The sequence below is a fragment of the Schistocerca nitens genome, chromosome 1 (assembly GCF_023898315.1).
Source record: "Schistocerca nitens isolate TAMUIC-IGC-003100 chromosome 1, iqSchNite1.1, whole genome shotgun sequence".
Taxonomy (NCBI): Eukaryota; Metazoa; Arthropoda; class Insecta; order Orthoptera; family Acrididae; genus Schistocerca; species Schistocerca nitens.
The window spans coordinates 480,046,619-480,190,797 of record NC_064614.1 but is presented as its reverse complement, the minus strand read 5'-3'; the positions used below and the strand labels follow the sequence as shown (position 1 = coordinate 480,190,797).

At 42.4% G+C, this 144,179-nt stretch overlaps 1 protein-coding gene across 1 annotated transcript; it reads left to right on the top strand.

Annotated features, from left to right (window-relative positions):
- Positions 1-67,747: 67,747 nt before the first annotated feature.
- On the top strand, positions 67,748-142,657 carry LOC126252153 (GTP-binding protein Rheb homolog). The gene is made up of 5 exons (XM_049953025.1): positions 67,748-67,986; positions 68,063-68,134; positions 84,763-84,970; positions 137,973-138,102; positions 142,118-142,657. Exons 1-5 carry the CDS (start codon positions 67,938-67,940, stop codon positions 142,205-142,207), a joined length of 549 nt encoding a protein of 182 aa, XP_049808982.1. The 5' UTR covers positions 67,748-67,937; the 3' UTR covers positions 142,208-142,657.
- Positions 142,658-144,179: the final 1,522 nt, after the last annotated feature.

The window sequence follows — 144,179 nt, the reverse complement described above, 5'->3', positions numbered from 1 at the left end:
TCTTGTCACCCACAGTCCTGACATCGAGATGGGCCTCTCACTCCCCCTTGGCGTAAGGGGGGGGGGGGGCGGTGGAGCGTGAAGGTCTGCTGTCGCCGCACACTTCAGACATCATAGCACCTACTGCCTCAGCATCCTACTTTACGTCCAACCATCATGTGACGCCTGCATCACAGGGTGTATATTCACCAGGAAAACCCACATCGACTGTGTTGTCAAAACATAGACTTACTGACAGCCACAACACAACACACAACCAGATCTCCACCAACGACCGCCTGGGACCGCTACCCATTCGCGGAGCCTGGAGAATAGATTCACCAGAGGTCGCCGCTAGTCTAGGAACTACTTTGCTACGCCAGACACATCATCGCAAATAACACAGACTCAGTGATTGCAGGCTCTCTTCGACACAGCTGAAACTTCCCCACTAATTACAGGTCCAACGTGATCAACAAATGATTAAAAAAAAAAAACTCATTCGTTCATTCGCTCCAGAACAAAAAAGTCACAAACCTTATTTATGGAGGAAATCGTGTATTAAATCCATCTCCATTACATGTCCAGATCTCCGGTGATTCCACGCCTTAATTATTTTCCTTTTACAATCTCTTTCTCTTCAAAACAAACCGCTAGCGGCACAAATGTTAATTGGCTCTCTTTAGCGAGAAGAAAAGCAGAATATGTATCTCTCAGAAACACGTCAATCCCTCAACAGATACTCCAGAAGCTGTCCTAGTTACCACTCTAACAACCATGGAGAATGCATATATGCATCTCTGTTATTTCAAAGAATAAATGAACTAGAAAATACTTTGGCGTCGACGAGCTGTCGCCGCATATATTACGAGCAAATCAGATCAGATAACTTTTCCAAAGTGAATGAATGTGAATGGTTTGATTGAAAATGATTAATTGGTGCGTGGTAGAGGGTATTTGCTGTGGGGACATTACAAACTGTTTGTGTTCGCTCCCCTTGAAGAGACGAGTCTTTTTTTATTATTATTATTTGTAAATTTATGTTTGTGTCGATCTGCAGTTGGGATCGAATCGTTTGTTCTTCTGGATATTGCATTTGTTTCGTTTTGGTGAACCCAATAAATTGTTTTCGAACTTGTGTTTCGGCATTTTTATTCTGCTAGCGCAGATACTTCACAGAGGACGTAGTATTAAAGGAAATTGTTGATGGAAATTATTTATAAAACCGAAATAAATAGGTGGTAGAAATCGGGAAAAACAGTTCATATTATGGGAAAACAATGAATTGTGCTCTGAGAAGGACATTGCATTTCGTCGGATAGGGATACTCTTGTCTAACTTCTAAACACTTCATTGCTTCGTATAGTGCGTTCACAAAATCATCAAGTCGCTATACAGTGCACTGCCGGGCACGAGTGCGATACTGGTGTGCCCGGCTACACACAGCATCACCCCCCCCCCCCCCCCCCCCCACATAACCTTGGCGGCTCAGTCCCTCCCCAGCTGGGCCACATTCATGATGGCTGCCTTGTGGGACACTGCTGGACCTGCGTACTCTGCCTCCTGGCCTGCTGCGGGCGATTTGAGATGAAAAGGCGCCACGCCATGCATGCTCGTAACTCTCAGCCAGCCTTAGATGGCACAGCCACAGCACATGCGCTGCTTCGCTAGGTGTCCGGCAGTCTACTGATGACCACTTGTCTGCCTCCCTAACATCCCTCAGCCCTCGACTTCCACGCCACAGGGACGCGGGAGGCGACAGCCAGCAGTTGAAATTTGGCAGATGATTGTAACATACAATGCCGCTCCCAAGGCGCACTTTTTTGGGCATCTACTATGAAGAACAGATTTGTTTTCGAAAGTTAGTGTCTTCCCCCACAGCTCTATCCTAACGAAAACAGCAACATATATTTCGAGGGATGCAGCTGGTATTGAGTGTGCCAGACTGTCAGTCTACCTCAGAATGAACAAAGGGTGTTTTTCTAAAGATAACAGATGTGTCAAATTTTCCATCCACTTGCCGGCAAGCAAAGGATATTTTCAGAAAGGGGCCTCTACCTGTATCACAGAATTTTTTGTCCACCAACTACCTGCACCAAGCCTGCTTGAAGAAGAAAAGGAAGGCGAGGTTAGTGTCCTCACCCCACAGTTATACCCTGACTAACAACAACATGTACTTCAAAGGATCCAACTAATGTCAGAAGTATCAATATATATGTTTGCTTTAGAATGAACAAAGAGTGCTTTTGTAAAGCTAGCAGGTGTATCTAATTTTAGAATTTTTTTTCCTCCACAGAGCGATATTTTCCTGACACCTGCACCAAGTCTCCTCGAAGAAAAAAGAAGGCAAGTCATAACTTGCTGCTGGTATGACATTCTGAGTTCCTTGTGGGTCCTCTGCAAAATGGACGGTGGAGTCTCAAGGTATATAAAGCCCAACCTCCACCACACTCATCATCATTCTTTGACAGTGCCTAGCTGTGTCTGGGTGATTCCTTCAATATGAAATGGCAAGCCAGCAGTGATGCCAGCGGCAGTGTTGATGGGACATGGCCAGACTTGGGGCAATTGCCTTGTAAGTGTTAATAAAACATATTATGTGTTCAAATTGTGACATTTATAAAATTTCGTTAAATTTTTTGAAATTGTGATAGATTTTCGTAACAAGTGGTTATAAAAGTTTTTTTTTTCTTGCTATTACAGCATTCGTTCCCGAAATATTGCCAGAACTAAAACGTCAGCTGGAAGCCGAAAGTCGCTAGCAAGTGGAAGAGCTTGTGCTACCATCATGCAAATTCGTCTCCAAATTCTATGTGATAGTTTACACATTCAGAAAACGGCACTCGGTGTATTTCGATCGTAACCAGTGTATAAATTTTTGATCTCGCTGTTGCAGTATCAGAGCAGCTGCTGGTGGAGGATGAGCTGCTGCTGCAGGCTGAAATGCAGCAAGAACATGAGTAAAGTTGTTGTATATTGCTGTTAGACCTTTCTTTTCATCGTACACAGTTGTGTGAGGCATATATTATTCATTGTTGTAGATCTTGCAATAGAGCAAGAGGAAACTGAGATTCTAGTAGGTGTATGCGTCGGGAATGATGACCAGGAGTCATCACTTCCATCTGGAATGAACTTTTTGTTTATTTTTTCGTAGTTATGTATAATCAGTATCTCTCTGTAGGCAAATTCAGTACAATTCAGTTCAATTTTGTTTCTTATAATCAATATCTTGTTGTAGGCGACTTCTATGAGATGGATTGGTGGCTCCACAATGGCAACAATTCCGGTGAGGGTGAAATACTGGAGAGGGAGCTTTAGTGGTGGCTGTTGAGAGGCAGTATGATCTCTTCCTTCTGGAACAGGAGATTGGGCTATTTGACTGGGTGGGAGAACTACCAGAAAGATCGACTGCACTGCTCAATCCTGGTACCTAGTGCGTAAAAGATGATTATAATGTGACCACCATCGTTACAGCATGTAATTATCACTCCAGAATGCTGATGTACTTAGTTATTGTTGTTTGTTTACAGCATGTATTAAAAAAATCTTGAGCATTGTGCTTAACTTTTTTTCCACTATTCCTATGTTACAAAGGTGCCACCAACACCACCACAACAACAACTTGATGTAGCAGGTGTACCTAGAGCTGTGGTTATGGGGCCGGTATGAAACACACGCGAGTGGCGTGCACTACCGCCCAAATTGCCGCTCGTTGCTGCACGAGAGGCGGCCGCGGCTCCGGAACCACCACATACCCTCTGGCGTCCTTGGGTGGTTCAGTCAGAGGAACAATCTCCCACCCACCAGGCTGACGGTGGTGAAGAACCCAATATGCATCAGCGTTGACGATCACCCTCATCATCACGTGGGAGCTGATCACCGCCAGCTCCTCCTACTCTGTCTCCGGGTGTTCACCCTCTCCAGCAATGGAAGGTATGTGTACCTTGGCGCATACCCCTTCTCCATGAAACCGCCTCCTCCGCAGCGCCCTCATCCACCAGGTGAATGCAGTTGTGTGCTAGCTGTAGTATTAACGATAATGGCCGGCCGGGGTGGCAGAGAAGTCCTAGGCGCTACAGTCTGGAACCGCGCGACCACTACGGGTGCAGGTTCGAATCCTGCCCCGGACATGGATGTGTGTGATGTGCTTAGGTTAGTTAGGTTTAAGTAGTTCTAAGTTCTAGGAGACTAAGTCCCTAGAGTCTAGGAGACTAAGTCCCATAGTGCTCAGAACCTCAAGCCTCAATGATAATGGACCTGTGGCTAGTGGTAACGCTCTATCCCATCCTGATAGTGAAGGGAGGGGCGTATCTTGTTTACTAGAATTGAGAAACCAGGGGTGGGGGTATCTCGAAGTCAGGTTTCTAGCAGTATGCCTCTCAGTGCTGGAGTCAGAGCTCCTAAAAGCCCTAGATAATCCGAGATATAATTTAATTAAACGGAATGCAGTATTCTGCTGGGCGTTGACTCACCCTCCCAAACAGCAGGGTGCTGTTGAAGAGTGAAGCCTGCGCTACATCTGGGGTGATAATGTTGTTATATCTCAGGGCATCAATCGCTGGGTGCTATTGATAATCCACTTTGTGTGCTATACTGTCCAGGTTTTCCGAGATGGAAGTAAGAGGCCCAGCTGAAGCAATGAGCCATCCATACTCATGTCTATGGTCCGTTAAATGGAGGGTCCAGTTATATCTAACTCCTTGAGGATATTAAGAACAAGCAGGCCTTTATTAACGTTCAAAATGGAAAATATAACTCTTGATTTGCAAGGTCAATCCTAGTTTGCGAAAGAAATTCGACAAAACATCTACAACATACATTTCGATAGGAAGTAGGTCTTAACATTCATGAATGTTATAACTTTGACGGCATCAAGTTCCCCATAAAGATTCAGCCTGATTCAGAACATACCAAAAATTGAGGTACAAAACCCTGGAATATTATTTCACATTTATGGCCTGAAGAAGAAGCAGAAAAGCAAGCCAGATGAGCAGAAAAGCATAAAGATAAGAAAAACATTTGCTTCAGTTGTCTAAATACTTTTTCAGAAGAAAAGTCTTTGAAAAGGCATCCGGAGGACTGTGAATCTAAGAAACTGGTATATATTGTTGTGACCAGAGAAGAAAACAAGTTCATTAAATTGAAGAATTCTCGCCACCACGAACGATGTCTGTTTGCTGTATATACAGACTTCGAAAGTCTCCTTGCCCCTGTCACCCCCTGTGAAGGGAATCCCTTAGCCCCGCATACCACCTTCATGCAGAAATACCTACCATATGGGGTGGCATATCAACTTGCATGTTCGTATAATTCAAGTCTTAACCGCTATGAATCTTATGTCAGGAATGATCCTGCAGCTTGGCTGCTCACTGAGCTCGAAAATCTCTCATGGGAATTCTCCAAACGAATGATACCAAAAATTACACTCTGCTTCCTTGACACACTACATTTTATGTAGGTGCCACTCCAGAAACTCGTTGAAACCCTACCTCAGGAGGATAAGCATACCACATGATCTGCTTACCTCGATGAGGAAATTTTCAGCTTGTAATTAGGAAAGGAGTTTTCCCTTGTGAGTATCTGGATAGTAAGGCGAAAGTAGTGCTACAGGTTGAAAGGTCTTTGTTGGATTCCTTTCATGTTAATTTCTTAAATCTGTTGTCATTTACGGCATAAATTCCTCTTCTAAATTTACTGTGGTATTTCTGATTATCTGGGAGGAGACTGAGCAGTGAAACGTGTTACTTTTACACATAAACAAGAACGATCTGTCACACTACCACACTTCAAAACACAGTTTATATGTAATTCATGTCACACAGTCTCATAAGGAACCTACACCCGCTTTCTTTTATATACTGTATATGATAAGATACTGTCATCCCCCTTCCCTTCTGTGTGAGAGGATGAATGAGCAAATGTGTTTCTAGTTGCATGCTTGAGGGTAGCAGACAAGCCTGTCTGCTAGAGAACAGTAGGACCAATGTCGGAACAGGTAGCTACGCTTTCTAAAAGCAGAGAGGTTTCCATTCTTAGCATGTTTCTGTCTGTCCCTTGTCATGTTGGCATAGGAAGCTGTCTCTCTGGTCACTTCCGTTTGTATCTGGGAAGCACGCTTGGTGGGAGCGCAGGTCAGTCGGTCCGCGGCGAGCGTCTGAAGTGGTAAGATCTCCGGCTAAGCGCGTGTCTGCTAAGTCCGCAGGACAATGGATTTCTTAAGTTCAGCCTAACTGAAAATTTAATCACCTTTATTTCAGGTTTATCTCTAAAATATCTAATGTTATCTTAAATTGCAACGCAGTGTAATTCGCGTGTGAAGTTCAGAATATCTTCCGGTAGTTGCTTTGTCACTACTTTGTGAGTAAAGTGGAACCACGTGTTGATCAGTAACTCTAACTATGATCATCAATCTTAAATGTGAATGCTTGTGTGATTATAACGTCTCGTCTTGACAATATTTTTCAATATAGCAACTTTTCTTTATGTTCAACCCACGTGGGGTGTACTTTGCGAGACCAGTACCACGTGCTTATATAACTGTTTGACCCACCAGGTTAATAGTAAGACGATAGTAACCAGTTCAAGGTTTTTCTTTAGTAAACTGCGTTTCGATGTAATTTATTTTAATTATCAAAATTATTGTGGAGTTACACTCTTTGTGTAAACCAAGTTGACCACGTGAAGCATGTGGTGAAAGCATCAACGTACCCCTCAGCTATTCTTTTTGGGAAGATTTCACAGAGAGTTAGTATGAATTTAGTATAACAGTGTGTGGTAATTACATGATGGACAGGATTGTGCTACGAACGTAACTTCTTTGGGTGAAAATTGAATCGGTTGGTTGTGGTTAATTTCCTCTTGCATATGTTTCAACGTTCTTTGTGTGTTATTTTATGAATGCAGTGTTGTATGCAGTCTCCCAATCTTGGCTCCATATTTGATGTGTTCTGTAAGATTACAAACTCACATTTTCACAATCCTAAATAAGGCAACACTTTAGTAATGAATCAAGTTTAATGTGCTGAAATTTCAATGATCAATGTTAAAATAAATTTCCAAATATAAACTGATTTATTTCTTTTTATTTAAATTCTCTTTTTTATATATATATTACCGGTTGTTGTATGACTATTAAAAGATTATAATTAATGTTAGTCTGGTTGGGAATTTGGTAAACCTAGACTAGATACCTGGTGAAACAGTTGCGCAGTAATGCACGGTTAACTTCCCCAGACAGCTCACAGCTTTTAACCCTCTTTTATTGTCTATCAGCACCGCTTTCATAGCATATTAAAGTAACAACGTTACACATGGCGACCCTGTTCTGTGATCCCGCTAGACTCTGGAATCTCTGAAACGTTAGATTGCAAGCGTTGTATAATCTTAATTTTTTTTCCTACAGCGCTCAAACAACTTCTGCGTTGTTTCTGAGGAGACTTTCAAAAGATTCACTGCGTTGTTGAGCGGCGTTGTGTTGTTTGTCTTCTTTTTTTGTTTTCTATATTTGTGTATTTTATATGTATGTGTTTTTCTTCTCGCTAGTAAATTGCACTGACTTGATCAAAGATATAAATTTGTTTTGCATGTGAAAAAGTGCGTACTAGGATGGGTACCTTTCGTGTGACTGTCGTAATTTTTGGGGGATACATTTATTCTGATTAGTGTGTTGCATACCGGGTATAAATTGAACCAATGCAGACACGTAACCAAGCTAGACGTAGGTGGTCCAACAACTTAAGCAACATGGACCAAGGGGATAATTTGATTTCCAATATTAACGCGTCGGGCGGTTCCGAAAATGCAATGGGGAATACTTCAGACGAAATGCAAAACAGGACGAACGGTCTCACAACAGAGCCAGAAATTAATTTGCCTCCAACTAACCAAATTGATTTGGCAGAACTCATGAAAGCCTTATTGCAACAAAATAAAGAAAACGCAGAGAAATCTAAAAAATCGATCCGCAAGCTAGGGGAACAAATGACGCAGAAATCTGAAAAATCGATCCACGAGCTAGGCGAACAAATAGACGAAAAAATAATCCAGCGGACAAATAAAGTCGACAAGTCGATGCAGAGAGTGTCCGATGATATCTCACAAAGAATAAACAATCTGGCAAGTGAAATAAAAAGTGATATTATGAAAGAATTAGGCCGTACATTTGAACAAATCGATGATCGTCTGCAAGCCTTAGAACAGGGCAAGCGGAGTCACGTTGCGGAATCGAAAGAGCGCGAAGAACAGCTACTTAGGAATTTCCAAGCGCTGAGAGAAGAATGCCAAAGCGAACACCAGCAGGTACTTTCCAGGGTCCAGGAGGCGGAAACGCATTGTCCCGCGTCCATTAGCAACACAGTAGTGGACAACGGTCGAGCGATTCACGCACTCGAACAGCAAGTAGAACAATTGAAGCAGACTAGGGCGGAGGACAACAGACAAATACATGATAAGATTGCGGCATTAGCGGACATCGTAGGCACGATGAAGGTGACGGAAACCGAGAACAATACTACACCGGTAGCGGCCGCAGAGACCGAAGAAGTGCGTTCGCTTCTTAGATTTCAGAAGGGACAGTTCGAAGTGAACAGGCGGCACAAAGCTGTAACAGGCGAATTACAAGAACGCGTGGCGCATCTGGAAAACAACATGGCGTGTGATTCCGAACTCGCCAATAGCACTAAAAATAGCAGTACGAACAGTGCAGAGAGGGACTCCAGCCACGAGGGAGATTTTGACGACAGGGAAGAATGTATTTTGAGGGGCAGACATGAGAAAAATAGAAACATTCAAGGGCCTCACCTGGAGGAAATGCGGGGATTTGATTTCAAACATTTCCTTACGGTGAGAAAGATTGAGATATTTCGAAATTCGCAAAAAGGAATACATCCACGAGCATGGCTCGAGCAATTTGAGTTCTGTCTTCCCCCTGACTGGGCAAGTTCGCATAAGATAGAATATATGTGTGGCTATTTGGAAGGCGAACCGGCGATTCGCATGAGGTCGGCAGCGCGTCACTGCAACTCCACTCGGGCGTTCGACAAGCCTTTCTCTCCGCCTATTGGTCGGAAGCGGCACAAGATAGGGTCAAGCATGGCATAATTATGCTGCCAAATTTGCACCAGTCTGGTTTCGGCAGCCCAGCACGCCTATTCGACCACATGCTGCAGGCGAATCAATTTCTATACGATCCATACGGACCTGCGGAACTAATTAGGATATGCATCACCAAATTACCGATGCACTTGCGCCACGTCATTCTTGCGGGACGATGCAAAGAGGACGTGGAAACGTTTAAGACACTTCTCCAAGAGTTGGAATATAATGCAGCAGAATGCCCGCCTAATCAGGCACAAAGTTATTACGGGGCACAGCAGCGCGATCGCAGTCGTGGCCGTCGTACTAATCAACGGCGTGACTGGTCATCGCGACGCGAACGGAACAATAATCGGGACAGGCCGTATAGAAACTGGGGTAACAGTCGCGAACACAGGTAGAACAACGGAAATGATCGAGGACGTGGACAGGATCGTGAACGCAACAGTTACGGCAACCAGAATCGATACTACGGTGAACAAGGTGGGAATAGGCCTGTAGGCGGAGCACCTCATGATGTTGAAATTCGGCCGGCTAACCCTAGACATAATCCAGCAAATGGGAATGAACAAAATCGGCAATGACAAACGATCAGCGCAGAAGGCGCCCAATCTGAACAAATGAGCGACATGGCAAAGGAGTGCATACGGTATATAGAGAAGGAAGATATTAGAGAGGATTTGTTGCAAGAAACTACAAGTGCTAAAATTTCTGGCATAAATCCAGTCGTGACAGTTGCAGTAAACGATATATGTTTTAAATGTGTCATTGACACTGGAAGCCCTTTCTCGATAGTGAGCGAGGCAGCATTTCAAAAATGCAAAGGGACTGGGACTTGGCCCGTTTTTCAAGTGCGAGGAATAAAGGTGAAGGGCGCAATCTACGGTAAGAGCGTAGAAATCCGAAGGCAGACTCGTCTTAATTTTACCTGCCAGGGAAGAGAGTTTGAGTACAACTTCTTTGTGCTCCCAATGCTGAATGTGGCAATGATTTTAGGAAATGACTTCATGAATGCCCACCATGCAGTAATTGACATGGGTGGAGGAGTAATGACAGTTCAAGTTGGGGATCAGCCAATTAATTTAGTATTTGATGAATGCATATTACGTGCCGAGTCAGAAATTAGTTGCCTAAAATTTCAAGCTCAAACAGATTCGCAACCCAGATTGGAGCTACTCGTGAACTATGTAAGTGAGTCGTGCTCTACGTATGGTGAGCAGGGGAAAGATGTTGTTTTTGCTGATGCACTGAGAAAGAGGATCGCGGGTGTCAGAACCACGGACAGGGAAAAGGAGAAATTGTATTGCCTACTTAGGAATCATGAACGGGTATTTTCTGAGACTCCGGGGGCGATTAAGGGTTTTACTTACCAATTCAGAGTACGTGACCATCAGAAGTTTTCTGTTAGACCATACCCTATTCCCGTGGCGTATAAAGCCCAGGTGGAGAAGGAAATAAACAAGATGTTAGAACAAGGAATAATTGAGCGGGCAGTAAGCTCGTACAACTCACCCTTGCTTGTCGTACCAAAACGCGACAACTCAGTTCGTTTGGTGCTAGACTCGAGACGGATAAACACAATTATTATGCCGGAAACGGACAGGCCTGAGAGCCTTGAGGAACTCTTACAACGTTTCCACGGGGTAAAGGTACTATCATCTGTCGACCTCCGTTCGAGTTTTTGGCAAATCGTGCTACACCCATCTTGCAGATTATATACAGCGTTCCTGTGTTACGGAAATTGTTTCCAATTCCGGCGTCTCCCGTTCGGACTAAACGTCTCATCAGCTGCTTTTATAAGGGGATTAAATAGCATTTTACCTGATGATTTGAAACAGCGCGTGACAATTTACGTGGATGACATATTAATTGCGGAAAAGTCGTGGGAGGACCATAATGACGTTCTGAACAGACTACTGGATGTTTTTGAGAAGGCAGGTGTAACAGTCAACTTAGATAAGTCACAGTTCGGACGAGAGAACATAAAATTCTTAGGCCATATTGTCTCAGCAAATGGAATACGACCTGACCCGGAGAAAATTGCGGCGATAGCGGAATGTGCAATGCCAACAAATAAAAAACAGTTGCGAGCATTCTTAGGCCTGTGTAATTTTTATAAGCGATTTATAAATTTTAGTGTACTTGGTATGTGGACTAACAGGAAAGAACGCTTTGTGGGTCTGGGATCATGAGGCACAGGATGAATTTTATAAATTGAAAAAGGCATTGGTAGAGGCTCCCATCCTCGTGCATCCCGACCTGACACAAGAATTCTGTTTAATGACGGGCAGTTCCTTGTCAGGATTAGGTGCGGTACTGTTTCAAACGGAAGGAAGTGATGATATTACAACTTGGAAAACAATCTCGTTTGGGAGCAGGGTGCTCTCTCGATGTGAAAAAAATTATTCCGTGACGGAACTCGAAGCACTGGCAATAGTTTGGGCATTCTCAAAATTTAGGTATTTCTTATTTGGGAGGACTACCAGGGTGTACACTAACCATCGTGCACTCCAATTTCTTATGAGCACAAAAATCACGCATGGGAGACTGGGACGCTGGGCACTGTACCTACAGGAATATAATTTCACTGTAGAATACATTCCTGGACAGAAAAATGTAATTGCTGACGCTTTATCGCGCATTCCTATAGGTTTGGTTCACACAGAAGAAGGGGAACTCGGTGAAAATAATTTTAGCATCCTATACTTACAGAAAGTAGCGTTCGAGAATTTTGTTACCACCTCTTTAGGGAGTACAGCGGACGAACAGGATAAGGACGCAGTATTGAAAGATATAAAGAAGAGGTGGGAGGACAAGGAGAATGTAGGAATACGCCAGTACTACTTAGTGCGCAATAGAATACTATTCAAGAAACGAGCCCCGGATGACTCCAAATGGGTGTTGGTGATTCCGGAGGAACTCGTAAACAAAATTATATGGAACATACATTTGAGTTATGGTCACTTCGGAGCACAGAAATGTTGTGAAAAACTGAAAGAGACATGCTATTTTAATAACATGCTACGGCGTATTCGTTGTCTACTTAGAGTGTGCGGACCTTGTCAGTGAGCAAAGGCGGCCACAGTGACTTATGCTGCATCATTGCACCCGGTAATACCAAGCAAACTTTGTGACGTCGCGGCCGTGGATCTATTTGGGCCACTAATACGATCTAAAGCAGGTTTTGCGTATGTTTTCGTAGCGGTGGAGCTAACCTCCAAGTTTGTGTGTCTGACTCCGTTGAAGCGAGCCACAGGAAGGGCAGTGGCAACTGCATTTGCAAAGCAGTTTCTGCATGAAGTTGGGAGCGTGAAAAGGGTTATCTCGGATAATGGACCACAATTTAGATCGCAATACTGGAAGCGGATGCTTCGAAGGAGAAGAATTAAACATATATATATATATATATATATATATATATATATATATATATATATATATACTCCTGGAAATGTAAAAAAGAACACATTGACACCGGTGTGTCAGACCCACCATACTTGCTCCGGACACTGCGAGAGGGCTGTACAAGCAATGATCACACGCATGGCACAGCGGACACACCAGGAACCGCGGTGTTGGCCGTCGAATGGCGCTAGCTGCGCAGCATTTGTGCACCGCCGCGTCAGTGTCAGCCAGTTTGCCGTGGCATACGGAGCTCCATCGCAGTCTTTAACACTGGTAGCATGCCGCGACAGCGTGGACGTGAACCGTATGTGCAGTTGACGGACTTTGAGCGAGGGCGTATAGTGGGCATGCGGGAGGCCGGGTGGACGTACCGCCGAATTGCTCAACACGTGGGGCGTGAGGTCTCCACAGTACATCGATGTTGTCGCCAGTGGTCGGCGGAAGGTGCACGTGCCCGTCGACCTGGGACCGGACCGCAGCGACGCACGGATGCGCGCCAAGACCGTAGGATCCTACGCAGTGCCGTAGGGGACCGCACCGCCACTTCCCAGCAAATTAGGGACACTGTTGCTCCTGGGGTATCGGCGAGGACCATTCGCAACCGTCTCCATGAAGCTGGGCTACGGTCCCGCACACCGTTAGGCCGTCTTCCGCTCACGCCCCAACATCGTGCAGCCCGCCTCCAGTGGTGTCGCGACAGGCGTGAATGGAGGGACGAATGGGTACGTGTCGTCTTCAGCGATGAGAGTCGCTTCTGCCTTGGTGCCAATGATGGTCGTATGCGTTTTTGGCGCCGTGCAGGTGAGCGCCACAATCAGGACTGCATACGACCGAGGCACACAGGGCCAACACCCGGCATCATGGTGTGGGGAGCGATCTCCTACACTGGCCGTACACCACTGGTGATCGTCGAGGGGACACTGAATAGTGCACGGTACATCCAAACCGTCATCGAACCCATCGTTCTACCATTCCTAGACCGACAAGGGACTTGCTGTTCCAACAGGACAATGCACGTCCGCATGTATCCCGTGCCACCCAACGTGCTCTAGAAGGTGTAAGTCAACTACCCTGGCCAGCAAGATCTCCGGATCTGTCCCCCATTGAGCATGTTTGGGACTGGATGAAGCGTCGTCTCACGCGGTCTGCACGTCCAGCACGAACGCTGGTCCAACTGAGGCGCCAGGTGGAAATGGCATGGCAAGCCGTTCCACAGGACTACATCCAGCATCTCTACGATCGTCTCCATGGGAGAATAGCAGCCTGCATTGCTGCGAAAGGTGGATATACACTGTACTAGTGCCGACATTGTGCATGCTCTGTTGCCTGTGTCTATGTGCCTGTGGTTCTGTCAGTGTGATCATGTGATGTATCTGACCCCAGGAATGTGTCAATAAAGTTTCCCCTTCCTGGGACAATGAATTCACGGTGTTCTTATTTCAATTTCCAGGAGTATATATATATATATATATATATATATATATATATATCACCCCAGCTGGAACCCCAGTGAGCGTATTATGCGTGAATTAGGAAAATTATGTAGGTTATACTGCAGTCGTGATCACCGATCGTGGGACATACACCTCAAAGGATTTTAGAACATAATTAATGAGTTGCCTAATACGTCAACAAAGCTTCCGCCAATCACTGTGCTAAAAAACAAGGAGCCCCCAAACAAAATCAAAGAGGTGGTGCCTTGTCCACTAGAGCCGAGACTACGCCGGAACGCAATTGTTGACTTAGCTTTACGCAACATCAAGCGTGCAGCAGAAGCCAGAGTCAGGGCGTATAAGAAAAACGTGAGAAAAACAGTGTTTCATGTAGAACAAAAAGTTCTTATCAGATCACACAAGCTGTCTAACAAACGGTCAGGTGTCTGCAAGAAATTTTTTAATCTCTTTAACGGCCCGTATCGGATAAGGAAGATTCCCCATGAAAACGCCATAGAAGTGCATACTCTTCGATCGAAGAAATCAAAAGGGCTACACCATGTGTCAAACGTAAAACCATACATTGAGTAGAAAGGACAGTGAGGAGTAGAGAGATCGGTGAAGAGAAACAATTGATTAGTTTACATTTGTGATAAATGCATTTTGTATAATATGTTGGTAAAAATAATGATAAAGATGTTTCTATGTGATTGATTGAAGTGATGTTGTTAATTTTTTTCTTTCCTTGTGCAATTAGGATTTAGGTTGGTTCAAATGTGAAGATAAAAGGTTTCTTTGTGAACGAGTGAAATGCTGTTTATGGTTTTTTTGTGTAAATTGAAAAGAGTCGCTCCTGAGGGAAGCAAGATCTGTGTTGAATTAATGCAAAACTCAGGGGAATATCCGATCTGTGGATATTATGGGTCTGGCAAACCCAGGTCCCCAGCTGTTAGTAGCCTTGTTTCCGATTTTCTGCTTCAGTGCTACTATCTATCTATTACTATTCTATATCTGTCAGTATAAATGAGGATCTCTTACTATAGTATGCGTGCTGTATGAATATTTTAAGATAGGAGAACTCTGAGAAAGGAATGAGTAAGTTTGGAATCTTGAAAACAGGATCCGATAATACGATTCTTTAACCAATGGGTTCCCAATATACGCTAATATGTTAATATTGATGATATATGTCTTTTTTGTTCTTTACAGCTGAGTACGTAAAGTGCTATCTGTGGATTTCGTAAGTGGATTGATTCCCTTGAGGTGAAAGAAGAATTGTGGTTTGTGTAATTTACGTGGCCCTGAAATATTATTGTGGTAGTCAAACGACGAGCAGTTTTCCAGCAAATGGAGAATGGAACAGAAATATGGATCCTTTTTGTAGTCTTGATTGATGTTGAGCCGTAGCCTGAAAAATTATTCTGTGTTAATACTTGTCCTAGAAAAGTGACGTTTATGTGTTTTGCTGATGCTGTGAGCATTACAGCTTACTGTTTTCGCTGGTGCGGGATACACTGCAGCCTATATGAGTTGTACTGAGGAAATTTCCTTCTTGACGGTAGAGGAAGATTAAATAATTTTGATTATGGGACCGAAGGAAAGCTTGGTTTAATGTAATAAGGATGAAGCAAAACATTTGTCATTTAAACTACAGAAGGATTCGGATCTTTTGTGTCTGTTGTAAGTTCAATATGTTAAGATGAAACTGTTTTACAGAATAGAGGAGACCACAATTTTGCCATTCATGAGAAATGAATCCAGAATAACTACCACAGGCGAAATAACTGGTTTGGAAGCGAAAGGTAACTTAAAGAAGGAACGAAATGGGTAGGAAAATGTAGTATAACCTGTATAAGGAAAACATTTTTACCCCGCTCAGAGTCATCTATGTGATTAATTCTTGTGATAACGTAACTTTAGATGAAATTGTCTTACTGTTTTGTGTGTAAACATATGAGTATGATAAATGTATAATACCGAGTCTCTTTTCAGGTGTGTGAACTGGTATAAATGTTTTGACGTGCAAATAACCATTGTTCTTTCTACTATGTATGTTTAAGGAACGTTTCTCCATATTTATCATGTGACAAGACGTATGCCGTGAGCGTCAAGAAGAGGACGAATTAGAACAATGTTGTAGTGGTATAAACGCTGTGTTGAAGTAGCATTGAAGTAGCTTGTTGGATTAACTGGTAGTGGATTGAAGTAGAATTTTGAGTAATACATGTTTATGGGTAGTTAGTTTGTAGTATAGACAACAGGTGTGCATGTGTGTGTGTGTGTGTGTGTGTGTGTGTGTGTGTGTGTGTGTGTGTGTGTAAATAACATGTGAACCCAGTGCTGCACTGACCTATACTTGCACAAGGCATAATCCTATTCATTTTAGTGATTAATTAGTAGCATTTGATTTATTAAAACGCAAGTGAACCACATTAGTGATGTGGATTTAGGTATTATATTGTCAGTTCATTTAATTTTTATTTTTATACTGTGAAGTCATTTCACTTTTATTTTTTTATATTGTCAAGTCATTTAACTTTTACTTTTATATTGTCGATTCATCTAACTTTTTTATTTTAAAAAATTAAGTCTCACTTTTGTTCTTAAAAATTGTGAAAGACAATACTAAGTGGTATTATGTATGACATTTTGTAATCACATAACTATGATGAACAATTTCTGTGAATGCAGTTGAGAACGTGAAAGCGAACCGGCTAAACTCTTACGAGACAGCGGGAGCAGCGAGGAGGAGGGCTAGTTGTAAACTGGCAGGTTTCCCAGCAGGACACGCTGTCAACCGGGCCACTTCGGGAGCGCGGTCGACAACAAAAGAAGGGCACGCGACAAACACTTTCCCTTGCACCTGGAGCAAATGGGCGGCCGCCCCAGTGCGACCCTTCGTAGAGGCGATGACCTCAGATGGGCGAGTGGTCCACCGCGTGGAAGTCCAACTGCTGGCAACGCACCACACGCACGCGACCGTGACGAGACGGCCGCGGTGAAATGACAAAAGACAGGGGATAAAGGGCGTGGAGTCTTTTGACAGGTACTGTCCAGAGAAACTTGCAGACATCAACGACGCCTATCGACATTTCCTGACGGATGCCTACTGTCAAACGACAGTAAATCATGGTTCGATGTTCTCTGGTCGCTAAGGGTGGCACAAAGAAGAGCCATTAAGTGTCATCCTTGCCCAGGAATATCAAACCGGCGAGCTAATTGAAGATAACTCAAGAATGTAACAACACAAGGGGTGTGGAGCCTTTTGACACGTACTGTCCAGAGAAATTGGCAGACTTCAACGACGCCTATCTACATTTCCTGGCGGATGCCCACTGTCAAGCGACAGTAAATCATAGTTCGATGTTCTCTGGTAGCTAAGGATGGCCAAAGAAGAGCCATTAAGTGCCATCCTTGCCCAGGAATATCAACCTGGCGTGTCAAACGAGGATACCACACGAATTTGACAACACAAACATGGAACCAAATCGAGATGTACGTGACACGGGCCACAAAGAGAAACTTCATGACAGGGCAGAGACAACGGGATTGCACGCAACAGATGGCCAAAAATCCCTACTGACAGCTGCGGCGACGAACCCCCCCCCCCCTATATTGTGCCTCGGAACAGTGGAACTACTGAGTGTGCCAGTGAACAGTGATTATACAGTTCTTAGTCCAATGCATATACGTGTGTTTCTGTCAGAGAAACTCTGACTCGCGTGTTTTGCAGGAGTTCGATTTATTGGTGTTTATTAGACTGACTCTTGTATTTTGCAGGTGTTCAATTTTTTTTTTTTTAGACTTTGACTCTTGTATTTTGCAGGTGTTTTATTTATTGGTGTTTTTTTAGACGTGACTATTGAACTTTCAGAGCTGCTTTATTTCTCAATGTTTGTTTTTGTGTGATGTATTAGATTTGTGATATTTTGTTTCGTAAATTCATTCCTGTGGCATTGCTTCGTTTATCAGTCAGATAGCTATTCATTCTCATTGGTCTGTGATCGATTAGCCTTTGCATGGGGCATATTTATAGTGAGGAACCCCATAAGGGTAACAATCACATAATTAATTCTATTTTCAGTATAATGACACAGTGCTCATTGTTTGCTAACTAACTGAAATATAGTAGAGTGATTAAATTAGTGCCACAAAGTTATTTTAATTCTACAAATTATTAGTTTTATAAGATATACAATTTTTTTGCGATAACCACTTTGTAAAACGTTTTTTTTTCTCTTATCATTTTTTTGCTTTTGCAGATTGTGCATTGTAATGTTCTGCTTTATAATACTGATTTATTTTCATGTTTTTTTAATTGCTATGGCACCTTTGCTATTTTCATAAATTTTACTTGTCAATAAACAGTCCTAAATTTTCCTGTGATCAGTTGGCTCTTGCAATAAGCAAATACTGGTGAACTCCATAAGGGTAACAACCAGAAATTGTTTTCATATTAATGACACAGGAACCATTGTTTTTACTTGCTGACCGAATTAGGTCTACACTATCTTTTAAATAGGTGTCACAGATTGTTTTTTTTTCTCATTGAAATTGGTAGATTCTACAGATGTGTTGAAATTATTGTGTATAAGCAAGTAGCTGGTGACCTTTTGCCTTTTCTTTACATTTTTGGTTTAAGTAGGGTGTGAGAAGCCTGCTTGGGAATGTCCTAGCATGGCCAGAAAATTCCCTGCACAGTCTTTTCCCGGAGCGTTGGGGTTATGAAAAGTATCTGTTGGATTCCTTTCACGTTAATTTCTTAAATCTGTTGTCATTTACGGCATAAATTCCTCTTCTAAATTTACTGTGGTATTTCTGACTATCTGGGAGGAGACTGAGCAGTGAAACGTGTTACTTTTACACATAAACAAGAACGATCTGTCACACTACTACACTTTAAAACACAGTTTATATGTAATTCATGTCACACAGTCTCATACGGAACCTACATCCCTTTCTTTTATATACTGTATGTGATAAGATACTGTCATCCCCCTTCCCTTCTGTGTGAGAGGATGAATGAGCAAATGTGTTTCTAGTTGCATGCTTGAGGGTAGCAGACAAGCCTGTCTGCTAGAGAACAGTAGGACCAACGTCGGAACAGGTAGCTACGCTTTCTAAAAGCAGAGAGGTTTCCATTCTTAGCATGTTTCTGTCTGTCCCTTGTCATGTTGGCATAGGAAGCTGTCTCTCTGGTCACTTCCGTTTGTATCTGGGAAGCACGCTCGGTGGGAGCGCAGGTCAGTCGGTCCGCGGCGAGCGTCTGAAGTGGTAAGATCTCCGGCTAAGCTCGTGTCTGCTAAGTCCGCAGGACAATGGATTTCTTAAGTTCAGCCTAACTGAAAATTTAATCACCTTTATTTCAGGTTTATCTCTAAAATATCTAATGTTATCTTAAATTGCAACGCAGTGTAATTCGCGTGTGAAGTTCAGAATATCTTCCGGTAGTTGCTTTGTCACTACTTTGTGAGTAAAGTGGAACCACGTGTTGATCAGTAACTCTAACTATGATCATCAATCTTAAATGTGAATGCTTGTGTGATTATAACGTCTCGTCTTGACAATATTTTTCAATATAGCAACTTTTCTTTATGTTCAACCCACGTGGGGTGTACTTTGCGAGACCAGTACCACGTGCTTATATAACTGTTTGACCCATCAGGTTAATAGTAAGACGATAGTAACCAGTTCAAGGTTTTTCTTTAGTAAACTGCGTTTCGATGTAATTTATTTTAATTATCAAAATTATTGTGGAGTTACACTCTTTGTGTAAACCAAGTTGACCACGTGAAGCATGTGGTGAAAGCATCAACGTAGCCCTCAGCTATTCTTTTTGGGAAGATTTCACAGAGAGTTAGTATGAATTTAGTATAACAGTGTGTGGTAATTACATGACGGACAGGATTGTGCTACGAACATAACTTCTTTGGGTGAAAATTGAATCGGTTGGTTGTGGTTAATTTCCTCTTGCATATGTTTCAACGTTCTTTGTGTGTTATTTTATGAATGCAGTGTTGTATGCAGTCTCCCAATCTTGGCTCCATATTTGATGTGTTCTGTAAGATTACAAACTCACATTTTCACAATCCTAAATAAGGCACCACTTTAGTAATGAATCAAGTTTAATATGCTGAAATTTCAATGATCAATGTTAAAATAAATTTCCAAATATAAACTGATTTATTTCTTTTTATTTAAATTCTCTTTTTATATATATATATTACCGGTTGTTGTATGACTATTAAAAGATTATAATTAATGTTAGTCTGGTTGGGAATTTGGTAAACCTAGACTAGATACCTGGTGAAACAGTTGCGCAGTAATGCACGGTTAACTTCCCCAGACAGCTCACAGCTTTTAACCCGCTTTTATTGTCTATCAGCACCACTTTCATAGCAAATTAAAGTAACAACGTTACAAGGTGACGCCATAACTAGTGCAGATTATGAGCATGCCATGAATGTCTGCTGAAATTCAACATTCCAAAGCTGTATGAATACGCAAGACTATACATGAACACCGATGAACGCTTGCTTGCAGATGTTTTTGAGAAGTTCCGATGTGTATGCATGGCCATGTTTCTCTCTGGACCTTACCTTTTATTAAATGGCACCTGGCTTATCCTGGGAAGCAATGTTTAAGAAAACAAGGCGCAGTATCAAACTTTCGATTGATGCTAATATGCTTCTTTTCTTTGAGCATGGGATCAATTGTCGACTCTGCCAGTGTCCATAGACACGCAAAGGCAAATAATCTATACATGGATGCAAAGTTCAAAGCATCCCTACATTCAAGTTATATCCTACATTTGAATGTGTATAACTTATTCGGGAATGCCATGATGCAACCACTGCCGGTTGGTGGGTTTCAATGGTTGCCTGAAAACGAATTTCAGAGATTAGGTGGAAGAATCTTGGGACTGGCGTCTGATTCTGATGTAGGGTATGTGATGGAGGCAGAACTCATGTCCTTGATAGTTTGCATGAAATGACAAGCGACTTGCCATTACATCCAAGGCAACAAGTTCCGTGAGGAAGCACTGACCCTAAACTGATGACCATTGCTGGACGCAAGCAGGGGTATGTAATTCATTACCATAATCTCCAGCAGTGTCTCATCTTAGGGATGATGGAGCTAGGTAGAATCACCTGGGCTGTCTCCATTGATCAGTCCGCCTGATTGAAGGAGTATAGAGAATTAAATACCGAAAAAACGACGGGCGTGGCTAGTGGTTTCGAAAAAAATATTTATAAATTTATGAATAATTCAATTTTCGGTAAAACCATGCAGAATGTAAGAAATGAAGGCGTTATTTTGATTAGGACCAACTGGGTAGATCTGTGGAGCATAAGAAAATGCATAACCAGATAAAATTTTAAGCAGGTTACTATCTTCTATGAGAACTTTCTTGCTGTGGATTTGTCAAGGGTTTCAGTGGAGTTTACGAAACCAATCTATTTGGGTATGTGTGTATTGGACATCTCCAAACTCCACATGTACTGCTTCCACTATGAATTTGCTAAAACTCATTTCATGGAAAACTCATTTCATGGAGTCAAAGTTACTTTATATGGATACAGAGAGCTTCATCTATTGGTTGAAGAACTGCAATCCATATGAAGTAATTGGGTGTCATGGTAATGAATTCGACACATAGGGATACGCAACCGATAATCCATATAGTATTGTTCCTCAGAACAAGGTTATCAGATTAATGAAAGATGAGGCAGATGGAGTGCCGAGTGTGGAGTTTGTGGGTCGCAAGATCCAAAACGAATGCATATCGTACAATAGTTGGAGCCATCCAGAGGCGGTTTAAGGGTGTGCGATGTGCGGCATCACATGTCCTCATGGTCGAAGACTACTTGTAGTGCCTGTACGGTGGTGTATGCAGTGCTCCGTCACAACCTCCGCATTTGGTGTAGCAAACTAGTATTTGATCGTGAGTTCAGGAGTAGTACACTGTGCTGCAATCTAAAGTTGGATTGTCATGAGGTGACAATAAAATAGCCATTTGTGATTAGGGGATCGAAACCCTCCTGTACTCGCACTATTTACTTGAAACGCGAGAGGGGAGTGGGAGACACATATGGTGAGAATGAGAGAGAGTGGCCGAGTGAGAGTTTGTGCCGAATAATATGGCTCTTTTATCACAGTGTAAATATTGTATGTGTGATGTATGGTGTGCCTGCATGTGTAAGTGCTCATGTGTCTGTGAGTATAATTCTGAGTGTGTTTGAGTGTGGATGTCTGTGTAAAATACGTATGCCTTTGTGTAAATGTGTTCTGTTTATATTTTTCTGAATAAGTAGCGTAATATCGATATACGGATATACAAGCAGCATGTGCTGGATGAAATTATAAAAATTATTTTAAAAATGTTGAAAAATGTGCAACACATATAAAAAAGATTAAAAATTGAACTAAACTCATCAAAAAGTTAAAAAATTGTAAATGAAGGAAAAAATAGTTTACTGTATTTAGGCTATCGCTTTTGCACTTCATATGCGTGTGTGATTGTGTGAGTGCATGTGTAAATAGATTACCTTTTAAGTTTCACCTACCGCTAGCTGTCGGAATCATACCAGTTTTAAGTGTGAGTTCCACCCAGTTCATTTTAGTGCAGCTGTTTGGGATGAACATTTTAGGGCCATCCACTTCGTTGCATTATTAAATTATTACAGCTGCTTGAGGTGGAAAATGCTTAGAGCCACCCAGTTCAAAGTACAAATTAGGTCTTCTGTTTGGTTGGAATTTCACTAGTAGCAGTATTAGTGTAAGAGAAACTATACCTCTGCAATAGCTGTGAAAAGTACTGTAATATTTAGTAAAATACTTTTTCAAGAAGTACTCTTATTTTTAAAAACAAGAACTGCCAGTAAAAACAATTCAAACAGTAACAAGCACTGGGAATTTGAAAGCAGTATTACTTCGTGTATTGTAAAAACAACGAGATTTCTGGGTGTAAAGCTGTATTACTACTGTGAATGTTTATGTCTGAATAAAACAATTGTTATTCGTTACCATACGTCTTTGTTGTTATATCACAAATCTCTATCTTTATAAATATATAAAAAATGAGCAAGATGCACAAGATATTAGTTTAAAGGGTGAGGGAGGCGACTTTTAATATGGAGGAAAGCAAAATATATGTAACGATTGCATGGTATTTCGCCTGTCGTGTTGCACGTATAAGTTTTTTGGAACAGGCGTGATCGTGTCCGCTTCCAAAGACTATAGCAAAAATGGCTGAAATTATATCTCCTGTGCTGGAACAACGTTACATACTAAGTCCGCCTGCCACAGGTCGTCCAAGCTTTTAATCATAACATATCTTCGAGGGTATGTTTTGCGTGTTGGTTTGTGCAGTTCTCGAACTGCAGTTTCCATACTTATTCGATGATATCTCTCTCTCTAAGCTCAGAAATTATTGAAACAACTTCTTTCGAATGAGGTGTATTACCAGCGGCAGCTGATGCCTTAAGCAATCGTACGCGATCCATTAGCACATTCAGATCGTCGTAATCTATATACTGCGCGAGTCGATTGCTCACTCTTTTATGCTGAATGTCAATACCATTACCACCGTTTTTTTTTTCATCATCAAATGTAGGTTTTACAATGTACTTGTATTTCACATTGCTTCGGGTTTTTTGCGTTCTCATGCAGATCAGTCAAAAGCAATATTTCACGATACATTTCCAGATCTTTACACGAATAATTTACAGTTTTTGTGGCTCTTACGAAAATCAGGTACAGTAGACCTGGTGTTCCTTGAAACTGTTTATCGCCGATCTGTATTGCTTTCTCATTTACAGCTATAGACTGCGTGACCAACATGTATTGTTTTTCACCACTAACACCGAATGTTTCGTCTATCCTAGAGTCGCTGTGACGGATAATGAACTTGGCAATAGCGTCATCGCCGTCGTTGCGGAATTTCCCTGAGAGTTCATCGAGAGATTCAGTAACTGTTTTAAAGGCTTCTCGCAGTGTCTGCTCCCGCTTCTAATGCCCTAACCTCAGCAACCGTAACTTCCCGCGAACGGCCTTCCGTGCCTCGATGACTTTATGCTTAGTCGACATATCGTTGTATACTAATCGAACTTCAGAGCAACGTGAAGTTTTATATATCTGCTCTTCGCCTTCTTATGCTGCCCCCCCCCCCCCCTGTCGGTAACAGCTATTTTCCCTTCAGTTAAGTCGCCTGTTTTCTTTTCAATTGCTTTAACCCGTTCGTACAATACCCTTCTCAACAACAGCTATTTCCCCTTCAGTTAACTCGTTTACTTTCTTCTCGACTGAATTAACCCGGTCATTCAGTGTATTGGTCAGTCTCAGAAGGGTAAGACATTACGTCTCTAGTTCCTTGTGTACGCCTCCAACTTCACGTTTGAGAGTTTGAATTTTCGCATCCATGTACAGGCGAATGTTTTGTCTATGCACATCGATCATATCACTGAGCTCCTGGCATACATGCGAATACATCCATGGTGATGCTTATACTGCTAGGAGCTCACCTGGTTACAGCCAAGGCGCTCGTTAACGCAGCTGCATATTTGATTATTCACCATCGCCAGCCTGGGGAGTGGGAGATCGTTGCTCTGACTGGACCACCCTGGGACGCCAGAGGGTATGCGGTGGTTCGGGAGCCGGCACTGCAGCAGCCGCGGCCGCCTCTTTCGCAGCTACGAGCGGCGCTTTGCACGTGGTTCACGCCGCTTGGGTGCGTGTTTGATACCTGCCCGAGCAACCACCGCTCCAGGTGCACGTGCCACAGCAAGCTGTCGTCGTCGTGGTGTTGGTGGCTCCTCTGTAACATACGAGTAATGGGAAAAACTTAAGCAAAATGCTCAAGATTTTTTAAATACATGCTGTAAACAAACAACAATAACTAAGTACATTAGAATTCCAGAATGATAATCATATACTGTTACGATGGTGGTCACCAGGTACCTGTCGATCTTTCTGGTAGTTCTCCCACCCAGTCAAATATCTCCATCTTCTGTTCCAGAAGGGAGAGATCACACTGCCTTTCTACAGCCACCACTAAAGCTCCCACTCCAATTCATGACACTGATGTGGGTGCGCCAACTGTAAAAATTGTTAGTTCGCCTAAACAGGTCATTCCACAGGATTTAAATAGGCTTAATCTCATGTTAATAAATTTTCGAAATGTCTGTAGCAAGATCCCCGAGTCACTCTCGGAAATAAACAGTAGCAATGCCAATATTGTATCAGGTACCGATAGCTGGTTGAAACCAGACATAAAAAGCAGTGAAATTTTGAACTCTGATTGGACAATGTTTAGGAAGGATAGGACTGATGCTATGGGGGGTGGTGTGTTCATTGCAGTTAAAAGCTGTTTAAACGCAGTTGAGATCGATACTGCGTCGGACTGTGAAATAGTCTGAATAAATCTGTCACTCAGACAAGGATTCACCATTGTATTAGGATGTTTTTATAGACTACCAGCATCCGTAACAAACGTCTGGAACGTTTCAGGGAAAGTCTTGAATACAATGCAAGTAAATATCCAAATTATATATTAGTTATAGGTGGAAACTTTAATCTAGCATCCATTGACTGGGAAAATCACAGGGGGCAGAAGAAAAGATTCGTCTAAATTATTCTAGGAGCGCTCTCAACATACAACCTTGAGCAATTGGTTAGAAAACCAACTCGAGATGGAACATATTAGATATCTTGGCGATAAAAAGACCTGATCTTTTTGAAGAAGTTAATCTAGAAGAAGGTATTAGCGACCATAATGTTGTTGTGGCTTGAAACAGCGTAGACGTTTCTTTTTTGGGGAAGCAAATAAAAGCTGTCATTAATGAATATCTTCATAGTCAGCTCCAAGCATTCACTGCGGAACACAAAGATACGGTCGGAATTTAAAGGTACTGTCCACCATGTGCTAGAGAAGTATGTGCCTAGCAAAAGTATAGGGGAGGGAAAGGATCCACCTTGGTACAACAAACATATTAGGAAGTTGATGCGAAAGAATAGAATTTTGCTCAGTCGTTTTAAACATTGTCACTGCCCTGCTGACAAACAGAAATTATGCGAAATGAAAGCAGCTGTCAGAAGGCAATGAGAGACTCTTTTAACGAATTTGAAAGCAATATTTTATCTGCAGATTCTAAAAATAATCCCAAAAAATTTTGGTCGTACGTAAAATCTATGAACGCTACAAATAATTCAATACCTTCTCTTGCTGACAGTACGGGTAATGTAACTGATGATGATAAACAAAGGCCGAAATTCTAAACGTAGCTTTCAAAAACTCGTTTACGAAAGAGGACTGCAGCACCATTCTTCTTCTTCTTCTTCAGTAGCTCTACAGCCCTTGGTGAGCCTTGGCTTCTTCAACAATCTTCCTCCACACTTCTCGGTTATTTTCTGCTCTTTTCCACCCCCGGACTCCCATATTGCTGATATCCATTATTACCTCATCGATCCATCTTCTTCTAGGTCTCCTTTTTCGCCTCACTGAATGGATCATACCTTTCATCATTTTCTTTGGAATTCTATCCTCTGACAAACTCTCCAAGTGTCCTAGCCATCGTATTCGCTGTGATTTCACAAATTTTACTATGTCCCTGCCTTGTATTAACTCTTGTAATTCGGCATTGTAGTGTATTCTCCAGCCTTCTTCCTCCCTTATTGGCCCATAGATTTTGCGTAGTATTTTCCACTCAGTGCTTCTTAGAGAATTTTTATCATGTTCTGTCAACGTCCATACCTCTGAGCCGTATGTGATAACTGGGCGGACTAGGGAATTATATATTAGCAGTTTAGTTTTTCTTGTAACAAGGCTATTTTTGAAAAGCTGCATATTTGCAAAGTAAGCTCTGTTTCCTGCTTGTATTCTTTCCCTTATAGCCTTTCCAATACTGTTATCATTTTTTATTAGGACTCCCAAGTAGTTAAAAGGGGACACTCCATTGAAGCGTTTCCCATTGATGTTTAGGTTTTTAGGGGTTCTTCTGGCCTCAGATTGTGACATTACCATATATTTTGTTTTGTTTTCATTTACTATGAGGCCAATTTTTAAGGCTTCTGTTTCCATTGCCCCGTATGTTTCTAGGAGTGTATTGGTATTTCTTCCACTATAGCAATGTCATCAGCGTATGCACATATCTGGCTAGTTTTCATAAATATGGTGCCTCTTTTGCTGATTTTATTTACTGCACTATGCAGGGCTATGTTGAGTAGGACAGTGGAGAGACTATCCCCTTGCTTCACACCTTTATTAAAGTCAAAGCTTTCACTTGTTCTGCTAAGGACCTTTACTTTTGCTCTTGTCTCTGTCATTGTCATTCTGATTAGTCTTATTAATTTAGCACATATACCAACTTCTTTCAGTACTCTGTATAGTTCTTGCCGATTTATGCTGTCAAAGGCTTGTTTGAAATCGATGAATAAGAAATGCAGATCTATATCATATTCATAGAACTTTTCCATCATTTGCATTATCACAAATATTTGATCAGTTGTTCCTCTGCCTGGTCGAAAGCCACACTGATATTCCCCTAGTATGCCTTCTGCACACTTCCGTATCCTTTCGTTTAATATACTTGTGAAGATCTTATAAGTTGTACTTAGGAGTGTTACACCTCTACAGTTTTCACATGCTGTTCTGTCCCCTTTCTTATAAATGGGGACTATTATTCCAATTTTCCAATTATCCGGCATAGTTTCTGTTTCCCATATATCTGATATTAATGTGTGCAGTTCCTTTATTACAGCCTCACCACCAGTTTTTATTAATTCAGCAATTATGCTGTCATCCCCAGGGGCTCGATTGTTTTTTGACTTGTGCACAGCTTGGGAGACCTCTTGTAGTGTTGGCTTTCTTGCCTCATTGGTTTCATTGTCTACTTCCAGCTCCACTCTTCACTCCTGTGCAGCTGTCTCTTCATGTTCTAGGCTGGTGCTGAGTGTATCTTTGAAATACTCTGCCCATCTTCCCACTATCTGTTCTTCCTCCATTATCATTTTCCCATCTTTATTGGAACATGCCGTTGTTTTTGGTTGGAATCTATTCTTCATTTTGCCTATGGCATGATAGAACTTTCTTATTTCACTCTGTTCCTTTAGTTCTTCTAGTTCTTGAAATTTCTTCTTATTCCACTCTCTTTTCTTTCTCTTGCACAGCCTGTTAACTCTTCTCCTTAATTCTCTATATTGTTCCACACTATTTTTGGTTTCTCTCTGTAGCACTTTTGTTCTTGCCCTGTTCTTTTCCTCTATTGCTGACCTGCAATCTTCATCAAACCACTCCTGGGTTCTTCTGATCCTTCTTATGCCTATTATCTCCTCTGCAGCATCCTTAACGGCTTTTTCAAACCGGTTCCACCTTTCATCTACTCCTACTGTGGTCTCTTCATTGCTCAACGTTCTGCTTAGTGTTACTTGTTTTTTTTTTTTTTTTACTTAATCAGGGATGTTCAGTTTGTCTGTATTCCATTTCATCATCTTTCCCATTCTGTTGCCATTTGTTAGTGATAGTTTCTCTCTCAAGACTGATTTTATCAAAAAGTGGTCTGAATCACAGTTTGGTCCTCTGCAGCTCTGTACATCCTTAACTGACGTGGAGCGGCGTGCAATCACTAAAATATGGTCAATCTGATTGACTACTCCATTGGCTGCAGACTTCCAAGTACCCAGATGGATCCTTTTATGTGGAAAGCAGTTACTTTTAATAATCATATTATTCCTTGCTGCGAATTGGCATAGTAAGTCTCCATTCTCATTGTTTTCTTCATGTAGTGAATATTTTCCAGAAACTCCATACGGATGTTCATTCCTCCCTATTTTTGCATTAAAATCTCCTATTACTAGCATCAGGTCATATTTAGGTACTGCACAGTATACTTTTTCCAAGTCTTCGTAGAACTGTTCTTCAATTATATCCTCTTTTTCTTCTGTTGGTGCATGTGCATTAACTATTGATATATTCCTAAATTTACCTTTTAGTCTGAGTCTGCACATCCTTTCATTTATGGGTTCAAATTCTAGAAGGCTTTTCCTAACTTCCCTAGTTATTATAAACCCTGTTCCAAGTTGACCTGTTCTTTCTTCTGGTCCACTATATACCAATTAGTACTCAGGTTTATCAATCTGCCCATTCCCCTGCCATCTTATTTCCTGTAGCCCTACAATATCATATTTGAATTTTAAAATTTCATTGGCTATTTCTTTCATTTTTCCAGGCTGAAGCATTGTCCTCACATTCCATGATGCTACTGTTAGATCCTTGATCCGTTTCCTTTGCCAGTGTCGTGATACATGCTTTCCATTCAGTTTCCGAGGCTTCTGTTGAATTTCCGTAATATTCTTTTTTTTACAGTATGGGGTTATTAGCCCCATGTCCAACCCCCAACCTGGAGGACCAGGATTTGTATGAGGTTTACTCCTCTAGGGAAGCTGGCTTCACTACGCCTCTAGAGCCCTCCCTGCCCTATGTTGTGGGACACACTTTGTCTGGCTCCTTTGTCGAGACCAGTCCGGCTTGGGAGACCCTGCCAGTAGCTATGCTACCGCCGGCATAGCTCTCGACTTCACTGAAGCACGCAAACCCTCCCGCCCAGCACTGAAGGTGCCTACTATAAGGTGGTGTCCCCTGGGAGGGTTGCAGCACCATTCCCCTTTTCAATTATCGAACAAACGAAAGGATGGCAGACATAGTGTTTAGTGTGTCTGGGATTGTAAAACAGTTAAGATCCTTAGACGCCAGAAAGGCATCTGGCCCAGACGGTATCCCCGTAAGATTTTATGTTGACTATGCTACAAATATAGCACCATTCTTATCCATCATCTATCAGAGATCACTGGAATGGCGGAAAGTTTTTTATATTTTCACGGCAGAACCCCAAGTAAAAGGAAACACTACAATTGGCGTCCTGGTGACAGAACTGACAACCTCCGGATTTGATACAAGTGCAATTATTATAAATTTTGGACATTTTATCTAATTTTAATCACTTAATAGCATCAGAAAATGAATTTGGACTAAGTCTCATTCATTTAAATTGTAACGTTACGTGCATGAAATTTACAATAATATTGTTTTCCCTGTTATTAATTCGTGTTAATTTTCATTTTCATGCTGAGGAAATTAATTTGTTAAAAAAAAGGAAAAGGATAACGTTCCATAAAATAATTTGCACGGACGCGAAAGAAAAATTTTGGATTCAAAACTGTATATCTGACGCTACATTTGCAACATAAGACTGAAGAACAAAAAAAAATTGGTGAGTACAGAAATTTACATTTTTTCCAGTTTCAAGCAGCCATCTGTACTTCCTTTATTCCGATCCATTTATTTCGAAATTGTTTTTCCTAATTGTAGTTAAAACTGATTTACTATTATTGCAAATGATAAGTGAAGAGCATATTCACAGTCATTTATTTGTGAGAGGAAAATTTCAGTACCAGTTTAATAATTCAATTTCTAATTAAAAATCATATAGAAATATCCATTTCCACAAGAGAAATTTCAGATTTCAACATATCATATTTTAAATTTGTTTTTGCCATTGGAAAATTTTATTTGCAATTAATTACGAAAATCGCAAGATGGACGCTAGACGCGTAGGAATTGTTTCCGCGGACGAGCTTAGTGAAAGTGACACACTGCAAAACATGTCCGACAGTCAAATGAATATTGAACTTAATAGTGAGGATATTCAAGACATAATTTTACCGGATCGATTAAGACAACAACCCCTATATTTAAACAGATATACAGGCGAATGGAGAGTGAGTACTACACGACAAAATGCGACATTGACGTCAACTTCAGAACCAGACATCAATCAGACACAAAAAAATGACGAAACTAAGACACAGGACTCTGACATGCTCAACCAGATTCTGAAGTTACTTGGTGACCAAAACAGAAAATTTGACGCTTTAGACGACAATTTAAAACATGACATTAGGAAATTTGACACTAAATTCGATGAACTGAGACGGGACATAAAACAAAATTTTGAAAAGCAATCGAGACAAATTGCCCACTTCACAGAAACCACCAGTAGTCTTGGAAGGAAATTTACTGACTTATCAGACAAGGTTACGAGACAAGAAAAGGTATTTATGGAATTCAGTGACGAGACAAAAACTGACTTACAACGATGTAATGAGAAATTGTTAACAGTAGTTTTTGAACAACAGAAAACCAGTACCCAAGTTGACGAATTACGACAGTCACACAATTCCATAAAAACAAACCAAGAACACTTAGACATGACGATTACAGACCTTTCAGGCAGATTAAATGATGTAACATTAGAGCAGAAATCCTTACAGGAAAAGTTAGAAAAACTTGAAGACAGAGCAGATGTAGCGTCTTTAAAGAATGACACAACTCTAGCAGAGAAACTTGTACATGAATGCAAATTATGTGATGATTATTTAGATGAGAAGTTTGAGACAATGACACAGATCATTTTAGATAAGACAAAGGAACAAGTAAAGGGAGAAACAGATAATATTCAGAAAGATGTACGTAAACTTAAAGAAAATGTAATACCTAGTTTGTGAGTGATACCAAAACCCATAACAGGCAACCAAAACACAAATGAGAATCCGAATAATGCTAGACCCAGCACACAGCCGAAAATAGGATTACCAATGAGTGATACAAATCGCAATGAACCATTTTCAATGCTACCACAAGATCAAAATTACTATCAGACATCACCACATACTATGCACAGTTTGACACAAAATGCAGGACCCATAATACCATCGGGAGTAGCTGATGAAACATTAGGACGACATGGATACTTTCAGACATTTTCATGCGATGAGAAAGACAAAGTGCATCCGACTGTTTTCATCCGCTCTTTTGACGGTATTTTCCCGAGACATTGGTTAGAAACTGATAAAATTCTATATGTTACAAATTTGTTACGTGGAAGAGCAGCTAAGTGGGGAGCCGCACTGAAAAGACGATGTTTAACATTTGAACAGTTTGAACAAGCATTTCTTGAGGAATTCTGGTCGATCACAGAACAGTAAAGTTTAAAACGAGAAGTATACAATCCAGAAATTTACAACCCGAAGAAAGAGACTTTACGTCAATACTTTGAACGCTACCTAGACAAAACATTATATTGGACAAAACCAGCAGATTTACCAAACGTAATTGGAACACTTAAAAGCCACTTACCATTTCCTTACCGTGATAAATTAATAGGAGTGTCCGAGGACAACATAAAGAATTTTTTCAGTTATGTTGATGAGATAGATGTTGTTTACAGAGATGAGATCAGGAATTTCAATCAATTATATCCGATCCATCCAAGAAATTCGCGTACGCACAACAACAGAAATGACAGAGGCTATTGGAATCCGCCTCCGACACCACAACAAAATACTCAAAGAAACAATTCGCACTACACTGGGACAAATCCATTCAATATTAGGAGAAACAACTCGCAGCATTGGCAGGGAAACGGTAATTATTACTATAATGGTTATCCAAACAGTAATTACAATCAGAACAATAACAGTTATATTCAAAATAACAACAACAGAAGAAGAAACCGAAATCAAAGAAGAGAGGATAATAGGTAACATCCAGGATATTTTCAGAGAAACAACATACAACAACATCCAAACATTTATTGCAGGAATAACAGTAATGACAATACCAGTTACAGTCATGGGCGAAATAATGTATGGGGAAATCACAATGGACCACCGCCACGACACATGCAATACAGCAACCCTCAATTCCTACCTAACGGAACTCCCAATGCGACGCAAGTTAATGTCAACAACCAAACAGCTGATACTTGGGTGATACGCGACAGAAATGTAAATATTATTGAGTTGGGCAATGACCCCAACCCGCAGCAACAACCGAATTTGTCGGAATACGAACGACGACCGAGCTAAGCGCTCGACTTACGGTCGATAGGGAGCAGAGCGCAATGGAACCGACGATTTGTTTTCTCCGATATGATGACAGTAAGAAAATAGGAAACAGAACACACACACCAGAGAAGCACACAAAATGGGTAGAATACTTAGCACCATTTGAACAAATAGTGAACAATTTAACTCACATTTCTACTGGATACACACCAACTGAATTAATTATGGATAAAACAGAAAGAAATTAATGGACAGACCCTCTACCTAAATTTACAGCAATAACAAATCCTGTTAGTTTAGAAGAAAAGGTAAGACAAGCTTACACAACATTATGTGACAAAGCTAAGGAAAGAAAGCAGAAACATGACAGAAGTGTCAGGAAAGCACAAACATTTTAAGTTGATGAGTTAGTTTTACTAACAACACATCATAAACCCACAAAACTGAAACATTTAAACAGAAAATGGCAGGTCTTATACTCTGGACCATACTGAATTGCAAATATTCCACACCCTGGCTGTTATTCATTAGAATATCCATTAACACATAAACCCAGAGGTCTACATCCACACAGACATTTGAAAAAATACATACAGTAAAATGTTAGCCAATGGGAAGAAGATAATTAATATGATATACAGTTATGATGTGCCTACATTGAAGTTATACAGATACTTACAATCTAATGAATGCAATGTGAACCATCCAATAGCTAATAAGATATTTGGTTATAAGAGGAGTTGCTATTGAGGCATATACACATTAGAGGAAGCATATACACATTAGAGGAGGCAGAGAACTGAACAGAATTATTTTCTTTAGGGGGCATGTGATAATAGTAATGTTGATATGAGTGATGTGAGTGACTGAATGAGATGAGTGAATGTAATTTTAGTTTAATAAGAGGACAAATAGTAATATGGAGAGAGGTAAATGGAATATAATATAAGAAAAGGGTATTATTATTATTATTGTTGAAGTAAAAAAGTAAGTGATGATGAATAAGAGGAAAATATATGTATAATGCTGAGGAATAAGTATATGTTATTTTGTGAAGAATGAATATTGGATAGGTGAGAATGTTATGAGTAATTGATTATATGTTGAGAGGAAAGAAACTAGATTTGAACGCTATATCACATGTACTCATGGGCTAGGCTACAGAATGAAAGTAGTGAAAGAATATTATTTATTGAAAGATTGGTATGCCAGATAATAACTTATGTGATGTCTTATATATTCTTATAACTAAAGGTGAAAGTATAGATTTATGTGGAAAGAATTATTTACAGCAGCCACTGTTGTAAATATACCAGAAGACTTAAATCTATAACACTTTAACACTAATCTAATGGGAACTTGTAATGAAATTTTTGGAGTTATGTAGACTTGACACTTCAGATTGGAAGAATTATTTAAGAGAACATATTTAGCAGTCATCTAATGGCATAATTAAAGCTCATCTACTGTACTGAACTAATGCATCATTAAATATAAAGGAGAATAAGGAGAAAACAAAACGTCAGTCCTCTGTTGCGGCTCACACTCTCATCCCTACCTTATCTGACAGTAAGGAGAGACATACACACATATTTATTTATGAATAGAATTTTACAGGTACCACAAGGTAAATACAGAATGGATATACAGCATGGAATGCAGCAGCAATTATCTAAGAAGATTTATTTATTTATTAAGTAAAACATTTATTTATATTGCTTGATACTCATGAAAGGAAGGAGATGAACTACACCAACTTTATAGGAGCATGATTGACTTGAACTAGATATATGTATATATACACTTACCACACTGATGTACATACTTGTAGGATCCTAAGATATTTAGAGGGGCACCACTCTTAGAAACGGTAATAGAGGGGTACCACTCTTAGAAACAGCAATAGTGGGGACACCACACTCAGAAACGGTATTAGGTATAGGAAATTTTACATTATATTAAGTAAACATGTATTTTGTCTATCATATTTTATTTTGTGTAGTCCACTGTAGGAGATGGCTTTACTAGTATTTATGAAGTAGTTAGCAACCATCCCATGAACCTATCTTCCTACAGAGGGCTGTCTTGAAGCTTGAAATATGTGTAAATTTTATTCCAAGAGGCAAGAAGAATTTTAAGTTGAATATTCTAGCGAGTTGCCACAATTATCTTAAAATGTTGCAAGTGTAACGAAAGGGAACAAAAAAAGGAAAAAAAGGAAAAGTATAAGCTAAGAAATAAAATAAATAAAATGTATATTTCAATTTGAATGTAATGTAATTCACATGTCAGCACAATGATAGTGAATGTAACGTAAAAATTTACTATATTTTTCATTTAATTCTGTATATGTACTATATGACAACAATGTAAATATCTCATGTAATGATTAATTGTAAATATTTGTATATTTATGTACTTATTATATCAAGAAATGTATTTTAAGGAGATGTTAATGAACTGCAAAGGCCTTGTGCATGTAGCACATGATTCATATAAATGGAACTGAAAATGCAAAGAAGAAACCAACGTGATGGAACACTGGTCAAGAAATATTTACGTAGTGTCTATATGCCTTGAAGTGTATGGTAGTGGAAGCCAGCAGGTCTTCAGGTTGGTGTAAAGGACAAGCTCATCACCTGTCGTAGGCAGTGAGGCGTTTCCTGTACCCTCATTGACCATTTATACCCCAGTGGACGCCACCAAAAATTCGACTGCTGGAGATCACAATTTCGTGTTGACACAATGAACAAACTTTGGATTTTCTTCAAGTCACACGCAAGAGATCCAGGCAGTACACACACACACTCAGAAACCGATACTACGTTTAAAGACATTGGAGAAATATAATAGAAACATTTATTGTTCGAATTAATTCCATTGTAAACACGAATCATGTGAACTGAATTCAAACGCTGTGCTAAGCAACGATAATACGCCGCAATTCAAAGACATTAATGTTACGACTCCTAAAGAAGATACACACCAAAAAGACTGTACACAAAGACTGATATGCAAAGAGCATTGTGCTCAGAAATATTTTTTGTAATATGTAAATTTCTTATTTTCTCATATATATGTATGTATGTAAATTTTCTATACTGCCACGCTCGCTTGCGGAGCGTGTCAGTAGAGGAGGCATTGTAATGGTAGTTTGACTACCGCGCCTCCGCCAATACAAAGATATAATTGACCATCGCGTACGCAGAAGAGCGCTGCGCCAGCGACCGATTTTTATAAATAATTTTGTTCTTTTTTTTACTTTTGCGTAGGTTTTGTTTTTAACAGCTAATTGATGACTCTCTCTCTTGTCTTGATACGAAAGACGTGTATTTTTCCGCGCTGTGTTGAATGTGCTTTTGGGTGGAAATTAAAATTATATTACAAAGCGAGGTTGTTTCAATAGTGATTCGAGGTGGTTATCGCCAAATTTGTGAATTGATCATAACATTGATAACTTGAAGAAGTTTTCAACAGACGGAGAAAAGTGAAAGACAGGTCGTCCTACAAGGGAATTAGGAGGACAGCCATGAAGACTATATTGTAAATAGTACTGCGTTTCTAACAAGATTATAAGGTAAATTTCCACTAGTTTCTGATGCTATTTCCGAACAGTCGCTTTTTGTAGTGTTGCCGACCCGGTCTGCCATGCAAGGTCAAATTACAGCACTATCTCAATCAATAATACGAAGTCCGCCTTATCCATAACTGAAACCACCAAAATTCAAAAACCAATCAGATTTTCTATTTTACATTTTCACAGAAGAAACCCGAGTAAAAGGAAACACTACAACACGAAAGTTGTGAACAAAGCAATGATGATTTGCAGAAAATAAATGTGCGGTGTAATGACTGGGAGTTATCTCTCATTATTAGTAAGTGTAACCTACTGCGTATAACAAGGCGAAAATCCCCATTAATGTATGAGTACAAAATAAATGATCAGTCTTTGGAAGCAGTGACATCAGTCAAATATCTGGGTGTGACTATTCGAAATGATCTCAAATGGAATGATCAGATTACACAAGTAACAGGCAAGGCGAACTCTAGATTGCTGTTTCTTGGTAGAATCCTGAAGCGATGCACTCCTTCAACAAAGGAAATAACTTACAATACGTTAGTTCGTCCAGTCTTAGAGTATTGTTCGTCTGTATGGGACCCTTAACAGTTGGGTCTGATCCAAGAGATTGAGAAGGTCCAAAGAAGAGCGGCAAGATTCGTGACTGGTACATTTAGCCATCGCGAGAGCGTTACAAATCTCATAGAAAGTTTGGAGTTGGACACACTTGCAGATAGATGACTCACTAAACAGAAGAAGCTGCTCACTGAATTCCGCAATCCAATCTTCACTGAGGATGTAGAGTATATATTATTACCACCAACTTTCAAATCGCGTAATAATCATCCTTCATAGATAAGGGAAATAAGAGCTCGTACTGAGGCGTTCAGTTAGTCATTTTTCCCTCGCACGATCCGCGAGTGGAACAGAGGGGGGGGGGGGGGGGGGAATATGACTTTGGCGCCAATTGTGCTCTTCGCCATACACCGCTTGGTGGCTAGCGGAGTATATATGTAGATGTAGAAACTCATTTTCCTCTTGCTCTGTAGCAACATCTACAACAATTAATAATATATGCCTCACACAACTATGTACTATGAAAAGAAAGATCTAACAGCAATATATTACAACTGTACTCATGTTCTTGCTGCATTTCAGTCTGCAGCAGCAGCTCAACGTCCACCAGCTGCTGATCTAATGCTGTAACACAACGAGATCAAAAAATTTTATAAACACTGGTTACAATCTAAATACATTAAAAGCTTTTTTCCAAACGTGTAAACTATCACATAGAATTTGAGAGGTGGCAGAAGCCCCCTCTCATATTTCTGTCTTACTCTGAGTAATTCGTTTTTCCTCTCTAATTGCATGCGGTGAAAAGTTGCTATTCCCTCACACACGGACTTCCCACGCAGCGCCTCTCGTCACCCGGGTGGTCCGGTGACAGGCGGGTTTCGCTGAGCTTGAAAGGGTTAAGCCGATGGGTGTGAGGGAGTCGAGTGGATGCTTTCCAGAAGCCGACAATGTCATAAGAGCGGGAGCGACACGCCCAGATGCGCCGCAAGGGGCAGCTGGGCTAGAGATTTCGTTACTTCGCAGAAACTTAGTGAAAACCGTTTCTGGCGGGCTACCAGCGAAGCGTGGGAATGACTTGTGTTCCCAGGCAGTCTTGGCGGGCAAATTCCCGCGTTTTCTGCAAAATCGCAACTGTGATTGGCTTGCTCAGGGCATAGCTCCGCGACGTAGCAAAATCGGCGCAGAAATTGGCGCCAAGAATCTACATTGGTGGAACGGTTGCGCTTCGGCAATAGAGTGGAATTTTCCGCCGGTTTTCGAGTTGCTAATTGGAATGTTTAACCACGGCCACTGTCGTGGGGGCGGGAATATTCTGTGTTCGGCTTGTACGGGTGCTCTTGAGAGTCGGCTCTCGCCTTTCGGTCGGAGTAGGTTACAAGACTGAGCTCTCGCTTCTCTGGACAGCCTGCCTTCCGTTGGCTGTCTAATATACTTTTATTTAATTATAACTGTTTGACGAAGATGCTGAAGGTTCGACTTCAACGTAACTTTCCGAGTACAGTTGGCGATTGAGCGTTCTGCATACAAGCGGCCTATGTTGTCTGTCTTGAGCAGTTTTGGCTGAAGTTGACTGTATCGGAGTTACTGTGTGACTTCGCTTGTTAAAATCAATCACTGTACCATCAGTGATTGTGTGGCGAGCCTTCTTTGTCTCCCTCAGAGGCGCATTTGTATTGCTAGGAAGTCTTTAGTCTGGAACAACCAGACCAGAATAATTTGTTTCGGGCTATACTCGCGACATTATCATCACCACGACGGGACGTTGAAGCAACCAGCCATCGCCTCCGGTACGCCAGATCGTGTCCTTGCAGTTAAGAAGACAGCTTGGTAATGTACGTCCGCAGTGTCGGCAAGGCAGGCAATTTTGCTGGGTGATAATCAGAGCTCAGCAGAGCGCGCCTTTTCGTCTTTTTCTAACTTTTTTCTGTCTTTGGTGTTCATTGTCTGAGTTCTCACTACTGTAGCAGCAATTAATGTTGGGTTGGCTGTGTGTTTCTCTTAAGATTTGAGTTGCAAGGAATTGGCTCCACATACCACTTCGTCATAAATGTCACAATCTAGTTTAGGGACAACTTCACCTTCACAGCATTTATTTGAGTATCCAATTTGAGCCAATTTGATGTATTGTAAATGTTTTATGTGTTTTGTTTATTATTTTGAGCTTAGTCATAATAAATCATATTGTTATTTTGGACAGAACTTTCATTCTGTTACTCGGTAGAGCAACCCTATCATTTCTCACTATGTTAATGAAACTTTCCTTTATTTAACTTATTTATCAAATTACATTATTGCAGGTGCCAAACTCTTTTCTACTCCATTTGCAGGGTCGATTACAGTCAGTTCGCATTTCTTTTTAATCCATGTGCAACAGCAAAAGCCGGAGTTAGAATAGGGGGGGCTGAGAGCATCATTTACATATGAAGATTCTAGATGAATTTAGTGTTAAATACACTGCTAGCCCCGGCACCTCGCATAATATGGCGACCCTTAGCCTCGGATTTTCCCTGTGAATCACTGATAAGCAAACAGTATTCTTACTAGGAACATTCAAATTTTTTTCTCTACTTTTTTTTAATGATTAATACCCAACTTCTTTTTCTTGTAGTTCCGTGATTAGTTTTAAGTAGCGGCGCGTGATTACTGTTCTTGTTTTCAGCGTATATATTGGTTTGTTTGTTCATTGTTTTATGTGTTTCTTTGATGTGGTGTCCGTACCACATCACACTTTGTCAGGTTTGTGTGCAGCTTCTGTACCACAACAAATCGTGCATGTAATTACAGTGTTGGAACGGCGTTGTTGAAATTTTATGTCTATGTGGAAAAATATATGGAGTAGATTATTTTTATTGTGCATTTTAGATAAAATTGTTTTTCATGAATGATCACGAGAAGTAAGGCACGACTATTATCGAGCGAAGCTAAAACAAAAGAGGATAGCATAACGGATAAGGGGCAGTTTACTGACGGGTATAGGTTCGTAGATGAGATGGGCACATTTTTAGCAGGACAGGACGACAGGGTCATTGATGAGGAAGGTGATTTGGACGCGATCTTAGAGCAACGTCGCGGCCGTGATTATGATAGTGAGGTAGAGGATGAAACAGAGACAGGCACACAGGTCGAGACGGTAGCAGAAGTTTATAATCAAACGAACGAGAGCAGACAGGGGCCAGCTCGGTCACGTCAGAGCTCTAGCGCCCAGGTGTCCAGAGTTACATCGCCCATGTGTGACGAGGATCAAAAAGATGACATAAACCCAATACTGAGCTTCCTACGATCAATGGAAGAAGAAGCTGACGAACAACGCAAGAAGGAGAAGGAAGAAGATAAGAAACAGCGTAAGAAGGAGAAGGAAGAAGATGAGGAACAACGTAAGAAGGAGAAGGAAGAAGCTGAGAAACTATGTAAGAAGGAGAAGGAAGAAGCTGACGAACAGCGTAAGAAGGACACTGAGGCAATAATTTCGCATATAGGGGAAATTCGTGGGGAATTACTAACAATAAAGAAAGAATGTGGAGAAGCAAAACACATGTCAATGGTAGCACAAAAAGTAGCAGGGCTAGCCAAAACGGCAGCAACAGGGGCAATGAAAATCGCAAAAGTAACTTCTCAACTCGCACGGCGCTTGCGACGTGCGACACAAGCGCACTCAAAATCCCTAGCGTTCTTAAAGACTCACGGTAATATTGCGGTTACGAACATCACGAAACGAATGAAAGAAGTAGAGAGTCGGATAGCGAAACTAAAGCGAAACGGGCACACGAGCACTGTGCGTTCGGATACCAATGATGGAGTACACAGAATTGTGTCTCCAGGGAAAAGCACGCCGCGCTCTAGCCCAGTGACAGAGTGCGGAACTAACAATGCACACGCAGGAACAGCGAGTAATAGCTCCAATAATTGCAGCCCACTTAGAAGAGTGAATGCTGAATGCCACTTCCACTGTGATACAGAGGTAGCACATCACAGTTATCAGCAAGATACATCAGGACACTCAGCAGACGTGCAAGTGTCGGAAATGAGTGACAACACCAGTGCGAGGATCGGACAGGATTTTGATCAGAATCACTTCCTGTTGATACTAAAATTCCAGAAATTCAAAGATAATAGAGGGTCGATGCATCCGAAGAGCTGGGTGATGCAGTTTACAAATTCATTACCGTCGTCATGGCCAACCCAGGCAAAATTAGAATTCATGTGTGGACACATCGAAGGCCAAGCCGCGTAAAAGATGCGGGGTGTGGCAGCGACGTGTCGGACTTATCAGGAATTTGTTGGTGCATTCCTGCGGACCTACTGGTCAAAGGAAACGCAAGACAGGATTAAAGAGGAAATAATATATTTTGTCCTGAACTGGAAGTGTCCGGGCATAGGAGCGCAACCAAATTTTTTGATGATTTACTCAAGAAGAATCAGTTTTTAGATAGTCCATATAGCAACGGAGAAATCATTAAATTTTGCTTTTCCAAATTGCCAGTTGGGTATCAACAGACACTTGTAGGGAAGTGTGGATCTGACATAGAAGCATTTAAGAGTCTATTGCGTGAACTCGAAGTAGTCTTCGATAAACAAGACGCAAAGGACAGGAAGAAGGCGCAAAATAACAAATACCACGGGCCAGCAAGGGAAGACGACAACAGATCGCATAATCGCACTGGTCAGTTAGGAAACCAGGGTTACGGAAATAACGGTTACGCTATTCAAGGTTATGGAAACCAGAGACACAGAAACCAGAACGTCAGGGAGCAGGGTCAATCTAGACAAGGAATCTGGGACAGGAGGAATAACGAACGGCAAAGCGACCATAATTGGAGAGAGCGAAATTAAGGACAACAGGAGAACCAGGAGATTGAAATTCGACCTGCAAATCCTAATGCACGTCAGAGGAGGGGGAGTCTAACAAGGGATTGGCGCTAGTCCATAGGACTCCACTACATCTCTCATAAAAAGAAGTTCGTGGAATAATAGTAGTTTAAGTGGTGTACATAGTAGAATAGGCAAATATATGAACCTTTCTTCGGGGAACAATAATCGTTGCATTAATAGATTAAGATTATTAAACTATTAACACGCTGCGTTGTCTCGCATAAGAATTTACTGCTGCTTTCCTTTTTGGTTTATGTTCGCGACTTACAATGTTGATGGAGTGGGAGGCACTACCATTCCATGAGCAATGTTTTCGTCCTTTCCTGTCTGGTGTCCATGTTGAGAGATAATGCTGAGTGAGGAGATGTCGCACAAACGGACGCATACAAGAACTTGCTCCTATAAGCGTTCTGGGAAGTCGTGATACGCTCCATAGCGGCCACAACCAGTTCGCGAGACGTTCATAACAATGCTTGCAAGTACGCGTCAGTGCACTGCAAGATTGTGGTATATTGCGTGATTTCGAGGATGAATATGGGCAGTATAGTTCTTGAAGTGATGCGCCAGCATCGTTGCCTTGCAAGTCGGGGTGAACCTGCGAGCGTTTGACCTAGACGGTAGAAATGCGGGCATAAAGCCTACCATGCCAATGTGCTGGTTGGGGATTTAGCGTACTGTTCGTGACTGTCACAGATGAATAACCAAGCAATTCTACTTGGAGATTCGTGACATACTGTGTAGCTGGCGTGCGGTGGGCGACTGAATCCTCAACAGGAACCAGTCCTGGCTTGGTCATATTATATTGTCTCTGGAAAGCTGCACTTTGATCGCTTGCAACTCTAAATTTATTGTCTTGTATAGCCATGGCTAGCCCAGTCTCTGGAGTTTTAGTGAGGCGTAGTGAGAACTCGGAGGCCGTGTCGTACGGCGCGCACATCACTATCGTCAATAGAGGCGAGCAACGAGACATCTCAGCGTAACAGGAATTATGTAAGAGTATTGTATAAGGTAAAAAAAATAAAAATGGTAGAGTACCATATACTAGGATAAGCTAAACTTTAGGATTTAACAATAACTAGATCCTTAATATTGTGGGGGGTCTTCTACCACAAGTGTTGTTTGGCGCGCGCCTGTTGGTATGCTATTTTTCAGGCCATGTAACGTCTAGTAAGAAAGAAAACAACATATTATGTAGTAACGAGAAAATTATATGTATCATATTGTGTTATTGTATGAAATTATGTATTTTTTTTATTTATTTTTGAGAACATCTGCGTCGGCGAGTAATGAAACCGCCACAGACGATAAATGTCCAACAAAGATTAAAATAGGTGACTAGTATATAATACGTGATGAACATTAATTTCTTTGTCTTCTTCATCTGGGAGTCGAGCGAGTAAGATATCCTGTGTCATAGTAGCGAACGCTAGTGTAGCATTCTTTTGTCGAGACTAAGAGATGTACGCCACTACGTGTGAATTCATAAAGGTATGTAACAATTGAAATATTTAAATGTTTTAATAGAGTTATTTAAATGAAAACTTGCATTATTAATTGTTAAAGCTTGCTTGCCTATTATCCCATCCTGTTGAGACATTTTTCAGTTATATAAATATTATCTGTGGTGCTGAGCTGCGTGGCGAACGAAAGAGCTGCTGCCGCGGCGTATTCAAACGACTTCCAATATAATCTATCATACCGCAAGGAAGCGGTAAAGTAATAGTAAAATAATATTATTTCTTTTAGCTTCCAGACTTGCAGTGCAGATCAGCAGATTTTATGATGTGTTGCAGATTGACGCGGGCTGCTGATAGTATATAATTCACAGTACAAATAAGTTAATGTACCTTCAAAATCTAATAGGAATCTTGCTGTGCTCCGTTCTGGTCTGGCAAACTTCATAGTGAAAACGTATTTTTCCAATAAGAGTCTCATGTTCTTGTGCTAGTCGTGGTATTGAATGGTGTTTTACCGAGAAACAAAATCCACTGCAAAATTTTGTTGTTGGACGATCATACGAACTGTAACATCAGTGTTCATAACAAAGTAATTTCAATTTTCAATAACTATAAAGAAGGGAAGGTATGTTGATTTTTAGAATGAGTTACAGTCACGAAAAAACGTTCCTTTAATTGTAGACCAGATACAGAACAATAAGATCTCAATATATATATTTTACTTTGTTAAAAGGTAATGATGATAAAGAAATTCAAAGCACAGCATTACTAACAGATATTTCGCGGCTCTTTTCATATATGCGTTGTTACGCTAATAATAATAATAATAATAATAATAACAGAAAAGAGTTTATAACGAAACAATTACGAGAGACGCGAAACTGTCGCCCAAAAACGCGGGGTCCGAATTTGCAGTGGCCACAAATATAAAATTTTTATGTATTTTCCTTTCAGTGTCTATTGTTATATATGTATATATATATGTATTTAGTGATAAATGTATGTATGTGTATCATGATTAATGCAATGTATTAATGAATGTGCAACCACTCTTTCATGAAAAAACGTACTACTGCAAGCGAGTCAGAGAAGACGATCCTGATAGTACTGAGAAACTGTAAAGACTACGTAATCCGGGGGCAGCCGAACCCCGAGATCAGATAAACTAAAGGTAAGACTACAGTGTAGTTGTCCTGTCTGTAGAAGCTGAGCTCCAGTGAAGTGATCTCATATCGCTAGTGGTGTGCATATTGTGCGTAGTTTGATGTTAGTGTTTATGACAGGACAAAGTTGATGGTAGATAGTAATTTTTAGTGTGCAGTGTAGTGTAGATAAATTAACGTATTTTGTGTGCAAGTGGCAAAACTGTCAGATTTTGTGTTTGAGTAAGCAATTTAGGAATATGGTTAAGTTGCGTAGTCAACGTCCGAGCAATATGGATACTGAGGAACAGCAATTAGTTAGTGCAGGAAATGTAGAAACGGGTGCATTAAGCAGTACAAGTACTCTCTTTGAGGATATAACATGCGAAAATGTGGGGGCAGGGGCACAGGAAGTGGTGCCACCGCCCACTAGTGCTCAAGGAGATGCAGATAAAGAAATTGCACCACCACCAGAAAAGCAGGAACCAGAGAGTGGTAATCTGCCTGGTGGGTATTCACTTCAGGCGATATTAGAGCGCGTGTTGGATTACCAGGCAAAATTTGCGCAACAACAAGCTGAAAAGGACGAAAAAATTGAAATCTTTATTGCACAGCAAGTTGAGCGAGATCGCCAGTTAGCAGAAAATTTACTTGCCCGGCAAGCTGAGCGAGATCGCCAGTTAGCAGAAAATTTACTTGCCCGGCAAGCTGAGCGAGATCGCCAATTAACAGAAAATTTACTTGCCCGGCAAGTTGAGCGAGATCGCCAGTTAGCAGAAAATTTACTTGCCCGGCAAGCTGAGCGAGATCGCCAGTTAGCAGAAAATTTACTTGCCCGGCAAGTTGAGCGAGATCGCCAGTTAGCAGAAAATTTACTTGCCCGGCAAGCTGAGCGAGATCGCCAGTTAGCAGAAAATTTACTTGCCCGGCAAGTTGAGCGAGATCGCCAGTTAGCAGAAAATTTACTTGCCCGGCAAGCTGAGCGAGATCGCCAATTAACAGAAAATTTACTTGCCCAGCAAGCTGAGCGAGACCGCCAGCAAGCTGAGCGTGACCAGCAACTTGTGCAGTCGTTAGAAAATATGAAAAAAAGAGATTGCAGATATGAAACAGAATTATGAGTCGATACCTAAGGCCGTGCAGGAGTTGACTGAACAGGTCAACAACCTGCAAGTAGCAAACACTAACAGGGTAGACGAAATAGGTGTATTAGCCAACCGAGTAGAAAAGCTAGAAATAGATTCCACACAGCTTGTAGAGCAGAAGTGGAACGAACAAACAACTAAAATTGAAACAGAATTCAACTCATGGCTAGAAGTGAAGGAGAGTGAGATTGACAAAAATATTAATTCTAAGGTACAAGCAGCCATAGCAGATAGAAATTCCGAATCATTCAGTACCGCAGTAAATAGTCAGGTACAGAACGACGTGCAAACCATCAAACAAATACTCAGTGAGGATATTCCGCAGTGGCAAGTGAATATTAACAAACGGATATCCGACCTGGAAAAGGGTTTAGCACAAAGCAGAAAACATCTAGAACATGAAACTGTGTCGCCAACAGCCAATGTTTTTGGCAACGCACAAACTTATACGCGACACAACAATGGTGAATCCGTAGTCGATAATGCGAAGAGCTGTAGCTTCGGTTCGGAGCACACAGCATATGTCCCAGGAGCAAACCCATGTAGTTCAAAAATATTAGTTGAAGAAAGTTTAATCAAAAATAGGCAGTTTCAAACGTTTACTACTGAACGGAAGTCAGTACACCCAGTAGTATTCATAAAAAGCTTTAAAAATATCTTGCCTAGTGTGTGGAATGAAGCACAGAAAATTCAATACGTAATGTCATACATTCAGGGTGATGCAGCGTTGTGGGCTACGGAAGTAGCAGACAGCTGCATGACATATGAACAGTTCGAAAGGGCGTTTCTGTCGAAGTATTGGTCGCCTTGTATACAAGAGCGGCTAAGAAAAGAAGTATACAATCCCGAACCGTACTCACCCCGTCTTGGGAATTTGAGACGGTATTTTGAAAAGTATATAAACAAAACGCGCTACTGGGACGAGCCTATATCACCAAGGGACATAATAAGACTACTAAAATCACATTTACCCATTCATATCAAAGAGAAATTAATACACGTACCAGAAAGCGACATGGAACACTTCCTGTCTGTTCTAGATTCAATAGACTTGATCCAGGAAGACGCAAAATCAGCGTGCGATCAATCGCGGAATAATGGATCAGGGTGTAAACATGACAGAAACAATAGTGCACAAAACCACAACCATGGAAATGGTGGGGGTGGTAACAAGCGGCAAGAGCATTCGCAAAATGGTAGTAATGGTAGAAGCCAGAACGGGTATGGGCAACCAACTTATAACAAAAAGCGTCGATTTGACGACCGGTACGAATCCGGAATGTCAGGGACCAACCGCTGGAAAAATGCGCGAGGTCAGTGGCATAGCAATTATAGTGATAGTAATCGAAATTGGCATCAGAATCAGAGAACAAGCCCAGAGCGACAGGGTAATGACCGGTATGACAACAATAGACCACCACCGCAAAACGCGCCTATTGCGCAACCGTGGCGGCCTACAAATCAGAATGTGCATATAGTGGAGGTCGCGGACAATAGCCGTCCAAGTACCTCACAAGTAAGCAATCCAACAAACTAGAATCGGCCTCGATATGCTCTCCATCGCTGGCCGAGGGGTGGAGTGAGAGCAACACGAGTGATAATAATATACCTGGAATATGTATGCTGCGATACAACGACGGTATCAGTATGGATAAAGATCTACTGAACGAACCGCACGAATGTAAGAAAGATAACAACGAAAATGTGCAAGCCATAATAGAAGCGAAAATCAATGATGTTGCAGTGAATATAATCATCGAGACAGGTGCCTCAGTAAGTGTAATGAGTATAGAGTTATTTAAAGCACTGGGAAAAGGACGTAGCATACCGACTTTCCCGGTTAACAATTGTAAGGTGTCTGGATCCATAAGTGCGCAGAGCCAATTAGTTACGTACCAGGTGCAGGTGGAGATTTGTAAGGAGGGCGAAGCCATAGTGAGCTCGTTCCTCATTGTTAAAGGATTAAAGGTGGCCTGCATTCTGGGAGTAGATTTTCTCCGTGAGAGGGACGCAGTGATCGACCTCTCCTTGGGGAAACTAAGCATAGTTAATAAAGGTAGGAGGATTGAGTTGTCTATGATGAGATCGAAGGAGGCACTTGTGCCATGCTGTAATCGAATTAATATCAAATGTAGGAACCCCTGGATACTACACCTCGATGATTTTTCACATGTAGCAGACCTCTATTACCCGAATTTAGAGGATCGAAATTTTGAAACAAATGTTGAGGCATTTCAAACCAAAGTGCAGGAATCTGAAGGTTTAAGCGATATCCAAAAGCAACAGTTGACGCAGCTGCTATCGGAATATACTATGGTATTTACCGACCGACCAGGAATAGTCAAAGGGTACCACTATCACATAGAGGTGATGCCCCACAAAACATACTGTCGCGCAACTTACTCCATCCCTTGGTCGAGGAGGGAATTAGTAGCTAAAGAGATTCGGAAGATGTTAGAGTGGGATATCATTGAGCCCTCTTTCTCTCCATACAGTAGTCCTCTTGTAGCAGTGGCGAAAGCCAATGGAAAAATCAGGCTAGTGTTAGATGCGAGGGACATTAATAAAATTATTATACCTGTCCGGACTCGTCCAGAGAATTTAGATGAGCAGATACAAAAATTCCATGGAGTGCAGTACTTGACCTCGGTCGATCTTAAAAGTTCATATTGGCAAATCCCACTTACACCGGAATCAAGGAAGTACACAGCTTTCATATTCGGAGGGCGAAGTTACCAATTCAAGGTACTTCCCTTCGGATTGAACGTGAGTGCTGGAGTATTTATTACTGCTCTAGACACGGTACTGGGTCCAGACTTGTTAGAAAAAATCACAGTATATGTTGATGATTTGGTAATCGCTACTGCTACTTGGGACGAACATATGAAATTGCTGCATAGAGTACTAGAGAGATTTAAGCAAGCAGGTGTGACAGCAAATCTAGAAAAGTCAAAATTTGGACGAAATAAAATTAAATTTTTAGGCCATCTTATCACACCACTTGGTATCAGCCCAGACAACAAAAAACTAGAGGCGATCCGAGAATTTCCAAGCCCCCGCACTAAGAGACAATTGAAAGCGTTCATTGGACTTACCTCTTTTTTCATAAGGTTCGTACCCAATCAATTGTTAAATGACGCGTCATTACTAAATCTACCACGAAAAAATGTGCAGTGGGTTTGGACTGACAAATGTCAACATGCTTTCGAAGCGATTAAAACCGCCCTACTGAATGCAAATATTTTGCAGCACCCAGATCTGTCAAAAGATTTTTGTCTTGCGACGGATTCGTGTTCCTATGGCTTGCGAGCGTGCCTGTTCCAATGGGAGGAAGGCAACGACCCGGCAACAATAAAGATTATCGGCTTCGCCAGTAGGACTTTAACTAGCTGCGAGAGAGCCTACTCGGCACCCGAACTGGAAGCGCTTGCAGTAGTCTGGGCTGTAAAAAAGTTTAATTACTACCTACAGGGGAAAGAGATTAGAGTGTATAGTGACCACCAGGCGTTAAGTTTTTTGATGTCATGCAAGCTATTCCATACCCGACTGAGGAGATGGATGCTGACCTTACAAGAATACCGAATAAAGATTATGTACATAAAAGGCCAAGATAACATAATAGCGGATGCTCTGTCGCGACTGCCGGTAGGATTACCGGAGTTAGCAGAAATGTTAGAACAATCCGTCGAGTATAAAGTGCTGTTAGTGCGTGACAATACTTACACGAAGGATTTTTTATATATATGTAAAAATATGTTTGAATTACAGAGATCAGATCCGATGTGGGAAAAGATTATTAATAATATTGAAAAGAGTGCTAACAATAGAGATGAGCAAGGTTTTAAGATCGTGAACCATATTTTGTATCATAAACTTAGCACGAAAGAAGACTGCTGGGCAGTATGTATACCTAACCAGTCGGTAAAAGTTATAATATGGCACACGCACTTGGCATGGGGCCATGCAGGGATTGGGAAGTGTGCAGAAATCATGGCGAGATACTGCTACTTTCCCCGAATGAAACATCAGATTCAGGCAACAGTTAGGACTTGCGTTATATGTCAGAAAGCAAAACACTATAATAGATCCACCAGATTTGAGCTACATCCCATAGTTCCACTCAGGCCGCTTCAATTAGCATCTGTGGATGTAGCAGGCCCCTATCCCATAGCCAGAGGAGGTATGAAATATATACTGGCCGTGTACGACATTTTTTCTAAATACTTGGCAATTTATTGTATAAAATCAGCTACTGCCAAAACCATAGTCAGGCGGATCAATCAAGAATACTTGCCTCAAGTGGGAAAACCCGAAGCCATAACGACTGATAATGCCTCTTATTTCACGGGTCGCACTTGGAAAAATTACCTACGGGAACAAAATATACAGCATATTCTGGTATCCAGGTTCCATCCCGAAGCAAGTTTAGTTGAAAGAACATTCAGAGAATTGAATAAGTTCCTTAGAATTTACATAGGGAACCAACATACAAAATGGCCCGGGTTAGTACCTAAATTTGTAGAAATACACAATTTAACACCCCAATCAACTACAGGATACCCACCGGTAGAGATATTGAATGGAGTTAATGAGACACCGAATGAATGGCTCACGCCTTTACCGAGATTACCAGCCAGGGCAGAAACAAGGGAGGAAAAGATAAAAAAGATATGGAACAAACTAACCAGCTGTGCGGCAAAGAGAAAAAAGAAGTACGATCGGAGTATAACTAACGAACAGAAATATAATCTAGGGGACCTGGTACTTATTCGTAACCACCCTAAATCCTCAGCCACCTTAAAACAGAATAGTAAGTGGCAATTGCTATATTCAGGGCCCTTTGAAGTAATAAGGGTGCCACACGAATGTAGCTATTTGTAGGCACATCCCCATACGGGGAAGATAAAAGGATTGTATCCACGTAAAGATGTAAAGTTATTTGTTCAGTGACATGCCACATATAAGGAGTAGTAGTTGTAAGAAGATTTTTAATTGTGTTTTAGAGTATAAGTATGTTAGTGTTAAGAAAGAAATTTGTGTGTAATTAAACTTGGAGGAAGTGGAATCAGGAAAGTGAACAATAGCTTACACAGGAAAGCTTTTGTTTACAGACAATTAGAGTCATTAAAATAATATATGCTCATCAAGCAACGAACAATCTTCTTGTTGATAAAGTGAGGATTAATTTCTTGAATTATTTTACAAAGGATTAATTTCTTGAATCATTTTCTATGTGTAGTATGTAAGTACAATTAATGATGCAATCTTATACAGTAAGGTAATAGTTGCAATTGTATTAGAATAAGGAACCCTGAGAGAGAGAGTCTCTACTAGCCAAAAATTGTCTTTGTAATATGAAACAATTATGTGATGTGATGTTTGCTGCCAGTAGTGATCTGAGAACGACACTGGAGCAGAAGCTAATCAAAAACAAGCCCGTTCCGTGTAAACTCCGCTTTGTATGTATCAATGCTTCAATTGAAGCCTGTGTACTTGGTACACGCCCTTGAATATTCATTACGCGATACGCGAATTAAGTCAATCAACACGGAACCTACACTGTAGTCATGTAGGAAAAATCATTAAAAATAATGCTAGTACTAAATGAAGTATTTATTGAGCAATATGCCCAAGTCAAGCTGTCATGCACATGGTAAAATCTGTTTGCTAGATGGGTGATAACCAGGCAAGCTACACTGAAATAAGGAAAGGAAAGCTATGTACAAAAAAATCACACACCTTTAAAAAAAAATTACAAAAGGGCCATATACGCCTAGTAATAGCATTAAACATGTGTTGTGTCAAGGTAAAAACAATGGACGCAATGTAGATGAGAGTGATTATGCTAAGAACAGTTAAAATGCATTAAAAATAAACTGTGTGCATAAACAATTGAGGAAAGGACGGACTATTGTGTGTAGTAGGGACAGAAAATGACTGTTGTATCTGCACCAATATATACGTCGATATAGGTCAAGTGTTGAGTGACAGACTGTCCTAGTGCAGTGCTCAACGAGCAATAGACAGTGTATAAAAATAGTAGTTATTGATCCGTTCGGAGTCGATTCAAACAAACATCGCTCGACGGAGACATTTAGTATGTGTGTACCGAAACATTTTCGCGTGTTGAAAGACACTCTGGCAGTGTATCAACCGTGAGAGTGAGTGAAAGTGTGTAGTACAATGTGCGTGTGACGAACCCTGAATACCAGTGTCACAATGCCACAAGAAACCTGTTATCACGCCAAAACATCCTGTGCATACCAGTGAAGCGACGGCTTACTGAACAATAAACACCTTTAAACAAGTTGCATTTTCTTCCACAACTAGTAATCTGTGTCCTTAAAGACAGTACACCGTTGTGGAATGTTTGTTTCATGCGCTACGACGGGGAACCATGCAGAGAAACAGAGACGAGTGCCGTGCCGCCAGCCAGCCGGTCGCGGTAAACCACTGCAACTCGCCGACATCGGCGAATGGTTCGGCGCGGTTCGCGACTGCTTGGGCGCCACGTCAGCACGACGTCGCTGTTACTGAGAGCCGGTCGTCGACCCCAGCGGCCGTCGGCACGCGGCGTTCCAGACGACGCTACTCAACAATTGCTTCGCGCCGCCCGCTCCGTACAACATTGTTGTCATTCAAATGAACTATCAACTATGTGGTTAATGCACTAATATGAAAATTGTTTATTGGACACGAAATGACGTGACAAACATTTGTTTTTTCTTTAGTTACTCGATGCAGACTCAAAGTATTCATTGGTTCAGTGATGTATAGATATAATATGTTTTCATCATGTTAATGAAGTAAACTCGCACGAATGCTAGAACATTTTAAAACAGTTGTCGTGAGTAAGTGCAGAGACGATTCATTATACTACTGTAAAACTGTTTAATGAGTGACTTTCATTGCAATACAGAACACAAATGTGAAAAAGGGTAGAAAGTATATTGGTAACAAAGAGACTAAAAGTTTAACATGTTGTCATAAATAGCCTTTGTTAACTGTGAACATTGGATAGAGTCTGAACTTTTTTGTGATCGAACTGGGTATTAAAACAAACCAAGCGAGATGACCATGGCTCCGGCGCAGTTTTCCCAGGTTTTCTGATCGCACGTAGCCCGAATGGGGGAGCCAGATAACTGTAATGACCCTGGGACTAGGTTTACGGTCACCTCGCAAAGTGTAAAACCAGCATAAAAAGTGTAATTAAAACTACGGTGCAAAAGAACTAAGAAGTGTAAAGTGAATGTTCCAACCAAGGTAACAGACAATAACCAAACAGACGTTAGTGGCAGCATATTGCCGAACATTCTTAACGTTAGTCAATTGCTGCCAGGGGGCATTGTAACGTCTAGTAAGAAAGAAAACAACATATTATGTAGTAACGAGAAAATTATATGTATCATATTGTGTTATTGTATGAAATTATATATTTTTTTTATTTATTTTTGAGAACATCTGCGTCGGCGAGTAATGAAACCGCCACAGACGATAAATGTCCAACAAAGATTAAAATAGGTGACTAGTATATAATACGTGATGAACATTAATTTCTTTGTCTTCTTCATCTGGGAGTCGAGCGAGTAAGATATCCTGTGTCGTAGTAGCGAACGCTAGTGTAGCATTCTTTTGTCGAGACTAAGAGATGTACGCCATTACGTGTGAATTCATAAAGGTGTGTAACAATTGAAATATTTAAATGTTTTAATAGAGTTATTTAAATGAAAACTTACATTATTAATTGTTAAAGCTTGCTTGCCTATTATCCCATCCTGTTGAGACATTTTTCAGTTATATAAATATTATCTGTGGTGCTGAGCTGCGTGGCGAACGAAAGAGCTGCTGCCGCGGCGTATTCAAACGACTTCCAATATAATCTATCATACCGCAAGGAAGCGGTAAAGTAATAGTAAAATAATATTATTTCTTTTAGCTTCCAGACTTGCAGTGCAGATCAGCAGATTTTATGATGTGTTGCAGGTTGACGCGGGCTGCTGATAGTATATAATTCACAGTACAAATAAGTTAATGTACCTTCAAAATCTAATAGGAATCTTGCTGTGCTCCGTTCTGGTCTGGCAAACTTCATAGTGAAAACGTATTTTTCCAATAAGAGTCTCATGTTCTTGTGCTAGTCGTGGTATTGAATGGTGTTTTACCGAGAAACAAAATCCACTGCAAAATTTTGTTGTCGGATGATCATACGAACTGTAACATCAGTGTTCATAACAAAGTAATTTCAATTTTCAATAACTATAAAGAAGGGAAGGTATGTTGATTTTTAGAATGAGTTACAGTCACGAAAAAACGTTCCTTTAATTGTAGACCAGATACAGAACAATAAGATCTCAATATATATATTTTACTTTGTTAAAAGGTAATGATGATAAAGAAATTCAAAGCACAGCATTACTAACAGATATTTCGCGGCTCTTTTCATATATGCGTTGTTACGCTAATAATAATAATAATAATAATAATAACAGAAAAGAGTTTATAACGAAACAATTACGAGAGACGCGAAAGCCACCAAACCACAGACCCGAGATGGAGGAACGACAGGCAAGTGAAAGTAGAATAGTTGCATGTTCTTTATAGCTCAGTATAACTTCAACCTGCATAATAACTTGATTTATTCAAAAGACATAGAATGTAGATCGTTGGCAAATGCTAGTTAATTCTTGAGCATGTCTACTGTCGATCTATATAAGTAATAGTAATATTAGTGCGGGCAGGCACATTTAGTTGTTCATCCAACACAAAGCATCAGTTGTCACACACCATGTATAGTAGTGAGATCGGTCTCAACACAAATATCAAGATAAATTATTTCCATGTCTAGAATAGATACACCAAGATTTTGTTACAATTATAAAATTAAAATTAGAGTGTCTGAAATGACAGACCATCAATGTATCGTTACGTAAATTTATTATAACATAGGAGGTCATGGGGAAAAGTTAGGCATAAGTTTTTTGTAAGAATTGTGCAGATGACGGGGATCGTGGCAATGCAGAGGCCAGACGAAGCAAAAACAAGAGGTCATCGGCTACCTGCAAGAAGGGGAGCGTCAGCGCGCCATCTGATGAGAAGGGCGCAAGAGCGTCCGGTCCTACAAGCAGACAGCCTGCGGGCCGTATACCTGATGGATTAGGCGGGGGACAATGTTGCTGGACCACAAGCGAAAGTGAGGCTGGCCGTTGACACTGACACACGACCAGCACGCAACAGCCAGATAGCTCTCCGGACGCGGCAGCTGTTTGGAGGGATTCCCTGCAGCAGACCGCATTGTCGTGAGTACACAAAGAAGATCACATAACGTGTCAGAACCTGCGCCTCATGTGCCTCAGGACAGAAAGAGACGCTATATAATCACCTGTTTGAGTTGTTACAATTGACAATTGAATTGTACAGCGAAAATTCCGAAATGCCACCAAAAATCGGAATTCCCACTGAAATTCGGAATTCCTGCCAATATCATAGGTTGGGGAGAGGGAGTGGTAGCAGTGGGGTGGGGAAGAGAGGGAACTGGGACCCATGTGTAGGGTGATGAAAACACATCCTGGGGTGGGAGTGGGGGTGGTGGGGGGAGTTAATTGATCAATTGAGTTGATTTGCATATCCATTTGATGTCAATTTGATATCAAAAGTGGGATCATGCCTCCGCTACCCTGTTACTTATGTAACTTCAAATGTCTAATGCAAAGGGCTCACAGAGTCTTAGAATTTTTCAGCCTTTCTTTGACATCTACATTTGTTATTGGCAATAATAGCAATAAAGAACCGAAAACATCAAAAATTGGTTTTTTAAGCAGTTTTAACATTCATATTAATCTGGAGCCAAAAAAAAATCTGTAGCCTAAAACCAGTTGTTTGAGCTGTATTCGCTGTCCGTATTATGAGCTGATACAAAGAAACAATTACTGCAGTGGTAAGACACACCTAATGATTTGTAGGAATAACTCCGGAATAAAGAGAGGTATTTTAACTCAACTTGGCACACAAATAACTTAACAACGAGGCCATTATTGTATAGATATGACACATCTAACATCAAACAATAGAATCTCCAGGTTGGTATACCACCAATATACGGAGTAGGAGAGATTGCTACTCGCAGTAAAGACACATTGAGTTGTAGACAGGCACAACGAAAATACATGTCACAGATTTAGCTTTCAGCCAAAGACCTATTCAGAAAAGGATACACATATACATTCATTCATACAAGTAAGAACACCTCACCCACACCCTCACCCTCTCCAGCAGCTTAGACCGGAGCTGCCAAAAATGGAAGCAATGTGTGCTTGAGGTGTACATGATTGTGTGTTAACTTTTCAAATAAGGGCTTTCGCTGAAAGCTAAATGTGTAACGATATTTTCATTGTGCCTATCTGCATCTCAATGTGTCGTCTTTATGGAGAGTAACAACCATCCAACGTCCCTATTTCTGAGGAATGTGAATAGGATGGTGGCTTCGTGTGCTCTAACTATGTAGTGTGTTTACATTTTGCAGCGTGCAGTTCAGCTGTAATAACGCTAGTACTGGCAAACTTATTTGAGCACTGTTATACAGTTATTAAATTTAATAGTTTTCAGCGGTGTTTCGTGCTGTTTATGGCGAAATAACGACTTAATAAATTTTTGTAAACGTTCGCTCGCTGTGTTTTTTTAAGTTTTCTGTGCTTGATGTCGTTTAGTAAATTTCGTGCTTTAGTTTTCAGTTGAGGTTTCTTGTTGTTTCTAGTGAAATATTTCAGTAAAATTTACATTCACTGTTTTAACTTCGTTGAGTGTTCCAGTGCCCTTGAATTTTTTGTTTTAGCTAATAATTTTGTGAAGTTTTGTTGGTATTGGTATTAGCTGTGGTGTAGTAGTATTAATACAAGTAGTTGCTTTCTTAGTAGACAGAGAATTTCGAGACCACTGTTGTTATTTCTATAAATAGTTCTGCTGGTGTAAGTGAAATTTGGTAACATAGATGTATAATTTTTTCGGTAATTGTAAAATTTTACCATGAGTGAGAAGTGGTGTCTCTGTCATAGTTTTCTGAGTAGTTGGTTACAGTGTGGGATTTGTTCAAAGTATTTTCATTGGGGGGAATACGGTGGGGAAGCCAGTGGGCATTCTAGCGAGATCCTCTCTTGGGAATGCAGAATCTGTAGTAGAAATAAGTTGATAGAGGAGCAGTTACAACGCGCAAAGGAGAAACTAGATAGGTCGAAGAGGGTGAAGGGTGGTGGGGAATGGGAACCGGCAGTTGGCAAGAGGGCACCTAGTAAGAGGAGGTATTCAGACAGTTGTACTTTGCGTATCTACAACAGATTTGACAAACTGTCAGAGTTAAGTGGAGAGGAGCCTCGTGTAACTGTAGATGTAGGGAACATGCAGCAATCCTTAGCAGGTATCAGGCCTAAGTCAGTTGCAAAGCCTAACAGAAAGAAGAAGGTTCTGCTGCTAGGTAGTTTGCATGGTAGAGGTGTGGGCCAGCAGTTGCAGAAAATGTTGGGGAGTGAATACCAGGTCACAAGCGTTGCAAAACCTAGTGCGGGGTTGGCTCAAGTGTCTGACAGTATAGGGGAGTTATGTAGGAATTTTATGAAGGAGGATCAGGTAGTGATAGTGGGTGGAGCAGGGAACAATCTTTGAGTGGAGCAGGGAACAATCTTTGAGTGGAGCAGGGAATATGCTGTAGGTGGTGTATATGGTAAAGATAGCTATTCAAACTGGTGGCACTAATGTGCTTTTCGTGCAACTGTTTCGGCGTCATGATCTGCCTCATCTTAATGCGGCTGTTAGGCGCGTTAACATGGGGCTGTGGAGGGCGCTGATGGCACAGGGCATGGGTCACATCTCGGTGGTGCCAGTTGAGTCTATCAGTAAATCGGATCTCACTAGACATGGCCTGCACCTCAATAGGTATGGAAGGGGGAGGCTGGCAAAACTTATAGGTGACAGTGTAGTGGGTGGTGGTGGTGGGATCACTCATGGAAAAAATCCTGTAGAAGTTGGTGTTAGAGCTGCACCTTTTTTGGGCTGAAGTCAGCTGATAGGTGTACATGCATAAAGGAAGTCCCTCTAAGGGCTCACCTTCAGAGGATGTAATGTTTACAAGTAGAGAAGGAATTAGGATATTTCATCAAAATACAAGAACTATTAGATATAAAGTTAGTGAACTGCTTATAGATGTTGACTCTGAAATTACTGTTATATCAGTGCACTACTTATAATTTGACTATTCAGAGGCTTCCTTTACTAGGATACAGGTTAGCTAGCTGTTTTTCAAGGAGTTCCTTGCAGGGTGAGGGAGTGGCTGTGTACATAAAAAACAGTATTGCATTTGAGTCCATAGACATATTACGGCACTGCACTGAACAGATATTTGAATGTTGTGCAGGGGCAGTTGAATTTAGTGAAACTAAACTTCTAATTGTTGTTGTTTATAGGTCCCCTAACTCTGACTTCAGAGTATTGCTGTTCAAGCTAGAGAGTGTTCTTGATTCACTTTGTAGGAAGTACCAGAAATTAGTTATATGTGGTGACTTCAAAATAAATTTTGTGTGTGATGTTGCAAGAAAAGGGATTTTGGGAGAACACATAAATTCATATGATCTGATGCAGACAGTGTTTTTTCCAGCTAGGGTGCAGGGGAACAGTAGCACAGCCATATACAATATTTTTGTTCATTCTGTATTACTAGATGGGTACTCTGTTAGTAAAAGGGTGAATGGCCTTTCAGACAACGATGCACAAATTTTAACACTAAAAGGTTTTGTGCTCAAAAAAATGTCACATTTCATTATAAACTATGTAGGAAAGGTAATCCAACAGGAATAGAGAGTTTTTTAAGCCTGTTAAGGAACAAGAGTGGCATGATGTTTATAGTGCCAATAACATAGATGACAAATATAATGCTTTCCTTAGTCCGCAGCTCGTGATTGTGCGGTATCATTCTCGCTTCCCACGCCCGGGTTCCCGGGTTCGATTCCCGGTGGGGTCAGGGATTTTCTCTGCCTCGTGATGACTGGGTGCTGTGTGCTGTCCTTAGGTTAGCTAGGTTTAAGTAGTTCTAAGTTCTAGGGGACTGATGACCATAGATGTTAAGTCCCATGGTGCTCAGAGCCATTTTTTTATAATGCTTTTCTTCACACATTTCTCATGCTCTTTGAGAGTTTCTTTCCATTAGAACATTCTAAATGAGGTACTAGCAGTAATAGGCAGCCCGAGTGGGTGACTAGTGGGATAAGGATATCATGTAGAACAAAGCAGAAATTATATCAAAATGTTAGAAGTAGTCACACTCAAGCTACAGTAGCCCATTGCAAACAGTGTTGCAAGGTGCTTAAAAATGTTATTAGGAAGGCAAAGAGTATGTGGTATGCAAATAGAACAACTAATTCACAGGGCAGAATTAAAACCATATGGTCAGTTGAGAAGGAAGTTTCTAGTCAGCAGCACAAGGTCGACGTTTTGAAGTCAGTTCATAGTAAATATATTTCTATTACTGATACATCAGATATATAACAATCATTTTCTGAGCATTGCTGGTGAATTAAATAAAAATTTAGTCTCTACAGGGAATCATATAACTTCCTTGGCAAATGCCTTTCCGAAATTGATGTCTGAAATACTCCTCTGTGATAGAGACAAGGGGGAGACTGAGTCAATAATTAAATCACTGAAGACTAACGACTCTCATGGTTGTAATGGAGAGCCTAGCAGAATATTAAAGCACAGTGCTGCACATGTTAGCCATGTATTTCGCCACATCTGTAATTTTTGCTTTTGGAATGGTCAGTTTCCTGAGTGATAAAGTAGTCAGTCGTAAAGCCACTTTATAAAAATGGAGAAAGGGACAATGTACATAATTTTAGACCTATTTCTATATCATCAGTGTTTACTAAAGTTATTGAAATGGCTGTGTATGTAAGGATAATTGATCATTTTATATCACACAATTTGCTATCAAATTTACAATTCGGTTTTAGAAGTCGTTCAACAACTGAGAATGCTATATTCTCTTTTCTCTGCGAGGTACTGGATGGGTTAAACAAAAGGTTTCGAATGCTTTGCATATTTTTTAATTTAACTAAGGGATTTGATTGTGTTCATCACAAAACATTGCTCCAGAAGTTGGGCCATTACGGAATATGGGGAGTAGCTCACAACTGATTCACCTCTTACTTTAGCAACAGGCAGCAAAAGGTCATTATTCACAATGTTGATAATGGCTGTGATGTGGGGTCTGAGTGTGGTATGGTCAAGTGGGGTGTGCCCCAGGGATCAGTGTTGGGGCCATTCTGTTCTTTATTTTTATAAATGATATGCCCTCTAGTATTATGGGTAATTCTAAAATATTTCTGTTTGCTGATGACACTAGCTTGATAGTAAAGGATGTTGTGTGCAACATTGGCTTGGTCTCAAATAGTGCAGTACATGACCTAAGTTCATGGCTTGTAGAAAATGAACTAGCACTAAATCACAGTAAGACTCAGTTTTTACAGTTTCTAACACACAATTCAACAAAACCTGGCGTTTTCATTTCACAGAATGGGCATATGATTAGTGAAACTGAACAGTTCAAATTTCTAGGTGTTCAGATAGATAATAAGCTGTCGTGGAAAGCCCATGTTCAGGATCTTGTTCAAAGATTTAATACTGCTATTTTTACTATTCGAATGGTATCTGAAGTGAGAGATCATTCAACATTTTCATTCACTTATTTTGTACGGTATTATATTTTGCGGTAACTCTTCCCATTCTAAAAGGATATTTTTGGCTCAGAAACGGGCGATTCGGGCAATAAGTGGTGTAAGATCACAAACCTCTTGTCGACCCATGTTCATGAGTCCAGGTTTTTTAACATTGGCCTCTCAATGTATGTATTCCTTACTGTCATTTCTTGTTAACAATATTATCTTATTACTCAGTTAGTAGTCGGCAGAAATGAAACCTGCATTTGGATCAGATTTCCTTAACTCTTGTGCAGAAAGGTGTGCAGTATACTACTGCATCCATTTTCAATAAACTACCACTTGAATTCAAAATCTTAACAGTAATCCACGCACTTTAAAATCGAAATTGAAGAGTTTCCTCATGGGTCACTCCTTCTATTCTGTCGAGGAGTTCCTTGAAAAATTAAGCTGATTCTTGCTGTATTGTTGATTAAACTGACTTTTTCAGGTTCATAAACATTTATTTTTATCTGTTATTGCTTTTATGTTGTAATTTCAGGTACTGACACGTTCCATAACCTTGGATGTTTACTCCTCAATTGGATCTTGACGTATAAATAAAAAAATGGAAATTCTGGAGCAATTGCAACTAAATGTGGTATATTTATGTCTTACTAACTGAAAAAAATGCTGACTTTTTTCAGGTTCATAAACATTTATTTTTATCTGTTATTGCTTTTGTGTTGTAATTTCATGTACTGACACGTTGCATGACCTTGGATATTTGCTCCTCAATTGGTCCTATGGAATTTGATATGCAAATAAAAAAATGGAAATTCTAGAGCAATTGCAACTAAATGTGGTATATTTATGTCTTACTAACTGAAAAAAATGCCATTGGGATGAGGGACCCCTATCACCCTTGGGGACCCTTATCACCCTTGGGACCAAGATGATTAGCTATAGTGCACAAAGTCTTCAAAGATGGTTCTGTGTGTGCAGAGTGTGATAGGGACATGTGGAAGGTGTGAGGCGCCAGAGAGGAGTCAAACATCTTCAAGCCTTAAAAAGTGCTGTTTCAGACAAGCAAAGCAAAGCTCCATGTTCTGGCCTAGATGGACCAGTCGAGACCGACAGACTGCCATGTCATCCTCGGCCTGTGGAGCCATTCTGATGTGGCACAGATGGGTATGGGATCAGCACACTGCTCTTCCAGCTGTTGTCGACTTTCTTTGACCTTGGAGTTACTACTTCTCACTCAAGAAGCTCCTCAGTTGACATCCCAAGGATGAGTGTACCCCATTTCAGTCATCTGGCCAAGGAAAAATCCTTGGCAGTGACAGGAATCGAACCAAGGTCTTCCGCTTAGCAGCCAGACACGCTGTTCACGGAAAGAGATCAAGAGGAAATCTAAATCTAAATGGCTGCTGGATGTTAGCAGAGGGGGATGCATAAAACAGTTCAAAACTGTGTTGCCTTCCAACATGATGCACTCAGTATGTATATAGTCATTCAGTCACTCTATTCAAGACACTACTCAGCGCTGTGCTTAAGTGCATCTGTGTGCTATGGCGTAATGCAGGTACCACCAACACGCAGAAACTGCAGAGGGACCAAAACCTAACGCTTGAAGTGGCACTGTCACAACAGTTTCAGTTCTGTAATCGCAGACTAAATGGCTGGCATGGCACAGCTGTGGGAACGCTTTTTATGAGCCCACGTGACACTTGCATACCAAGAATGCAACTCTAACAACACAGACATCCAGGTGCCTGCCAGCTTGCGAGCGTTTACTGGACGACCTCAACTGTAAATGATTGGGACATTTAACACAGCATATATTGCACACATGATCACCTAGAAGACATCCACATGAGTAGTAGAAGAAAGAAGACAACAAAATGAAAGGAGAAGGACATCGCAAGATATATGAGGCCCACACTTCTTTTTGATTTATAACAGTACAGGAGTAGCGCAGCTCTAGAAGTTTCGGTACAGGCTGCATTGTAGCCAGATTTCCAATTTTGTGATTGATGATGTCAACATGCACTGTTCTTGGATTTCTTCTCTTATACCTCTGACACCACAGATCAATTGCTCTATGTATAAAATCGAGAGAAATTCAAAAAATGATGGGAAATTCATACAGCCTAGGATGGTGAACCTAGTCCAATTGTCCTAAGTATAAAAGCAAGGTATCAGGCGTGAACACAACCTCTATGACAGCAGAATATACAATGACAAACTTGGTGGATACTAGCATAGACTGTGCTGTTCTCAGGGTTTCCTGGGTTTTTGACATCATAATCAAAGGATATTGATCTGAGCACAGCCTGTATGGTGCCTAATCACTTGTGTTAACTGTAGAATTCAATATTGCGGACCTTATCTCAGCTTCCTTAGTTGTCAGATTTCTTAGACTTCCCCAACCCTATGACAAAATTCAAGATGGCAGACTCCATGGATACTGGCACAGAAGATGATTGTTGCTAGCACAATTTGCACTGCAGGCAATCCAAGATGACAGGCCTCAGCATAGTTCTCTGACATCACAGGCCATATTTCTCAAGTACAAAATCGATGAGCTCAGTTTAAAGTGATGACAGCCTAGTTGACCTAATTACACAGTCTGCCCCCACCCCTCTGATGTTACAGTTCATGGACATAGCTTGCATGCTTAAACAGTTTTCCCTCACCCTACATGCCACTGGTGAGAGTCCACTGGCAGGTAGCAGTTGTTTTCACTTGATTCGAGTACATGATCTGTTAAGTGAGAGGTGTAGTGTATGAATGTTCTGAAACAAATAAAGATTAACACAAGGCAAACTGTGTGTTGGTTTAAATTATTTAATATCATTGGCTTTTCACATTGATCTCTGAGATTTCTGCAGTGAAGAAATTAATATTCTGCACCCCAATTAACATTGAATTGGTGGAGAAAAGTCGTCGAAACCTATAAGGTAAGTACACACTCCAGGCATTTCATTGAACTTAACACATATTCGAAATCTACAAGTATGTTAAAGGAACATTTTTAGTTAGAACCTGGTAAAAAGAGTGTGTTAGAAAGTGTGGAGGAACTGGGATTATTGGAATGTGTTGGGCCATGTTGTTAATGTTAGTATGTTAAAGGTACCAAGGAGGAAGTATTCTACATCAGAAAACGAGAACTGAATGTCACAGTGTGGTCAAAGGATGAGTGGACAATAACTATTAAAACAGCTTGGATCTCAGATAAAAGATAACACCGAAATAAATTATAAAAGGACGGTTTTGGACTGGATTGGACTGGACTGTGCACGCCAACAGCTGCCAGATAAGTAGTCCATTTTCTTTCATTTTATTATCAGTGACAGTGATTTAATGTTTTTGTAAATTGCTTGACACTGATACGCCAGTAGTAGGGTCAAGTGTAATCATGAGTAGTTCACAAGCAGAATCAGGTGGAAACAAGCTCGCTATGTTGAAGGAAATGTTTGTCGAAATAAACTCCAAAATCGCAAACTCACAGTTACAATTTGGATAACAAGTGAATACCAGAACTGGAAACTTAGAATACGAATTAGGACAGAAAGTGAATACCAAAATAAAAAGTTTACAATCCCAATAAGGAAAGAAAATAGGATCACAACTGAAAACAAAATTAGACGGCATAAAAAAGGACCTGAAAGAAGACTTGAGAAAAATAGTAAATGGCGTTAAAAGTTAAGGGCCAGCAAACAGTGGCGGCTGTTGTGTTAGAGCGCAAGAGCATGTGAACACCCTAACTTTCGACACCATCCAGAATTAATGGTTATTTTTCTTTGCATGCTGTTAAACATAATGTAGATGTGGCAGTCTGAAATACATGGTACTAAGTATACTGTGCTGTGCCAAATAGCTCCTCTAGATCCAGTGAAAGTTGGCATCAGGGCCGTGAGCACACGTTTACTTGTGCATGTTTTAAGGAGCTTCTGCATATGTGCAACTGGCGTGACATAATTGCCTTACAGGTCAAATACATACAGATTTTATAAACAATGTGCATGGCTTGTGGTGTGCACTGCTAGCCCTTTCATTTGACTACATATTTATGTCAATGCAAACAAATGGTATCACACTGCAGCAGACTTTTATCCACGTTCACTTGGAATAAATCTCACTAGGTAGTAGCACACTCCACAGATATGCCAGTTCAAACACAATATAGTAAAATTACATCAGTCGTCAGTGTATTCTGAATGATATATAATACATTAAGTTTTGGATTTTATCATATATTAATCCATTTGAGACACTGAGAACATAAAGCACATCATCGTCGATTGTGAGACTGTAGCATTTATTCACGATTCTGAAAGCTGTTGTGGGTCAGATTTGTCTGTACTGTAGGCCCACATATCTGAACATTCACGAAAGGCTGTCCCATTGGTTTCTCTGATAATCAGTTCAATATTCAATATGGGTGGGGGGGGGGGGGGGGGGCAGACGGTGTGCTTTTGATCCTTATGGCTCTCAGAGTCTTATTTGTATTCTGATCAAGTGACGTTATTGGTAGACTTGAATTTAATAATTTCCGCAAATGGCAGTTTGTGTTTGGAGTTGGTTGTTTACTGTGCAGGAATCGACTTCCTGTGAAGCGTCAAAATGAACTCTGTTGAATCTGTAGTATATGCTAACAGAAAATCAAATTACCAGGAAAAATTAGCCGCAAAGAAAGTAGGGCCTCCCAGACCATATCCATTGCCTGAGAAAGTGACAAAATCAAATAAATGTGACTACAAGCAAACATTTAACAAAGAAGTGTATAATAAGTGTAAGCCATTTTGTGGGTGCAACATAAGAATGCCTGATTTTCAGCCCAGTAGTTAATTCGTTAAGTAATATATGAATTAGGGACCTTGTACAATTATCTGCAAAAATAAAAAAGGTCAAAAAACTCCCACTTATTCAAAAATACGAAATGGAGAGTAGCAAAAGCTTAAATATTATTTCATCCCTTATCAATGTTAATTACTTCAGCAGAAATCTGACTGTAAAGACATAACTGTACTTGAAAATAGGTAATGTTTTTGTAACATGTGACAAATCCTATACCTGAACAATACATTCGCAACATGCATCCTTGATACCCTGATGTAACAACCCAAAAATAAAACAGCATTCTATGTCAGGCTGAGTGTCGTGCATGTTGTCCTACCAGAGTCACTAGATGCATTTACTTTTCCTTGAGAGCTTTAATTCCAATAGTGGCACATATATCCGATATTTTGATTGCAATTGGTGTATGTAATATCTTGAGTCATAAAGAAAATATTTTGTTACACATATTCATAGCACACTAGAGATGCCTATCACAGTACAATAATGTTTTGAAACTCTCTCAAAACGGCATGTAAAAATTCTGTGGAAGTTGAGAAACCAATCATGAATTGAAATATTGATTAAAATGGCTTATAAAAGTCACAGCTACATTAAATTGATTTATGAAATGAAAATCTAATCTTATTTTGGTGTGATTCATGCATGGAACCTTATGCTCCGTTTACACTAGCAAGTTATTGCAGCAATTTACTTGCGCGGAGGAACTTGCCGCGCGATTTGCGAGTATAAACATATCGCCAAGTCGACTTGCGACTGTAGCAATTTATTGCGGAAGTGACTTGCTGCACGTTATCCGCTTCCAATGTGAACACCACGCAAGAAGTATCTGCAAGTAACTTGCAGCTTTTAGGATTTATTTCTATTTCCTGCAAGTAGGAAGCGCAAGTTATAGTAAGTATGTCGTCTGCATAACATTCATATTTAACATTTTACTTAATGTGGTGACTTAATTTTATGCAACCATCTTACGTATTATATGCAAACAAATTTCAGAAATGGAGGAGAAACGGGAAGCAGGATACAGAACATTTTATTGAAGCCGTGGAGAGGTACCCCGAAATACAGAACGTGCATAACCAAGACTTTAAGGATAGAGTGAAGAAGATGAGCGCTTTAAATGAAATCTCGTCGATATTCGACACTTCTATAAAAGAAGTACATAGAAAGTAGCATAACTTGGAGACACAACCCCTTTGCCACCTGCATCCACTCGCTTGTTGTTTTAGGAGTCTAGAAAAAGACGATGTGTAATTATAACATGTTCTATTTACTTAGCTATTCACTTTCTATTTTATGAGCATTAGAAAAAAAACTTTTTATAAGCATATCATTCTGTAAAATGGAGTTTATTTTAATAAAAATTTAATTTCATTGTTGTGTTTTCACATATCTTCAAATAATTTTCCCTTTTCAAGATTTTAAAAAAGGCTCTACATACATCGGGTACGATCAGAGAAATCGTGCAGACGGGAATATGAAACAAGTACATTAGGGACTTGTATGAGTCTCCTACAAAGAAAAGATTTGGTTGTATGTTTCACATAAATAAATGAAATGCCTATTTTATTCGTAGCTCACCGGTAGCTATAAATCATAGAGTGACTAGCAAACGTTCCTTTGCTAAAATAGCAGTACCGAAGTTTGTGTCTCGTTTTGATATGACGGGCGCTATTAACATCAACAAATACTCAGGATCATTTGAGGACATTCTGCAAAAGTATCCATGCTCTCGATACTAAGTTCTTGCAAAAGGTTATTACAGGCACCATTTTGCGATCTTCTCATTATCTACTCTCTAACCAAAATACTTCTCTTTTTGTTTTTCACGTTTTGCATTACAATTACAAGAGCTGCAGCATATCTCACCCGCCTACTTGTCATTTTACACTTCGGCTGACACTCGTAGTGGTACTGAAACTGAAAGCATATGTAAACAGTATCAGCAAGTTGTTGACGCAAGTTTCTTGCCAAAGAACTTGCGGAAGAATCTTGCTTAATTCTTGCGCTGCTGTGTAAACACAGCTGTAAGCGGCTAGCAATAACTTCTGCAAGCGACTTGCTAGTGTAAACCCAGCTTTAGGGACGTTCGCCTATATTCCGTTAATACAGTGTTATTAGATAATCCATCCAGATGAATATTAAGAGAATGGAACTAGTTATAAAATAATCCGCCAAGCTTTTAGTGCATAGGTAAATGCCTCTATACTTCTATGTTGATTAATATGTTGAAGATCGGTAATTTTTTTGTATTGCATGTGTTCATTTGCAACTATTTAGTGGGCCGGTATAGAAAGGCAAATATCCTTCGCTAACAGCACAAGTAGCTCATTATTGTTGAAGGTGTATGACTAAATATCTTTCTAAATGTACTGACGAACTGGTTTGTTGATAATATACGCGTTCAGGCTTTTTTCAACTTATGTTTTATCCAATTAACATTAATATTACAGATTCTGAAAGCGTAGCAAATAAATGAAAATATAGACACGAAGAGCTATCTGAACTCTTTGTTTCGTAGCTTGTATGCTCCTTCTTCACTCGTTGATTTTTGTTCTTCGACCATAGTTATATTTATGGTCGAAGTTTTTGTTACACTGGATGATACACTCTGATGGAGTGGCCACGAACAAAGAAGTCTAACCTCCTTGGCCTCGAATGACGCAAGTGATGTAAAGGTGATCTGTGGTGTTTGAATGATTGCTGGTACTGATGCTAGTGTCGTATTGTGTGACAGGAACTTAAGTGCAGGTTAAACGTGTATTACTTGGCTATATGTGTGTAAGTTTCTGTACTACACAAGTGAATGACTGTGTTTTTAACTGATATTGTGAAATAACAATGCCACCCAAGCAGAGAAAGATAGCGATTATGGGGTACAGGTCTGTTGGTGAGTAACGTTGTTGCATTGTAAAATTTGTATTTACGTGCAGTGAAGTGGAGTGACATCAGCCTTTTTTCCACAGGGAAATCTTCCCTAAGCATACAGTTCGTGGAAGGGCAGTTTGTCGATTCATACGACCCTACAATTGAAAATAGTAAGTATTATTCATTATCAGCTTTTTGTATACTTAATTCATCACTCATTCGGTAAAATGAAGGCTGTTCGTAGTATCTTCGGAACTGGCACCGATAGTTGTCTGCTATGCTGCCGTTCACACATTAGATTGCGACGCCTAGCTGAGCTAGCTATTGCCAGTCAATGGAAAATGAGTTCACTATGTGGCTGTTTTTGCCCACAACATATGTTTTTCTGTTGCTCATTTGGGCACGTTCTTCAGAAACAACTAGAGAATGAAGGCAATTTTATGCCTAAGACGCATCATATCAATCTTCCATTTATTTAATTTTTTCGTACTGAAATGCCATTACATGTTACAGCTAAAATTGTTGCTGTAGGATTTTCCATAATAAAATTTGTCTTATCCTGAGTGTTTTTAAGTACAGTGAACTATATATTATCTTGGGAAAGACTGAGCTTAATATTTGAAAACTTTCAGATGGCAGTAAATGTCAGGTGGCTTCTATTATTTTGCTGTTGCTATATTTCATATAAACTCAAGGCAGACTGTAAGGGAAGACAGACAGACTTTTCTTAATTTGCAAGTATTGCAGGGTGTTTCTTGTTGTGGATTTGTAATTCAATATTTTCATATGAACTTGTCACAATATTGTTGCATATCCACGAAGTAGATGCAGTGCTACAGACATTTTTAAACAGAACTGTTGATGAAACATGTTTTGTTGTAGTGTTATGATTTTGCTGGATAAAGATGACAGTGAGACATGTTGACACACTGTGATAAGAGATTTTCAAGGCTGTAAATTTTGACTAGAAGTCCGATGAAAATCTGAACTTTTTCTGGCTCCTATCACGTGCACCAGTGTGTTATGGTTCATTTGCTTGTAAGCGCCCATGATGCACTTGTTTATGTAACCAGAGCTTTAATTTTATGTAGCACTTGCATACCATAAGGAGGAATACTCTGTAAGTATCCTGCAAAGGTGCCTCGAGTAAGTTTATATTCATTCTCAAGATGTAGGCTGGTTATGATAGTTTTGTAGTGTTTAATGTATGATGGATGTGCTGGTTCTGGTGTTTTATAGAAACTACTATAGTAACCATCACATAAATAGTGACTCTTCCTCGGACTTTGGGAGGTAGATTTTAGCTGAACAAGGAAAGCTGCCTTGGAGATAGATTTGAGTAATGTGCAAACTCAAAAATTCTTGCAAAGTAGTGTTAGTGTATCAGTTGATTAATTCAGATGCTGTTGATTGACATTAGTACTACAACTGGCCATTTGAGATTGTGCTTCGAGATATTGATGCTGAAATGCTCTTACTTCTGGTGAGGCATGGCTTCATTTAATCGGAGTACATGGACTTGCAAAACAAACAGTGGTGTTTTCAAAATTGTTGTCAGTAACATGAAGAGTATCTCCATACTGTGAAGTGTGCTATGCATTACTGTAACACTAATTAGCAGATCAATCTTTTTTCATAACTTTTGACAGCTAAGTGAACAAAATGCGGTAACTTCTGCCCCCTCCCCCTGAGAAAAGGCTTAAAATTATTTCATGAAGGACAGTGCAAGACTGCATGTATTGTATAGACACCATTATTCTGAGGGTATGTCCTATCATCAAAAACATCTCTTTTTCAGAACTCCAATATTGACTGAAAGAAAAATTTGTGTATGTTGCTGGCTAAAACTGTGAGCAGCTGATGGCAAAAAAAAAAAAAAAAAATCTTTTCTGTAAAATAAGAGTACCTGTATCCAATGCTTGCAGCCATGCTTAATCAGAAAAAAGGAGTATTTCAGGATAGGCTTCTCCATTAGGCCCTGGCTACAAAAACCATTTGAAGGACTCTTACCGAGCGACTGTAAGTGAATTTTGGTCAGTCGATCCACTGCCATTACTTTTTAATGCCTCATTTTGACTGGTCACAGCATCTGTAAGCAGATGCTACTAAACATCAGTGTGAAGTGCTAAATGGCACAACAATTTTGTCATAGTCCTTTTCTAGGCCATTCCTAACTCATTTAGGGGTCATTCCATATCAAATCACCCAATAAAAAATAAATTTTACACCCACCTCCTTAGATTTTCATGAAATTTGGCTCAAATGGTTCTAATACCATCCTGACAACACCTGCAATTATTTTTTTTTATCTCTTAGGTTTTTTTATATAAATTTTTAAAGTTTTTATGTTTTGCGTTTTCTGAACCTTTGGAAATGGTCAATTTAATAATTTAATTTGTATTCAAAACTTTAAATTTGCTTATCTTAAAAACTCTTTTAGATAACATCATTAATTTTTGCAGCAAGTTTATTTATTATACATATTTGAAGATAAAAATGATGCTATTAAAATATATTAATATTTTCCATGGAATATATATATATATATATATATATATATATATATATATATTTTAATGGATGTTTTGTTTTATAAGAATTGCAATATCTAGACTCTCAGACCTGATAGAATGCTCAAATTTGTTTTAATTTACTCTTAAACATATAGGCTACTTGATAAAACAAAAATAATGATGGCTTTTTAACATGTTTATTAATTATAGTAGATTACATTAGAATTATGTACAAAGATAGTTTACTTACGACACTTATGTATAACCCAACTGATTGCTTGAAACATTGAATTTTTTGAGTAATTTTGTCTTTTTAATGAACATTAATGCTGATTCAAACTGTTTTTCCACTTCATCCAAGAGCTTTCAGTTCTTTTGATACAGTCTTTTTTGAAGTAATACATTCTCCCAGTGCCGCTTGATTGAGGTGCGTCTACTACACAGACTATATGCTCCAAAGGCACTATGCAGGAATCTTCTCTTTCAGGCCAATAAAATGATGCAGTGGGTCCTGAAGGATGTAGAAATAGAATTTCTGCATCTTCTTCATCATTGAATATTGTTTTTGCCAGTCCAAAGTACCAGTTACCATCATAATTTGCAGCCACATAGCTATTTATGGATGGTTCAACACGAACCCAATCAGAAGAAGAATGGAAAGAAAAGACTAAGGAGGGTTTTACACTATCTGTAGTCCTTCTAATTTCAAGGTTGTTTGTTGGAAGTGGTTTGAAGTTACGAAAACTTCTTGTTCCAGGAATGGTTCCAGTTGCTGAAAAACGTTTTCTAGTTTTAACCGTAGTAAATCAGCTTCTTTTTTGTCAGTAAAGTGATAATGAATGTTTCCAATATTTTTTTCACAAAACTTATACACATTGATTGCTGTCATCATTTGTTCTTTGTCTGAAAGCTGTAGACTGGCTTTCCTTAAAATTCTTTTAATAGTTCCTCCTAGGCCATCACAAGTTGACTTCCCATGACTTGTTGCAAAAAGAGTGTTGGGCCTTCAAATTAAAGTCTCTCAAGTGTTCAGTCAAATTTTTAAAACTGTTTCTATTTTTCTACTGCCCAGCACAACCATCTGTAAAGTAGTGAACTGAGTCAATGTCAGTATGATGTAATGACAGCCACTTTGTAATTTCTTTTTGTACAAAGTTAACAAAACCAGTGTCGTGTTCTTGGTCATCACTAATAAAACAGTGGTTGGAAACAAAAACATTGTTTTCCTCATTTCTTAGAAAAACTCCAACTGGGTGTAGAGTACAACCACCTCTATTCCAGTGGTAACTTTGGATCTCATTTTGTATAACAAAGGAATAATTTTCACTGAAATCCATCACAATAATTGCTGTTTTGGGTGGTGGGTCTTCTTTCAATCTTTTAAAGGCTGCTGATTGGGATTTTGCTATAAACGAGTGTGGTGTGAGCTTTTCCAATGACCTAACCAATAAATAAATGTAGTCTTCAACACTGATAGACTGTTTGATCATTTCTGCCCTGTCTGTGTTAACCCACTGACTGATTACAATTTCTTCTTCTAAATCATAATATTCACTTAGTTTTTCAGTTAAGCACTCTGTTAGTGCAGTATTTGCAGGACAGCTGTTGCAATGATGTAGCATGCAGTTTTGGTTTTCTGTGTTGCACACAAGCATCTTAATTAGGTCTTTATAAGATTCTTCAATTTTCACAGCATCCAGTGTGTGTGCCTGCAGCACCAGCAAGGATACACCATTTAGGTCTCAAGAAACAAAATTTTGAAAATCCTACTTCTACCTCGGGATTCTCCCATTTGAAAGAATAATAGAGTTCTCTCAAGTTACACAAAATGAGTCTTTTTTGCATGTACACTTTTTTTTGAACACTTACTTTGTCTTTTGTTCCAGGTAGCACTCTGGAACTTTCATCCTTTTCATAAAAATCTGTTAAAAGTCTTACTGTATTTTCAGAAAGAGTTTTGCCTTTTTTTGGACCAGGAGTTTCCAAAATACCCTTTTCAGATTTTAGCTTTCTAGCTTGTCGCACCATGTACTCACTTACATTAAATTCTTTCATCACTTTATTTCGACTCCAAGAATCTGGAGCCCAGGTCAGAATTTGGATTTTTCTAGACCTCCCAACAGATGAAATCTTCTCTTTCATAAGAGAAATCTTACATCAAAATCCTTTGCTTTCTCAACCACACTTTTATCTTCTTCGTCATCATCAGAACTTGGTGCATCATATTTTAATGCTTTTGAAACCGCCTTTTTTGCAGTCTTTTCAATACTGCTAACCTTCCTTTTAAAATAAGACCCTTTACTTTGTTCTGACAAGCCATGAAGCTTTATCGGTGTTAAACCTAAATAATCAAGAGCTATGTTTGTTTGTACGAGGGATTCATTTCTGGATTCCAATGATTCTAATTCAACCATGACTTCATCATCTGTTTCACTTTCATTGACTTCAACTCTTAATTTTTCCTCACAAAAGTTACGGCATGTTGAAAAGCTTTTGTCCAGGTTTTATGCTAATATTTTTTGTCAGTAATTGTTTAGAAAGATCCAAGCCTACACTTCTCAACGATTTTTTGATGGGTCTTTTGTGTTTTTAGTGGGTCTACACATGTTGTTTGATACTTTTCAAAAACATTTAAAAAGTAGTAGCTGTGGTGTGAACACATATTCTTAAATTCACACAGATTAATTCCAGATCGTAAGTGGATCAAATCTTTTTCTTCCTCACTCAATTCTGATACCGGTTGTAACTTTTTTGAAGGTGTGTAGGTTGTTTGGAAACAGTCAGATTTTTTAAATAACCTTACACTACAGGTTTGAATATCTGACATACTGATTTCACTTTTGGTCTGATTACTGTTCTGGTTACTTTTATAGGATATTGGAAAAGAATCTCTGTAAACTAAGTAACAGTACTTACTGAGAGTTCGAATAAACTTAATAAAATACTATCCAAGTACTATTTAACACAGTAATAATTTTTTACTTCAAAACACAGGAGTAACAAAACAAAATCCAAGTGTACATTGTTACTCCAAGAAGACAAAAACTTATTTTCGGTGTCTAAGTCACTTGGTATTTTTTATTTTTAAAATATAATTAATATTATTTTAAAAATTAGATAACTATTAAACAGGTTAAAAAGCCAACATAATTTTTCTTTTATCTAATAGCCTATACAATTAAGAGTATTTTAAAACAAATTTGAGCTTTCTATCAGGTCTGAGACTCTAGATGTTACAGTTTTTGTAAAACTAAACATCCGTTAGCTTAAAAAAAAACTTGTAAATTTTTTTTCATTTGGAAGAATTTAATATATCTTTATGGTATTTTTTTTTTTTTTTTTTTTTTTTACATTTAGATATAATACACAAACTTATTCCAAAATTTCATACTGATATCTTGAGTATTCTTTAATATACAAATTTTTTTAGTTGTGAGGACACGTTTAAGTTACAATTTCCGACTGCTGAAACAACGCCAAATCTAAAAACTTTAAAAATTTATTTAAAAAAAACTATAAGAGATAGAGCAAAAAAATTTTACAAGTGCTTTCAGGATGATAAAAGAAGTAATTGTACCAAGTTTCATCAAAATCTGACATGGTTGGTGTCAAGACCTGGGTGACTTGACATGGAATGACCCTTAGTTCATCTAAAACCATTGTGCCACCTGCCAAAGTCCAGGCAGTAGGTCATAGAATACACAGTGATTGGAACCTGCCTCCCAGTATTGCTTCACACACAATCCCAGAAACAGTACTTTTGTTGTACCCTGTATTTAAACTTACATGAAAAGCTCTCTACAAATGACAAATGGATAATATAAATACTGGAGACTCCTAATTCTAAGTGTTCATTACATTCATTTCCAAAAATTTTCCTTGAGATGATGCTATGGCATAGTGAAGGTCTTTGTCTTTTTTACAGTGATATAACTTGAAATTTGAAATGATACAGAATTATTACCCACTGTATTGAAATTAAGATACATTTTAAATTGTACTGTCAGGTTAGAAGAATCTAGAAGCCACTATGTAATGCAAAATTGACCACAAGATGTCACGGGAGGCAGACCTGCCAGCATAAAATGAGGTGGAGGTAATGTGTTGCCAGTAGAAAAGCAGCAACAGGCAATGGGTCAGTCATTCAGGAGAGCTTATTGACTGCGAATGTGGACCAGTCATTGAATGTAACCTGAGTGTTGAATCCATCAGGGACATTTCAACCCAGCTAAAGCTGCCCAAGTCAACTGCTGCTGATGGGATAGTGAAGTGGAAACATGAAGGTACAGCCGCAGCTAAACCAATACCACGCAGACCTCAAGTACTGATCAAATTCGACTGGGACCATAGAGCGTTGCAGAGAGTGGGTGCAAAAAATTGCTTGAAATCATCTGAAGAAGTCAGCTGGGAGTATCAAAGTGATGCCAGCAGTCCAGCTAGCACTGTGACTGTGTGTAGGGAGTTAAAAAGAATAGGGTAGGCCTACAGTGTTCTCACAAGCGACACATTTTTGTAGTCGATGCCAACTGGCGTTTAGGAGGCGTAAAGTGATACCACTAGAGATTGGATTACTGGAAATGAGTGATATGGAGCGATGAATCGTTCTAGATCCTGTGGCAATCTGATGGAAGAATTTGGTTTTGGCAAATATGTGTGTAGTTCCAACAGTGAAGTACGGAGGAGGGGGTATTACAGTATGGTACTTTTTTTATGGTTAGGGTCTGATTCCCTTATTACGCTTCAGAAAACATTAAATGCAGGAGGAGATGAACACATTTTACAGAATTATGTACTGCCTACAGTATTATTGTATAAGCATGACAATGCATCGTACTGTAAAGAGTCTCTGAGGCAATGGTTTGAGGACAATAACATTCCTGAAATGGGCTCGTCTGCCTAGAAATTTGACCTGAACCCAGTGGAACTCCTTAGGTAAGTGTTACATTGTCACCTTTGCCCCAAATCCCAACATCCAACATCACTCCCTTCTCTGGTTTTATAACGGGCATTAAAAAAGAAACGAACTGGAGGCATAATTACAGAAACCAGTACCTGTATGTTAGAAGTATTGACTCTGGCTGTTGACACACTTTTTCCAGTGTGACACAAGGCAGTGAATGGCTGTCTCATAAAATTCCGGGGCTGCGATGTTAACCAGTTCCACACATACAGCTGGATCTCGTCATTCAAATCTTTTGCCCGTCAGAGCCTTTTTAAGGGGACCAAAAGTGGTATAATCATAGGGGGAGAGGTCCAGACTGTGTGTAGGGTGGGCAAGAACCTCCCATTTGAATTTCTGTAGGGGTGCCGTGACTGTTGGCTGTATGTGGCTTTGCATTGTTGTGGAGCAGAATGACCCCACGGGTGAGATTGCCTGGTCGTTTTGATTTGATTGCTTGGCGAAGGGTGGTCAAGGTTTGTGAGTAATGCTGGGCATTCATTGTTGTCCCATGCTGCAGGAAGTGGATCAGAAGGGTCCCCCTTAAAAAGGCTCTGAAGGGCAAATGGCTCACCTCAGACGATGACGTACAGCTGTACGTGCAGAAATGGTTAACATCGCAGCCCCAGGAATTTTATGAGACAGCCATTTACTCATGGCCTTGTCACAGTGGGAAAAGTGTTTCAATAGCCAGGGTCAATACTTCTAACATACAGGTACTGGTTTCTGTAATTATGCCTCCAGCTCATTTCTTTTTGAATGCCCCTTATAGCCCCTTGAGGAAGAATACACTGCCATCCCTCCAGGCATTCAGACACATTTAAAGTGTCCTCAACAAAGTTCAAGCCACTATAAAGGAAAGGGGTGGACACAACCCATATCAATGTTTGCTGATAGCAGCCCAGATACTTTTGATCAAATAGTGTATTTAACATTTTAATGTTTGTTTACAATTCCTTTGTAGTGACTACTGCTTGACATGTATATTCAAGAGACTTAAATATAGATTATTCTGAATTTAAAACACAAGTCTGTTTTTACTGAGGTGGAAATATTGTTACTTTGGTCTACTTAATTTTTAAAATATTTATTAAAGATAAAGTAATTAACTATATTTGTTGATACCTGGTGTAGCGAATAGTCAGTTGATAACGAATTCAAGAAGCAGTGAGCAATAAACAGAATTTTGATGCAGTTGTGAAAGGGTGAAGTCAATGGGTCAGTAAAAGTATGTAACAGCCAGATTATGTAACATGTGACAAGCCCCCTGCGGGTTCGGGGGTTAGAATAGTCCCGCGGTATTCCTGCCTGTCGTAAGAGGCGACTAAAAGGAGTCTCAAACTTTTCGGCCTTATGTGATGGTCCCCTGTTGGGTTTGACCTCCATCTCTCAAAATGTTCCGAAGAGCGAGCCGATTGGGGAAGGGCGCCTTACTTGGTGCATTGTGTCCATCTTGCGATCAGACCTTTCGCCAGCTTATTCGCCGTTGAATTGCAGTCCTGCCCGCTCTCCATCTCTTGGGCATGACTACGTCCCTGCGTGCAGATTACACCTTGCACTGTGCAGTGCCTCTTTCTGCACTGACGGCGACCATGGACCACATGTTACCAAACATCCAGCACTGTAGCCATTCCATTGTGGTGGGGCCGCCATGTACCCTGTTGGTTGTAGCCTCCCTGACAACACAGGGATTGCTCTACTGATGCCTGCGCCGTTAACTCCCCACGTATGCCAAGGAGTAGATGCCTATCCTCCTGGGGTATCGGGACTCCCGGCAATGGCTATCCTGCCAGGTGGCCTTTGCTGTGGCTGGGTGGCGCCCGTGGGGAGGGCCCTTGGTCGGAGTAGGTGGTATCAGGGCGGATGACCCGCAATGAAGCGTGGTACATCGTCTCTCGCTGGTGGCCAGCCGCCAGCAGTCTCTAAGCGTTCTCGGGCTCAATTTAACGCTCAGCAATACGATCCGAAAACGTTTCCCTCCCTGGCCACACCGTGGGAGGAACGTAAATCTCAGGATGGCAGTAGCAGTTATTCGCCCCGTTTCTTAGTTTATACGAGAGCTGATGGGGAGTCTTTTCTCTCCACAGAGCCTCAGTTCTTCGTCGAGCATTTACAGGACAAGTTTGGGGAGGTGGAGGGCTTGTCCAAAATGCGCTCTGGAACGGTCCTGATACAAACGGCATCCTCTGCCCAGTCACGATGGTTACTTGCTTGTGACAAGTTGGGGGATGTTGCTGTTACGATCACACCCCATAAGAGTTTAAATATGGTCCAGGGAGTTATTTACCATAAGGACCTTCTTTTGCAGTCTGATGACGAGCTGCGCGCCAACTTAGAGTGCCGAGGTGTACATTTCGTCCGGCGCGTTCATTGGGGTCCGAAGGAAAATCAGATTGCTACCGTTGGCTTCATCTTGGCCTTCGAGGGTGATAAGTTACCGGAAAAGGTCAAGGTGATGGTCTACCGATGTGACGTCAAGCCCTATATCCCTCCCCCGATGCGGTGCTTCAAGTGCTGGAATTTCGGCCATATGTCTTCCCGCTGCACTTCCAGCCTCACATGCCGAGATTGCGGACGCCCATCTCATCCCGATACTCCATGTGCCCCGCCTCCCATCTGTGTCAACTGCGGGGAGCACCATTCACCTTGCTCGCCAGACTGCAGAATCTTCCAGAAAGAGCGCAAAATCATGGAATATAAGACCCTGGACCGACTGACCTATACTGAGGCCAAAAGGAAATACGACCGATTACATCCTGTGAGAATGACATCTTCCTATGCTGCTGCTACATCTGTGCTAGCCCCCTCAGCTTCGCGACTTCCGGCTGGATCGACGAGTAGTACAACTCCTCCTACCCCCTTGCCAGTGGGGGGCTCTACCCACCGGGTTGCTCCTGCGCCACCTACCTCAGGAGCAACACCATCCCACCCATCGGGGACGTCCGTCCCCGCTTCTAAGCCAGAGAAGTGTCCAACTTCTTCGGCTTCTCACGCTCGCAAGGGGTCCCTTGGGTCCCTCCCTTCACAGGCTTCCACCAGCGGGAAGGGTGACGACCGACAGTTACGTAAGTGCCCACAATCTGCTGGTCGTAGGGCTTCACGATCCTCCTCGGTCCCGGAGACTGAATCGGTGAAGCCTTCCCAGCCAGTTAAACCCAAGGAGCAGTGTGAGAAATCCAAGAAGAAGAGCTCTAAGCCCAAGGAACTCGCGGTGGCAGCCACCCCACCGCAACCTTCCTGCTCTGCGTCTGAGGACGAGGTGGAGATTCTGGCGTCCGCTGAGGACCTCGATCTCACCGGTCCCTCTGACGCGATGGATAACGCTAGCACCGGTGCTCAATTGGAGGCAGCAGGTGACCCAGCGGCGTAATCTGCCTTCCTAGTCCCTTCACGCCTTCTCAGCCATGGACAATTTCATACTTCAGTGGAACTGCAGCGGTTTCTTCCACCATCTAGCTGAGCTCCGACAACTTATCAGCCTTCACCCTTTCTTCTGCATTGCTCTTCAGGAAACTTGGTTTCCAGCAATGCGAACCCCCGCCCTCCGTGGCTATCGGGGTTATTATAAGAACCGGGCAGCTTATGAAAGGGTGTCTGGTGGCGTCTGCATATATGTCCTTAACTCTCTTCACAGAGTCTGTATCTCTACAAACAGCTTTAGAGGCTGTCGCTGTTCGGGTGTGGACGCCACAGGCTGTTACCGTCTGCAGTCTTTACCTTCCACCGGATGGTGCTGTCGCGCAGCATGTCCTAGCTGCTCTGATAGCCCAACTGCTGCCACCTTTCTTGTTACTGGGCGACTTCAACGCACATAACCCTCTATGGGGTGGGTCAGTGGCAACAGGTCGAGGCACCACTGTTGAGCATTTATTGTCGCAGCTCGATCTCTCGATTTTAAATGATGGTGCCTTCACACACTTCAGTGTGGCCCATGGCACATACTCCGCCATTGACCTTTAGATCTGTAGCCCTAGCCTCTTACCGTCTGTCCAATGGAGTGTGCATGACGACCTGTGTGGTAGTGACCACTTTCCGATCTTTCTGTCACTACCACAGCGTCACTCTAATGGGTGCCCTAGCAGATGGTCTATGAATTAGGCTGACTGGGACTCGTTCTCCTCCACTGCCGCTATTGAGCCTCTCTCTAATGATGACATTGATGCGGTGGTTCAATCGGTCACCACCGGCATCGTTACTGCCGCCGAATCTGCCATTTCCCGTTCTTCTGGGTCCCCTCGGCGGCGGACTGTGCCTTGGTGGTCGCCTGAGATCGCTGAAGCGATTAAAGATCGTCGGCGGGCGCTCCAGCGTCACAAGCGACATCCCTGCATTGAACACCTCATCACCTTCAAATGGCTGCGTGCGCGGGCCTGCCGCCTTATCCGCCAAAGCAAGCAGGAGTGCTGGGAGCGGTATGTGTCCACCATTAGCCTCCATGTCTCTCCATCGCAGGTCTGGGCCAAGATCCGACGCCTCTACGGCTATCGGGCCCCTGTCAGCGTCCCTGCGCTCTCACTGAATGGAGCAGTTTGTACAGACTGCGACGAAATTGCCAACAGCTTGGCAGAGCATTTTGCTCTTAGTTCCGCTTCTTCCAATTACCCACTGGCCTTCCGCTCCATTAAAGAGCGGATGGAACGTCGGAGCCTCTCTTTTCGCACCCACCATTCTGAATCCTACAACGCTCCATTCAGTGAGTGGGAATTTCACAGTGCCCTTGCTGCTTGCCCTGATACCGCTCCTGGGCCAGATGGCATCCACTGTCAGATGCTGAAATACCTTTTAGTGGACTGCCAGCGACGGCTCCTCGACCTTTACAACCGCATTTGGGTCGAGGGTGAGTTTCCGTCGCAATGGCAAGAAAGTATTGTTATCCCCATTCTGAAACCTGGGAAGAACCCTTTGGAGGTGGACAGCTACCATCCCATTAGCCTCACCAACGTTCTTTGCAAATTGCTTGAACGGATGGTGAGCCGGCGGTTGAACTGGTTACTGGAGTCGAGGGGCCTTCTGGCTCCTTCTCAGGGTGGATTCCGTAAAGGTCGCTCCGCCGCCGACAATCTGGTGAGTCTGGAGTCGGCCATCCGTACTGCCTTTGCCCGCCGTCAGCACCTGGTCGCTGTCTTTTTCGACATGCGGAAGGCGTACGATACGACATGGCGTCATTACATCCTTTCTACGCTTGATGGATGGGGTCTTCGGGGCCCTCTGCCGATCTTTATCCGCAATTTTCTGTCGTATTGTATGTTCCGCGTGCAAATCGCGGCCTCCCATAGTTCCTCCTGCGTCCAGGAGAACGGTGTGCCCCAGGGATCTGTTTTAAGTGTCTGCCTGTTTTTAATAGCCATTAACGGGCTCGCGGCGGTGGGGACGTCTATCTCAGCGTCCCTGTATGCTGACGACTTCTGCCTTTACTACAGCTCTACTGGCATTGCAGCTGTTGAACGTCGGCTACAGGGCGCAATCCGCAAGGCGCAGTCTTGGGCTGTAGCGCATGGTTTTCAGTTTCCGGCTGCCAAGACCCGCGTTATGCATTTCTGCCAGCGCCGAACAGTCCATCCTGAGCCGCAGCTTTATCTTGCCGACGAACTCCTTGCTGTGGTGGAGACCCACACGTTTTTGGGTGTAGTTTTTGATGCCCGGCTGACTTGGCTGCCTCATATTCGGCAGCTTAAACAGGCGTGTTGGCGGCATCTAAATGCTCTGAGATGCTTGAGCCACGCCCGCTGGGGCGCCGACCGATCTAGCCTGTTGCGGCTCTACCAGGCGTTAATCCAGTCCCATCTGGATTATGGGAGCCTGGCTTATGGCAGCGGGATCCGACTTGCCACTGGTGCCTTCTGCACCAGCCCTGTGGACAGCATACTTGTGGAGGCAGGTGTCCCTCCACTGCGATTGAGGCGCCAACATTTACTGGCCGCTTATGCTGCCCATGTTTTCAGCTTGCCCGGGCATCCAAACTATCGTTTCCTGTTCTCGCAATCGGTCGTCCATCTGCCAGAACGTCGGCCCCGGTCAGGTTGTATGATCGCAGTCCGCGTCAAAGATCTTCTCTCCGGGCTTAGGGTTATCACTGTTCCAACTCCTTTTCGGGCCACTTTGCGTACACCCCCATGGTGTGTTCCTCGCCCTTGCCTTCGGCTCGACTTGGCACAGGGTCCAAAGGACTCAGTCCCTCCAGAGGCCTTCCGCCGCCGCTTTTATTCCATCCTGGCCATGTATCAGGGCTCTGGAGTTGTATACACTGACGGTTCGATGGTTGCTGGTTGTGTCGGTTATGCGCTAACTCTAGGGGACTGACATCCTGCTGACTGGTCAACTTCCATCTGAGTTTAAAAAGGTGAAGATAATATCTGTTCTGAAACCTGGCAAACCCAGCAACAGGGTAGAAAACTATCGCCCCATTTCCCTACTCAGCTGCTGCTACAAGCTTTTTGAAAGGCTAATATATAACAGAATAAGTAGCGCTATCTTAGAGAACGTTCCAGATGATCAGGCAGGCTTCAGACCAGGGCGTAGCTGCTGCGACCAAGTATTGTCTCTCACATCCTTCATAGAGTCAGGATACCAAATGAAGCAGAAAACATCTGTGGCATTTGTTGATCTAACTGCCGCCTTCGACACTGTGTGGAGGGAAGGCCTTATCTACAAATTTCTCCGCATCATTCCCTGCAGAACAATGGCTCGACTGATTAACAGCATGCTAAGTGATCGGAAGTTCCAGGTAATCACTGGAAGCAACATAAGTAAGGAGAGGAAGCTGAACAACGGATTGCCTCAAGGATCGGTTCTCTCACCCTTACTGTTCAACCTATATCTATCTGATCTACCTGACACTTCGTCCAGAAAATACTGCTATGCCGATGACCTGGCTCTAGCCGTCAAACACCAGGAAATGAAGACAACAGAAGAGATTTTAGCCAATGACCTGTCTGCATTAGACAATTACTTCAAAATCTGGAGACTCCAACCCAGTGTGAGTAAAACAGAAGTGTGTTGCTTCCATCTAAATAACCAGTTGGCGAACGTAAAACTGGAGGTAAGTTTCAGAGGCAGAATTCTTCGTCACAACTGGAACCCAAAATATCTTGGTGTCATCCTGGATCGTACACTATGCTTCAAACAACACCTTCTTAACTTAGCTCAAAAGCTGAGGACTCGAAACAACATCCTCCATAAGCTATGCGGAACCACCTGGGGATCTACAGCAACCACCCTGCGAACTTCAGCTCTGGGCTTGGTATACTCAAGTGCTGAGTATTGTGCACCTGTTTGGATGAATAGTCATCATACAAGGCTTGTTGATACCCAGCTGAATACGACAATGCGCATAATATCTGGCACAATCAGATCTACTCCAGTTTATTGGCTTCCACTGTTAACCGGTATAATGCCTCCTGATCTACGCAGATGTACTGCCCTTATGAGAGAATTCCACAAGATCTCCAGGAATTCTAACCTACCCGTGCATAGCGACCTGCCACTTTTAAATCGCAAGAGACTGAAATCACGTCATCCAACTCTGTGCGATGCTGCTGACATGGTTGCTAAGAATTTCAAACCTCTTGAAGAATGGAAAGGTCTGTGGGAAGCAGTGACAGATGTGCACCTGCATAACATCTTCTCAGGTGCTAAACTTCCAAGTGGATTAGACTTACCACGCAAGACGTGGTCTACTCTCAACAGAATCCGTACCAGCCATGGGCGATGCAGGGATGCTCTCTTTAAGTGGAAGAAGCTGCCTGATCCAGCTTGTGACTGCGGGGCTCCATACCAGACTGTTCACCACATTGTCAGTGAATGCAGGATTCGAGCCTATCACGGCGCCAAAGAGGACTTCCTGCTAGCAACTCCAGATGCAGTGCGCTGGATTGAAGGACTGGATATTCAGTTGTAAAGACAAACTTAAGTTTCTTGTGTGTCAATATGAACATATGTATATGTAATTTCATGATATGTCTGTATTAGCCATACGCTAAATAAATAAAAATCTAGGGGACCATTCCGAACAATGTTCCTTGCTGGACGGCTGCAGCGTTTACACTGCTGAGCTGGTCGCCATCTTTCGTGTCCTAGAGTATATCTGCTCCTGCTCAGGTGAGTCCTTCGTTATCTGTAGCGATTCCCTGAGCGGTTTACGAGCTCTCGACCAGTGTTTCCCTCGTTCTCGTCTGGTGATGGCTATCCATGAGTCCCTGCATACTCTTGCCCGTTGCGGCCGCTCTGTGATCTTTGTGTGGACCCCCGGTCATGTCGGTATCCCGGGCAATGAACATGTTGACCGCCTGGCAAAAGAGGCCACGAGTAAACCACCTCTGAATGTTGGCCTCCCAGAGACTGATTTGCGGGCAGTCCTCCGCCGAAAAGTTTTTGCGCTTTGGGACGCTGAATGGCGCGATCGGATCACGCCCAATAAACTCCGTGCCATTAAGGAGACGACGACTGTGTGGCGGTCATCCTTGCGAGCCACCCGCAGGGATTCAGTCGTCCCTTGTCAGCTCCGCATTGGCCACACCCGACTGACGCACAGTTATTTACTATGTCGTGAGGATCCACCTCTTTGTCGATGTGGGGCGTCCTTGACGGTGGTCTATATTCTGTTGGAGTGCGCCCTTTTAACTGTGCTTAGGCAGACTTTTGCACTGCCTGATACGCTTCCTGCGCTTTTAACTGACGACTCTGTCATAGCGGACTTGGTTTTGCGTTTTATTCGGGCAGGGGGATTTTATCGCTTGATGTAAGTGTGTGTGTTTTTGTGTTGATTCTGGCCTATGGCCTACGATTCTAGTCTGCTTTTTTAATGTGTTTCTCGGTGGTTGGCTTTTCCCTTTTTTCTCTATGGTCGGCCAACCACCGTCACACTCGGTGTGATTATAATTTGTTTTGTCTGTTCTTTGTCGGAGTATTTCTAGTCCTGTTTCGTCTGCTGTCTTTCCTGTTGTTCGTTTTTTAGTCTCTTTTGGTGGTTTTCGTTGTTTTGGAACAAGGGACCGATGACCGTAGCAGTCTGGTCCCTTTAACCCAACCAACCAACATGTGACAAGATGTCTTCTGCTGCCATCCTTGCGCCCCCCCCCCCCCCCCCCCAATGTCTTTTCCTGAGTTAATCTGTTCAGTGATTTGCCTGTGTATCTAATTTTTAATGAAGGTATTGTTAGTTTTGGAAAATCCAGGACAGAATGTAACAATATTATTGTTAGTTTTAAGTTTTTATACAATTATGAAATATTTGGTGTTTTAATTATATGATCCACATGTATAGTTTTCCATAGGTAATAATTAGTATTTGGTCTTCAGTGTTTACATTTTTAAGTGGACTACTTTAATTGTTCTTTCTTTTTTTCAGCTTTTACAAAATCGACTCGTGTCAACAGTCAAGAATATGAACTTAAACTAGTGGATACTGCTGGTCAAGATGAATATTCTATATTTCCAGCACAATATTCAATGGATATTCATGGTTATGTACTTGTGTATTCAATTGACTCTGCAAAATCATTTGAAGTTGTACAAATAATATATGACAAACTACTTGATATGACAGGAAAAGTCCAGTTAGTATTGCTGCACAATTGTGTGGAGAACCTTTTTACTTAATATTGTTGAAATAACTTCTAAAAAAAAAATGTGGCTTGTGAATTTAGAAATGTGTTTAGTATAGAGAACTTAAAGTTTTAACTTATTCTAATTTCTCTTCAGATCTAATTCAGAATAGATGTTTTTGTATGGTATGTTAGGAACTAAAACATAACATTGTTCACTTTTTTTACTCACATTGTAGTGTATAAATATTAACTATCATCTTGACGTTCATCAGGAAGTCTGACACAGGCATCTCACTTTTAGCAAGTATGGCAACAACGATGTCACAGATTCGACAGTGTGAAGCGTTCAAAGACAATTACACAGTACAAAATTTATTTGTGGTAATTTAAATAAGAGCCAACAGTCTTGCTGCTGTGGTAACACTGGTTACCATCATATTACCAAAGGTTAAGTGCTGCCAGGCTGGGCTAGCACTTGGAATTATCACTGTGCAGTTCTGCCAGGAGCTGTTGGTGAGTGAGGTGCACTTGGCCCTTGTGGAGCCAGTCAAGGAACTACTTGATGGAGAAGTAGTGGCACTGATAATGACTGGTCGAGCAGTGTGCTGATTACCTGCCCTTCCCCATCCCCATTCGCTGATGGCTAAGGCCTGAGGATGACATGGCAGGAGCAGACAAAATAAATGACTTTCCTTTCACACACACACACACACACACACACACACACACACACACACACAGACAGAGAGAGAGAGAGAGAGAGAGAGAGAGAGAGAGAGTTAGGGCAAATACGTCACATGACTAAGTCCACTGAACTTATGATGTTGTTGTTGTTGTTGTTGTTGTTGTGGTCTTCAGTCCTGAGACTGGTTTGACACAGCTCTCCATTCTCCATGCTACTCTATCCTGTGCAAGCTGCTTCATCTCCCACTACGTACTGCAGCCTACATTCTTCTGAATCTGCTTAGTGTATTCATCTCTTGGTCTCCCTCTACGAGTTTTACCCTACACGCTGCCCTCCAATACTAAATTGGTGATCCCTTGATGCCTCAGAACATTTCCTACCAACCGATCCCTTCTTCTAGTCAATTTGTGCCACAAACTCCTCTTCTCCCCAATTCTATTCAATACCTCCTCATTAGTTATGTGATCTACCCATCTAATCTTCAGCATTCTTCTGTAGCACCTCATTTCGAAAGCTTCTATTCTCTTGTCCAAACTATTTATCGTCCATGTTTCACTTCCATACATGGCTACACTCCATACAAATACTTTCAGAAATGACTTCCTGACACTTAAATCTATACTCGATGTTAACAAATTTCTCCTTCAGAAACACTTTCCTTGCCATTGCCAGTCTACATTTTATATCCTCTCTATTTCGACCATCATCAGTTATTTTTCTCCACAAATAGCAAAACTCCTTTACTACTTTAAGTGTCTCATTTCCTAATCTAATTCCCTCAGCATCACCCGACTTAATTCGGCTACATTCCATTATCCACGTTTTGCTTTTGTTGAAGTTCATCTTATATCCTCCTTTCAAGAGACTGTCCATTTCGTTCAACTGCTCTGCAAAGTCCTTTGCTGTCTCTGACGGAATTACAATGTCATCGGTGAACCTCCAAGTTTTTATTTCTTCCCCGTGGATTTTAATGTCCACTCCGAACTTTTCTTTTGTTTCCTTTACTGCTTGCTCAATATACAGATTGAATAAAATCGGGGATAGGCTACAACCCTGTCTCACTCCCTTCCCAACCACTGCTTCCCTTTCATGTCCCTCGGCACTTATAACTGCCATCTGGTTTCTGTACAAATTGTAAATAGCCTTTTGCTCCCTGTATTTGACCCCTGCCACCTTTAGAATTTGAAAGAGAGTATTCCAGTTAACGTTGTCAAAAGCTTTCTCTAAGTCTAGAAATGTAGGTTTGCCTTTCCTTAATCTAGCTTCTAAGATAAGCCATAGGGTCAGTATTGCCTCACGTGTTCCAACATTTGTACGGAATCCAAACTGATCTTCCCCGAGGTTGGCTTCTACCAGTTTTTCCATTCGTCTGCAAAGAATTCGCATTAGTATTTTGCAGCCGTGACTTATTAAACTGATAGTTTGGTAATTTTCACATCTGTCAACACCTGCTTTCTTTGGGATTGGAATTATTATATTCTTCTTGAAGTCTGAGGGTATTTCGCCTGTCTCATAAATTTTGTTCTCCAGATGGTAGAGTTTTGTCAGGACTGGCTCTCCCAAGGCTGTCAGTAGTTCTAATGGAATGTTGTCTACTCTCGGGGCCTTGTTTCGACTTGGGTCTTTCAGTGATCCATCAAACTCTTCACGCAGTATCGTATCTCCCATTTCATCTTCATCTACATTCTCTTACATTTCCATAATATTGCCCTCAAGTACATCGCCCTTGTATAGACCCCTATATACTCGTTCCACCTTTCTGCTTTCCCTTCTTCGCTTAGAACTGGGTTTCCATCAGAGCTCTTGATATTCATACAAGTGGTTCTCTTTTCTCCAAAGGTCTCTTTAATTTTCCTTTAGGCAGTATCTATCTTACCCTTGGTGAGATAAGCCTCTATATCCTTACATTTGTCCTCTAGCCATCCCTGCTTAGCCATTTTGGATTTCCAGTCGATCTCATTTTTGAAACATTTGTATTCCTTTTTGCCTGTTTTATTCACTGCATTTTTGCATTTTCTCCTTTCATCAATTAAATTCAATATCTCTTCTGTTACCCAAGGATTTCTACTAGCCCTCTTCTTTTTACCTACTTGATCCTCTCCTGCCTTCACTACTTCATCCCTCAAAGCTACCCATTCTTATTCTACTGTATGGCTTTCCCCCATTCTTGTCTGTTGTTCCCTTATGCTGTCCCTGAAACTCTGTACAACCTCTGGTTTAGTCAGTTTATCCAGGTCCCATTTCCTTAAGTTCCCACCTTTTTGCAGTTTCTTCAGTTTTCATCTACAGTTCATAACCAATAGATTGTGGTCAGAGTCCACATCTGCCCCTGGAAATGTCCTACAATTTCAAACCTGGTTCCTGAATCTCTGTCTTACCATTATATAATCTATCTGAAACCTGTCAGTATCTCCAGGCTTCTTCCTTGTATACAACCTTCTTTTATGATTCTTGAACCAAGTGTTCGCTATGATTGGGTTATGCTCTGTGCAGAATTCTACCAGGTGGCTTCCTCTTTCATTTATTACCCCCAATCCATATTCACCTACTACGTTTCCTTCTCTTCCTTTTCCTACTATCGAATTCCAGTCACCCATGACTATTAAATTTTCGTCTCCCTTCATTATCTGAATAATTTCTTTTATCTCCATCATACATTTCTTCAATTTCTTCGTCATCTGCAGAGCTAGTTGGCATATAAACTTGTACTACTGTGGTAGGTGTGGGCTTCGTGTCTATTTTGGCCACAATAAGGTGCTCACTATGCTGTTTGTAGTAGCTTACCCACACTCCTATTTTTTATTCATTATTAAACCTACTCCTGCATTACCCCTATTTGATTTTGTATTTATAACCCTGTATTCACCTGACCAAAAGTCTTGTTCCTCCTGCCACCGAACTTCGCTAATTCCCACTGTATCTAACTTTAACCTATCCATTTCCCTTTTTAAATTTTCTAACCTACCTACCCAATTAATGGATCTGACGTTCCATGCTCCGATCCGTAGAACGCCAGTTTTCTTTCTCCTGATAGCGACATCCTCTTGAGTAGTCCCTGCCCGGAGATCCGAATGGGGGACTATTTTACCTCCAGAATATTTTACCCAAGAGGACACCATAATCATTTAACCATACAGTAAAGCTGCATGCCCTCGGGAAAAATTACAACTGTAGTTCCCCTTCGCAGTACCAGCACAGCAAGGCCGTTTTGGTTAGTGTTACAAGGCCAGATCAGTCAATCATCCAGACTGTTGCCCCTGCAACTACTGAAAAGGCAGCTGCCCCTCTTCAGGAACCACACGTTTGTCTGGCCTCTCAACAGATACCCCTCCGTTGTGTTTGCACCTATGGTACGGCTATCTGTATCGGTGAGCCACACAAGCCTCCCCACCAACGGCAAGGTCTATGGTTCATGGGGGGGGGGGGGGGGTGAATTTATATGTATAATTAAATATGATTCACAGAACCAAGTGCACACATATAACATAATTCTTTAAACAAATAAATATTATAAACATATGAGGGCAAATAAGTATGAGAGCAAATTATAAAGTTTTTGCCCCTATTGTTTTTAGCTAAAGTAAGGTACTTACAGCTAATGACATATGTTATACTTGGTATTCTATGATCCTTAAACTATTTTTCCCCATAGTTCCCACATTTCACACATTTGTCCCATCACAGCACTAAATTTGAGATCCCACTGCTGTAGAATTTGTCTGGCTATGATTTGTCCCATCACAGCACTAAATTTGAGATCCCACTGCTGTAGAATTTGTCTGGCTATGGAATTACCATTGGACTGCTGCCTTGGCTTCATCATTACTTGTCAATTGCTGTCCTGCCAGAACCTTGTTCAGTGGTCTGAAAACGTGGAAGTCACTAGGGGCGAAGTGTGGACTGTATGATGGGTGGTTCACAATCTTCCACTGAAATGCTCGGAGATTTTTGGCAGTTTTGATTGCTATATGCTGTCATTGTCCACGTAACGAATCCCAGGGCGCCTTCTCCTGGTGGCAGCCCTCAGATGTAACTGTGTGGAAATATAACTTGTTGGCATTGATGGTTGCACTAAATGGCATGAAATCCAGCAGGAGCAGTCCATAGCTATCCCAGGAGGCTGTTAACATAACTTTCCCAACAGACGGTGCTGAATGGAACTGTGTGTCACAGGCAAACCTAGATGTTTCCACATCATGCTCTGCTGCTTGGATTCTGGCATGAAAAGTCCATGTTTCATCGCCAGCAACAATGTGGCCCAGGAAACCTCCACCCTCCTTGGAGTACCTTTCCAGATGGTTCAGTGAGGACATCATTTACTTTTCATCATGTCATCCAGCTGCTTAGGCACCCACCGACATGAAACTTTCCTGTATCCTAAGGGCCCATGAACAATGTCATAAGCACTGGCTTATGGTATGCCAAGCTCCCAACTCCTGGGAAATGGCCACGATGTGCACACATCTGCTTTCACCATTGCATCCACGTGGGAAATGTGGTTGTCGGTCAGTGATGAACGCCACTGCCGCCCCCCCCCCCTCCCCCTGACAGCTCATTGTCATGCTAGACTTCATGGCATTTGTCAAACACTACCAGCACCTCAATTCATCCCTTGCTCCGTAGAAAATGAATTGCACTTCGTTGCTCTAATGCTGTGGCCGTGTGTTGCACAACCTCCATCTTTAACAACTGACAGCAGAGCCATGTGGCGGAGCTACCAGCAGGTAGGGCTGGCACAAACCAAGAAAGGTCCAATGCTGGGAATGGATATGTCGACTTGGCACCTGCAGCCGTGATCTGGCTAAAAAAAAAATGTAGGGGCAAAGACTTTCTGATGTACCCTTGCACTTGCCAACCAAAATCTGCCTTCACACAAATCTATATTGGTGGAACACAGAAAAAAGAAGCCATCATTCACTAACAAACAAAACTTGTAGAAAGAAAGAAATCACCCATTATTTGCCACCCATCACTCTCCCAGACCGCAATCCCATCTGCCACTCAACTAATACCTAGTCCCAACACTAAGTTTAAATGTAATATTACCGTAAATTATATGTTAAACTACTTCAAAAAGAAAAAATGAAACCAAAAATACTCCAACACCCCCCCCCCCCTTCCCTGCTCCCCACAGAAACAAACAAAACCTGTGTAACTACCTTAATACTCAAACTGAATTAAACAACCTAGTCCCAGTTAAACTCTGCCCTTACCCATCCACACCCATCACTAACTCAACTTGTAACTTTGTCCTAAACATTTTGCCTGTAACATTCAGCATATACTGAAACAGATAAAATTATTGCTCAGACATCTTACTTTTAGATGAGACAGCAAGGTGAAAGAGCACCTCTTACTCTTCCCTAAGACAGTTAAATGAGCCCCCAGTATCCCTCTATTTATCACACACACACACACACACACACACAAATCACCTAAGAACACACACACACACACACACACACACACACACACACACACACACACACACAAATCACCTAAGAAGGCAGCTGCATGAGAGAGAGAGAGAGAGAGAGAGATGGCTGCATACGCGCGCGCGCACACACACACACACACACACACACACACACACACACAGAGAGAGAGAGAGAGAGAGAGAGAGAGAGAGAGAGAGAGAAAATAATAGACATTGTTGACTGTTTACTTTCTGTCTCTCTCCCACACATCACATTCCAGGTGTTGACTGGGGTGAGCACTACGCTGAGCCACTATTTCTACTTCTGACTCTTCATAGGCCAGTTTATACACTTGGGAAACTGTCTGGTACTTCTTAACACAATGCTTGTCATTTTTGCTTTGGAAGCATTAGTGGTGAGAGTGCAAACTGAGCTATCACTATTTGAACAATTATTTACCACCAGGCAGGGCACTTACGTCCCTTCAGATAAGTCTTAAACCAACAACACACCTCACCACCCCCTCCCCCCCTCTCCCAACTCTCCCAGTTTCATGGGGAAGTAACATTTTGTCTGGTAGGGGTCTTCTGATAGTGCCACCTCAGTGACGGTACTCCTACACGTTTCAGTGCCACACATGGCATCTTTTTGGCTGACAACCTTATGATGTGTTGTCCATACCTTTTGGCTTCGCTACATTAGTTGCCCCATGATCTTTGCAACAGTGACTTGTCATTCCTGCATTAGAGAGGTAGCCAGGTAAGAATAGGATATTGGAACTGCCACAATGTGGATTGCAAAATGTTTAGCACTTTGTGGTGGTCACTTCCTTGCCACCACTTGATGGACCAGTTACCTCTTCAAAAAGCAAACTGGCCGTTATACATGGGAGCTGATCAACAAAGACAAGCTGATTTGTTTTCACAGGTGTTTATGACTCCATTTCAATGTTTGCATGATCTTTTTCAAAGTACTCCTTTCCTGCTTGAATGGTGCTTTTACAGCATCTCTGCCAGTTCTCTTGACACACAGTGAAGGCCATTCTTTATGAGGTCCTTCAAAATTGCGTCACATTTCTTGACCACTGTTTCAGACTTCTCATATTGAATGCTGCAAAGCTGTGCCTTTAGTGATGGAAATGGAGTGGGGGGGGGGGGGGGGATATTACAGGCTGCAACATTGGGGCTATAAGGCAGATGCGCTGCACGGGTAATGTTGATGGTGCCAGAAATTGCTTGACTTGATTTACAAGATAAAGTCGTGCATTGTTGTGATTAAGTCGGCACCCTGTCCAAGAAGTCGTCCTTTGAAGTCCTTGACGAACCATCTAAACGCTGTTGCATGAGGCGGTGCACCTTCACCTTATGCTTGCTGCAGCTTTTCGTTAGTTTTGGTTGCTGTATAGTTTAAATGAACACAGAATTTTATTTCGCCATACTACTACTCTGTCACCTCCGTTGTTTATTATGCAAAGAGTGTATACAAAATAGAGCATTACTACCAACCTACCGCTACAGGTGTGTTGCCGCCTATGGAATTATACATAAAAGCCCGCTCTTTTCAAGCATTCATGGTACATGTGGGAAACTATCATGGAAGGTACAGGAAAGGTCTTTCTGTCCCTGTTGATCAGCCCACGTCTCTCTGCTGTCACTTTCACCATACACAATCACCTCTACTGCTGGAACTGCTGTTACTAATTCTGCTGGCAAGCTTCACTGCAAGTCAGTCCAAAGGTGGTCCAAAAACATTGCAACAGTTGTTCAGGAAAGTCTTAGGGCCCTGCAACATCATAGGCCACAGTCCTAACTTTTAAGTTGATCTGCACTAAGGCTCGCTCTGTAATGAAGCACAGTAAGAAGGAATACTGGGAGCATTACATTCCATTTTTGGGAATGTATGTCACTTCTTCCCAGGTGTGGACCAAGCTCTGTTGTCTTTTGGGCCACCGAAGGTCAACAGCTGTTGCTTCTGGGTGTTCTTTGTACCAATGCGTCCAGTCTTGCTAAATATCTTGTAACTCACATTGCGGCAGCTCCAGTGTCCTGTTCTTACCAGATTACCTCTCTAACACAGGAATGATAAGTTGAAGATGTCCTCCTATGTTTCAGCCACAAGCCAAATTATACACAGAACCTTTCTCTGACTAGGAACTGCTTCAAGCTCTTTCCTCATCTCACAGTATGACCCCAAGCTGTGATTAAATTGATAATCAGATGATCCATCATCTGAAAGTACTCGTGGCCTACATCTACTCAGGGTCGTCAACTGTATGTGGCTCAAAGGTGTCTACCCTTTACAAAGGCTACCTCGTGTCACGTGATTCTTTTGCAAACACAGAGCCTCAAGCTACTGCAGCACCTACTTCATTTCATATGCTGCTCTCTCTCTCTCTCTCTCTCTCTCTCTATATATATATATATATATATATATATATATATATATATATATATATATATATATATATGGTGGCAGCCTTGTCAATCTGGCTGTTCCCTAGGCTCTGCTTTCCTTTCTTGTAATATTCTTTCATTCTCCACCTTCTTGGCTGAAGTAATTTGTGGTACCCTTTTCAATTTGACCTTCATTTTCCAAATTTTTCTGCAATACAGACCAACTGGGGAAAAACATCTTAAATAGTGCCTACTGCTTGCAGTGTTAAAGATCTGTGCACAATATCTGCTTAAGCTCTTATTTGTGCTTCAAAGCCAATGCGGTAGCCAATACAACATGTGGGGATGTTAAGTACCCTTTTGGTTCAGCCCCCCTGACAACACAGGGATCACACTTCTGATGTTTGAGTTACTAGTTCCTGACACAAACCAAGGAGTAGATTCCTGTGTTCCTGGGGCATCAGAGCTTCTGGCAGTAGCCTACATCCCAGATGGCCATTGCTGCGGCTGGGGCTCCTATGGGGTGAGCCCTTGATTAGAATAGATAGCATCAGGGTGGTCATTTGATGCATGAAACACTAAACACATGAAATCGGTAGCCATTTTAATCCAGGCATGTCAGGTATAGAAACTTCAATGCAAATAGCTATATTCCTACTACTTTCCCTACACTGGCTATTCCATGGGAAAAGGGACAAGCTAGATGTCTAGGAGTGAAACAATTTAACAATTATTAGTAAGTACTCAAACTGATGGAGACATTTTTATTGTGACAAAGCTGTTATCTTTTGTGAAGTGTATTGAAGATAAATTTGTAGAAGTTGAGTTATTGACAAAAATGGGAAATGGATCACAATTTATTAAAACCGCCTCTGCTGCACAATCACAGCTCTTCAGGCGTATGCACATCGGAGTGTCATACCAGTGACCATTGCCCAAGGGACTGATAACGCAGCAGTTTAGATCCTTTACTCCCCAAACCAACCAGTCAATCATTGACTCACACAAGACTTGGAATATCACTCAAGGAGTCATCTTCCAGCATGCCTTTGTCTTCAAAGAGACGAGATATGGGCTAATCTTGAGCAGGGGTGTGGGTGTGGTGTACATTTTGTTGGACACATCCGAGAAGATAACAGGGATAATAAAATTTATACAAGCATCTTTATCTTAGCCTTAGAAGGGAATGTCCTCTCAGAAAAAGTTAGTCATTGTATACAGGTGCGACGTGAAATCTCGTGTCTCACTGTCCGCGAGGTGCTTCCAGTGCTTGTGCTTTGATAATATGTCATCCTGCTGCATGGCAGATCCAAACTGTAATATCTGTGGGTGGTCACTCCATGAAGATAGTCCTTGTGTGAAGAACTGCCTTTGCATGTCACTTGCACGAAAAAGTGTCGTCCACCTTCACTTGTTGACCCAATCTTCTGGGAAGAAAAGAAAATACGGGAATATAAATCTATTGACCACCTGTCTTAGGTATACTGAAGTGCATAAAAAATCTGAACTATGTACTGTTGATATAACATCCCCATTATGTGAAAGTCACAGCCATCACTCTCGCTGTCTGTTGTCTTTAAACCATTTCTCCCACTGCCATTTACTCTTGTGGTTCTCCTGGCACATCTTCAGCAACCACTTCCCACACTTGGCCGGAGGAGCAGCTTCCTCCTCTGGTGTGTACCAGTAACAAGATTCCCTCTCAGGAGTTCTTTCCCTGGAAACCCACATATCAGAGGCCCAAATCCAGACAGTGGCTGAAGGAACCGCGAACTGGTAATCCCAGGGCAGCCTGTTCTTCATCCACCCCCACGTGTGTTGAGGAGAGGCCCTCACAAGAATCCCGGCAACCAAAGTCTGCAAAGAAGAACCAGAAGAAGAATCGTGACAAGGCTACTCCAGTGCCCCTGGAGGCACCCATGCTGTATGACTATGAACCAATGCTCATTGGTGTAGTTCCAACTGCATCAGTGACAGGCAGTGATCCTGGGATGTGACCAATCCTGATCCCTTCACGGCTAACAGGGACACTTGTAACATGGTCATTCAGAGAAACTTTAATGGATATTATTATTACCTGCTGGAATTAAGACACCTTATTTTCTCCTTTGCAGTTTGTGTTGATCTATGAGAAATACATGTCACTGATGACCATTCACCAGTGCTCCATGGTTATTGTGCATTTTGTTGGCAGTGGCCCTGAGAGAGCAATGGAGGGGTCTGCACATTGGTTCACATAGATCTGATCAGTGAGTGGGTTCCCCTTCATATCACATGGGAAGCAATAGCAGTGCAAGTGCAAACGACCTATGTTACCATCTTTGCAACATTTTCCTGCAGGCAGGTTACTTACTTACCCAGAGTTGACCATCTGTGGGCGAGTAGCTCTCCGTCTGGTAGGGGCCTTCTACTTATTCAGCTTTTTACTGGCTATGATCTCTCTCCCCCTCAATGGTGGTACTTGTACCCACTTCAGTGCCACCCGTGGCACCTTTTCAGCTATCAGTCTCTCTCTTCCCCCTCGCGACCACTTTCTGGTGATCCTGTGACTTGCTGCCACCAGGTGGACTGACTATCACATTGGGTGCTCAAAGAGCCAACTGGTGGTTGTATGCCTCTGCTTTTACCTCCGCTCTCTCTCGTCAGATTGCATCAACGAGATGTCTCTGATGTGATCATCCACACTACTAGAACTGCTACTCCCCTTTCTAAAAGACCTCAGGCTGGCACCATGGTGACTCAAGGCATTGCAGCAGCTGTGCATGATTTCCAAAGAGCCCTGCAATGTTCCAAGCAACATCCTTTGCAGACCAGCGTATCACTTCGTGCTATGGCTCAGTAGCTAATTAAATTCAATAAGAAGGAGTACTGGAATCATTACATCTACTCCCCAAGAACAAATACCCCTCCTTTCCAGGTATGGGCCAAGCTTTTGTAGTCTTCTGGGCCACCAATGATAAACGACTTTTTGGGTCTTGGCCTTCAGGGTGTCTTTCTACTGATGTGCCAGTTCTTGTTAAATGCTTTGCGACAGTATCAGCATCCTTATTGAGCTACCTTTCTGATGCTCCCCACAAGGGGCTTGCATCACTTTTTGTTAGTATGTGCTTGGCCAGCATGGAGCTCTGGCCCTTACAGCACTACTACCTCTCTGTGATGCAAGTATGTCCTTCCATTATTCTTTTCCCCCTGCGGGTCCGGGCGTTAGAATAGGCCCGAGGTATTCCTGCCTGTTGTAAGAGGTGACTAATAGGAGTCTCACACTTTTTGGCCCTCTGAATATGGGTCCCATTCTATGGTTTGTCCTTTCAAAATTCTACAGAAATGCGGGCCTTATGAAGGAGGATGCCTTGCGTGGTGCACGAGTGCCCTTAGGTTAGATCTTCTGAATCTCGTCATGGCTTTGCGTCTCCACCTACGATTCAACTATTTGGGCGAGGACACTTTCTGGGGTGTGTCATCTTCTTCCGTTATCTCCTGTCCCTTTCGTCCCCGTGGCAATATTGGATTTCTCTGCATCTAATATCCAGCACGGTGGCTAATTTCTCTGCACCTAATATCCAACTCGGTGGCTAGTATATTGTGGTGGGGTCGTCATGTACCCATTTGGTGGTAGCCCCCTGGCAACACAAGGATCGCACTGCTGATGCCTGAGTGTAAACTCCCCACATATGCCAAGGGGTAGATGCCTGTCTTCCTGTGGCCCAGGTGGCCTTTGCTGTGGCTGGGTGGCGCCCGTGGGGAGAGCCCCTGATTGGAGTGGGTGGCATCAGGGCGGATGACCCGCAATGAAGCGGACTAAGTCATCTCTTGCTGGTGACCTTACGGCACCAGCAGTCTGTAAGAAGGGCAAGATAGAATATAATGCTAACAGGTACGACCCTAAATCGTTTCCCTCCATCGGTACACCATGGGAGGAACATAGAGCTACAGAATGGAGAGAGCCATATTCGCCTTGTTTTTTAGTCTGTAGCAGAACTGATGGGGACTCTTTTTCTACCGATGAAGCCTCAATTTTTCTTTGAACACCTCGAGGATAAGTTTGTAGAAGTGACAGCGCTGTCCAAGATGCAAAATGCCACAGTCTTGATTCAGACAGCATCCTCGGCCCAATCCCGAGCATTACTCGCCAGTGACAAGCTGGGTGATATTCCTGTTTCCGTCACTCCCCATAAAAGCCTCAACATGTTCCAGGGGTTATTTTCCATTGTGACCTCCTCTTACAGTCTGACAACGAGCTCCGTGCCAATTTAGGACGGCGGGGAGTTCATTTCATCCAGTGCATTTATAGGGAACCCAAAGACAACAGGGTTGCTACCGGTGCCTTCATCTTGACCTTTGAGGGTGATTCATTGCCTGAAATGGTCAAGGTGGTGGTTTACTACTGTGACATTAAACCATGTGGTGATTTAAGTGCTGGAAGTTCAGGCACATGTTTTCCCGCTGCACTTCACCAGTTTCACATGTCGAGACTGTGGATGTCCAATGCACCCAGATACTCCAGTGTGCCACCTCCCACTTGCATCATCTGTCTAGAGCACCACTCCCCCTGCTCGCCAGACTGCCCAGTACTCCAAAAGGAGTGGAAAATTACGAAGTGCAAGACCCTGGACCAGTTGACTTACACAGTGGCTAAACGTAAATTCGAAAGATTACACCGCTTTTGGTTGACATCAACATACACTACAGCTACATCACCATCGCTGTCCCAAGTGCCAGTGGTTCCTCACTCCGTGCCATGAACAGTGGGCCCTCCAGGCCACTAGAATACATCTGCCCCTTGGTGGTAGGGGGCAAATCTTCCCCCATTGTTCCCAAAGCACCTACTTCAAGAGCAAAGTCCCCCAAACACAGGGGACACGAGTCCCCTCCTCCCTGCCGAAGAAGCAACAGCCTCCTCCGGCTCCTCTCGTGCGGAAGGGATCCCTTAGGGCCCTCTCTTCCAAGGTTTCCACTAATGCAATGGCAGACACTCATCAGTGGCTCAAGGAGCCAAAAGCTGCTGGACGAAGAGCTTCACAGTCTTCCTCTGTGCCTGAAGCTGCTTTGGAGAAATCTTCCCAGCAAGCTCCTAAAGAGAAGCAAGAGAGCAAGCAAACTAAAAAGAAGTCTGCTAAGAAACAGGACCCTCTGGTGGCCCCAACACCACCATTCCCTATCAATTCTGCATGTTAGCGTCCCCTGCTGACCAGGATCTCACTGATGCCTCATCCTCCACAGAAATGGCTACAAATACTCAGTCACAGGCAGCAGGTGACCATGAGGCATAACCTGCCTCCTTATGTGCTTCGTGCCTTCCCAGCCTCACGATAACATCATCCTCCAGTGGAATTGTGGAGGTTTTTTCCACCACCTGGCTGAGCTACAGCAACTGTTAAGCGTTACACCTGCTTTCTGCATTGCCATACAGGAAACCTGGTTCCCGGCAATGCGGACCCCTGCCCTCTGTGGCTATAAGGAATATTGCAGGAACAATAGCAACTATAATGTGTCAGGTGGATTTTACGTCTGTCCTGAATTCAATATGCAGTGAACCTGTGCCCCTCCAAACCCCTCTTGAAGCTGTGGCTGTGAGGATAAGGATGACACAGGAAATAACTGTCTGAAACGTATATCTTCCTCCAGATGGTGCATTACCCCTGAATGCATTGGCTGCACTGATTGATCAACTCCCTAAACCTTTCCTGCTTTTGGGATGTTAACACCCATAACCCCTTGTGTGGCACCATGCTTACTGGCCGAGGCAGAGATGTCAAAAATTTACTGTCACAACTCGACCTCTGACTCTTAAATACAGGTGCCCCCACACATTTCAGTGTGGCACATGGCACATATTCGGCCATTGATTTCTCGGTTTGCAGATGTACAGCAGCACACTTCCCTGGGGCACCTCATAGCCTTTAAGCAGCTATGTGCCCATGTTCACCTACTTATAAAACAACGGAACCAGAAGTGTTGGGAGAGACAAGTCTTGACCATTGGGTTCCATACGTCACCTTCCCAAGTTTGGGCAAAGAAACGAGAGTTTTTGGGTACCAGACCCCAACAGGTTTTCCTGGTGTCAACATAAATGATGTTATCTACCGACGCAAACGCAATTGCCAAGCACTTTGCTGAGCACTATGCTCGAGCCTCTGCATCAGAGAATTACCCCCCCCCCCCCCAGCCTTCTACACTCTCACACGGCGGCTGGAAGGGAAAGTCCTCTCGTTCACTTCATGCCACAGTGAATCCTATAATTCCACATTTACGGAGTGGGAGGTCCTCAGTGCCCTTGCACATTGCCCCGACACAGCTCCTGGGCCTGATCGGGTCCACAGCTCGATGATTAAACATCTCTCATCTGACTACAAGTGACATCTCCTTGTGATCTTCCACTGGATCTGGTGCGATGGTGTCTTTCCGTCGCACTGGTGGGAGAGCACCATCATACAGTGCTCAAACCCGGCAAAAACCCACTTGATGTGGATAGCTATCAGCCCATCAGCCTCACCAACGTTCTTTGTAAGCTGGTGCGTATGGTTTGTTGGCGGTTGGGTTGGGTCCTGGAGTCACGTGGCCTGCTGGCTCCATGCCAGGCTGGTTTCTGCCTGGGTTATCAGCCTGGGTTGCTCTACCACTGATAACCTTGTGTCCCTCGTGTCTGCCTTCCAAACAGTCTTTTCCAGACTCCAACATCTGGTCGCCGTCTTTTTTGATTTACGAAAAGCGTATTACACAACCTGGCGACATCATATCATTGTCACATTATATGAGTGGGGTCTCGGAGACCCACTCCCGATTTATATCCAGAATTTCCTGTCGCTTCGTACTTTTCGTGTCCAAGTTGGTGCCTCCCATAGTTCCCCCCAAATCCAGTAGAATGGGGTCCTGCAGGGCTCTGTGTTGAGTGTATCTCTATTTTTAGTGGTCATTAACCGTCTAGCAGCAGCTGTAGGGCCGTCTGTCTCACCCTCTCTGTATGCAGACGACTTCTGCGTTTCGTACTGCTCCACCAGTACTGGTGTTGCTGAGTGGCGCCTACAGGGAGCCATCCACAAGGTGCAGTCATGGGTTCTAGTGCACAGCTTCCAGTTTTCAGCCACAAAGTCATGTGCTATGCACTTCTGTCAATGTTGTTTCGTTCATCCAGAACCAGAACTTTAGCTTACTGACGATCCCCTCACTTTAGTGGAGACACGTCGATTTTTAGGACTGGTTTTCGATGCCCAATTAACTTGGCTTCCTCACCTTCGTCAGCTTAAGCGGAAGTGCTGGCAGCACGTCAATGCACTCCGCTGCCCGAGCAACACCAACAGGGGTGCAGATCGCTCTACGCTGCTGCAGCTGTACAGAGCCCTTGTTCAATCCCTCCTTGACTATGGGAGTGTGGTTTATGGTTCGGTGGCACCTTCAGTGTTGCGTTTAATCCACCCAGTGTTCACATAGTGGAGGGAGCTTTTAGGACGAGTCCTGTGACCAGCGTCCTGGTGGAGGCTGGAGTCCCTCCATTGCAGGTCAGGCATGCACAACTGCTCGCCAGTTATGTTGCACATCTTCCTAGTTCTCCTGTGCATCCGAATTACCGTCTCCTTTTCCCACCCACGGCAGTTCATCCTCCGCATCGGTGGCCCTGGTCAATCCCTTCTATCTCAACTGAAGTCCTTCCTTTTACCTCCTATCCTTGAGGTCCATTTGCGTACACCTCCACGGTGTACACCTAGGCCGCGTCTTCGCCTGGACTTTTCACGTGGCCAAAAGGACTCAGTTCACCACGCGGCTCCCTGCTCTCACTTCCTCTCAATTCTTGACATGTCCAGAGGCCGTGAAGTGGTTTACACTGATGGCTCGATGGCTGACGGTCACTTTGGCTTCGCATTTGTCGACGGAGGACATATTGAACAGTATTCCTTGCCCAATGGCTTCAGTGTTTTCACTGCAGAGCTGGTAGCTATACCTCGTGCTCTTGAGCACATCCGTTCAGGCCCGGGGGAGTCGTTTCTTCTGTGTACTGACTCCTTGAGCAGCCTACAAGCAATCGACTAGTGCTACCCTCGTCATCCTTTGGTAGTGACCGTGGAGGAGTCCAGCTATGTCGTGGAACGGTTCAGCCGTTCAGTGGTGTTTGTATGGACCCCAGTACATGTCGGAATCCCAGGCGACGAACTTTCTTACGTGCTGTCCAAACAGGCTACACGGAAACCGCTTATTGAGATCGGCATTCCAAACTGACCTGCATTCATTTTTACGCCACCAGATTTTTCAGCTTTGGGAGATGGAATGGCATAGCCTCAGTACGCACAACGTGTGTGGCAATCCTCCATGCGGGCCTCTCGCAGTCGAGTCTGTGGTTCTCTGCCAGCTGTGCATTGGCCACACTTGCATGACCCACAGCTACCTCCTGCGCCGTGAAGACCCGCCTCAGTGTCGATGCGGCACCTGGTTGACAGTGGCCCATATTCTGGTGCGCTGCCCCACTTCGACTGCCCTGCGACGAAATCTTCGGTTACCAGTCTTGTTGCCACTAATCTTATCTGACAACGCCTCATCACCTGATTTAGTTTTACGTTTTATTCAGGAGGGTAGATTTTTTCATTTGATCTAAGTTTTAGCGCATGTCCTTTGTCCCTCTGTGTCTTCCACCATAGTGCTTTTAGGGTGGAGGTTTTAATGTGTTGCAGAGTGACTGGCTTCTCCTTTTATTCTCATAATCAGCCAGCCATGATAATCTGTTTTGTCATTTTAATCTCTTCTATCTGTTTCTTGTGTTTCTGTTGTTTTCTTTTCCACTTTTGTCCATTTAAGTGTTTGTTGCCCTTCTGTCATTCTTGTGGTTTTTCCTTTCTCTCCGTTTTGTGTTGTCTGTCTCACTTGTTTTAGCATCACCCTTGTGGCATTGTTTTATTCGGAACAAGGGACCGATGACTTAGGAGTTTGGTCCCTTCCCCCCCTCTTTTAAATCAACCAACCATTATTCTTTTCACCCACCTGCCTTTCTATGGGATGGCCTTCTTGGTGCCAGTCTTGCTTGGGTTTGGTTTATGATTTTGGACACACTTTTTTTTTCTCTTCTGGCCCACTTCATGTAACTTTTCATCCTTCTACATGGAGTCCATTGTTAGAATTGACATACCATTCCTCTTGCAAAATTTACAGACATGCGGGTTGTGTGGGGGTGGTTGCTGAGTATTGTGTACATGCCCCCTTGTGTGCCTTTCTATCTTTGCACCCTTCCTTTTTGGCAAAAATAGTACACCCAATACCCAACATGGTAGCTATCCCTTTGAGTGAGGGGGGAGGATATTAAATGAGTGTGTGTGTGTGTGAGGGGGGGGGGGGGGCAGACTAACTAGTACACACACAGTGATAGCCACCTGACCACACAGGGATTGCACTATTGGGGCCTGAGCTGGAAAAGTGTGTACCAAGGAGTATGTGCCCATCATGGCTGGGGCATGGGGTATCCAGGCAGTGGTTAACCGGCCAGATTTCTGTTGCTGTGGCTGATGGTCTCGTGAGGAGAGCCCCTATTTGGATTGGGGTGGTACAAAGGCAGATGACTTGCAGATGAAGCAGCTCAAACTGTCTTCTGCTGGTGGCCGCACGGCCCCAGCCATCTCTTCCGAAAGAAAGGTTTAATACAATGCAGGGAGATATGACCGCACTATGTTTTCTTCTCAGACTACTCTGTGGGAGGACTGTAGGGCTAAGAGACAAGGGGAGAAACACTCCCCACAATACTTAGTTTGCTGTAGGACAGACAGATATTCCTATTCATCAAAAAAATCATAAGTATTTGTTGAACACTTTGAGGGCATGTTTGGAGAAGTAGCAACAATTTTGAAAGTGAAAAGTGGTTCAGTTCTGATTAAAATGGCATCACCTGCTCAGTAGCAGGTGCTGCTCTCTTGATACAAGCTGGGTGGTTCTCCTGTAACTGTGACACCCCCCCCCCCCCCCCCAATAATGGTATCAATATAGTACAAGGTATCATCCACCACAGCCTGCTTTTACAGATGAGTGACGAGTTATATGCCAGTTTGGAGTGATGGGGTGTGTGTTTCGTCTGTCATGTCCAGCAGGGGTCAGAAAACAGTAGGGTTGATATTGGGGCCTTCATCTTGGTCTTTGGAGGTGACTCTGTGCCTGAAAAGGTCTAGGTAGTGGTGTATCAATGTGATGTGAAACTGTATGCTCCCCTCCCATGCAGTGTTTCAAATGCATGACATTTGGGCACATTTCTTTGTGTTGTAACACTAGTCCGCCTGTGTGGATTGTGGGTGTCAGTTGCATGCGAAAACTTCTTGTGCCCCTCTGCCATCTGTCACAGCTGCGAGGAGCACCATTCCCACTGTTCAGCAGACTGCACTGTCTTCCAAAGTGCACTGTCTTCCAAAGGGAAAAGAAAATCCAAGAATAGAAGACCCTTGACCGGCTCACTTACCAGGAGCCCAAGAACAATGTGATCATTTGCATCGTGTATGAATGACAATGACCTTAGCTACAGCTAAGGTGAAGTCATCTTCTCTAATGACAGCACCCTGCCCTTTGTACCTTCTACACCAGACTCTCGTTGCTACCTGACTACTTGCATTCCCCGTGTGGTTAGCCCCCCCCCCCCCCCTTTTGTGCAGTTTCCGCCACACCCACTTTAGGAGCATTGGCTCCTCACCCACCGGTAAGATTGATCCCCATCTCAGGCAGAGAAGCAACACCCTCCTACGGCATGCCTTGCCATGTAGGAGGTTCCTCAGTATGCTCCCCTCAGGATTCTGCTTATCTGCAACTGGCTACCAGCCAGTGGCTGAAGGTACGGATTGCTGGTCATAGGGCTTCGCATTCCCGCTCTGTCCATCAAACTAGGGCAAATAGGTCCTCGCAGACATCAAAATCATCCGAAGAAAAGGGAACTAAAAGAGGACCTCCAAGACGGAGGAGGTCCCTATTATCTTCATGCTATAGGACACCACCTGTTCCAGCTCTGTAACTGAGGCAGAGTTCCTGGTGACCCCTGTTGCACCAGATCCACCCACACAACCCACTTCATAACCAATGTGTATTGATGCCATATTCTGCAATTGTTAGTAGCTGGCGACCCTGGAGCATGACCTGCCACCTTGATCCCTTCACGCCTGCACAGGTTAACTATAATGGGATTCTCCAGTGGAACTGTAGCAGTTTTTTACATCACCTGGCTGAGTTCCAATGTCTCTTATGAGTTTCCCCTACTTTCTGCAGCGCCCTCCAGGAAACTGTTCCCAGCTTTGCAAACCCGTATTCTCTGCAGTCATCAGGGCTATTTGAAGAATTGACCTGACTGTGACAGAGTGTCAGGTGGAATCTGGATGCACGTTCTGAACTCTGTGTACAGTGAACATGTGCCATTCAAAAAGATTTCAGAGGCTTTGGCTGTTTGTGTGAGGATCTCTCTGCCTTTTACTGTCTATCATGTTTATCTCCTTCTCAACAATGATGTGCATCAGACCGTGTTATCTGCACTGATTTCTCAGCTTCCCCCACCCTTCCTCTGGCTGGGTGACTTCAATGCCCACAATCCTTTGTGGAGTGGAACTATGACCATTGGCCTTGGTAACCATCAAAATGTTTCTTGCAGAGCTTGATCTTTGACTCCAGAATACCGATGCCTCTACACACTTACTGTGGCATATGGCTCTTATTCATCCATTGATCTTTCCTTTTGCAACCCTGCTCTTCTTTCCTCCATTCATCAAAGAGTGCATGATGACTTATGTGGCAGTGATTGTTTTCTGATTGTCCTGTTGCTCACTGAGCGTCATCTGTCTGGGTGTCCATCCAGATGGGCCCTCCACAGTGTTGTTTGGGATGCGTTTGCCTCTGCTGTCACCCTGAACACCCCGCCACATAGAGGTATTTATGTGGGTGTCCACAGCACAACCGTAGCCATTCTATCAGCAGCAGACTTACTGATCCTCAGGATCCACCCATTGGGAACAGTACTTTTGTGCACTTCAAAAATCGCCATGGTGGTTAGAGATCACAGACCGGTGCTCTAATTCCATAAATGTCATCCATTGATTGAGCACCTCATTGCCTTTAAACAGATGCATCCACCACCTAATAAAACAACAGAAACAAGAATGCTGGGAACAGTATATTACTGCTATTGGGCCACATACCTCACTTTCACAGGTTTGAGCAAAGGTTCAAATGGCTCTGAGCACTATGGGACTTAACATCTGAGGTCATCAGTCCCCTAGAACTTAGAACTACTTAAACCTAACTAACCTAAGTACATCGCACACATCCATGCCCAAGGCAGGATTCGAACCTGTGACGGTAGTGGTCGCGCGGATCCAGACTGAAGCGCCTAGAACCACTCGGCCACACCGCCCGGCAGCAAAGGTTCAACAAATGTATGGACACCAGTCCCCCACAAGTGTACCTGATGTCTCCCAGAATGGTAGCCCTCAAACAATGGGTGGAGCAGATTCACTTAACTTTTATTATATGTCTCTTAGAGCTATATGACACTTCATTCAGTGAGTGAAAATTCTTCAGTTCTGCTGGCCGAAGTGGCTACAGTCTGGAAGCGCGCGACCGCTACGGTCGCAGGTTCGAATCCTGCCTCGGGCATGGATGTGTGTGCTGTCCTTAGGTTAGTTAGGTTTAAGTAGTTCTAGGGGACTGATGACCTCAGCAGTTAAGTCCCATGGTGCTCAGAGCCATTTTCTTAAATTCTGTACTGTACCTCTTTGCTGTGACATAGCTCCAGGGACAGAGCACATCCACAGCTAAAAGCTCCAACACCAATCAGTGGATTCCTGTCATGTTCTTGCCATTTCCAATCATATGTGGAGTGAGGGTTAATTCCCATCTCAGTGGTGAGAAAACATTATCATCCTGGAACAGTGAAACTGGATGAACACCTCCTCGAAATGAAAAGTTATCATTGAAATAGTCTCACTCATATCCTCTGCAAGTTGTTTGAGTGTATGGTGAGCCGGTGGCTGTTGGTACCTTGAATGTCAGGGTCTTTTTGGCTCCGTTCCAACGCAGTTTTGCCAACTCCATCCTACTGCTGACAGTTTGGAAGTCTGCTATCCAGTCAGCTTTTGCTCGGTATCAACATGTTATCACTTTGTTCTTTGACTTGGAAAGGACATATGACACCACAAGGCATCATCAAATCCTCACTACTCTACATGAGTGGGGTCTCTAGAGCCTGCTCCCGATATTTCTCTGGAACTTTGACGTGCCATGCTTTCTGGGTTCGGGTTAGTGCTTCCCACAGTTCTTCCATGCTATACAAGAGAAAAGTGTCGCCCATGACTGTATTTTGTGTGTCTCTTTGTCTAGTCACTGTCAGTGGCCTAGCTGGACAGTCACCTTGCCTGTATCCTGAAGATTTTTGCACTTGCTTATGCTTCTCTATTGTGCGCATTGCTGACTGCCAACTGCAAGTGTCATACGAAATGTGCAGTCTTGCTCTCACTTATGGCTTCAGATTTTCAGCCACCAAGACACACATCATGTACTTCTGTCACCATCGTACTGTCCATCCAATCACAACTCTAAATCAACAACCAATTCTCAATGTGCTAGAGTCTTATTGCTTTCTGGGTCTGGCCTTCAATACCCATTTGTGTGGCTTCCTCATCCTTGCGAACTTAAACAAACATGCCGGTCACACCTTAATGTTCTTTGCTGCCTCTGTACCACCAGCTGGGGTGCAGAATTTTCTACAGTTTCATGGCTTTATAAAGCACGGATCCTGTTCCATCTTCACTACGGGAGTCTGGCATATGGTTCAGCATTGGGGATGCTGGAGCTGATACACCATTGTGGGGTTTGACTTGCAGAAGGTGCCTTTCAGACCAGCTCTCTAAACAGCTTACTCACAGAGGCTGGGGTCCATCCCTACAGCCCAGGTGCCAACAACTGCTGCTCAACTATGCAGTATACATTCTCTGCTCCCCTAAGCATCTGCACTACCATGTCCTTTTTCCTTTTAGGAAGATGTACACTCCACAAGAGTCCTATGACTGGGGTTAAGATTGCAGTTCATAGTGTCCCTGCTCTGAACTCTGATCTCACGTACTGTCACCTCTTGTCAGGTAACAGTCTCGTATGCCCCCATGGGGTGCACCCTGTCATTGGATCTGTCTTGATCTATCCTTTGGACCAAAAGACTCTGTTGACCCCATCGTTTTGTGCTGGCATGTTTCTGATGATCCTTGATGCATTTATAGGTTTGAAAGTAGTGACACTGATGGCTCTGTGGTTGGCTGATGAACCAGTTTTACCTTGACACATGCAAGGTGCAGTGAACTAAGCTCCCTGCCAAATGGGTGCAGTTTATTCACTGCAGAATTGGTGGCTAGCATTCATTCTTGCACTGGCGATACATTCTTAATCAACAGTGACACCCATTGGTTGTGGCTGTCCAGGATCTCCTCTGCGACCTCTAAGCTGGATGGTTGGTTGTCTTTGGAACCTAGGTCATGTTAGTATCCCAGCCAATGAATATGCTGATCAGTTGGCCAACTTCACTATCAGGATGCCAACTTTGAAGATGGGAATATTGGAACCAGACCTTTAGTTGTCTGTATGGATCAATTGTTAGAGGCTTAGAACATGGCTTCATGTGCCCCGGTTTATCCAAACTGCGAGCAGTTAAGTGGCCGACCACCATGTGGCAGTCTTTGTGCTTTTTGTAGGAAATCTTCCTTGCTGTTGGCTACAGTTGGCTGACACATGACCAAATCCTGTGACATGAGGATCTGCTGTCTGTGTGGTGCCTGTCTGATGCTCCCCACAGGAGGTTCACCACACTTTGGTGAGTTCGTAGATGGATACCACATGGCCTCAGCCTTTGCCGCATCTTTTCCATTCTGTGATGCATGTCTCTCATCCTGCTATTCTTTTTCCCTCCCTTGGGGAACTTGTCTAGGATATTTTTAGGAATGTGTTCTTAATTTTCAGTAATCTGACATCAGAACAGTACATCCACTGTTTTTTCTTTCTTCATTCTCCACCTCCTATCCTTTCTCTGCTTTGGCATTTTAGGTTCCTCTTTGCTTATTCTTCCTCCCTGTGTGTTTCTGAAGGCCAGCCCATGTGTCTGGCACATAACAGGTGACTAGATAACATGTAATTCCCAGCCCCATGTCGATAGGCGGGGTTCACACATGCCCCCTGGTAGAGACCAAGCCTAGGGAGGAGTGATTGCCTGAGCTGTTGCCTTCCCAATAGTCAATTGATCCCTCTGTCAGGAGTTCGGGAAGTGTGTGTGTGAACAGTCATCAAAGGCGGGTGAGCCCCACCCCTGAGAGGGGCACTCCAGTTGGAAGAAATGCACCATCAGAGGCATTGGCTCCTCCCTGCCATATCAATTGCAATGGTGACCATGCATCCTCGTCTCAAGAATATCCCTTGTATTTCGATGAGTGGCCCTTCTAGAAGATCTGGGTGAAGGAAAAGTGCCTTACCCTGTCACCCACAAGTTGTTCGCTAGTGGAAAGCCCTGTGTTTTACTCTCCGGCACTTTCAGCACTGTTCTTGTTGCACCTCACTCCACGAAGACGGGGGCAATCAGACTTGTGACCTCAAATTCAGCACCCAATGTCATGGTAGCATCTCTGTCTCATCCTCCTTCCTCCTCCTCCTCTTCCTCCCCCTCCTCAAGCTGTGCAAAATCTCCCAAATTTTTGTCTCCGGCAGCAAAATCACCTGCTAGACAACCAGCAGGCTGGAAAGAACAGAAGGAATACCCCTATGAAGACATTTTACATCCATCCAGCCAACAAACATCTAAGTCTTCATCTGTGAACCGCAAAGGCTCCAAGAAATCAAACAAAGGCAAATGGTCTTATCCTTCACCAACTCTGGGATCCTCTTCAACAGTGTCACCACGTGATACCCTCACCCAGCTAACCTCCATTTCACTCGTTGCACACCCCGAACTGTTTTTCTGCCCTAGAATCCGCAGGCCGACCCAGTGAGAATGCTGACGCTTCTTTAGATCTTGTGGAGCAGGATCCTCCAGCCTCTTGAGCCCAGTATTAGTGAGTCTTTGAAGGCTGGCACTTGGCAGCCACCAAGGTGACATCACTTAATTTTTTCCCCTCCTCCCCTTTCCCCATCATGACTCTCCTCCAATGGAATGTTGCATTGTTAGACCCAACAAGAAAGAATTGCAGCTGCCCTTGGAATTGCAGGGTCCACTTGTTTCCTGCTTCCAGGAAACATAACTGCACCCTCGCAAATGCATTGACCTCTCACATTCCTTTCCAGTCCATTTTGACCTTCCTCCCAAGGATGGCATTTCATCTCAAGGGGGAATTGTGCCGCTTATCTGCGATGACTTTCATAGTCATATCGTCCCGCTGAATACTCGGCTGCAAGCAGTCAGCCCGCGCACGCGCGCGCGCGCACACACACACACACACACACACACACACACACACACACACACACACACACAGCCCTCAGGGGCTCAGCATTCATTTGCTGAGTAGGGACGTGGCGACCTGGTGGTAAGTGCCAGGAGTCTCCTGTCACTGTAAGCTCTGCCATGCTTCAACGACCACTGTATGGCGAGGCAGTGAAACGTTTTGTGTCACAGGGAATGGAGAACTAGGCTTGACCGAACAATTATGAAGATGGTAAAAAACTCTATAAAAAAAACTCCTCAATGTCAAGATGTTCTGTGCGCTGATGAGATGCATGGCTGTTGAGGCAGAACAGTCGTTAGCAGGCAACATCTGGGGACCCTGCTGCACCTCAGTTGTATACAGCTTACTCAGGCGTGTAGGGCTCTTGACTGAGTGGACCCTTGTTTTCCTAGCTGCTTGTGGGATCAACATGGAGCCCTTGAAAACATCTTCCCCTCCCAGTGGGAAGGGTGTAAAGTCTGGGAGTATTCACACCCAGTTCTCCGAACGAATGAGGGAGGCTAGCCCTAGAGGTAAGCTGCATCAGTTGAATTATAGTAACAGGGCTCAAGGAGTCATAAATCAAAATGTGTTTTCAGTCATTAAGAGGAAGAAGGGACATCTCGAAAAGTGTCCTCCTCCTATATATATTAAGGCTTGGAAGGACTTGCTGGGAACTTGAAGCCTATTAAGCAGCTGCAGAATGGTTCCCTAATGGTTGAGACTAATAGGGCAAAGCAGGTGGAACTACTTACGAAGGCTGAAAAATTCGGTGAATATGATGTAACTGTTGAATTGCATAACTCACTTAACTCTAACAAGGGTGTGGTCACATGCCATGACATTATGGATATTGACATAGCCCAACTTAAACAGGAATGTGCATTACAGGGGATAGTGGATGTGGAGGAAAGGATGCGTAGGAATAATGAAGAAATTGAGAAGACCGCCACCTTCATTGTGGCCTTTAATTCTCTAACGTTACCTGACCACATCATGGTAGGTTTCCTCCGACTTAGGGTTAGGTCTTGTGTACTTAACCCTATTTGGTGCTACAGATGCCAGCATTTTGGTCACACAACACTAGATTTGCAGGGGTGAATCAACCTGTGGGAAATGTGGAAAGGCGGCCCATGAAGCTGGGACTGACTGCCCATATCCAGCAGTCTGTTTTAACTGCCCTGGGAGCCACCCAGTTTGGAGCCAAGAATGTCCTGCTTTTGCAGAGGAACGAAAAATTCAGGAAATAAGTCACCAAGCAGATTCCCTATGCTGAAGCCAAAAAGGAATATAAGGTGACGAAACCTCCCACCTTTACCATTTCTTATGCTTCCATGGCACAGAAACCTGTTCTTAACGTCGCAGTCTTGACACGATGTCATCCACCACTAGCACCTTTACTTGCATATGTGTATGCCAAGGCAAAATGAGAAGGAAAAGCAGTCCAAGCAACCGCCACAGAAAAGACCAGCAACAGTTCCGTAGTAAGAGTCAAGAAGGCACACAACAAGCGTGAGTGCCTCTCGGCACCCCCCTTCCCCCCTCATCCTCGAAGGAACAAGGTGCAGGGAAAGGTTCACGACGTTTGGGTCAAAAGCTGTCCCGAGTGCCGTCATACGTCATTCTTTCATGCATGACTGATGAGGAGGACATCATGGAGTTAGATGCCTTGGATCCAGGCAGCACCTCCACTCGATAATGATGATGATTGTTTTGTGGGGCACTCAACTGTTCGGTCATCAGCGCCCATCCTTCCACTCCCCCAAGGCTCTAAAAGTGCTTCACCTCCACGGTGCAAAGATAGGGTTGAATTAAAACCACATTGATGAAATGGCTCCCATCCTATAGGGGAACTAGCAGGGTTTCTGGACGCATGTGGAGGAACTCCATCTCTTATCTCAGGATAGACTACTGTGTCTGTGTCTCAAGGAGATTAGTTTCCATCAGTCATACACTCCTGAGCTACGAGGCTACGTACTCCACAAAAAGGACAACCTGAGTGGAGAGAGAGTTAGAGGAGGCATAGGTGTTTTCATCAATACCGACTACCCCTCCTTGCCTCTCTCACTTACGACGACTTTACGAGCAGTTGCTGTATCAGTGCACGTTCGTCATCCATGGACAATATGTTTCGTTTACTTGCCCCCACATGATGCACTTGATGAAGAGGCCCTATCACACAGATCCCCTGCCCCTTCATCCTCTATGATTTTACTGCACCCAATTTGCTTTGGGGCTCCTGGGATACAGCAATTGAGAGGCTTCTCATGTCATCATGTGCATACTTGCTAAATGCAGGACAAAGCACTCACATCTGCACAGCAACTCAGTTGTTGTTTTCCATTGATCTCTTGCTTTGCGCTCCAGCCGTTGCTCACACTGCTCAGTGGGAAGTGGTCTCTGACTTGCGTGGATTCACCTGCCCGATGGGATGGAACCCAAAAGGAAACCACCATGATGGGTTCTCGTAGAGCCGATTGGACAATTTATAGCCAGTTGGCCCAGTTCGAACATTATGCAAATGTCGAGGCATGGGTGGATCATATAACCAAAATGATCCACCACACTGCTGCAGCATCCATTCCACAGTCCATGGGACAACGGAAGAGACAACCTGTCCCTTGGTGGAGTGCCGAATTCCGCTCTGCAATCAGGACTAGGTGTGCAGCTCTGCATACATTCAAGTGTCGGCCAACTGCAAAGAATCTTGCAGCCTTTCGGGTGGCGAGAGCAAAGTGTCGCCAAATTATTCAAGATAGCAAGAAGAGGTCGTGGCAACAGTTCCTGAGCACCATTATTTATTCCACCAAAAGTTCCATTGAATGGGAGACCATCAGGAGAATTTCTGGGAGAGGAGGCAGGTGCCCATGGTCGCTGTAATGGGGAACGGCACTCTCCAAACCAATCAGTCAGGCGTTGCCCAGACTGTGGCGATGTATTTTTCCATAGTTACTGCAACAGCCAGTCAGGATCCAGGTTTCCAGTTGCGGTTGCTGAGCAGGAGAACAGTGTCCCTCAAATGTGACTGTCTTTGAAATAGCTGTTAATAGCACTACGTCCATGGTGAAAAGTCCTGTCTAGTGTTCTTTGTTTGTGGATGACTTCTCTGTGTTTTGCTCTTCTTCACGCCTCACAGCGATAACACATCAGTTGCTACTAACTCTTCAATGTTTGGATGAATGGACACAGAAGAGTGGTTTTAAATTTTCCATTTAGAAGTCTATTTGCGGATGAATGGACACAGAAGAGTGGTTTTAAATTTTCCATTTAGAAGTCTATTTGCATGTTCTTTGTAACCATTCTCGTTCGATTTTAAACTTTCCTGAGTTGACTCTGTCCTTACTTTTAAAGACACAGTGAGGTTTCTGGACCTCATATTTGACTCGAAGCTTATGTGGTTACCACCTGTTAAGGACCTGAAAAAACAGTTACTTAAGGCTTTAAGTATTTTAAAATGTCTTAGCCACATTACATGGGGAGCAGACAGGTCTTGACTGCTCTAGTTTTACATGGCATTTGTGCAATCTCGGCTCGATTATGTGTGCATAGTGTTTGGGTCTGCGGGACCCTCTTATTTAAAGATGTTGGATGTGGTGCACCATGAAGGGATTCAGTTGGACACTGGGGCATTCAGAACAAGCCCCGTACCAAGCCTCTGAGCCGAGGCCACTTCACATCAGAAGAAGGCTACTTACGTGCACCAAAACACTGTCCACATCGCACACACCTCCTACCATACCGTTGCTCAGCCTCCACTGGAAAGGCTTTTTCGTAATTGGCAACAGGCAACCAGGTCCTATGGGATTCATGCACAGGATTGCCTTCTAGAGGTGGGTGTGGCCGGTCTCCATATTTTACATCGTGGTGGGAGCAGATTTCCACCCTGGATTCTCCAGAGGCACAGTCTTATTTTAGATTTGATGAATTTTAAGAAAGATCGTATGTCAGATTTTACATTTCAATTTGTTTTTTAATTTTTAGATATACATCTCGGTTTCACAGTAGTACACACTGATAGCTCCAAACAAGGGAATTCCCTTGGCTGCTGTGTTGTGTTCCCTGACCATGTCACCAGGATTTGCCTTCCTGATGAGTATAGCGTTTTCTCAGCGGAGCTCCACACAATCCTGAAGGCATTGGAGCAAATGCGTCGTATTTGAGGCAAAAGCTTTCTCATTCCTCTGATTCCCTTAGTGCCTTACAATAGTTACAGAACCTGTACCCAGCTGAGGAGCTGGTCCAGCTGATATATGTGACCTACTGTACTTACTCCAACAGCAGGGTAGGCAGCTGTCGTTCTGCTGGGTGTCAGGTTGTGTAGGGATATGGGGAAATGAACAGGCTGATCGGGCTGTCAAGGAGGCCTGCAGAGAACAGGAATCAGCACAGTGCCCTATTCCCTTGCAGGCTATCATTTCTGCACTACACAGGAAGTGGATGCTGTTGTTGGACAAGGAATGGCTGGTAATGATGGCCAATAAGCTGCGGTTGGTGAAGTCAACAACCCGGCCATGGCATTCCTCCTGCCAGTTTCTCAGGCTGGATGAAATGACCCTCATGCATCTTAGAATTGGGCACTGCCCTCTCACAAATAGCTTTTTACTACTGTGAGAGGATCCCCCATTTTATGATGCTTGTGGCGTGCACGTGTGTGTCCGCCATATTTTAAGAGGGGGCATTTTATACCGTGATGCAAGGGCAGAAGCAAATATTGGTGGAGATCTGCCCTCTATTTTAGCTGATGATGAGGTGAGTGTGACTAAGATTGTAAAGTTTTGTGATATGTCAGGACTCTGGCCTAAACTTTTAGGCTGGAGGTTTTAGTGTGTTGCAGAGTGGCTGGCTTCTCTTTTTTTACTCTTGTGGTCAGTCAGCCGTGCCCATCTGGTGTATTGTTTTAGCTCGTTATACTACTTTCTTCCCGTGTCATTAATGTTTTTCACCTATTTCCATTTGGACCTCTTGGTCTGCAATTCCCAGCTTGCCTGTCATCTCAAGTGGTCCATTCTCTTTGAACATACTTGAGCAACCATTTCCAGTGTGCTACCCGTTTGCTAACTCCTACCCCTATGTGTAAACCCATTTGGATGTTTGCTAAGGCCGACTGGAGGCTTTACTCCTCCCTGGTGACCTTCAGTGAAAGTTTCCCAAATTGTGATGACCAGATAGAACACCTAACAAACGTTATTCTTACCACTGCAGAACATTCCATTCCTCGCACTTCCTTTTACGTTATGTCCTGGTCCTTTGGTAAACTAAGGCGTGCCGTGGCACAATTCGCTCTCTGCATTTTTAACAGTCATTCTATGATGGCGAACTGCATTTTTTATAAACAGTTGCGTGCACAGTGTCGTCACATTATTTGGGTTAGCAAAAAAGCTAGTTGGAGTTCATTTACTAGTGTTTTCAACAGTTGCAGTGGCTTTTCCGCCGTGTGGACCAACTTCCGATGGCTTTCTGTGACCAAGGTCTAGTCTCCAATTTGTGGCCTGACCATAACAAATGATCTCATTGTGGATCCCATTGCTACATCTAACACCTTGGGCTGCTATTTTGCGGAGATTTTGAGCTCCACCCATTATCACTCTACCTTCCACCATCGGAAACAAGTGGAGGCGGCTTGGGTGATACCCATCTCCTCTCAGAATCGTGAACACTACAGTGTCGCCTTTGCTATGCAGGAGCCAGATCATGCTCTTACTTCATCCCGATCTCCTGCCCCAGGGCCAGACGATGTTCACATTCAGATTTTGGTGCACCTTTCTTTTGCAGGCAAGCACTTTCTCCTTTATACATACAATCGTGTCTGGCACGTTTTGCAGATGCAAGAGTGAAGCCACTGTCATACCCATAACTAAGCTTGGTAAGGACAAACACTTTCCTGCTAGCTACTGCCCTATGTCTCTCACAATCTGTGTGTACAAGGTGATGGCACGTATGATTCTTGCTTGGCTGGTATGGTGGCTTGTCTCGCAATTTACTAACAACTGCACAATGTGGATTTCATGCAAGCCATTCTGCAGATGGCAGTCTCGTCAGTTTATCAACTCGTGTCCTGAATGGTTTTCTGTGAAAATACCAGATTGTGGCCATTATTTTCTTTTGGAGAAAGCCTAAGACATATGTGCGAGTTTAGCCTTGTAGGACAACTTTATCCAGGAAAATGAGGTGGCTCAAGGCACTGTCCTCAGCGTCAGCCTCTTTACTATCACCATTACCGTATTTACTCGAATCTAAGCCGCACTTTTTTCTAGTTTTTGTAATCCAAAAAACCGCCTGCGGCTTAGAATCGAGTGCAAAGTAAGCGGAAGTTCTGAAAAATGTTGGTAGGTGCCGCCACAACTAACTTCTGCTGTCGAATATATGTAGTGCTACACAGGTACGCTTTGCTGGCACAAAGATAAATACTGGCACCAAAACCTCTGCATCATTTAAATAAAAAGTGGAAGACGAGCTTTTTTTCTCCACCCTGAGTTTCGACCACTGCATTTTCATACATTATTCAACGAAGTAAATACAAATTAAGTATAGTTCACCTTCGAATTTAGCAGCATTTCAATGTACTATGAAAATCCGACTGGTGAGATGTTTGGGATGTTTGTCAATATGGCCAACTCTATGTTCTGAATTTTTTCTTACCTGTGAGAAGAGATGGTTGCTAATAGGAACTTTTATGAATTGTGAATCACATGCAATATTCTCTTCACCATAAGAATAATACGAATATAAACATTTTTCCATGTATTCTTTCGTGTTTGCTGCTATCTCATTTAACCTGTCTGCCTAATTAACTACAAAACTAGAGTGAGACAACAGCAAACGCGGAAGAATAGACATATTGTGTCATTTTTATATTTGTATTATTCTTGTGCCTAATAGTGATACAGTCAGAAATGAAGCACGGCAATTGACTAGATTTTTTAAATCTAAGATGACTCTAATTTCTGTGCAGAATGTAATGTACTAAAGAGGCATCTGCAAAGATTTTCAAACGGAGAAAAATTTTTGCAAAACTCTCGTTCAGAACATCTTATATCATACGCATTCTGTTATTTGGTTCTTGTTGATCATTATCAAAGAAAGCAGCAGTGTAAGTAACAACAAATAGCAGTCTCTTGCCATTGTTTCGCTAATGAGACGATTCCTCTCTTTTTTTTTCTTTTAATTGTAAGCGGTGGTACCGTGCACAAAAGCAAGCCATACCGCGAGCGGCGACAGGCCGTAAACACAGAATGCAACAAACAATGCATGACACAGTATAGTAATACATTTTTAGCTTTGAGTGACGTAAACACCTATAACAAAGAGAACGGCACTTATCATATCAAAGAAAAATAAGCAATCAATTCAAACCAGACGAAGCACGTGAAAAAGGAAGGGTACCTGTATAAATACGGACGGAGTGCCTGACGCATAGCAATGGCTACATGGTATAGCTTAACTGCTAAGCTTAAGACTCAAACCGAACTACTGTAGCTGTATCGTCATTCATTCGACCTAAATTGTGCCTCATATTACAATGGACCAACATTGTTTCGATTTGGAGGTGCGGCCTAAAACTTTTTTCTCCCCTTGAATTTCGAGTCTCAAATTTCAGGTGCGGCTTAGATTCGGGAAAATTTTTTTTCCTTGATTTCGAGTCTCATTTTTCAGGTGCGGCTTAGATTCGAGTAAATACGGTAACCCTATTATGGCCTGTCTCTTGCCTGGCATCTCTGCTCCCTTTTTGTTGATGATTTTGCAATCTATTACAGTTCTCCATAGACTTGTCTTCTTGAGCAGCGTATTCAGTGATGTCTCAATCATCTTTACTCTCGGAGAATCAACAGTGGCTTTTGCTTTTCCACTTACAAAGCAATTTGTATGAATTTCTTGTAGCACAATGGGTTTCTTCCACTGTTTTTGCATTTCAGGCCTGTTGCTCTTCCATTCCCTGAAACTATGAAATTCCTGGAGCTCATATTTGATAGAAAACCTTCTTGGTACTCCCATGTGTCTTACCTGGCTGCCCGCTGTACACAGTCCCTCAATGTCTTAAATGTCCTAAGTGGATTGGACCACCTCCCTCAATTTGTAGCTGTCCCTTATCCATTTGTAACTAGACTATGGGTGTTCTGTTTATGCATCTGCAAGTCTGTCCATCTTACACTGTCTAAATAGACTCCATTATTGTGGAATCTGTTTGGCCACTGGCACCTTTTTCACTAGGATGGTTGAGTCTTTAAGCAGAAGCTGCCGAACTACCACTGTTATACTGACATTGTGTTCCACCCATCGGATATGCCCAGCCATGCATCCTTTGCCTCCTCCTTCGAAGACTCCAGTGACTGCCAGTATGGAGAGTATTCCTCTTCTCTGTTACCTCCTGGAGTTCACTTTTGGCTATTGCTCCAGCAGCTTAACTTCGCGCTACCTGCCACTTTCCCGATGAGTGTGAACCTTTCACCATCTTGCCTTAGTGTGGCGGCCCATGTTCACCTCGAACTTCATTCGCCTCCTAAGGACGCTACTCCAGATTTGATCTATTGCTGTAAGTTTCACGACCTTCACATGGAACTTATTGGTAGTACCTTTGTATACACTGATGACTCTTGGACTAACCATGGTGTCGGATGTGTCTTCATCATTGGCACCAACCATTTTCAGTATCGGCTTCCAGAGCACTGTTCAGTATTTACAGCAAAGCTCTTTGGCCTACATCAGGCGACACAGTACATCTGGTGACACGGGCTCTTCAATTCTGTCATTTGCTCAGATTCTCTCAGTGCCTTGCAGAGCCTTTGTGTGCTACACACAGTCCACCTCTTAGTGCGATGGATCCAAGAAAGCTTCCACTTGCTCACTCTTGAGGGAGCCACTGTGATATTTACGTGGATCCCTGGTCACGCTGGTCTGACAAAGTGAAGTTCTGCCAAGCCTGCAGTCCTCCTACCTCAGCCCACTGTTTCTTCTATTCCTTCCGATGATCTCCGTGTTGCTATTTGCCAGCAGGTGGTATCACTTTGGCATCACAACTGATCTTCCCATCATGGGAACAAGCTCTGGGAAATTAAACCTGTCGTGGCTGCTCGGCCAACCTCCTCTCAGCCCACACTGAGTGTTCATTTTAGCTAGGTTGCGTATTGGGCACTGTCGTTTTAGCCATCGCCATTTAATTGGAGATCCCCCACCAGTTTGTGCTCATTGTCATCAATCTTTGACAGTTCGCCATTTCCTGTCTGAATGCCCTTTTTTTAACCACTTCCTTTTGCGTTAATGGCCGTTTTAGTGAATGCCACATGGGTTGTTGACTGCATTCTACTTTTTATCCCTCGTAGCAGTATGGAGAAGGACATTTAATCTTTAGTTTGGGATCTCCTTTGTCTCTATGGTGTATTTTGTGGCCCTTCCTCCAAGAGCAAATCATTGTTCTTAGCTCCCTTTCCTTCCTTCAGTTGGGCTTAATGCATAGGCACTTTTAACTCCTGTTTTTATTAATGTTCTAAGATTTCTGACATGGGTGCATATGACCTTAGTTGTTTTTGCACCCTAAAACAAAACAAAACCGGTCTGATGTGGTGGTCCACATTCTACTGGGCTGCTCTAATTTAACTAAGAGTACATTGGCCTCATCAGCCATTTGAGGGATTAGAGGGATACCTCGCTGCTGCCCCATCCCAGGGGGCCCATTTGCTGCCCTTGCTTGATGGTCTGGCCTGGCCTGGCCCATGCGCTTCCCACCTTTTTAACTCGTATTATTTTGCATCTGTTGGCTTACTGTCTTGTCACCATTGTTCTCTTTTCTGAGATTTTATTAACTTGTCTGCATTGATAGTTTTCTTGTGGTAAAGGAGGATGGGGAAACACAAGTCGCATACAGAGAAAGCATCTCTCATTGTACAGCAGGTCATGAGGGGCCTCCAGCTACTTTCTGGGCAGAGTTTAACCCTCTTACCTCTCTCTCTTCTACTTACTGTTATCGGTTGGTTTTATAGTGGAGGAAATCGGTATAAAGCAGGGTTCCTATGAAATAATTAAATGTCTGAAGCAACATATATTGAATTTATTATGAAAGTAGTAGATACATATAAGACATAGACAATCATGATGGGCTTACGTAATTCTTTCGTAACACAAGTGCCCATGCCTTTATATTTATTTCTTCTACTGTAATGATTCTTTGTTACTATCAGGTTTACCAGGATTGCCTTCTGTGTCCTCTTTCTGGCTAAGCATATAGGTTAGAGGGAATGATGACCACGTACTTTGGTCTCTTTAAGTCCATCAATCCAATCAGATCCTTTCTACTGCAGAAATGACAAGTTGAAGATGTCTGCCTGTGATTCACCTCTGCCAAGCCGGATCATATGATGAACCATACAGACTGCAGACTGCTTCAGACACTTTTCTCATTTCACAAGGTGGTCTCAGGCCCTGATTCAGTTCATAATCAGATGATTAAACACCTGGATGTTACTCAAATGCTGTGTCTGCTCTGGGTCTTCAACTGTATTTGGCTCAAAGGTGTCTTCCCTTTGCAATGGCAAGACAGTATCATCATCCCCATCCTTGAGGAAAGGCAAAAACCTCATGTCTCATGACAGCTAACAACCCCTTGGGCTCACAATTGGGCTCTGCAGACTGCTTGAAAGGGTGACTGCCCACAGATTTTCCTTGGTTCTTGAGTCTCAAAGCTTTTATCCACCTACTGGTACGGTTTCTGGGAGGGATGCTCAACAACTGACCATCTGGTCCAGAAACAGCTATTTTCAGGCATTTTTCTAAATGTCAACACCTCAGTGCAGTCTGTTTTGACCTACATATTGCATATGACACTGCTTGACGCCGTCACGTTTTACTTACTCTACATGACTGGGGTTTCGAGGCTCCCTGCCAATATTAATTTGTATGTCTTTATCCCAGATATTGTTGTGGGAGTGAATTGGTATTTCATTCAGCTCTCCATGTATCCAAGAGAACGGCATCGTACAGGGTTCTGTCCTGAGTGTCACACTCTTCCTTATTGCAATCAATGGATTAGTGAAATCTGTTGGGCTGCTGGTCACTACATGCTGATGACCTTTACGTTTGATACAGCTCCCATTCCATAGTCCCAGGTGAATACCAGCTCCTCGGTACCCAGAACTCTCTGTGGGTACAGAGGATTTGGAAGTAGTTTCACAGACCCATTTTTTGGGCCTTTTTTCTTTATAAGGAGCCGAGTTGGCTGCCCCATATTTGTCAAAGATTAGTTGCATGTGAAAACTTAAGACTCTTTTTCTTGCCCGTACCTTTTGTGGTGTAGATTGTGCTACCATTCTCTGTACTTACAGGGCCCTGGTCTCATCCCAACTGGATGGTGGTTGCCAGGCTGCATGGAGTTCTTTTAGCCCCTGACACATTCTGGACTGACACTCCAGATTTGATCTATCACTGTAAGTTTCACGACCTTCACATGGAACTTATTGGTAGTATCTTTGTATACACTGATGAATTTTGGACTGACCATGGTGTCGGACTTGTCTTCCTTGCTGAAGTTTGGATCTTGCCTCTTCAGTTCCAACAGGACCAACTCTTGGTCTCCTGTGCCATCACTGGGTGCGCAGAAGGGCGATTGTCCCCGCCTCCTTCTCTCACGTTGTATCAACTGCAATGGCGACCGTGCCGCCTTCTCTCGAGATTTTCCTTGTATCTTGATGAGCAGACTGTCCAGGATATCAGGGTAAAGCAAAAAGTTCCTCACCCGGTCACTCACATGTTATTGGCAAGTCGCAAACCCTGCTTTCTACCGTCTGGCACAGTCCAGTTTTTTCAGCTGCCTCTTTCATAAAAAGCTGAGTTAGCCTCTGCATATTTGTCAACTACAGACCAGTTGCGTGCACAGGCTTAATGCTCTACACTTCCTTGCCCACACCTCTTGGGCTGTGGATCATGCTACTCTTCTCTGTGTTTACTGGGTGCTGGTCTTGTCCCAGTTGGACTGCTATTGGGAGGTTTATGGCTTGGCAACACCTTCAGCTTTTAAATTGTTTGACCCAGTCCATCATTGTGACATTTGACCGGACTATTCCCAGTAGCATTCTCCTTGCTGAAGCAGGAATCTTCACCTTCTGTTCCACTGGTACCAACTGTTGCTCACTTAAACGATTACCTCCTGACAGTTTCCTCCTCATTCAACGTACCATATTCTTTTTGCTTATGAGGGGCATCGACCCCAACACCCGCCGTTGAGTGGGATTACTATTTTGGACTGTACCTAGCAGCCTTGTACCAGGACTTCCATTAACCTCCAGAGAACGTACTCCCCTTTTTTTCTGCGCAAGCCCCTCCCCACCTCCGGCCCCTCCCCCTCACCTCCCCACCTCCGGCCCCTCCCCCTCACCTCCCCACCTCCGGCCCCTCCCCCTCACCTCCCCACCTCCGGCCCCTCCCCCTCACCTCCCCACCTCCGGCCCCTCCCCCTCACCTCCCCACCTCCGGCCCCTCCCCCTCGCCTCCCCACCTCCGGCCCCTCCCCCTCGCCTCCCCACCTCCGGCCCCTCCCCCTCGCCTCCCCACCTCCGGCCCCTCCCCCTCGCCTCCCCACCTCCGGCCCCTCCCCCTCGCCTCCCCACCTCCGGCCCCTCCCCCTCGCCTCCCCACCTCCGGCCCCTCCCCCTCGCCTCCCCACCTCCGGCCCCTCCCCCTCGCCTCCCCACCTCCGGCCCCTCCCCCTCGCCTCCCCACCTCCGGCCCCTCCCCCTCGCCTCCCCACCTCCGGCCCCTCCCCCTCGCCTCCCCACCTCCGGCCCCTCCCCCTCGCCTCCCCACCTCCGGCCCCTCCCCCTCGCCTCCCCACCTCCGGCCCCTCCCCCTCGCCACCCCACCTCCGGCCCCTCCCCCTCGCCACCCCACCTCCGGCCCCTCCCCCTCGCCACCCCACCTCCGGCCCCTCCCCCTCGCCACCCCACCTCCGGCCCCTCCCCCTCGCCTCACCACCTCCGGCCCCTCCCCCTCGCCTCACCACCTCCGGCCCCTCCCCCTCGCCTCACCACCTCCGGCCCCTCCCCCTCGCCTCACCACCTCCGGCCCCTCCCCCTCGCCTCACCACCTCCGGCCCCTCCCCCTCGCCTCACCACCTCCGGCCCCTCCCCCTCGCCTCACCACCTCCGGCCCCTCCCCCTCGCCTCACCACCTCCGGCCCCTCCCCCTCGCCTCACCACCTCCGGCCCCTCCCCCTCGCCTCACCACCTCCGGCCCCTCCCCCTCGCCTCACCACCTCCGGCCCCTCCCCCTCGCCTCACCACCTCCGGCCCCTCCCCCTCGCCTCACCACCTCCGGCCCCTCCCCCTCGCCTCACCACCTCCGGCCCCTCCCCCTCGCCTCACCACCTCCGGCCCCTCCCCCTCGCCTCACCACCTCCGGCCCCTCCCCCTCGCCTCACCACCTCCGGCCCCTCCCCCTCGCCTCACCACCTCCGGCCCCTCCCCCTCGCCTCACCACCTCCGGCCCCTCCCCCTCGCCTCACCACCTCCGGCCCCTCCCCCTCGCCTCACCACCTCCGGCCCCTCCCCCTCGCCTCACCACCTCCGGCCCCTCCCCCTCGCCTCACCACCTCCGGCCCCTCCCCCTCGCCTCACCACCTCCGGCCCCTCCCCCTCGCCTCACCACCTCCGGCCCCTCCCCCTCGCCTCACCACCTCCGGCCCCTCCCCCTCGCCTCACCACCTCCGGCCCCTCCCCCTCGCCTCACCACCTCCGGCCCCTCCCCCTCGCCTCACCACCTCCGGCCCCTCCCCCTCGCCTCACCACCTCCGGCCCCTCCCCCTCGCCTCACCACCTCCGGCCCCTCCCCCTCGCCTCACCACCTCCGGCCCCTCCCCCTCGCCTCACCACCTCCGGCCCCTCCCCCTCGCCTCACCACCTCCGGCCCCTCCCCCTCGCCTCACCACCTCCGGCCCCTCCCCCTCGCCTCACCACCTCCGGCCCCTCCCCCTCGCCTCACCACCTCCGGCCCCTCCCCCTCGCCTCACCACCTCCGGCCCCTCCCCCTCGCCTCACCACCTCCGGCCCCTCCCCCTCGCCTCACCACCTCCGGCCCCTCGCCCTCGCCCTCGCCCTCGCCCCCGCCCCCGCCTGTGGATGGGACGGTTTCCGTCACTTGCATAGGCCCAGTGGCACATGCTTGCTGCCTTAACCTATTTCTCTCATTTTGTTTTTATTATTGGCAGTTCAACTGATATCCATTATGTTTTTAGTCTTATCACATTTACTATTGTGAATCTCCCAATTAGGAGGCATCATTTGCTCTGAAACTGTCTTCGCCTGTAATTGGGTTGCCAGAGGTTGTATGTAGGTGGAATTTCTTTTGCGTTTAGTGAGCCCTGGGAGACCCTGAGTCTGCTCTGACCTACAGATGTTTAAAAATATTGAAACACAGTGAGAAATGTGTGTTTGAACATACATGGAAGTACTAGCAAAACCTGCAGGTTGCGCTGTTGTATTTGACCATTAACAACACCTATGCAATATCCTCAATACATGAAAAGTGTCAGCCATAGTCAGAACATTGTTCTGTGTGGTTGTGAATGCATTACGTCAGAGCTAAGCGAATTTGAACATGACTGAGGGAGCTGAAGTGTGTGGTGTTTTAAAGAAGAGGATTGTGACGAAAGAAAAGATACTGAAAACCGCAAAAGTCACTAGACAACTGAAGGTCCCATGGTCAAACACTGTCAGCATCAGAACAGCATGAAGGGAGTTCCACTAGCAGAGAATGGCAGGGCAAACTGGAATTCCAAGACAATTCATCAGTGATGCAAATGCCCATAACAGGAAAATGTGCTGCTGAAACCATGAAACCTGGACTATGGAGAAATGAAACAGTCATTTGATCAGATGATTCTTGCTTCATGCTGTTTCCAACTTACGACTGACTTTACTCACCAACAGTAAACCAAGCCAGAGGTTCAATTAATTCTTGGGCAGCCATATCGTGGTATTCGATGAACCGTTCAGGTCCATCCCATCGTACAACGTTTGTTCCCCAATGGGAAGGGTCTCTGTTCATACAGCTCACATCACCCAGGGCTGTTTTTGCATGAGGATGAACTGTCCCGTCTCCCTTTAGTCTCCACTCATTGTCCATGCCCTGTATGTACCAGGCCAATCCATATAATTCTCCAGGAACTGCTTCTCAGTCCTGACATCACTATTGCCTTCAGTGCCTTGATTTTACCACTCATACATATTTTTATCATCAGAACATGTTTCAGGCAGACATCACTGACTCCAAAGAACTACCTCTGGACCGTGGGACTCGATAACATCTTTATTTTGGTCCTTAACACACCAACCAGTCAACCTAAAATCAATCCCATCCTCCCCTATCTTCTCAGTCTCCAGTACATGATAAATTCTCAGCAAACTTCCTTACATAAATAAAATTATTTTGGTGTGGTAAAGTCACTAATATCCATTCTGTGTCTAATGAGCACAAAACCTGCCAGACCAGTGATGACAAAAATAAGAAGTCAGAAAACGAATACCTCAGATCACCATACTAGATTTCTTGAACCAGGTACCGCAACGAATATGCTGCCAAAAGGCTTTTTCACTATGTCATTTCGTATATTCGTCTGTTTCTAAAAGTGGCAGGTATCATTAATTTCATACGTGTGGCACTAATTAGGCCATACTGTTATAAAAACTTAATGGTGTTACCCACGTAACACACTGAGCGAGGTGGCGCAGTGGTTAGACACTGGACTCGCATTTGGGAGGACGATGGTTCAATCCCGCGTCCGGCCATCCTGATTTAGGTTTTGCGTGATTTCCCTAAATCGCTCCAGGCAAATGCCGGAATGGTTCCTTTGAAAGGGCACGGCCGACTTCCTTCCCCGTCCTTCTCTAATCCGATGACACCGATGACCTCGCTGTCTGGTCTCCTTCCCCAAGCATCAACAACAACAACAACAACAACCCACGTAACAGTAAAAAATGTCGTTCAACAAGTAACGATTAAATTTGTTATATCCATGTTGGCAACTACTAATAATCATAATCCAAAAACTAAATGGTCTCACTACTATCTATCTTCAGGTACTCACTAATAACAGGATAATAAATTACAAGAACTCTATATTAAACTTTATAGAGCCCCATCACAGGCTACCAAATGCCCACTTCACACACACGAATCATTTCAAATACATCATCCATGCACGACATCACATATCACAACATTAAGGGGGGCCATTGATGAAAAACACACACTATTTCAAAAATGCACCAAAACCACAGTTTTGGAGATAATGGCAATGAAATTTTTTACCACACTTCACATGAAAGTAACACATTTACATATAAAATCCTTTGATTATATATATATTCAACTTTTTTTAAATGAGATTTGAAGTTTTATTTTCAAAAAATAATGTATGTTCCTTTTTCTCAGAAAGTATTCAAGAGATTTCTACAAAAATTTCTGTTTCATCTCTCTATATGTTGTAAGCTTCTCTCATGAGGTTTTTGGAATAGGTCAAATAGGAGAATTTTCATAATTTTTTAATTATAATTCCACAAGTACAATTTTAAATTCATGCAAAATTCCAAGAACATTGCCCCATATCTCAGCTTGCAATCAGAATTCCAAAATTTGCTCTTGAGACAGCGTTTATTAGGTTTACAGAAACATGTGTATAAAATTTTATAATTCTAGAATTCATAGACTCTGAGGAAAAGGTACATAAACTTAAAAAAACAATCTTTTCAGGAAATGCAATTTAAAGTTCAGTTTCCCCCCCCCCCCCCTTCCTTATGTCACTTCTTCAGAAGGGATCTTTGTAATCTGGGTCGTCTTTCCCTTCAAGGCTTCTCTTCTGTTTCTTGTTGTCTGTCTTCTTACCTTTACCAGACCTTCAACTGAATTTTCAGCTGCAGAGACGAGCTGTAAATCTATTTCTCTCAGGATTTCTGGAGTAAAATTTTCTATCTTGAAGCCCATTCTTTCTAATACCGTCATCCTCCCGACGTTCCCATCACTAAATACAGTAACTGCATCATAAGTTGCAGTTCTGACAACTGTAGCAGATGCAAATTTGTTTTTAGGGCATTGTTTCCATATGAGTGAATTTAGAGGATCATTTGGATTTTGCCATGAACACACTTTTTGAGAAGTGCAGGATCAGCCAGAGGTGATCAATAAAACCAAAGAGTGTGTATCACGGCCTTCTAGATGTATCCCGCACATGTTGGGTTGAAAGTAATACACAGAATCGTTTACTGAGCTGGTATTGAAGTGCTGCTTCAAAACGTGGGCGTGGCAGGGAGGGCGCATCACACTTTTAATTAATTTTCAGGCACTTTGGATGCAATTTCAACATTGAAACTTTGGGAATTTATTGTCCATGAGTTGTACTAACAAATAAAAAATAAATGGAAAATTGACATTTTTGGTCAATTTCATCAACGTCCCCCCTTAAGTCAAGAGAAAACTGAACCCTGGTACTACACAGTTTGGTTGGCCCTGCACACACAAATCATTTGAATTAGAGGAGGAGAAAACATAGGGAGAATAGTATGCAAACCAATCAGTTCAGAGTTAGCTTATATGTAAATATATTTTGTCAGTTATTTTAGTTGATATCTTAACTGTGAACTTAGTTAGTGAGAAGTGTTACCAATTAATTAGTAACTTGGAAAATGTCAGTGCCCTTAAAAATAAACTCCTAAAAGCGACCCATACTTGCCATCAACAGTATTAAGACATGCTGGTGAGCCAAAACATTATGACCACTTGCTTCATAGCAAGATGGTCCACCTTCAGAATGCAATACAACACTGATTCTGCATGGCTTTGACAAGTCCTTGGTAGGTTTACAGAGGTATCTGATACCAGAGGTCTATGCAAAGATCACACAATCCCAGTAAATTACAAGCCACTAATTAGACAGAGTGGATCTGATGCCAGATAGAATTCCAGATATGTTCTATCAACTTCAGGTCAGGCAAATTTGGTAACCAAGACATCAATTTAAGTTAACTATCATGTTCCTCAAATAACTGTTGCACGATTCTGGCGTTGTGACATGGACAGTTACCCTGCTGGAAGACGCAGTCACGGTTGGGGAAGACCTCTAGCATGAAGGGGTGTAGTTAGTACTCTATAATGTTTATGTAGTCAACAGCTGTTGTGTTACCTTGTCTTAAAATAAAAGGTCCCATGGGAGCCCATGTGAATGTCCCTCATAGCATAATACTATCTCCACCGACCAGGGTCAGTGGTGCAATGTTTGTTTTGAGCAGCCATTCACATGGATAATGTGGTATCTGGACACAACCATTAACTCGATGTAACAAGAAACATGATTCATCTGTGCGGGTGATAAATTTCCATTGATCCATGGTCCAGTCTTGATGATCCTGTGCCCACTGCAGTTGTAATTTGGCATGTTGTTGCGTTAATGTATGAACATGAGGGAGTCATCCGCTTTGGATCCCCTTGTTCAACAGTGTACCCTAAATTGTTTGGTCTGAAACTCATGTACTTGCAAAGTTGTATTCGGTGTGGGATCACACTTCCGAAGAATTTTTTAAATGACCCTATATTCACCATTGACTGTATTATTTATTGTAATGTTGACTACTGCAATTTCACCCTTTGGTCATTTTCCAAGTGGTAACAGGTGTTGAAAACTACTGCTTTGTTTTCAGCACCTGTAACCACTGGCATTCTACGGATCGGAGCATGGAATGTCAGATCCCTTAATCGGGCAGGTAGGTTAGAAAATTTAAAAAGGGAAATGGATAGGTTAAAATTAGATATAGTGGGAATTAGTGAAGTTTGGTGGCAGGAGGAACAAGACTTCTGGTCAGGTGAATACAGGGTTATAAACACAAAATCAAATAGGGGTAATGCAGGAGTAGGTTTAATAATGAATAAAAAATAGGAGAGTGGGTAAGCTACTACAAACAGCATAGTGAATGTATTATAGTGGTCAAGATACACGAATCCCATGCCTACTACAGTAGTACGAGTTTATATGCCAACTAGCTCTGCAGATGACGAAGAAATTGAAGAAATGTATGATGAGATAAAAGAAATTATTCAGGCAGTGAAGGGAGACGAAAATGTAATAGTCATGGGTGACTGGAATTCGACAGTAGGAAAAGGCAGAGAAGGAAACGTAGTAGGTGAATATGGATTGGGGCTAAGAAATGAAAGAGGAAGCCACCTGGTAGAATTTTGCACAGAGCATAACTTAATCATAGCTAACACTTGGTTCAAGAATCATAAAAGAAGGTTGTATACATGGAAGAATCCTGGAGATATTAAAAGGTATCAGATAGATTATATAATGGTAAGACAGAGATTTAGGAACCAGGTTTTAAATTGTAGGACATTTCCAGGGGCAGATGTGGACTCTGTCCACAATCTATTGGTTATGAACTGTAGATTAAAAGTGAAGAAATTGCAAAAAGGTGGGAATTTAAGGAGATGGGACCTGGATAAACTGACTAAACCAGAGGTTGTACAGAGTTTCAGGGACAGCATAAGCGAACAATTGACAGGAATGGGGGAAAGAAATACAGTAGAACAACAATGGGTAGCTCTGAGGGAGAAAGTAGTGAAGGCAGGAGAGGATCAAGTAGGTAAAAAGACGAGGGCTACTAGAAATCCTTGGGTAACAGAACAAATATTAAATTTAATTGATGAAAGGAGAAAATATAAAAACGCAGTAAATGAAGCAGGCAAAAAGGAATACAAAGTCTAAAAAATGAGATCGACAGGAAGTGCAAAATGGCTAAGTAGGCATGGCTAGAGGACAAATGTAAGGACGTAGAGGCTTGTCTCACTAGGGGTAAGATATACAGCCTACAGGAAAACTAAAGAGACCTTTGGAGAAAAGAGAGCCACTTGTATGAATATCAAGAGCTCAGATGGAAACCCAATTCTAAGCAAAGAGGGGAAAGCAGAAAGGTGGAAGGAGTATATAGAGGGTCTATACAAGGGCGATGTACTTGAGGACAATATTATGGAAATGGAAGAGGATGTAGATGAAGATGAGATGGGGAAATAAGATACTGCGTGAAGAGTTTGACAGAGCACTGAAAGATCTGAGTCGAAACAAGGCCCTGGGAGTAGACAACATTCCATTAGAGCTACTGACGGCCTTGGGAGAGCCAGTCCTGACAAAATTCTACCATCTGGTGAGCAAGACGTATGAGACAGACGAAATACCCTCAGACTTCAAGAAGAATATAATAATTCCAATCCCAAAGAAAGCAGGTGTTGACAGATGTGAAAATTACCGAACTATCAGTTTAATACTAAGTCACAGCTGCAAAATACTAACACGAATTATTTACAGACGAATGGAAAAACTGGTAGAAGCCGACCTCGGAGAAGATCAGTTTGGATTCCGTGGAAATGTTTGAACACGTGAGGCAATACTGTGACCCTATGGCTTATCTTAGAAGCTAGATTAAGGAAAGGCAAACCTACATTTCTAGCATTTGTAGACTTAGAGAAAGCTTTTGACAATGTTGACTGGAATACTCTCTTTCAAATTCGGAAGGTGAAAGGGGTCAAATACAGGGAGCGAAAGGCTATTTACAATTTGTACAGAAACCAGATGGCAGATATAAGAGTCGAGGGGCATGAAAGGGAAGCAGTGGTTTGGAAGGGAGTGAGACAGGGTTGTAGCCTCTCCCCGATGTTATTCAATCTGTATATTGAGCAGGTAGTAAAGAAAACAAAAGAAAAATTTGGAGTAGGTATTAAAATACAGGGAGAAGAAATAAAAATGTTGAGGTTCGCCGATGACATTGTAATTCTGTCAGAGACAGCAAAGGACCTGGAAGAGCAGTTGAACGGAATGGACAGTGTCTTGAAAGGAGGATATAAGATGAACATCAACAAAAGCAAAACGAGGATAATGGAATGTAGTCAAATTAAATCGGGTGATGCTGAGGGAATTAGATTAGGAAATGAGACACTTAAAGTACTAAAGGAGTTTTGCTATTTGTGGAGCAAAATAACTGATGATGGTCGAAATAGAGAGGATATAAAATGTAGACTTGCAATGGCAAGGAAAGCGTTTCTGAAGAAGAGAAATTTGTTAACATTGATTATAGATTTAAGTGTGAGAAAGTCATTTCTGAAAGTATTTGTATGGTGTGTAGCCATGTATGGAAGTGAAACATGGACAATAAATAGTTTGGACAAGAAGAGAATAGAAGCTTTTGAAATGTGGTGCTACAGAAGAATGCTGAAGATTAGATGGGTAGATCACATAACTAATGAGGAAGTATTGAATAGGATTGGGGAGAAGAGGAGTTTGTGGCACAGCTTGACTAGAAGAAGGGATCGGTTGGTAGGACATGTTCTGAGGCATCAAGGGATCACCAATATAGTATTGGAGGGCAGCGTGGAGGGTAAAAATCGTAGAGGGAGACCAAGAGATGAATACACTAAGCAGATTCAGAAGGATGTAGGTTGCAGTAGGTAGTGGGAGATGAAGGAGCTTGCACAGGATAGATTAGCATGGAGAGCTGCATCAAACCAGTCTCAGGACTGAAGACCACAACAACAACAACCATTGGAAATTGCAGTAGTTGATATTGTAGTAAACAGCACAGTTGATGATTAATATGAAGTCATTTAAAAAAGTTGTGCGTGCACCAACATTGTACTCTGTCATCCGATCTGCCTCAAATCGTGCATATCCTGCTTTTGTGGGGAAATTTTTGAGCTTCTCATTTTATGATGAGATATGGATGCCCATCTCCTTGTCACCCTCTCATGCTTTTACTGTCCTTCAGCCACTTCCTATAGATATTGAAGACAGTAGTATGTGAACAGCTGAACAGCTTCACTGTTTTTGGGATGCTCATTCCCAGGCACTGGGCTATAACAATCTACCCTTTGTCACTTGAGTGAGTGGATTATTCTATTTGCAGCCCATATCACTCAAGTGATTCCCCATTTGTCTCTGCTCTGTTTGCAGTGGGCAGTGGAATAATGTTTTGGCTCATCAGTGTATATTATCTAAAGCTTTTGGCCTTATTTTGGTAAAAACTATTATTTATATTTCTCTTCCAAATCGTGAATTGAATCCAGTAGTTGCCTGTTGCAGCATTGGTGGGCAATATTTCTGGGTAGTTGCTGTTTCACTAGTATCTCTATTGCTCTGAGGATTTTTGAAATTGCAGGAAGTTTCTATATCAAAAATTCCTCTCTCTCTCTCTCACACACACACACACACACACACACACACACACACACACTCTCTCACTCTCTCTCACACTCACACTCACACACAAACACACACACACAATTGCTATTGGTATATTGCTATTGTATCCGTAACAAGAATCTTAGTTTTCTGTGTTTTAGGAGATTGTGTCTTAAGAAGTATCAGTGTCATTTTCTTTGTTAGAAAATGGGAAGGATTTCAGATGTGCAAAAAAAAACTCTCGATAGTGCTTTTCTTAGGTGTGTTCACAAACCTTGTCATACGTCTTGGAGGTCAGTTGGTTTTGCAGTTTTTCTTCTATCAGTGTTTCCCGTAGCATTAAATTCTGTTTGTGCCTTGTGTTGGATTTATGGTGTAATCTTAGGTTTGGAAATATGTTGCTAGACATGGATTCAAAACAGATATTACTATTTGATCATCATATTTCAGTGGTAGTGCCTGATCCTTGAATCTGGTTCTTCAGGTTTATGTATGAAGAGCATTCAGTAAGTAATGCAACAATTTTTTGCTCGGCCAATTTCAGTTGAAAAATCGCAGAATTTGTTGCGTGATATCGTGGAATATTCCTGCTTCAGCTCCTATAGTTACATGAACTTCTGATAGGTGATAGTGCTATTCATGGTCTCCAAAAAGGCATCTGTAATGGAGACGTGTTCCAAGAAGAGTGCTGTCAATGAGTTTCTTTTGGCAGAAAATCAGAGCATTGCAAATATTCACAGATGCTTTCAGAATGCCTGGGGAGACCCATTAGTGAACAAAAGCATGGTGAGTCATTGGGCGAGGTGTCTGTCATTGCAACAAGGTTGTGCAAACCTGTCCGATCTCCCATGTTCTGACCCACTGCACGCAGCTGTGACCCTGCAGTGTTTGAACATGTGGACACTCATTCGATTCATTCGAGGTGACTGACGGATCACAATCAAACATCTCGTTGCACAACTGTATATCTCTGTTAGTGGTGCTTACACACTTGTCCACCAGTTGGGTCACTCAAAGGTGTGTGCCTGCCCCTTTCCTTGCTGCCTATTATAAGACAATAAAGAGCAAAGAGGGACCATCTGTGTGAAATTGCTTGCGGATTACGAGGCTGATCATGACAAGTTTTTGTCAGTCATCATCCTATGCTATGAAACATGTGTTCATCAATTCATACTCGAAACAAAACAGCAATCCACCTCTCCTTCGTAGAAAAGTTCAAAGCAGCATCCTCAGCTGGTTGTCATGGCGACAGCTTCTTGTACTCTGAAGGGGTTATTGTGTTTGGTGTTCTCCCTCATGGTGCAATTATCAACTGTGGATTGTATTGTGCTACCATCATGAAACTGATTAGATTAGATTCAGCTTTCATTCCATAGACCTAAAAAATGAGATGATTCTTGTGGGTGTGTAACATGTCAGAAAGTATTACATAAAAACATAAAAAATACGAATATAATACTTACTATCCTGGTCATTTGTCAGGGATTGTCAAAGAGGTGAATACAGTGCAGTAAACTGGAACAGCTAATATTTACAGAATGAAACATTGTTATGCACTATTGAAGAAACAACTACAGTGTGTTTGTTGCAACAAAAATGAAAATGAGCTTCTCCTTTTCTGTGACAATGCAAGGCCTCACACAGGTCTGTCCACCCAAGAGCAGCTCACATAAAGGTGGGAAATAATATGTTAATGGAATCCTGAATAAAACCAAACCACTTTCAGAAAAAAAATGTTTTGCATTAGTTGTTGAGCTTCCCTCATATATTCTCCATAACTTTTATCTTTTATATGGAGGCTCTTTATATAGCACATGGACTGCTGTCATTTTTGAGTAATAGTATGAGACAGTCATCTCAAATTGCTCCCAACTGAACCTTAATCAGCCAACAAAAAAATACGAGGTGTAAGTGAGACTTTGTTTTCAGTGTGTCTTAGGATAACTCATGAATTTTTTCCCACATTCTTACTCATCAGTGTGTTCACCCTTAGTGGCATGGATAATGTCTAGTTGTAATTCCATTTTAGTGGCATGGATAATGTCTAGTTGTAATTCCATTTCTCACCACATACAATCCAAGATCTCTATAGGGACAAGTTCAGATGCATTGTGAATGCGTTCTTTCAAGTCCTGTAGGTCTCTGTGATTTGGTACATCGGATCCTTTACAAAACCCCACGGGAAGAAGTCTATGGTGTGAGATCAGGGGATTGTGGCAGCCATCAAATTGGACCATCTTGGCCAATCCACCTATCTGGAAACTTTTCATCTAGAAATTGGCAGACATCTAGGGACCAGTGGGGTGGTGCTCCATCCTGCAGGAATATGACAGCATGTTGCAGGTGTTCCAGTTGTGGCACAGCAACCTCTTATAACATGTCCAGGTAAACATCACTGTTGATGACAGACTTCATGAAAAAGAATGGATCAATAATGAAACTGTGCATTAGTCCGCACCAAACATTGACCATGGGACACTTTCCATTCATGCATAACACAAAGATGCTGTGAACTCCATATATATGAACGTTATGATGATTTAATTTGCTAGATACATGAAATGTTACCTCATCGGAAAACAAATATTTTCCAACAAGCTTAGCATATCCACTGCAAACCATTCAGGTTGAGGTTTGTTCGTAGGCTTTGATGCCTCAAGCAGCTGCACCTTTTAGGGATGTAGCCGTAACCTCTTATGCAAGACATTGTGCACTGTTGATCATCTCATTTCAACTATCTGTTCCCCGGCCACTGTATGCACTGATTATGTTGGACTCCTTGAAAACATCTGTTGTACCTAGTCCATGTTGGTGTGTGAAATAGATGGGTGATCCAGGTCTTGTTTATGGGGAACACTACCTGCCTCCTTGAATGAAATACGACATGCCAAGCCCAAGTAGTTGCCATCCATAGTGTTCGAAAGTTTCATTGCATTTGGGTATTGGATGTTGCCTGTATGAACCAGACCACGCACTGAGCTTTCTGCTGTAGCATCCACATTTTATCAGGTTTTGAAGTTCAATTCTGCATAAAAATTGTGTTATCTGGAAGGCAAAAAACTCTATCACATGTTGCAAACCATTTGTTAATATCTAGTATAGTCTGAAAGTTATTAAAGTCTTAAATTGTAAAGATAATTTATGGGCACCCTGTATTTGTCAGTCGAGTGCCTTAACCCTTTGTTTCCTGACATACGATAAAATTTACTTTTTAACATTTTCTTTGCAGAATTTATGCTATTGTGGCCTCAAATGATGGTAGGATTTTTTGTAAAATTTTATTTTATTTTTCACAACTTTTTTCTCTCCTGGTACTCAGAAGTACCGTCAGACTCCATGGACAGAATCACAACATGCACAGAAAAATGCTCCAATTTTTATAACTTGTACTTTATGCCACATAAATATTAAATATTTTTACATTAGAAAATTAATTAACAGAAATATGATATTTCTGAATTTTTTTTAAAATTTCGCATAAATTTATTCTAGAGCAACTTTACAATACATAGTAACTTAGCTATACGTTTTTGACAGTATATGCATATCACATATTTAGTGATACCTCATGAAATTGTAGGAAACAGTTCTTTTTCTCATTGCAGCACAAATACACTTTACACGTACTACATTGAGAATGTGGTCTCGACTGAATTTTATTTTTCGCACACATTTTGCATCGTCCTCTTTTACAACTGAACACTACAAAATGGTTCCCTCGGTTGCCAAGACGTACATCCTTCGGAACAGAAAAGCTATCCTTCCTTCTCTTTGGGAGAGTTATTTCATCTTTACCAGAGTTTCTCTTTTTGAGATTTGGAACTTGCTGTTCATTCATTATCCCAAGTGCCACAGCACGCCTGAATTCCAGCAGTGGCAGTGCCCCATGTAGATCACTGAAAATGACGTAAGCATTGACAAAAGCAATTTCTATTGCTCCCCAGAAGAGACGGTGCCACCATTTCTTTGATCCCTTGTCAAGACCATAAGTTGAACGTAATCTGTTTGCATGATCCACACCACCCATGTTTTTATTGTAATCACATACAATAACTGGACATGGTATAGTCATACTAGTTCCATCTTTCTGTTTTTCTTGTCACTACGCTCTGTTCAGTGCTATGGAAGTTTGACGCAAAATACACTACTTTATTTCCCTTCCATTGAAATACTGTTAGGTCTAAAGATGACTCTCTGTGATTTGATTTAGACATTTTTCTTTAGGTAAATTCCCTGGCAAACCTTTCCTGTTTGTTCTAATTGTTCCACAGGCAAATGTATTTACGGATTTCTGTGTGAGAAAAAGTGGACAGAACAACTAGTGAGAGGTAACGCATTGTTATACAGTAAAGCGTTCGCACAACCTGACGGTACTAATAAGTCCGCCTTATATTTTCCACTTTATCTCATTCACTTGTAACGTAATGCTTCAAACTATTATAAAAAAACAAAGAAGGTAAGTACGTACAATGGAAAACTCAACGGAAGTTTCAATAAATTGCGCACAAATTCAGGCAACACCATGGAAACAAGCACATACAATCTTCTGTTTTCACAGCAGCGCGCAAAAAACAATTTCAAGCTCTGACCGCCAGAGAGGTCTATGTATTGCACAATAACATCTATGAAACAGTAGAGCAGAGTTACTGTTACGTACCGACAGGCTCTCAGATCACGAAACTGCACCACGATAAAATAATGAGAGTCAAAACTTACTGGTACTTTTAAGTACCGTCAGGCAACAAAGGGTTAACTTAGTAGTTTTACAATGTTATTATATTTGACTTGAGAATCAGTCATATAACTTACTATTTAAGGAGTGCAGTATTGAGATTGAGATGGTGACTGAATTGTTTCAAAGTAGTTTGGACAAGTGGTGCTGTGCAGCTTGCAAGTATTATATGTATGATGATGAGTATTATATGTATGTAAATGTAAGCTGCTTATTATGAATACATTTTAAAATTGTATAAATTTGTTGAAACATTAAAGTGCATCATACTGATGGTGCATTTTCTGTGGGATGAACATCATTTATAAGACTGAACGCCACAGACATTGAACATGAAACATCCATGAATCTTGACACAGCAGTTAAATATTATTCATTGCACATAGTACAGTGTTATACTTATTAACTTGTCATCTAAATGAGCCAATGCAAATGACACACATTAAATCATGTAATGCATTATACTGAAAAATGTTCATTCCCTATGGAAAAGGGGGCAAGTTTTTGTGTCATTGCTATGTATCTGAAATAAAGCAATAATTTTTCGGATTCAAAATATCGAAATGTATCTGTACAAAAAAGGGGGAGTTGTAAATTGCAGTATCAGTGTGTCTTAGTGGATATTTTGAGGTACCATACTTGAAAAATGTTACATTACCACCTTGAGGTGCTGGTAAAATAGTTTATTTGTACAACCAGTTTATTGTTTGACCATCCAGTTCATAAAGTATTCACAGCATCATGTTAGGCAAAATATAAAATTGTATTTCTCCTAACATGATGCTGTGAATACTTTAATGAACCTGGTGATGGTCAGATAACTGAAACTGCTTGTATAACTGAAGTATTTCACCAGCAAAGGTGATAATGTGAGATTTTTCAAGTAAGTAAGTTGTGGAGCGCCACCTCCTAAAAATATGTTTTGAGGTATAGTTGTCATTCTGTTGCTGTTGTGCATTATGTTTTATATCCAAACATCGATCTGTAAACACAGTATTTTTTGAGGCCACAATGGAAATGACTTGATACAGAAATTACAGCAAAAAGAAAAGAATAGTGTGATTGTATATTTTCACCAATCATTAAATTCTACAAATGGCAAATGGAGAAAACTGAATTTTAATCCTCTTGGCTTTTGTGATGAATGATGAGTAAAATGGTTGTGCCACTGATATTTAGTAAAATTGTTTTACAGTGTTCCAATTGTTTTGGTTGGAAATAAAACTGATCTGCACATGGACCGAATTGTAAGCAGTGAGGAAGGAAAGAGGTTGGCTGATTCCTGGAAAGCTGCATTCCTTGAGGCGTCAGCAAAACAGAATGAGGTAACAAAAATTATTACATGATATTCTGAAAGCTTTATCCTGAAGTAGAAATTACATTTTAATGATCTATGTGTTCCTGGTATCATGCATCTACTGCTGCCATTTGTGCTTTAGGCCACAGTGCCATCTGCTTCTGATATTTTGTATAATTATGCAGTCAGTAATTTCCCCCAGTTTCCTAATATCTCAAATATAAATATGAGGATAATTTTATTGAATGCAACTAGAAAATTTATCATAAATATACATGGAATTTATATGTCTAGAGTATCTGTGTTTATGAACATAATGTCAGTTCACTCAGAAGAGTCATTGGATTTAATGCATAGAGTACTGGATACAAATTATGGATAAATACCAAGCAGTATGCCCAGACAATTTGATTAATTTTGCTCTTAAATAATTCTCTTTTCACTATGCCCCGTGCCACCCTCCTTCATATTGACCTCCATCTTGCAGATGGCTAACTTCTTGTGTTGATACATTCAAACTCAACAACAACAAAAAATTCTTGCACTTGGGCAATTAACATCCTAACCATGTCACCTATGCTCTCTCCTACAGCCCTGTCTTTTGTCGGAAACATAGCTTTTCCTTTTCTGGCTGAATCATTGCATAATAAATAATTCACCATTGTTTTTGCCTTCATAATAATGCCACCTGTGTGGGTTGAAAGCAGATTTACTGCCTGATTTAAGCTGGCACCTAAATAATTGCTTATCACTAACAGCAAAAGAGTGTACCTTTTGTGAAACAGTGATTGCTTAACATGTGTGTGTCGGTAAAAACACTCTAGAGCTTTGATTTTATTAAACTCTTAGTTTATGCTGATATCAACATAACCACTATTTGCCCTATCCCCCCCCCCTCCCCCCTTAAACCGTTAGCTTATGCTGAGATCAACATAACCACTATTTGCCCTATTCCCCCCCCCCCCCCCCCCAAACCATTGCAAAATTATGGTCAATACCGGATGTCCTTGTATGCCAATTCCTGTTGCTCCATAATCGCTCCTCATTTCCCTTGAGCATGGTCCAAGTGGAAGATTTATCCTCTAATAAACTCCTTTCACATCCAGTAGTAGCCCACCTGAAAGAGGAGGTTGAGAGGATTTCACTGTCTGTAGCATTTTCTGGCATACACCTGGCACCTACATGGTACTAAATTTTGAGTACCCCAAGGCATTCTTTCAGCTCTGGCTTGTCAGGTGAGTCCAGTGACAGTTGCAGTCAGGCTCCAGGGCCTGGAGACAATGGTCTCATGTGTGTGTGTGTGTGTGTGTATTTTAGCAGTCATTTTCATTCAACCTGTGACTCAATGCCTCATCTATGTGGTGAGTAGCAATCTATCCTTTCCATATTGTTGTTATTCCATTCAGGGCTTTCATTATTTGACATATTACATTTTTATGGATGGCAATTTCACAAATAAAATTCCATGCTCTCTGGTGCTGATATGAAGGGGGGGGGGGGGAACCAGCACACCTTGACCTGCAAAATTCTGTTTATTAATCCATATGCATTCTATTTTATCACTATGACGTAACAAGTAATGAAAACTATCTACAAAGGACAGGAAATCAGTGACATCAATTTTTTTTTCTCTGGATTCTGTCTAATTGAATGTGAAAACTCTGACTCAATAATATAAACTATTGCCTCTACTGAACACATACTTCATCCTTGTAATACATCAGTAAATGGACATAATCCTTCTTCATAATCATAACATTTCATTATCTTCATAATGAATCCTGAATACTTCATAATAATTCTGAATATTTGAACTCACAACTTCCTCTCATTCCAAGAGTATGTAAGTAGTGCAGTGGCCCCGTTTCGTAAGCTCTCCAATATCCCACAGACTTACTTTCCAGCTATCCTACTCCGCAAGTAATACCCTTTTGAAAAATTTCATAAAACTTCCTTCAGTAACCTGCAATTTTCCCATACAACATCTCTAGAGATATCGTTGGCTTATTCTCTGCTACCATGCACCGTGTCCTGGTGGACCTGGGGCAGTTTGACACCATGAGGACCAATGAATCGTCTTATATCCATGTGGTGCCTCAATGTATAGATTGTTTGGGTCAGTATCACATAATGTAAATACAGGAAAAAGTCTCTACCATCCTATTTTGTTGTGACACTTAGACCATGCTATACTAAGTCACTACTGAACTGCCACTGATTACATCTACCTTTACTAAGTGTGCCCAGTTTCAGTTATTCACCTAAAAGTTCCTCAAATCTGTTACCTAAACTTAATATCTACTGTATTCACTCTACCTTATAAAATTCCTGTTTGCAACAAAAACTTATGGCTATTTTGGTCTTCTCAAAAGTCCTCTCAGTACCCATGGTGTCCCATATCAAAGCCAAACATGATCTTGTTACTGGCATGTGTAATGACCTTTTTGATGGCATATCCAAAAAATTACATTGTACAACTTGGTACTTGGGGCTGAGAGACCTGGTAATTACATTCTGTGTATGTTACCTGAGATACTGGGTCAGCTCTCGGGCCATCACCAAATACAACAGAATTTAAACTCGAAATAGTGATGAACAAGGCAGTGTAAAGTTATGATGATACGAGAAAACAAGAATTCAAAGATACAAGAATGTACGCATTCCACAAGTGGAAAAAAAGCCTGTGCTGCTGCTCCCATATGTTGTTTTCCCACTTCAATCACCACTGTCATCTGAATGAAGCATACCTTCTACAAACCATCCCACTTCTGACTCCTGAATTAAGTGTTGCAGCAAGATGGGCTGTAGTATCGATTCCCCATGTGGATGCCAATGTGTAGCAGGTTGGTGATGTGATACACACTACAGATCCCTGGAAGAGACCTTGTGGTCAGGATGTTGGTCTCTCCCACCCTGGGTATCAGGGGTTCCTTTACAGCTTGAGAGACAGGAATTACTTTATGGGTAGCTGCAAACAAACAGTCTATAAACATAAACAGTTATTTATTAATCCATTAAATGTGAGCAGTCATTTGGTTGTGCCCTCATCTCTGACAGGGTTTGGAATGGCTTTGAATTATTTCTACTCAGCATGACTAACGAGCCAGGTTGCCAGCGGTGCTTCCCACTCAGCTGCTTACACAGGAATGTGCAGACTCAGAGGGCCCCCGTTCTGATGCCTTCCCTCCTGAAATGTTCCTCACCTTGTCCTTCCACTCTGCCCTGCCTCATTGCACCCCCAACTATGGCCAACTCCATGCTCCCCACCCTCCTGTGATGACTCCTTTTTTCTATCTCGTTCCCTCCGGCAACGTCCCGACTCCTTCGGTCCCTCTCCCTCTCCCTCTCCCTCTCCCTCTCCCTCTCCCTCTCCCTCTCCCTCTCCCTCTCCCTCTCCCTCTCCCTCTCCCTCTCCCTCTCCCTCTCCCTCTCCCTCTCCCTCTCCCTCTTTAGCTACACACTGCTTAACAAGTCTCTTCTGGCTTGTAGCTTCAAACCATTCACTTTCCTGAAGAAATAATTTGCTGTTAATTATTTTTTAGTTTCTGCTCAAATGTTTCTTTTTTAACTCGTACTCTTGTTCAGTTTCCACGATGAACTGTTTCTACCCTAAATGACTGTCTTTCTGGTCATTGGTAGGCAAGATTTACCGCGTACAAAAGACAACTATTCTGTAGTTGTTCATTCTTTATGGTGTAGGGCAACAGTACTTTGTTGTTAATTGCTGAAAGGACAACAGGACAGAAAATAACCCACTGAGCGGATGCTGAACCTTTATCTTTTATAGTAAGAATTGAAGTGAAGTGACAGTTTGTTACATTGTTGTTTCTTGGGATTTCACCTTTGTTGCTGCTTAAGAGAAACTAGGGGCCCTCTGCAGCTCCCCACAACTTTTTTTTCCCTTCTTTTGCGTACATATCTTGTGTTTGCAATAATTGAAGATTTTGAATATACACACAATTCTTTAAATTTGTTTAATTTGTTTTGAATTTATAGACTAATCATGTCTACATTACTTAATCTCCCTACCTTTCCTTTGCTAGTCTGTTGCAGATATTTTTCACACGGCATTGTTGGAAATAGAAAAAGCCAATGGCAATGTACAAGAAAAATCGAGTTGCATCATTTCTTGAAAGAAGATTATTTTAGCTGAAGTTGCACATATAATATACAAATGTTATTTTTTGTTTCTTTTGAATAACATTTTTATTGTAATATTGTGTTTTATAGGATTTATTTGTACCAATTTATCAATTATAATCATGTGATTATAATCTCTCAATATGCTATGTATCTAATGTGTATATTTTGTATTTAGGGATGGTATATGTTGATTTAATGTGTTGTACACTGAAATTATTTTAGAGAAATTTGTATAAAAGTTCAGTTTTAATAGTAATTTGGAAAATAATCTGTTAAATATTTTGCTTGTGTACATATGTGTAAAGGTTGATCACTTACACAGAACTGACAGGTTAGCAATATCTTTAAGATTTTGAATGACACGTCCAGTGTTACTGTGTGAATGAAACCATTTAAACCATGTAGTGCTACAGAATTCTGAATAAACTGTCATAATGGTTTATTATTGTTTTGCATATAAACCACATTTCCTCAGGAAACATATTTTAAATTGATACAGGTTTGACTCTTTTGCTGTGTGTGCCATGAGAAAGATAGATTTCAGAATGTTACTGTCTCTTGAATGGAAAATATACTCTCATTTGCAAGAGAACATAGACTGATTACTAAATAATTTACAGTTAATTCTTAGGAACCAATTCTCTGAAAAATAATTAATTTTCATGAATGTGAAAATTATTGACTCTGGAAGTATATATGTTAATTGTATTTTTAATTTTGTTTGACAAATTGAGACAGGTATACTGTAGCACTAGTCATTTTTATTCATGCTGTAGTAATCTTTAAAACAGGTTTCTCTCGCAAAATAATGTTTTAATGAGACAGAATCAAGAATGTTTATCACAGTATAAACCTTTCCTTAACCTGAAAGAACTGGAGAGCTGGGTGGTGGTAAAAATGTCGGTATCCCCTGTCCTAGTTCCCACCCCTTCCCTCTGACTCTTGCACATTTATTCAATATACATTACAAGTTTGCTTGCAGCCATTTAGTTTGAGAATTTAATGACTGTACAACTGTGTAAAAACAGTATGCTAAAGACAGAAGCAACACTATTTTGAACAAGCAGATGCCTCGCCAGAAGAATTTCCAAAGGCTTGCCACAAGTAACCATAAGTGATCCAGTCGTCTGGGATTTTATGTTGCATTCACTCTTTGCAAAGCTTAGAAAAATAAAGAATAGTCTGATGGTGTGTAGTTGTTTTCATGACCCTTGTCAAGGGAAACTAAAGAAACGATCTGGAAAAAGAAAGAGGTTTTTCTTTTAGTTCATATAGAAAGACATAAATTGTGTGAAGGAATAAAGTTATCTTTAGCATTAGGAATTTCTCTTGCTTGAAGTTCTCAAGATAAGCCAAATTCTTTTCTTTTCAACATGTTAGAAATACTCACTCAAAGTGCAGCAGGCAGATTGTTTTAGCTGATCAAGTATTCTGTTTACCTGCTGCGACACATGTGAAACATTTATGTATCTGAGATGTTGCACCTTGTCCCGTTTTCCAAGACAACATACCCTGAGATTGGAGGTATTTGTCCTGTAATTAGAGATAGTAGAACAAAACAATTAGAGCTGATATCTTTTTATTTATACAACACAACTTTTCCATGCAGGTAATAGTATTAACAAAAGCAGATCGCTCCATACAGTGTTGTCTGCAGCCGTTGTACTAGTTTCATAATTTCTTTATTTTACATAGTGAAATTATTAAAGTAACATGAAGGTAGGAGCAGAGTTAATGTTAGGAAAAGTTGGCATATTTAAAAATACAAGCTAATAGGCTACACAGAGTCAAAAAGGACTTCACAAATTTGGAATTATGCAGATTTTTATTAAGATAACTTACAGAATTACTAGATGTATCATTTTGTAGCAAACCACCTCAAATTTGGTTCACGTATTGCATCAGACCCTCATCCTGCCACCAGGAGTGCCAGTGTAGTGCACAGTTAAAATGGCTACTTTC

Excerpts from the sequence above, each read along its gene's own strand:
- LOC126252153 (XM_049953025.1), top strand. The coding sequence starts at position 67,938 with ATGCCACCCAAGCAGAGAAAGATAGCGATTATGGGGTACAGGTCTGTT. Across the intron at positions 67,987-68,062 it reads TATGGGGTACAGGTCTGTTG|GGAAATCTTCCCTAAGCATA; the intron begins GTGAGTAACGTT and ends TTTTTTCCACAG. Across the intron at positions 84,971-137,972 it reads GATATGACAGGAAAAGTCCA|TGTTCCAATTGTTTTGGTTG; the intron begins GTTAGTATTGCT and ends ATTGTTTTACAG.